At 44.1% G+C, this 121,896-nt stretch overlaps 2 protein-coding genes across 6 annotated transcripts; one reads left to right on the top strand and one right to left on the bottom strand.

Moving 5' to 3' along the window:
• Positions 1–5,320: 5,320 nt before the first annotated feature.
• INTS8 (integrator complex subunit 8) lies at positions 5,321–79,036 on the top strand. The gene is made up of 27 exons (XM_062188224.1): positions 5,321–5,634; positions 6,953–7,127; positions 9,171–9,311; positions 9,625–9,696; positions 13,650–13,701; positions 15,972–16,154; positions 20,182–20,289; positions 22,434–22,589; positions 26,231–26,331; positions 27,375–27,516; positions 33,656–33,726; positions 34,104–34,279; positions 35,387–35,520; positions 39,834–39,944; positions 44,328–44,529; positions 54,207–54,328; positions 58,857–59,041; positions 59,678–59,711; positions 61,806–61,862; positions 61,945–62,006; positions 64,369–64,487; positions 68,274–68,377; positions 71,261–71,311; positions 72,868–72,941; positions 73,013–73,077; positions 73,229–73,272; positions 78,653–79,036. The coding sequence occupies exons 1-27, from the start codon at positions 5,505–5,507 to the stop codon at positions 78,767–78,769; spliced, it is 2,988 nt and encodes a 995-aa protein (XP_062044208.1). The 5' UTR covers positions 5,321–5,504; the 3' UTR covers positions 78,770–79,036.
• A 65-nt stretch (positions 79,037–79,101) lies between these two features.
• CCNE2 (cyclin E2) lies at positions 79,102–92,167 on the bottom strand. Of its 5 annotated transcripts, none has more exons than XM_062188229.1 (12): positions 92,070–92,167; positions 90,930–90,969; positions 90,738–90,831; positions 90,606–90,662; positions 89,542–89,693; positions 87,399–87,534; positions 85,559–85,705; positions 83,254–83,349; positions 82,850–82,984; positions 81,890–82,001; positions 80,547–80,704; positions 79,102–80,205 (listed from the first exon to the last, which is right to left on the bottom strand). In XM_062188229.1, the coding sequence occupies exons 2-12, from the start codon at positions 90,941–90,943 to the stop codon at positions 80,092–80,094; spliced, it is 1,215 nt and encodes a 404-aa protein (XP_062044213.1). In that variant the 5' UTR covers positions 90,944–90,969; positions 92,070–92,167; the 3' UTR covers positions 79,102–80,091. The 5 variants fall into 5 exon arrangements, with proteins under 5 accessions (XP_062044213.1, XP_062044211.1, XP_062044209.1 ...); XM_062188227.1 differs by having other exon boundaries at positions 90,738–90,834; positions 92,070–92,166; XM_062188225.1 differs by lacking the exon at positions 92,070–92,167 and adding an exon at positions 91,839–91,894 and having other exon boundaries at positions 90,738–90,834.
• Between the last annotated feature and the right edge of the window lie 29,729 nt (positions 92,168–121,896).

The raw sequence follows: 121,896 nt of genomic DNA, 5'->3' as shown, positions 1-121,896 counted from the left end.
AGCAGAGAGCTGGCCTGGAAGAGGGGCAACCAGGACAAAATCCGGCACCCGCACATGTTCTAATTTCTCCACATCCTCACCTACACTCATCACTTCTGTCTTTTAGCTATAGCATTTGGGTAGGTCTGAAGTGCTAGCTAGTGTAGCTTTGTTTACCTTTCTTTATTATTTATTTATTTATTTATTTGACAGGTAGAGAGAGACAGAGAGAAAGGTCTTCCTTCCGTTGGTTCACGCCCAAATGGCTGCTACGGCCGGCACTGCGCTGATCCAAAGCCAGGAGCCAGGTGCTTCCTCCTGGTCTTCCACGCGGGTATAGGGCCCAAGCACTTGGGCCATCCTCCACTGCACTCCCGGGCCACAGCAGAGAGCTGGATTGGAAGAAGAGCAGCTGGGACTAGAACCTGGTGCCCATGTGGGATGCTGGCACCGCAGGCGGAGGATTAGCCAAGTGAGCCACTGCACTGGCGCAGGCCTCTTGTTTACCTTTCTTTAATGACATGATTGAGGAACTTTGCTCATGCATACTGACCATTTGTCACTCTTCTCTGGAGAGCTGGATGTTCAAATCTTTTACCTGCTTTTTATGTGGGTTGTCATTTTTTTTTTTTTTTTTTTTTGACAGGCAGACTGGATAGTGAGAGAGAGACAGAGAGAAAGGTCTTCCTTTTTGCCATTGATTCACCCTCCAATGGCCGCTGCGGTTGGCCCATCGCGCTGATCCGAAGCCAGGAGCCAGGTGCTTCTCCTGGTCTCCCAAGCGGGTGCAGGGCCCAAGGACTTGGGCCATCCTCCACTGCCTTCCCGGGCCATAGCAGAGAGCTGGCCTGGAAGAGGGGCAACCGGGATAAAATCTGGCACCCCAACCGGGACTAGAACCCGGTGTGCAGGCGCCGCAAGGTGGAGGATTAGCTTGTTAAGCCACGGCACCGGCCAGGTTGTCATTTTTTTAAAAGATTGATTTTTTTTGAAAGGCAGAATTACAGAAGCAGAGGCAGGGTGGGGGCAGGGGGGAGAGGTCTTCCAACCATTGCTTCACTCTCCAAATGACCACAGCTGCTGCAGCTTCTTCAGGTCTCCAACGCGGGTGTAGGGGCCCAAGGCCATGGGCCATCTTCTACTGCTTTCCCAGGCCATAGCAGAGAGCTGGATCGGAAGTGGAGCAGCTGGTACTTGAACTGGCGCCCATATGGGATGTTGGCGCTGCAGGTGGTAGCTTTACCTGCTAAGACACAGCACCGGCCCCCAGGGTTGTCATTTTATTAAGAGCTCTTATATACTCTAGATGGAAGTCCCTTATGAGATGCATGATTTACATTTATTTCCTTCTAGTCTGTGGGCTGTCTTTATTTCCTAATGGTATCTTTCCTTCTCAGTATATTACTTTTTTGAAGTAGAAATTTTTCCCTGCGTTTATTGTTGTATAAAGCCTATGACATACATGAGTTAAAGAAGTCTCTGCTTCTAGACCTTCTGAGGACTTGTTTTTTTTTTTTTTTTTAAAGATTTATTTATTAGAAAGTCAGAGTTACACAGAGAGAGGAAGAGACAGAGAAGGAGATAGATCTTCCATCCCCTGGTTTATTCCCCAGATGGCCGCATTGCCCTGGGCTGGGCCAGGCGGAAGCTAGGATCAGGAGCTTCTTTTAGATTTCCCATGAGAGTATAGGGGCCCTCGCACTCAAGTCATCTTCCATTGGCTTCCCAGGCACATTAGCAGAGAGCTGGATAGAAAGTGGAGCGGCTTGGACTCAAACTAGCACTCATATGGGATGCTGCCCTTGTAGGCCTCACCCAATGTGCCACAACTCTGGCCCTAAATAGTAAATTGACTTTTTAAAATTCTATTTGAGGCCGGCACCGTGGCTTAACAGGCTAATCCTCCGCCTTGCGGCGCTGGCACACTGGGTTCTAGTCCCGGTTGGGGCGCCGGATTCTATCCCGGTTGCCCCTCTTCCAGGCCAGCTCTCTGCTATGGCCCGGGAAGGCAGTGGAGGATGTCCCAAGTCCTTGGGCCCTGCACCCGCATGGAAGACCAGGAGAAGCACCTGGCTCCTGGCTTCAGATCAGCGTAATGGGCCAGCTGCAGTGGCCATTGGAGGGTGAACCAACGGCAAAAAGGAAGACCTTTCTTTCTGTCTCTCTCTCTCACTATCCACTCTGCCTGTAAAAAAAAAAAAAAAAAAAAAAAATTCTATTTGAGAAAAATTGTCATAAAATTACATTAGTAATTAAGAAAAGTCTTCATTTACTATTGGTTGGCTGTCTCAACTAATAATCTGGTAAGGAAACTCCCCTCGCTGAGTTTGGTTCAAGCTTGGTTGGGGTTACTGCTGTTTGAACTCTCATTGTGTTATTAGACCTCTGTCTGAAGACTTGGGGAGGACTCTCACAGTTATCCCACATGGTCTTTTCTTTCCCTCTTCTCTCCATTTGTTTCTTCCCTCCATTATCATTCAATGGAGGGAACTTGGAGAGATGAGGGGAAGGTATTCTTCCCTGGAAGAGAAGATTCACAGGCAGGGGCAAATCCGTAACATCAGTATCAAGTATGGTTCTTGGCACATGGCTGTTTCTCATTATTTTATTTTATTTTATTTTACTTTATTTTATTTTAAAGGTAGAGAGAGAGAGAGAGAGAGAAATATTTTCCATATGTTGATTCACTCCCCAAATGGCTGCAATTGCCAGGAGGTGGGCAAGGCTCTTCCAGGAGCTAGGAACTCTACCCAGATCTTTCACGTGGGTTGCAGGGGCCCAAGCACTTGGCTCATCTTCCACTTCCTTCGCAGGTGCATTAGCAGGTGGAGCAGCCGGGACTTGAACTAGTGCTCATATGTGATGTCCTGCTGCGCTACAATGCCAGCCCCTAAAGAGTAGTATTTCTAAACATTATTGATGAATGGATTCTTCTGATACCCAATATGTAAAATAGATAATCTATGGTTGAATGGGGGGTGGTCAGTCCAGAGTCCTGGATGCACACACCCCTCCAGACTTGCACACAGATACAGAGCTTTTTTCTCCAGCTAAAGGGCTTCCTCCTAGGAGCTCAGGGCCCAGACAGGAGAGCATTGTGCAGGAAGAGAGCAAGGCAGTTGATATCAGTGGAGCATTCCTTCTCTTTCAGTTTTGGAGGAGTTACATGCATTTATTTTTCTTGCATTTTCTTTCTTTCTTATTTTTCTTTTTTTAATTTGACAGGTAGAGTTATAGGCAGTGAGAGAAAGAGAGACAGAGAGAAAGGTCTTCCCTCCATTGGTTCACTTCTCCAAATGGCCACCACTGCCGGAACTGCACCGATCCAAACCCAGGAACCTGGTGCTTCTTCCCAGTCTCCCGTGAGGGTGCAGGGCCCAAGGACTTGGGCCATCCTCCACTGCACTCCTGGACCACAGCAGAGAGCTGGACTGGAAGAGGAGCAACCGTGACTAGAACCGGGTGCCCATATGGGATGCCGGTGCCGGCGGAGGATTAACCAAGTGAGCCACGGCGCCAGCCCCTTTTGCATTTTCGAAGTGTTGAAAGCAGCCTGAGTATCGTGGGTGATCACCAGCAGCCCTTTAATGCGGAAACCTTTGGCAAATTATAATTCCGGAGTCTTTACTTTTCTCAATGGCTGAAAGGTAGTTAGAGTTGATTATAGGCAGAAATAATAATGTACAGTGTATGGAAGTAATATGCAAATTGAAAAGTACTATGTAATATTAGCTAACATTTATCAATATTTCTAGGTGGCCGATCCTCTTTAATAGGCTTCCCTGGATTGGTTGTTGTGGGCATCTGAGGAGTGAACAAGCAGATGGAAGACCCCTCTCTGTTACATTGCCAAAGAAAGGAAGGAAGAAAGAAAGAAATCTACTAAAAAAAGAGGCTTATCTGTATTATCTCATTTACTTGTATTATCCTTAAGCTGTGCTTCTTAATGTTTTTAAAAAATTATTATTTTCACTTTATCTGAAAGGCAAAGAAAGAGAGAGAATCTTCCATCTTCTATCCATCCACTGGTTCACTCCCTAGATGCCCACAAGAGGCAGGGCTGGGCCAGGCCAGGGTCATCTCCGTCTCCCACAGGGAGTGGCAGAGACCCAGTTATTCCAGCTGTCATCTGCTGCCTCCCAGGACGCACGTTAGCAGGAAGCTGAATCAGAAGCGGAGTAGCCAGGGCTTGAACCGGGCACTCTGATGTGGGATGCAGGTGTCCCAAGTATCCTAACCACCAGTCTAAATGGCTGCCCTCTATATTTAAAAAACTGTGGCATTCCATTGCTCTGTATATAGGACAGCTATAAAAAGACTTAAAGAGCAATAAACATACCACTTACGCTAACTTTGAAATAAATATAATGTTGAAATATTTGCAGGATTGAAGACTGCGGACTTAATGAGTTCATAAAACCTGCTATCACCCCAGCTTTACAAATGTAGGCCCCTATCCAAAGTGAATGGTAGACTTGAAAGTTTACATTCTTGGGGCTGGTTCTGTGGCTCACTAGGTTAATCCTCCGCCTGCAGCGCTGGCATCCCATATGGGCACCCGGTTCTAGTCACGGTTGCTCCTCTTCCAGTCCAGCTCTCTGCTGTGGCCCGGGAGTGCAGTGGAGGATGGCCCAAGTGCTTGGGTTCCTGCACCCGCATGAGAGACCAGGAGAAGCACCTGGCTCCTGGCTTCAGATCAGCGCTGTGGCGACCATTTGGGGAGTGAACCAACGGAAGGAAGACCTTTCTCTCTCTCTCTCTCACTGTCTGTAACTCTGTCAAATAAATAAATAAAAATCTTAAAAAAAAAAAAAAGGAAAGCTTACACTCTTAACACATTTCCCCCCTTTTCATTGTGAATAAAAAAAATACAAGCACATTGCCAGTGGAGGTTAATGCAGAACAGGTTTAATAGTCCTCTATCAAGAACAGTAATTAGGAGCTGAATATTGACAGCTGGTCCCGCGACGCAGGGAAAGGCGGGATCGCCCTGTCCGCTGTCACCGGTCCAGGAAGGGGGCGGACGCTGCTGTCCACCACGGAGGAGGGAATCTCAGAAACGAGATGGGGAAAGTGAAAGCACACACTTCGCCTGGCTCACAACTAGAACCCTCGTGCTTTTGTCTCCTAAGAAAACACCGAGGCCCCTTGCAACCCCAGGTGGCGTTGTTTCTCCTGACGAAATCCCAGAGAACCCGGAAAGCCCACTTGCAGGTCTGCGTCACGCCGCGCCGTCTCCCAGGGCAACCGGGAGAGGGCGTGGCCCGGCAACTTGTCCCGCCCCCTTCCTACGACTCGACGCACCATTGGTCCGGGGGCGGGACGACGGCGGCGGCGCAGCGAGGCGGATCCAGCTGCTAGCTTTGGCTGGCTCGCGTCGCCATTTTGGGTCGTGTGAATTTCCGGGCCTTTTAGAGTGAGGCCTCTTTCCCGGAGGGTGTCGCGGACCGCAGGCCTGGGGCCCGAGTCCGAGTGTCAGGTTGGAGCCAGGAAGTGTCCCTGGAGGTAGCGGCGGCGGGGGCAGGATGAGCGCGGAGGCGGCGGACCGGGAGGCGGCCACCTCCAGCCGGCCCTGCACCCCGCCGCAGACGTGCTGGTTCGAGTTCCTGCTGGAGGAGTCGCTGTTGGAGAAGCATCTGCGTAAGCCCTGCCCCGGTAAGCGGGATGCGGCTAACGGCGTTGGGGCCCCGGCCTTCCTGGAACCCGAGTCTTTTAGGCCGCCTGGAGCCGCGGTGTGCAAGGCGTGGACGGGGCCCGAGCCCAGGCTAGAACGTCCCCGTGCGGGCACAGCCGTGGAGGGTCACAGAGAAGTTCAAAACAAAGGCCCTCCCGCCCCCCGAGGGGGCGGACTCGTCGCTGTCAGCCGTCCGCGTGGGTCCTTGTCGCGTGGGTCTCGTGTTTGCTTGAGTTGGCGAGCCTGCTAGGGACCTCGTCTTTGCAGAATCCTGGGCTACATAAATTCAGAGAGGTGGGCAGCTAACAGTTGTGCTGATTTCCCGACGCAAATTAGTTGCTACCTTAGCTCCTTAGCTGTTTTGTTCCTCGGTGAGGGGAACGTATTCCAAAGTTGGGCTGTATATGAAAATACTAAAATCTTTGCAAGCCAAAACTGCTGTACAGTTGTAAGATGGTTTATGCTTTACTGACGGTAATGAGAAATATACTAGTGAAGGAGGCATTGTCGAGAAAGGAGGAAAACTCCAGGCATTTCTGGAACGGGGTACTGATGTGAAAGGCTGAGCTCTTTGAATAGCATTGTTCAAATCCAAGTGAAATAACCCAGTCCTAAAGGAACAAATATCATATGTTCTCCCTGATCGGTGACAGCTAACTGAGCACCTAAAAGGAAACCTGTTGAAGTGAAATGGATACTATGAGAAACAATGACTCGATCCAAAAAAAAAAAAAAAAAAAAAAAAAAATCCAAGTGTGGCTTGTTTAGTGTCATAGAGCGGCCTTATCTGATGGAGACACGTATCTTGTGTCTTTCTAATTCGTTGCCTTTTTGTTGTTGTTATTTGAAGGGCACAGAGAGAGAGGGAGAGCACTTCCATCTGCTGGTTTACTCCCCAGATGGTGACAGGTAGCACCTGGCCAGGCCAGAAGCTAGGTAGGTAGGTGGTAGCCTTTATTGGGCATTGGAGGGAACAGGTGCAGAGAGGTAGCTTGATGGAGGTCCCTGCGGGTGTCAGAACAAGAGTTCTAATGCCTGCAACTCTTTCCTCTAATTGACATTAGTTGTTTGTTGAACTGGGCATCTGTAACTATTATGTTCTCTGGGAAAGGCTTCATTTTGCGCTAATTTGTTATCCCTTCCTTCTTAGGATTTCCCAAGCATACTTCTTATATATCATGTTCCTGAGCCATTGTAACTGTTTATATTCCTTTCGTAGCGACAAACCAATAGGGTGAATCCTTTTGGGTGTTCATAAGTAGAACTTCAATTGAGAAATCACTTTCTTTTGAATCCTAGATCCAGCACCGGTTCAACTTATAGTTCAGTTTCTGGAACAGGCTTCCAAACCTTCAGTTAATGAACAAAACCAAGTTCAACCTCCACCTGATAACAAGAGGAATCGTATTTTAAAACTACTTGCTCTTAAAGTTGCTGCACATTTGAAGTGGGACTTAGACATATTAGAGAAAAGGTATGCAAGAATTAAGAGAAATTTCATTTGAAGTACTTTTTAGGTACTTTGATTTACCTATATATGCTTTTATGATATTGACCTATAAAATGAAAATTGTTTATTCTTGATGAAATACACAAATATTTTTCTTCGTATATTTTTTAAAGATTTATGTTTATTCAAAAGAGTTAAACAAAGAGAGGGAGAGAGCGATCTTCCATCCACTGGTTCATTCTCCAAATGGATGCAATGGCAAGGGCTAGGTTAGGCTGAAGCCAGGAGCCAGGAGTTTCTTCCAGGTCCAGGGGCCCAAGGTCTTGGGCCATCTTCCTCTGTTTTCCCAGGCACATTATAGGGAGCTGGACCTGAAGTCGAACAGCCAGAACTGGAACCAGCACCCAAATGAGATGCTGGCGTTGCAGGCAGCAATTTAGCCCACTGTGCCACAAGTATTTTTCAAGATTTCAGAGAAGGCGTTTGAATGTTAGGTTAACTTAAATCAGCCTTTCAAGTATAAAGTTGATGTTACCAGTGGTGAGGCAGTTTAATAATTTTATATAATAACCAGAGAAAATTCACACCTAAATTATTTTAAATGTTTCACTTGACTTTAAAATATCTGAAGAAAATGAAGTGAAGGAAGGATATTGCATAATACTGATAATTTGCTATTGAATAAATCAGTTAATCTTACAGGTCATAAATCAGTCACTATCAGACCATTAAAATAACTGATTAGAATCAGTGCCTTTTTTTGGGGGGGGGGACAGGCAGAGTTATCGTGAGACAGACAGAAAGGTCTTCCTTCCATTGGTTCACCCCCCAAATGGCCGCTGCGGCCGGCGCTGCACTGATCCGAAGCCAGGAGCCAGGTGCGTCTCCTGGTCTCCAATGCGGGTGCAGGGCCCAAGGACCTGGGCCATCCTCCACTGCCTTCCCCGGGCCACAGCAGAGAGCTGGACTGGAAGAGGAGCAACCGGGACTAGAACTCCGGGTGCCGGCGCTGCAGGCGGAGGATTAGCCTAGTGAGCCGCAGCACTGGCCAGAATCAGTGCTTATTTTTAAAAAATAAATGCACTTAGGGCTATGATTAGAAAATTATTTGTTTTCCTCTCCTTCCCCTCACAGTTAAACAGAATTATTTATTGCTTGAAAAGCAGAGAGACGGCTTTTTTTTTTTTTTTTTTTTAAGGTTTATTTATTTGAGAGGTAGAGTTACAGAGAAAGGGAGAGACAGAGAGGTCTTCCATCCACTGGTTCACTCCCCAAATGGCCGCAGTGACTAGAACTGAGCCGATCTGGAGCCAGGAGCTGCTTCTGTGTCCCCCACATGGGTGTAGGGGCTTGAGCAATTGGGCCGTCTTCTGCAGCTTTCCCAGGTAGTTGAGCAGGGAAGTGGAGCAGCCAGGACTCGAACTGGTGCCCATATGGAATGCCTATGCTGTAGTGATTTAACATGCTGTGCCACAGTGTGCACCTTCGCAAATAGTATTTAAAGCCCTTTTTCACTATGTATTCTCTAGCATTAAATATAATTTTTTAAAAGAATTTTTAATATAAGGGAACCTTTTCATTAATAGACTACAATATGTGGCAGCAGATAGCAATTTGTAAGAAATAATTAGGCATATCTGAGAGAATTTCAAATATTGAACATTGATTAGGTATTTGGTGATAAGCCCATTTAAATTTTTTTAGATGTGAACGATACTGTGATTATATTAATAGTTCATATTTTTTTAGATATATATGGAACTATCTGTGAAAGAAATTGTTTGGGAAGTGGGTAAGAGAAGAAATAAAACAAGATTGACCATGAATTGATAGTTGTTGAAATTGGATGATGGATATGTGGGGGTTCGTTTACATTGTTCTCTCTACTTTTGTTCATGTTTATATTTTTTTGTAATAAAGTGTGAAAAGTCTTCTCAACTTTGATAGGTAAACCTGAAGATTTGGCCCTTAAACAGTGTAGTTATGTTCAGTGAAGATTTGGAATTGTGCATTTTGTGTTTTTTAGGCAGTTAATATGCAAACACGTATCTTTTGCTTCCTTTTAAGTTTGTCTGTTCCAGTATTGAATATGCTACTGAATGAACTACTCTGCATCAGTAAAGTTCCTCCTGGGACAAAGCATGTGGATATGGATCTGTCCACGTTACCACCAACTACTGCCATGGCCATCCTTCTCTACAATAGATGGTAAACTTTTCTGTAGACCCAGAATGTGCTGGGCAACCTCTGTTTAGTTGTACTTTCAGTGATATGTTAAGAGACCCCTGCTGCCCCAGAGCTATCTCAGAGGATCTTGGGAACTACGAATCTGATTGTAGAGAACATTTGTGACTGCATAGATGAAAAGTATTTTGCTAAAAATACGAGTAATTTCTAATGTATGTATTACATCTCAAAATCTAATCTCAAAGTTTATTATACAGATCTTAAAAGGAGTACTTGAAAAAATAATTGAAATGATATTTTATGTTAAATTTTCTTTTTCCTATTTTTTCTTTAGGGCGATTAGGACAATTGTGCAAAGTAGTTTTCCTGTCAAACAGGCAAAACCTGGACCCCCTCAGCTGAGTGTGTAAGTTGGCATTTACTTGACACTTTTTTCTTCAGAATTAAAAAAATTTGCAAATTGTGAAAAACCCTTAATACAGAGGAGATAGAGCAAAAATAGGAGGGCAGAAGAACTGCATGGAGGTTTGTTTGAAGGAGTTGGAGAATCAGTGCTCTCGGTTTCTAGAGTGAGAGCTCTGGAAAAGAAGGGGCGGGGGGAATGAGGAATTGCACCTTTCATCTGGAAGTATTAAGATGGTTTTCACCGTTACCTCAAAGATCCTTGTTTTAAATGTAGGAAGATCACTTTATTTTAGAAATTATTTACTAGAAAGATAGGTCTTCCATCTGCTATTTTACTTCTCAAACGCCTGCCACAGCTAGGGTTGGACCACACTGAAGCTGGGAGTCTGCAACGCTATGCATGTGGGTGGCATTAATTATTAAGCCATCACTGGGGCCAGTGTTAAGCTGCTGTCTGCAGTGCTGGCATTCCTTGTGGGCTGCTCCACATTTGATCCAACTTCCTGCTAATGTTCCCGGGAAAGCAGCAGAAGATGGTCCAGGTGCTCAGGACCCTGTACCCACATGGGAGATCCAGAAGAAGCTTCTGACTCTTGGCTTGGCCTTTGTGGCGTGAACTAGGGGATGGAAGATCTCTGTCTCTTCCTCGCTCTGTAACTCTGACTTTCAAATAAATAAATAAATATTAAAAAAAGCCATCACCTACTGCCTTTCAGGGTGTATAGTAGCAGGGAGGTAGATTGGAAACAGGTGGAATTTAAACCCAGGGACTCTGATATGGGATGTGGATATCCCAGGCAGTGTCTGTGCCAAACTCACCCCATAATATATATATATATATATATATATATATATATATATATATATATATATTAGCTTAGTATGCAAATATTAATTGGGGCTGGTGCTGTGGTGCAGCAGGTTAACACCCTGGCCTGAAGTACCGGCATCCCATATGGGTGCCGGTTCTAGTCCTGGCTGCTCCTTTTCCAATCCAGCTCTCTGCTATGGCCTGGGATAGCAGTAGAAGTCCTTGGGCCCCTGCACCCATGTGGAAGAACTGGAAGAAACTCCTGGCTCTTGGCTTCAGATCGGTGCAGCCCCAGCCGTTATGGCCATCTGGGGAGTGAACCAGCGGATGGAAGACCTCTCTCTCTGTCTCTACCTCTCTTTGTAACTCTCTTTCAAATAAATAAATCTTTAAAAAATTTTTAAAAAGTATACAAATATTAATTACAAAAGCTTGGTTGTATCTTGATTCATATTTTTAAAGATTTAATTGAGATGTAGATGGAAAGAGGGGGAGACAGAGAAAGAGATCTTCCATCCACTGGTTCAATCCCTCAATATCCGCAAGGGTCAGAGCTGGACCAGGCTGAAACTAGGAGCTAGGAACTCCATCGGGTCTTATGAGAGTGGCAAGGGTCCAGCTATTTGGGCCATTTTCCACTGTTGTCCCAGATGCATGAGCAGGGACCTGGGTCAGAAATGGAGCAGCCAGGGGCCGGCGCAGTGGCGCACTAAGTTAATCCTCCACCTGTGGTGCCGGCATCCCATATGGGTGCTGGTTCTAGACCCGGTTGCTCCTCTTCCAGTCCAGCTCTCTGCTGTGGCCTGGGAAAGCAGTGGAGGATGGCCCAGGTGCTTGGGTCCCTGCACCTGCATGGGAGACCAGGAAGAAGCACCTGGCTCCTGGCTTTGGATTGGCTCAGCGCTGGCCGTGGCGGCCATTTGGGGAGTGAACCAATGGAAGGAAGACCTTTCTCTCTCTCTCTCTCACTGTCTGTAACTCTACCTGTCAAATCAAAATCAAATCTTAAAAAAAAAAAATGGAGCAGCCAAGACTCAAACCAGCACCTCAATATGGGATGCCAACGTTGCAGGTGGTGACTTAACCCTCTGTGCCACAACACTGGCCCCCATATCTGGATTTTTTTTTTTTTTTTTTTTTTTAATTTTTGACAGGCAGAGTGGACAGTGAGAGAGAGACAGTGGCCGCCGCGGTAGCGCGCTGCGGCCGGCGCACCGCGCTGTTCCCATGGCAGGAGCCAGGTGCTTATCCTGGTCTCCCCTGGGGTGCAGAGCCCAAACACTTGGGCCATCCTCCACTGCACTCCCTGGCCACAGCAGAGAGCTGGCCTGGAAGAGGGGCAACCGGGACAGGATCGGTGCCCCGACCAGGACTAGAACCCGGTGTGCCGGCGCCGCAAGGCGGAGGATTAGCCTGTTGAGCCACGGCGCCGGCCCATATCTGGATTTTTAAACCTAATTGTCAACTTGAGGGGCAACCGGGATAGAATCCGGCACCCCAACTGGGACTAGAACCCGGTGTGCCGTCACCGCAAGGCGGAGGATTAGCCTGTTAAGCTATGGCACCGGCCTTTTTTTTTTTTTTGACAGGCAGAGTGGACAGTGAGAGAGAGAGACAGAGAGAAAGGTCTTCCTTTGCCATTGGTTCACCCTCCAATGGCTGCCGCGGCTGGTGTGCTGCGGCCGGCGCACCGCGCTGATCCGATGGCAGGAGCCAGGTGCTTCTCCTGGTCTCCCATGGGGTGCAGGGCCCGAGCACTTGGGCCATCCTCCACTGCACTCCCGGGCCACAACAGAGAGCTGGCCTGGAAGAGGGGCAACCGGGACAGAATCCAGCGCCCCGACCGGGACTAGAACCCTGTGTGCTGGCGCCGCAAGGCAGAAGATTAGCCTAGTGAGCCGCAGCGCTGGCTGACATAGTTTCTAATTCAGTGTAATTGAGTGCTTTTTAAATTCTTTTTAAATTTTATTAGAGGGAGAGACTAGAGAAAAAGATAAATGAGAGCTCACCCATCTGCTGGTTCAGTCTCCAGATGCCAGCAAGGCTTGAAGTCCAGAGTTGGGGACCTGGACATAGAAGGCAGGGATCCAATCATTTGCTGCCTCACCAGGAATGTATCAACAACAGGAAGCTGAAATCATTAGCAGATCTGGGACTTGAACGCAGGCACTGTAATGTGGAACATTGGTGTCCCAGCTAGTGTCTTTAACAAGTAGGGCAAGAACTGACCCATCTATGAACTTTTGTTGTTAGTAGGTTCTGCTCTTTTTTTTTTTTTTTTTAGATTTGTTTATGTGAAAGGCAGAAGTACAGAGGCAGAGATAAAAAAGATCTTCCATGTACTGGTTCATTCCCCAAATGACTGCAACAACTGGGGCTGGGCCAAGCTGAAGTCAGGAGCCTAGAACTCCATCTGTGTATCCCACATAGGTGGTGGTGGCCCAAGCACTTGGTTCATCTTCCACTGTTTTTTTCAGGCTGTTAGCAGAGAGCTGGATCAGAAGTGGAGCAGCTGGATATGAACCAGTGCCCATATGGGATGCTAGCTTTGCAGGTTGTGGCAGCTTTACCCACTGTGCTACAATGCTGGCCCCAGGTTTTACTTTTAAATTGAGGATTTTCTTTTTAATGCATAGCAAATGAGAAAATACTGGTGAATTAAAGGCATACTGAAAGTTGGGGTTTTGTTTGATTTTTTAAGCTTAGAAAAAATAGCATTAAAAATAAATATATTAAATTGAACCTCAGGGCCAGAGTGCTGTGGTATAGTGGGTATCCCATATGGACACTGGTTCGATTCCGGCTGCAATACTTCTGATCCAACTCTCTGTTGTGGCCTGGGAAAATAGTAGAAGATGGCTTAAGTCCTTGGGCCCCTGCACCTGCATAGGGGTTCTGGAGGAAGCTCCTGGTGCCTGGCTTCAGATCACTCCAGCTCCAGCTGTTGCAGCCGTTTGGGGAGTGAACCAGCAGATGGAGGTCCTCTCTCTGTTTCTGCCTCTCTGTAACTCTGCCTTTCAAATAAATAAATAAATATTAAAATAAAATAAAAAATAAATTGAACATGACTTTCAAAAATGGTGCTCTTAAGGTTTCAATTTTTCAGTTGGGAATAAATTTAATACTTCTCATTTCTTTTTTAGTATGAATCAAATGCAGCAGGAAAAAGAGCTAACGGAAAATATTTTGAAAGTGGTAAGTATTAGTTACACTGACATTTCTGGAACATGTTTAGAGCATACATGCTTCTTAGGTGTATGAGAGTTGTTGAGGTTCAGTGATGTCAAGGTTTTTATTGTTAGAATATGTGTAACACTGTATACCTGTTTTTTAGCTCTGCTGGCATTTTTCTACCTGTTCTGTTGATTCTTTCATTATATATGTGTGCACATATCTTTTTTTTTTTTTAAAGATTTATTTATTTGAAAGGCAGAGTTAGAAAGAGAGGGAGAAACAGATCCATCTTCCATTTGTTGTTTATTACCCCCAGTGGCTGCAACGGCCTGAGCTGGGCTGATCCAAAGCCAGGAGCCCAGAGCTTCTGGGTGTCCCATGTGGGTGCAGGGGCCCAAGGACCTCAGCCATCCTCTGCTGTTTTCCCAGGTTCATTAGCAGGGAGCGGGATCAGAAGTGGGACAGCCAGACTTGAACCGGCACCCATATGGAATGCTAGTGCTGTAGGCAGCGGCTTTACCTGCTACGCCATAGAACTAGTCCCTGTTTCATTGTATTTTAGTAAATAGATGGAATCAGTCTTAGGAATGATAGCTTTATATTGTTTTGTATTCTTAAAAAATTCTACACTAGGGGCCAGTGCTGTGACTTAGCAGGTAAAGCTGCCACCTGCAGTGCTGGCATCCCATGTGGGCACCAGTTCAAGACCTGGCTGCTCCTCTTCTGATCCAGCTCTCTGCTGTGGCCTAGGAGAGCAGTAGAAGGTGGCCCAAGTGCTTGGGTCCCTGTACCTACATGGAAGACCTCGAAGAAGCTCCTGGCTTCAGCCTGAACCAGTCCCTGCTGTTGAAGCCATCTGGGGAATGAATCAGTGGATGGAAGATGTCTCTTCTCTCTCCCTGCCTTTCTCTAACTCTGCCTTTCAAATAAATAAATAAACCTTTTTTTTTAAAGTCTCGTAAAATAAAATTAAAAAATTTTACACTATTTTAAAATTAATCATATAATCAGAAAATTATAGCAGTCATTTTAAAATTGATATACTTAATATCAAAGGAAAAATGTAGGAGGTTCTGTAAAATGACCTTTGTAGACAACACCTGTAGTGTTAGATACCTTGTAGATAGAGGGGCTGGGTAGTAAAGATAAATAGTCTGTATGTTTGTAAAACAAATCTGTAATATTTTCAATATGGAAGCAAAAAAACCTACATTATTTTATTGTTGCTACTTAGAGCTTAGTAACATGACTGGCACACTGAAACGTACAAATATTTCATTAATTAATTAATTTATAAGGCGGAGAGTGAGTTTCCATCCATTGGTTGGTTCACTTCCCAAATGACTGCAAGGGCCAACCTGCAGACAGGAACAAGGAGTTCCATGTGAGTCTCCTCTGTGGGTAGCAAGGCTCCAAGCATTATCCAGTGTCTCCCAGGTGTGTTAGCAAGGAGCTGGATTGGAAGTGGAGCTGCAGAAGTTCTATTGCACAATACCTGCCCCAAATGTTTTTTCCATAGGTTGAGTGAAACAATGCAAATCTTCTTTGTTAAAAAATTTATTTAGTTTTATTTATTTGAAAGGTAGAGATCTTCATCTGCTGGTTCATTCCCCAGATGCCCACAATAGCTAGGGCTGGTCCAGTCTGAAGGGAGGAGTTAAGAACTCTGTCCTGGTCTCCTGTGTGGTAGTGGGGACTCAAGTACTTGAGCCCTTTATCAACTGCTGCCTCTCAGGGTCACATCAATAGGAAGATAGAATTGGGAGCAGAGGCAGGAATTGAACCTAGGCACTCTGATATGGGATGTGGATGTGGGTGTTTGAAGTGATGTCTTAACTGCTATACCAGTCGCCCACCCTTAAAGTAGTTTTTTAAAGTTTTAAAAAATTTATTTATTTCATTTGAAAGACAGAGAGTGATATCTTCCATCTGCTGGTTCACTTCCCAAGGTGGTTGACTTTCCAAGTGTGCCAAGCTGAAATCAGAAGTCCAGAACTTCATCCAGATCTCCCACATGTGGGTTGCAGGGGCCCAAGCACTTGGGCCATCTTCTGTTGCTTTCGCAGGCTCATTATTGGGGAGTTGGTTTAGAAGTAAAGCAACTAGGGCATGAACTGCCACCCATATGGGATGCAGGTATCCCCAGCAGTGGCATAACCCGCTAAGCCACAACTCCAACCCCAGCACATTTTTTAATAGCTCACAACACTAAGTTACTAGGTATCCTACAAGTATTTTTTGGTTAATATAATTAATTGCAGTTTTTGTATTTTATTTACTAATTTTTGTAGCTGAAAGAACAAGCTGCTGATTCTATCTTGGTACTAGAGGCAGCCCTAAAATTGAACAAGGATCTGTATGTCCACACAATGAGAACTCTAGATTTATTGGCCATGGAACCAGGCATGGTAAATGGAGAAACTGAGAGTTGTTCTGCTGGATTGAAAATCAGAACTGAGGAAATGCAGTGCCAGGTATTTATTTCATACTTAATTTATAGCAGTGTTTTTGGATAGTATTACTTGAGATCATCATGATATTTTTAATTAGAATTTATTTTTGCCCTTTTATGTTTGATTTTAGATTTGTCAAAACTTTGTATTTGATTCATAACTTTATTTGAGATTTTCCTGAAAGGAGTGGAAGGGAAATGTCATGTGATCTGTTGTCACTGAAATAGTTTCTCAGTTGTATTTGGGAGGCAGAGTTTAAATCCTGAGGATCTACTTGGGTATGTAAGTGACTTGTGTTGTTAGAAATCTAATCAGAGTGAAGAAAAAATACTGTGCTAGATATTGAAGAATCTAAACCCCTACAGAAAGTGTCCGGCCTTTTAGTGATCTTAAATTTGTCTACTTTCTCTAACTTCAACTGCCTTGTTCCTTTGACAGCTTTCAGTTAATGTTTACTAATAAATAATATGTTTAATAATATTTTATTTTTCCTTGCTGGATTGTAAACTATTTCAAGTCTCATATTCTGCATCTTTTCTAAAAGCACAGAACCTTAAGTCTAATAGGAATTTTGTGGGTTTTTTTTTTTTTTTTTTAAGATTTATTTATTTATTTGAAAGACACAGTTACAGAAATGCAGAGGGGGGAGAGAGAGAGATCATCCATCCACTGGCTCACTCCCCAAATGGCCACAATGGCTGGAGCTGGGTTGATTTGAAGCCAGGAGCCTGGAGCTTCTTCCAGGTCTCCCACATGGGTGCAGGGACCCAAGGACTTGGGCCATCTTCTGCTGCTTTCCCAGGCACATTAGCAGAGAGCTGGATCAGAAATGGAGCAGCTGGGACTTGAACCAGTGCCCATGTGGGATGCCAGTGCTGCAGGTAGCAGCTTTACCTCTATACCATAGTGCTGGCCCCCTAATAGAAATTTTAAAATAATTCAGTGATTGCCTAAACAGGGTCTCTAGGATAGTGACCTTTTAAACTGTGTTCTTTTTCTTTTAATTGTGTGAGTTGGCTTAGCTATTTTCATGTCTATGTCTCATACTGGAAAGAGGCAGAAATAGTTATGACAGTGTTGGGAAGGTGCCTATTTAGATTAGTTGGTTCCTAAACTAAAGCCCATCATTTTTTTTCCAGAGCTGGTGAAATATAATTTACAGTAAGGGTAGTAGTAATGAGGTTTTGATACCTGGTACCCTTTTAACTCATTGGTTGAACTTGTGTGTAGAAAGGTATCTGGTATTGTTTAAAGCTGTTGGTGACATTTTTGATTTTCACAATGTGGTACGTGAGATAAACTGAAAAACTCCTTCCTAAAAGACATGAACTCAGATGTACTAGATAAACTTTATAAAAGTTTCTTTAAATTACATAGTAGAGTCATATTTCCTTTTTTTGAAATAATGATAATATTCATTTCCTGGCCTACTAATATTTAAAATGTTCTTTTTAAAAAAACGTTTATTTTCATCTACTTGAAAGGCAGAGTGATGGGGCATCATGCAGGGGTGGGGGCAGAGAGAGAGAGAGTGAGATCTTTCACCAGGTGACTGACTCTCCAAATGCCTGCATCAACCAGGGCTGGGCCAGAGTGAAGCCAGTAGCCATGAATTCCATCTGTATTACTCACATGGGTGACTGGGGCCCAACGTTATCATTGGCTGTTCCCCAGGATACATTAGCAGAATGTTGAATTAGAGCCAAGTAGCCAGGACTTGAACTAGCATCTCCAAATGGTATGTGGGTGTTCTGTGCTGTTGCTTAACCCACTGCGCCACAACACCTGCTTTTATACGGTTTACATTACTGAAATTGACATAAGACTCAACAGAAAAATCTTGAAGTTTTTTTCCCAGAAAACCAAATGCTGTTACTGTTGTTGACAGCAGCATTATTTTTAGGATTTTTTTATTTTGTTTTTAATCTGTTGACTACCTCTTAACTTTAGCATTTAAAACTCCTTTTAATAGCTGGTCAGTTATAGAGATTAACATTTTGAAATTTTATACTCAGTCTTTGAAAAGAGGGAATTATCTAAAACTGTAATATGTATGCGTGTGTGTGCGCACATGTGTGTGTGTTTACTCCTTTACTATCCCCTTACCCAAATGAGAGGTGCTGTCTAGAATGAAAGTCATTCAATTTGGGATAAATAGCACAAAGCAGTGTTGAAGGGGCTGAGGAGAATTAATCTTAATTCATTGAATGAGACAAAACTATCTGTAAAGCACATCAGTAAGGCATGGTTACATAATTACATAATAGTATGAGACACCATTTCAGCTTAGGGATTGGAAGAGGAATAAGTATCTTTAAAAAAAAAAAAAAGATTTATTTTTTATTTATTTGAAAGGCAGACTTCTAGAGAGAGGAGGAGAGAGAGAGATCTTCCATCTGCTGGTTCACTCCCCAAATGGCCACAGAGGCTGGGGCTGGGCCAGGCCAAAGCCAGTAGCCAGGAGCTTTTTCTCAGTCTCCCACTTGCATGCAGAGGCTCAAGGCTTTCCCAGGCACATTAACAGGGAGCTGGATCAAAAGTAGAGCAGCCGGGGCCAGATCTGTGGCACAACCAATTAATAAAGCCCTGTAAGGGGTTGGTTCCAGTCCTGGCTGCTCTACTTCAGATCTAGCTCTCTGCTATAGCCTGGGAAAGCAGTAGAAGATGGCAACAAATCCTTGGGCCCTTGCACCCACGTGGGAGACCTGGAAGAGGCTCCTGGCTTCAGATCAGCTCAACTCTGGCTGTTGTGGTCATCTGGGGAATGCACCAGTGGATGGCTCTGCCTCTCTTTGTAACTCTTTCAAATAAATCAAATAAATCTTAAAAATAAATTTAGAAAAAAAGTGGAGCAGCCAAGGCTGGAACCGGTGACCATATGGGGTGCCGGCCTCATAGGTGGAAGCTTAACCTGCTACACCCCAACACTGGCCCTGGAATATAACTGGGTATCACTCTGAGAAAGTTATTAGAAAAAATAAAAATTCTGTGATTAGAAAAAGATAACTGGAAAAATATTTTTTTATCTGGTTGAAGTGCGGAGAGACAGAGAACTCCCTATCTGCTGGTGCTGTCCCAATTGCCCACAAAAGCTGGGACTGTGCCTGGCTGAAGCCTGGAGCTAGGAACTCAGTTTGAGTCTCCCACATGGGTGGCAGGGCCCAACTACTTGAGTCTTTGTTGCCTCCCAGTTTGTGCATTAGTGAGAAGCTAGAATCAGAAGTGGAGTTGGGACTTGTACCCTGGGACTCTCACATGGGATGTGGGCGTCCTAAATGGCATCTTACGTGCTGTGCCAACCAAACACCTGCCCCATATTGTCATTTTAAAGCTGTTTCTCAATTTACTCCATTCAATCAGTTATGGTGGACACTGCCTCCCCTTTTTAAACAGACTCTCCAGCATCTGTTCCTCTCTTTTATGTTGGAAGAATTTCTTGCCTTTGAGACTTGGTGGGTGGCAGAGCCTTCTTGCTGTGTAACTAATTGAAAACTCCCAGATAATGGCTTTCTCTGTCCCGCCTGCTTGAGGATAGGCATGTCAAATAGATTTGATGACAGATGAACTTTAGACTGTGAGGTTAGTCAGGAACTAGTAAGTAAAAGAAGTGTGAGCTGCAGAGTCCGTTATGCAGCTATAGTGACAGTAAACTCTAGTTTTCAGGAACGGTAGCGGCAGGAATGTAGCTAGTGCTCGCGACTGTGTGTTTTGTATGCTGGAGAAGGCTAATGTTGACGAGTTCTGTAGTGGCATCTTCACTGGACAGTGTGGACTCTTGTCCTGACTACATATCTCACTTGCCCCTTTTGTTTTCCTAACCTAGTTCTTTGGCTTTCACCGTCTTCCTTTAGGCTACCTAAAGCCAGTCATGGTTATTTTCTGTTACTATTGACAAAGAACATTGATTGCAGCATTGCTCTCTGAATTGTTTTTTTTTTTCTCTATGTCCTTTTTTTTCCCATGTGTTTTCCTGAGGTAAACTTGAGTTCTGTCAGCTCTTAAGTACATCAACAGTGATTAGGCAAATTGGTTTGTATTACCATTTCAGGTGTGTTACGATTTGGGTGCAGCATACTTCCAGCAAGGCTCCACAAACTCAGCTGTCTATGAAAATGCCAGAGAAAAATTTTTTAGAACAAAAGAACTAATTGCCGAGGTAAATACAACCATGTGAAGTACATAATTTTTGGCCCTTAAAACATCTATGGAAGTTCAAAAAAATACTAAAAGCTGGTTTTAAAGAATCTATTAACCACCAGGAGATAATCCTGTTTACCCTTTTAGTATATTTTCTTCCTGTTTTTTTTTTCTTTAAATTTTTGTGCAGTTAAGCTCATATTATATATAATGTTTTTTGCTTAAATTTTTGGATAAGTATATTAAATGTATCATTTGATTAAGTGGCTATACTCTGATATACTTCATTTATGTTCTATTTGAGCACTTAGGTTATTTCATCTTTATTTATTATAAACTTGTAATATTTATGCCTCCAAGCATAAATTTTTGTTTAAATTTTACATGATTTCAACCCATTTGTCTCACCATCCTATGTATAGGAATCTGTAAAGATGTAAATTGAGCAATAAACATATCACTTAATAGCAACTATGAAACAAATATTATGTCTTTGAAATTTTCACAGAATGGAAAATTTTGGTATTTATTGCCATTTCAAGTGTTTATGGGCTAATTTTCTAATCACTTTGTTAATGGTTCTTAATTTTTTTAAAAGCTATATTGTATAGAAAATTGGCTTCTAGGTACATTTCTCTGAGTATTCTAATCAGTAGTAAGTGTCTTAATTTTTGTATTATTTTGCTAATGGGCAAAATATATCTTTTATAAATTTGTTTTTCCTTAATTGCTAATAAGGACAAACCTTTTTATGTATTTATCATTTGCATTTTTTTTCCATTCAGGCTACTGAATTTCAAAGTATTTAGGTTTTTACACGCCTGGAAAACTTTGTGTTTCAATCTCATTTCTTTAATAGAAACATTGATTTAAAAGCCCAACAGGTTTAATTCAGATCTATTTTTTTAGATTTATTTTTATTTATTTGAAAGAGTGAGAGAGAGTGAGAGGTCAATCTTCGATCTGCTGGTTCACTTTCCAAATGGCCACAATGGCCAGGGCTGGGCCAGGCCCAAAGCCAGGAGCCAAGAACCTCCTCCAGATCTCCCTCATGGAGACCATTTTCTGCTGCTTTCCCAAGTGCATTAGCAGGGACCTGGATCAGAAGTAGAGAAGCCAGAACTCAAACCAGCACTCATGTGAGATGGCAGCACTGCAGGTAGCAGCTTAATCTTTTATGCCATGTTACTGACCCCAGTTTAGATCTATTCTAGACCCATTACGAATTCCCATCTTGGGGACTGCATGGTTTAACAGGTTAAGCTGCCTATTGCAATGCTGGCCTTCCAAAAGAGTGTGATTTGAGTCCCTGCTGCTCCACTTCTGATCCAGCTCCCTGCTAATAATGCCTGGGGAAGCAGCGGCAACCAGGGGCTGAGTGTTTGGACTCCAGCCATTGGGGCTATTAGGGGAGTGAACCTGTAGATGGATGGAAGATCTTTCTCTGTCTTTCCCTCTTTCTCTCTTGCTCTGCCTTTCAAATAAATAAATCTTTTAAAAAAAATACCTTTTTTTATTTTAAGGAACTCATCAGATTTATGTTATAGCATTTCATGTATAATAACTCAAAATTCACTATTTTTTCAAAATGTGTCTGAAAAATTTTGTTTTAGAAGAAGGGTTTCTATTCTTTACAGTTGACTGAACTATGATTATTTTCTTTTTTATTACCTTTAAATACTTGACATATATATTTTAAAATGTTTAAGCTTGATTTTAATATTGTTTACTCATTGTTAATGTCTAACTTGTCATACCTGCTTTGAGTGATATTAATGTCCACCTTTTGTTTGTTGGCCTGAAAACTCAGAACTAGAGATTGGCAAATGTTTTTTGTAAAGGGCCACATGGTAAATATTTTAAGCTTTGTGAGCAAAATGTGTCATCTTTTGCTTATTCTTATTTTTCTCTTTCCTTTTACAACTCTTCAAATACATTTGCATTGCTCAGATATTGCTGTTAGTTCAGATGATGAATAACAACAGACTGGGGCCCAATTTCAGTTGTAAGCAATAGTTTGCTGACTCCTTCTGTGACCTTTAACTTTTTCATTTTTTCAGCTCTCCAGCTTGGAATTTATTGCTATTAAAATGCACTGTGAGGGTGCTGGACTATAGTATATATTACATTAATGGATAATGATATATACCTCTTACTTTACAGATAGGTTCATTGTCTCTTCATTGTACCATAGATGAGAAGCGGTTAGCTGGCTATTGTCAAGCATGTGATGTTCTTGTACCTTCTTCTGATAGTACATCTCAACAGTTGACTCCATATAGTCAAGTCCATATTTGTTTGAGATCTGGCAGCTATCAGGTAAGATACATGATAAGATGTAATTGTGGGGACTGGTGTTGTGACATAGTGAGTAAAGCCACTGCTGCAGTGCAGCAAAGCACATGGGCTTTTTTTTTTTTTTTTTTTTTTTGGACAGGCAGAGTGGACAGTGAGAGAGACAGAGAGAAAGGTCTTCCTTTGCCGTTGGTTCACCCTCCAATGGCCGCCGCAGCTGGTGTGCTGCGGCCAGCGCACCGGGCTGATCTGAAGCCAGGAGCCAGGTGCTTTTCCTGGTCTCCGATGGGGTGCAGGGCCCAAGCACTTGGGCCATCCTCCACTGCACTCCCTGGCCACAGCAGAGAGCTGGCCTGGAAGAGGGGCAACCGGGACAGAATCCGGCGCCCCGACTGGGACTAGAACCTGGTGTGCCGGTGCCGCAGGCGGAGGATTAGCTTAGGCTATTGAGCCGAGGTGCTGGCCACCACATGGGCTCTTGTTACCTACTTGGGAGACCTGGGAGAAACTCCTGGCTCCTAGTTTCCTGCTGGTCTAGCTCCAGCTGTTGCAGCCATGTAGGGTGTATACCAGCGGGTGGAAGATCTGTCTCTGTCTCTCCTGTTTCCTCTCTCTCTCTTAAGTGCCTGCTTGCTTTCCTTTCTTTCTTTCTTCAGTTTATTTATTTGAAAGTCAGAGTTACAGAGAGGAGAGGCAGAGAGAGAAGTCTTCCATCTGCTGGTTTACTCCCTCAGGCTGGAGCTGTGCTGATCAAAGGCAGGAGCCAGAAGCTGCTTCTCGGTCTCCCACGCAGGTGCAGGGGCCCAAGGACTTGGGCCACCTTTTACTGCTTTCCCAGGCCACAGCAGAGAGCTGGATCAGAAATGGAGCAGCTTGGACTAGAACCGGCGCCTGTATAGGATGCCAGCACTGCAGGTGGTGGCTTTACCCGCTACGCCACAGTGCCAGCCCCTCTTAAGTGCTTTTGAAATAATTTTTTTTTTTTTTTAAGATTTATTTATTTGAAAGAGAGAGAGAGGGGAAGAGACAGAGAGGGAAGTCTTCTATCCGCTGGTTCACTCCCAAGATGGCCACAACGGCTGGAGCTCAGCTGATCTGAAGCCAGGAGCTTCTTCCAGGTCTCCCACATGAGTGAAGGAGCCCAAGAACTTGGGCCATCTTCTACTGCTTTCCCAGGCCATAGCAGAGAGCTGGATTTGAAGAGGAGCAGCTGGGACTAGAACCGGCGTCTATATGGGATGCCAGTGCTTCAGGCCAGGGCTTTAACCCGCTGCGCCACAGTGCTGGCCCATAAATAAATCTTTAAAAAAAAAAATGCTTGTTGCTTGTGTAGTGTCCTAGCCAGTAAAGCTGCTGTCTGCAATGCTGGCATTCCATATGGGTGCTGGTTTGAGTCCAGGCTACTCCATTTCCGATCCAGCTCCCTGCTCATGCCCTGGGAAAAGCCGTGGAAGGTGGCCCAAGTATTTGAACCTCTGCCACCTACATGGGAAACCTGAAAGAAAGCTTTGGCCTGGCCCACCACTGGCTGTTATGGCCATCTGGGGAGTGAACTAGTGGATGGAAGACTTCTCTCGCTGTTGCTGTCGCTGTCTCTGTAGCTCTGACTTTCAAATAACTAAACAAATATTTAATAAAAAAAATGTAATTGTGTGGGCTGGTGTTGTGGTCTAGCAGGTAAAGCTGCTGCCTGTGACACCAGCATCCTGTATGGTCACCGATTTGCATCCTGACTACTCTACTTCTGTTCCAGCTCCCTGCTAATGCAGTGGAAGATGGCCCAAGTGGTTGGGTCTCTGCCACTATGTGAGAGATTAGATGAATTCAGCTCCTGGCTTTGGCTTGGCCTACCCCTGGCCATTGTGACCATCTGGAGAGTGAACCAGCAGATGGAAGATACCTCTTTTCTGTTTTTCCCTCTCTCTTTGTAACTTTTTTAAATAATTTTTTTTAAAAAAATACATACTGGGTTGCTAAGAAGGGATAGTGAAATTTATTACTATAGCTATGTTTGCAGGAGTATCTTAGAAATTATATTCAGCCTTTTTAGAAATATTTATTTTTTTTATAAGGCTGCTAGGTCGATGGGCACCCCTCTTTTTTTTTTTTTTTTAAGATTTATTTATTTGAAAGGCAGAGTTACAAAGAGGCAGAGGGCAGAGGCAGAGAAAGACAGGGGTCCTCCATCTTCTGGTTCACTCCTTAGATGGCCGTAATGGCCGTAGCTGCACTGATCAGAAGCCAGGTGCTTCTTCCTATGTGGGTGCAGGGACCCAAGGACTTGGGCCATCTTCTACTGATTTCCCAGGCCATAGCAGAGAGCTGGATCGGAAGTGGAGCAGCTGGGTCTTGAACTGGTTCCCATATGGGATACCGGCACTGTAAGCAGTGGCTTTACCCGCTGTGCCACAGTGCTGGCCTCGTATTCAGCCTTTTACTTAAATACGATTCTCTATTTGAATTGCAGGGATTTTTTGGTGGTGGTTTTAGCTGATGAAGCAATAGCTGAACAGCTATAGCAGATGTGTTTTCTTACATTTGGAGAGTAGCTGACTTGCTTCTGTGGACCCCTACATTGCTTGTATTTTGCTATGTAGGTGAAATGTGATGGTTCTGTAGTTTTGAAACCACTTTTTGTCAGTTCTTTGGAGTTAACATCTGATTAGCTTTAACTGCAGAAATTCTCCTCCTCATCTTCTCTATCACCTCTTTTTTTTTTTTTTAAGATTTAGTTATTTTATTTGAAAGAGTTACACACAGAGAGAAGAAGAGGCAGAGAGAGAGAGAGAGAGAGAGAGACAGGTCTTCCATCTGATAGTTCACTCCCCAATTGGCCACAATGGCCAGAGTTGTGCTGATCTGAAGCCAGGAGCCAGGAGCTTCTTCCAGGTCTCCCACGTAACACCTCTTCTTTCTGTCCTCTTTCACTCCAAGAGCAAGAGCTGAGAAGTCTGTGTAATGATGTGCATATTTTCTGTAGTTCATTAAATATATCTTAAACCACTTAATATTTTCTAGAATTGTTTTTTCACATTTTTAATTTGAATTATTTTTAATTATTCTTGTATTTTTAAAAGCTTGTCTTATGAACCAAGTTTAAAGGGAATGAAAGGGGCTGGATTTATGGCATACAGACTTAAGCTGCTGTGAAGCTGGCATCCCATATGGTTGTTGGTTCAAGTCCCAGCTGCTCCAATTCTGATCCAGTTCCCTGCTAATGCACCTGGGAAAGCAACAGAAGATGACCCCAGTCCTTGAGCTCCTGCTAACCATGTTGGAGACCTGGAGGAAGCTCCTGGCTCCTGACTTCTTCATGACCCAGCCCTGGCTCTTGTAGCTATTTGGGGAAGGAACCAGTGGATGGAAGATCTTTTTCTCCTTTCCTTTTCTCTCTCTTTGTAAGTCTACCTTTAAAATATAGCTGAATTGTCTATTATTGACTAATTTTTTTCCTTGACTCTCATTTTGGTCCATGATTTTCAATTTTGAATAAAAGAGGAGTATTTTTACCTTTAATGTAATTTTAGGATTTTAGAAACAGTCTTACCAGTGAGGTGTTTTTATGTTTTTCTTCAACTTGTATTTTCCATTACAAAAAGACTTTTAAAGTAAAGAAACTTTACCAAGATTTTTGAGATGGATGTAATTTTTTGTATATGTTCTAGGAAGTAGTCCAGATTTTCATTGAAGATAACTTACTCTTCAGTTTACCTGTCCAGTTCCGGCAGTCAATACTAAGAGAACTCTTTCAGAAAGCTCAACAAGGGTAAGAAAACTGAAAATTAATTTTTGATTTTTGAATAAAAGATTATGTGCATTGTGACACCTAAAACACCTGCAGATTACCTTTGAGCCTGTGACATTGCTTTGAGTTATTTTAATACGAGGGAATGAACATAGCCAGCGGAGCAGGGGCAGAGCTGAGATTTCTTCATCTAGTCTGTTTTACTGTTTATTTACTAAAAGATTTATTTAGTTGAAAGGCAGAATGTGACACATATACACAGAGAGGGAGAGACAGTGTGAGAGATTTTCCAGCTGCTGGTTCACTCCTCAGATGGCTGAAGTCAGGAGCCTGGGACTCCATCCAGGTCTCCCATGTGGGTGGCAGGGCCCCAGGCACATGGGCTGTCTTCTGCATTATCCAGAAGCTGGATCAGGGGCCGGCACTTGGCGTAGCAGGTAAAGCTGCCACCTGCAGTGTTGGCATCCCATATTGGCACTGGTTCGAGTCCCAGCTGCTCCATTTCTGATCCAGCTCTCTGCTATGGTCTGGGAAAGCAGTAGAAGATGGCCCAAGTTCTTGGGCCCCTGCACCCATGTGGGAGACATGGAAGAAGCTCAGGCTCCTGGCTTCAGATTGGTCCAGCTCTAGCTCTTGTGTCCGTTGGGGAGTGAACCAGTAGTTGGAAGACCTCTCTGTCTCTCACTGCCTCTGCCTCTCTTTAACTCTGTGTTACAAATAAGTAAATCTTAAAAAAAAAAAGCTGGATCAGAATTGGAGCAGTCAGGACTTGATGCTGCTAAATGCCCCATATTGCTGACTCCTCATCTATCCTGTTCTAAAAGTGCTTGGAGGAAAAAAATTATACATAGAATTCAATTCTGTTGTCTAATCTGTAGATTGTCTTGATAACTCAATTTGTTCTGCTTTTTCCTTTTTTATAGGATATTTACAAGTATGCTTAAACATTCTAAAATCTTACCACTCAGGAATAAATGAGTAATTCTTATGAGTGATGTTTTATAATGTATACCTTTCTTTTATAATGAAAATAACATTAGTGGATTTACTTTTTTATTCTACAGAAATGAAGCTCTAGATGAAATCTGTTTTAAAATCTGTGCTTGCAATACAGTCCGTGACATACTGGAAGGTAGAGGAGTTAGTGTTCAATTTAACCAGCTGTTTCTTAGGCCTAATAAGGAGAAAATAGACTTTCTTCTTGAGGTAAGACATTTTTTACCCCATTTGATTGGTAGTTTTGCTTTAAGCTTACCAGTGACCCTCTTGGTTGCCAAATTCAGTGCCTCTTCTGTCCCATCTGACTTGCCTCTCTGTAGCTTGTGTGAAGACTATTGACCCATTGTTCTGCCTTGTCCTCTGTTCTTTTCTAGTTTTCTTTCTTTGTTTTTTGTTATTCTTTTTGACTAAGGAATCCATCTCCTTAGTCTTTCATTGACTTCTATTTTGCTGTCCCTTTAGTGTTGTTGTTTATAGAATTTTGTCCTTGCCTCAAATAATTTTTTATTCTCATCCAAAGCTTCAATCATCTGTGCAATCATCTGTCTACTAAAAACCTCTAACTTCTCATATGAGCTACAGAGTCTGTTTATGCTGTATCTTTCTGCCTCTTTCTTAAGTTGTAATGAAAAGACATTTAAGAGTATTAAAACACAATACTACTTAGCTGCAGAAATAGTTCATTGCTTCCACTGAGATGCCTTTCTTTTATTCTTTACCAAATCCTTCTGATTCTCCTTTAGATAACTACTACTTCCTTGTCTTGTGATGGTCATTTTGTTGCTTTTCATTTGTTTGTTCTTTTTAAAGATTGATTTTTTTTACTTCTTTGAAAGGCAGTTAGGGAGAGATAGATCTTCCATCTGCTGGTTCATTCCCTAAATGGCCTCAGTGGCTGGGGTTGCGTCAGGCCAAAGCTAGAAGCTTTCTCCATGTCTCCCATGTCAGGTGCAGGTGCCCAAGGACTTGGGCCATCCTCTGCTGCTTTCCCAGGCACATTATCAGGGAGCTGGATTGGAAGTGGAGCTGCCAGGACTGTAACTGGCACCCATATGGGATGCCAGCACTGTAGGCAGTGGCTTAACCTACTGTGCCACAATACTGGCCCCTTATTGCTTTTCTTTGTAATTGTAGCATCTTGTTATATATCCTTAAAGAGTACTCTTTAATTTTCTTATTTTAAACATTGTGTAATTTGATCATGTAGGGGCCAGCACTGGGTGTGGAAGGTTAACCATCTGCCTGTGGTGCCGGCATGCTTTATGAATGCTGGTTTGAGTTCTGGCTGCTTTACTTCCAATCCAGTTCTCTGCTACGGCCTGGGAAAGCAGTGGAAGATGGCCCAAGTGCTTGGACCCCTGCACTCATGTGGGAGACTGGGAAGAAGCTCCTAGCTTTGGACTGGCCCAGCTCCGGCCATTGCGGGAATTTGGGGAGTGAACCAGCAGATGGAAGATGTCTCTTTCTGTCTCTCCCCCTCTCTGTAACACTCCTCTCAAGTAAATAAATAAGGCATTAAAAAACAAATAATCATATACTTTGTATTTTTCTTTCATTAAACATTTTGGAACGTCTTCAAATTGTTGTGTATATAGTTTGTTTTTGTTGCTGTAGGTGTTAAAACACCATATGGACCATGCTATTCATCTATTTTTAGTACTTTTTTTTTTGTTGTTACTTGAGTTTTTGGATGTTATGCTACTTGGAACATACTTATACATATACCTAGGTGCATGCTGTAGAAATTTATCTCTGTTATATATGTAGGGAAAGTATATCTACTACTTAATAATCAAAGTGGTTTGTACCACCAGCTTGCTTGAGCATTTTGTTAGTATCCTTACCAAAACTTGATGTAGTCAAACTTTACTGTGAGGTGGTTGTTTAATGGTTTTTCACTGAGGTTTTAATTTCAGTGGGCCCTGCACCCACATGGGAGACCAGGAGAAGCACCTGGCTCCTAGCTTTATGATGAAAGGTTATAAGCTTATCATTTGTTTCTTGCTTATAGAGATTTCATCTTTTGAGGTCCCTGTCCTAAATGTTCTTTCTCATTTAAAAAAAAAAGTTTTTATTTATTTTTTAGAGACTGAGAGACAGAAACAGAGGGAAAGAGCTGTGATCCACAGATTCGTTCTCCAAATGCCTGCAATAGCTGGGTATAGGGGGACCAAAGTCGGGAGCATGAAACTAATTCCAGGATTCCCATATGGGTGGCCAGAGATTAGTAACTCCAGTTCTCACTACAATCTCACAAGATCTGCATTAGCTGGAAGCTGGAGTCAGGAGCTAGAGCTGGTTGTCAAACCCAGGCACTCCAATATGGTTTGTGGGTATCTTAACTGCCAAGCCAAACACCTCAATTATGCCTCTTTTTTTCTCTTAGATTATCTTTTAAAATTTTAGGGGAATTTTTTTGATAGTTTTATATATCCTATCCTTTGCCAGTTTTAAATATTATGAATACCTTCTATGAGTTTGACTTCTTTTGATTTTCTTATATTGTTTAAAAGTCTCTCTCTCTTTAATCTTTATTTTCATCTACTTGAAAACTAGATGGTGGTGGGGGAGAAATCACCCATCTACTAATTTACTCCCCAAATGCTCACAACTGCTACAGCTGGGCCAGGCTGAAGACAGGAACTGGGAACTCCTTCTGGGTCTCCCATGTAGGTAGCAGGTACCCAATGACTTGTGCTCTATCATCTGCTGTCTCCCAGGGTGTGCATTAGCAGGAAGCTGGAACTGGGAGCAGATCTGGGACCTCCAATGTGGGTGTCTCAAGCAGTGTCTTAACTGCTAGGGCAAATGTCAACCTCTGCCAGTGATCTTTTTTTTTTTTTTTTAAGATTTTTATTTATTTGACAGGTAGAGTTAGTGAGAGAGAAAGACAGAGAGAAAGGTCTTCCTTCTGTTGGTTCACCACCCAAATGACCGCCATGGCTGGTGCTGCACCGATCCGAAGCCAGGAGCCAGGTGCCTCTTCCTGGTCTCCCGTGCGGGTGCAAGGACCCAAGCACTTGGGCCATTTTCCACTGCCCTTCCACAGCAGAGAGCTGGACTGGAAGAGGAGCAACCAGGACTAGAACCTGGCACCCATATGAGATGCTGGTGCCGCAGGTGGAGGATTAACCAAGTGAGCTATGGCGCCGGCCCCGGTTATTTATTTATTTATTTATTTATTTATTTTTGACAGGCAGAGTGGATAGAGAGAGAGACAGAGAGAAAGGTCTTCCTTTTTGCCGTTGGTTCACCCTCCAATGGCCGCTGCGGCCGACACATCATGCTGATCCGAAGCCAGGAGCCAGGTGCTTCTCCTGGTCTCCCATGCGGGTGCAGGGCCCAAGGACTTGGGCCTTACTCCACTGCCTTCCCGGGCCATAGCAGAGAGCTGGCCTGGAAGAGGGGCAACTGGGATAGAATCTGGCACCCCGACCGGGACTAGAACCTGGTGTGCCGGTGCCGCAAGGTGGAGGATTAGCCTGTTAAGCCACGGCGCCAGCCCCCGTGATTTTTTTTAAAGATGTATTTATTTTGGGGCCAGTGCTGTGGTATAGTATGCTAAACCTGTGCCTGCGGAACCAGCATCCCATATGGGCACTGGTTTGTGTCCTGGTAGCTCCTCTTCAATCCAGCTCTCTGCTTATGGGCCTGGGAAAGCAGTAGAAGATGGCCCAAGTGCTTGAGCCCCTGCATCCATGTGGGAGACCAGGAGGAAGCTTCTGGCTTCAGATCGGCGCAGCTCCAGCCATTGCAGCCATTTAGGGAGTGAACTAGTGGTTAGAAGACTTCTCTCTCTGCCTCTGCTTTTCTGTAACTCTACCTCTCAAATAAATAAATAAAATCTTAGGGGAAAAAACCATTTATTTATTTATTTTTGACAGGTAGAGTTTTTTTGTTTTGTTTTTTTTTTTTTTTGACAAATAGCGTTAGGGAGAGAGAGAGAGGTCTTCCTTCCGTTGGTTCACCCCCCAAATGGCTGGAGCTATGCCGATCCGAAGCAAGGAGCCAGTTGCTTCTTCCCGGTCTCCCACACGGGTGCAGGAGCCCAAGCACTTGGGCCACACTCCACGTCTTCCTGGGCCACAGCAGAGAGCTGGACTGGAAGAGGAGCAACCAGGACTAGAACCCGGTGCCTATATAGGATGCCGGCGCCGTAGGCGGATTAACCAAGTGAGCCACGTTGCCAGCCCCCGAGATTTATTTATTTAAAAGTTAGAATTAGAGAGTGAGAGATCTTCCATGTGCTGGTTCACTCCCTAAATGGCCACAATGGCCAGAGCTGGACCAGGCTGGAGCCAGGAGCTTCATCAGAGTCTCCCATAGTTGGGCTAACTTCTGTTGCTTTCCCAGGTGCATTAGCAGAGAGCTGGATTGGAAGTGGAGCAGCCAGGACTTGAACCATTGCCCATATGGGATGCCATTGCCGCAGTTAGCATCTTTACCAGCTGTGAGAACAAGCTCCCATCTGCTAGTTCAGTTCCCAAATGCCCATAGTGGCTGGGGCTGAGCCTGGGACCAAAGCTGAAGCTGGGAACCCAACTGTTTGAGTCATCTCCTGTTGTCTTCCAGGTCTTTTATGACTGGCTTTCACTTAGCATAATGTTTTTGAGGTTCCTGTTGTAGCGTATATCAGTACTTCATTTTTATGGCTGAGTAATCAGTTGATGAACTTCTGGTTAATCAGTTAATAAACAATGCTGCTATGAAATTCTGTATTTTTGAGTGTGAAAATAGAGAACAGTTGCCAATTTTTTGAGGTTAGAGACTTTCCCACTGTATTTTATTTTGATTTCTTAAAAATACATGTGGAGGGGCCAGTGCTGCGGCACACTAGGTTAATCCTCTGCCTGCAGCGCTGGCATCCCATATGGGCGCCAGGTTCTAGTCCTGGTGGCTCCTCTTCCAGTCCAGCTCTCTGCTGTGGCCCAGGAGGGCAGTGGAGGATGGCCCAGGTGCTTGGGCCCCTGCACCCGCATGGGAGACCAGGAAGAAGCTCCTGGCTTTGGATCGGCGCAGCGCCAGCCATAGCGGCCGTTCGGGGAGTGAATCAACAGAAGAAGACCTTTCTCTCTGTCTCTCTCTCTCACTTTCTGTAGCTCTGTCAAATAAATAAATCTTAAAAAAAAAAAAACAAAAAAACAAAAAAACATGTGGATGCATACTAATCTAATGAGTATATTTAGAATAATAAAAAAATACTATTTTTAGCTAATTCATATTCCTGTAACTTGTTTCTGTTATTTGTTTTCATTGATTGCTTTTTAAACCTTGGTTACCCTCTTAACTGTTGGTTTTATATTCATTAGATTTCATTGAACACTTTAAAGCTAATGTTTCCAGCAGAACCTGCTGGAAATTTATCACTCCATGTATCTTTGCACCATACTTTATAAATTCTGAGAGACCTTTATAGTGTGCTGAATATACATATATATATATTTACTACATATGAATACCTGCAGTTATTAAAATGGTTGCCTTCTGTGGTTGGCACTGTGGTGTAGTGGGTTAGGCCTCTGCCTGTGGTGCTGGCATCCCATATGGGCACTGAGTCAAGTCCCAGCTGCTCTACTTTTAATCCAGCTCTCTGCTAATGGCCTGGGAAAGCAGTAGAAGATGACCCAATTGCTTGGGCCCCTGCATTCATGTAGGAGACCCAGAAGAAATTTCTGTCTTCTGGCTTCGGATCAGCCCAGCTCCAGCCATGGCAGCCATTTGGCGAGTGAACTAGCTGATGGAAGACCTCTTATTGTCTCTCCTCTCTTTGTAACTCTGCCTCTCCAATAAATAAATAAATATATTTTTTAAAAGGTCACATGTCTACCCTCCCCCCACACAAAGGATTACTGTTTCCTACTTTCATCTCTTAAATTACTTAACTAAAGGAACTGGTATTGTGGTATAGCAGTTTTAGCCTCCACTTGTGATGCTGACATCCCATATGGGTGCTGGTTCAAGCCCCTGCTGCTCCACTTCTGATCTAGCTGCCTGCTGATGTGCCCGGGAAAACAGCAGAAGATGGCCCAAATAATTGGCCCCTGTTCCCATGTGGGAGGCCCCAAAGGAGTTCTGGTCTACTGGCTTTGGCCTGGCCCAGCCCCAGCTGTTGTGACCGTTTGGGAAAAGAACCAGTAGATAGAAGATCTCTTTCACTTTGTCTTTTCTCCTCTGTCTTTCAAAAAAAATAAATAAATGAAAAATTAATATAAAAAAAAAACTTAGCCAAATCTGTAGTTGATACATGGGGTTAAAACTGGAAACTTCAGTTTTCAGATTTAAACTTTTCAAACTGTAATCCACATTAAAAAAATCCATAATCAACTGAAATTACTCAAATTCCTAGGTATGTTCAAGATCAATAAATTTAGAAAAAGCTTCAGATTCATTGAAAGGAAACATGGCTGCATTTCTAAAGTAAGTCCTCCTCTTTTTTCCTTAAAACTTTGAAATTAGTCCTGTGATAAGAGTATCTCATTACTTTTTGTATTTGTCCTGCATATCTTATACCAGATAATAACTTGTATGTGAGAACCAATGAAGGTTATGTTCAAATTTCTGGAGCCATTTGAAACTTTAGGGTTATGTAGGTACTTTTTTGTATGTTTTAGGGTTGATAACACAATTTTATAAAGGGTCAAAGGTAAATTTTAAAATCTATTTCAAAATACTGTTGTGCAATTTATGAAGTGGTGGCTTTTTAAGTGGTTGTTAATGAATACTGCTTGATGTGATTGTTTCTCCCAAACTAAATTATACACTTTTTTGTTTTACAATATTTCTTACTGATCTAGGAATGTGTGTCTGGGGTTGGAAGATCTGCAGTATGTTTTCATGATTTCTTCACATGAGCTTTTCATTACATTGTTGAAAGATGAAGAACGAAAGCTACTTGTTGATCAGATGAGGAAGCGATCCCCTAGAGTAAATCTGTGCATTAAACCTGTAACTTCATTTTATGATATCCCAGGTTAGCTCTCCAGTCTGCCAGCTAAAATGTTGGCACATTTTGCCCCTTCCTTCAAATGAACATTGAAGTATATTTGAAGATTCCCTCTTATTTGTCTTGTGTCAGTGATTAATAGAAATGTACCTTTTTTCCAAAGTCAGATTTCTGAATACAGTTAAATACTTAATTCTAGCGAGCCTGTGGTCAATAAGATTTTAGACCAGATACCTAAAAGATTTTAGCTGGGGAAATAGACCAAGCTATATGTTCTTGGAGGTAAAAATAAGGGGAAGGGAGTGATAAGGGATGCTGGAACCAAAAACAGTACAGACTGTCATGCGTTTTGGCCTATCTGCTGCCTAAATATTTGGCCGTGGCAGTGTGGCCATTTTTGCCTTGTCATTTGATGTCTTATTTCCATTTTTGCCCTTATTCATAAATATAAAGAGAAAATGCAGTGCTTTTCATTAATAAGCAACATAAATAATATAAATGAGTCAGAGAATTCAGCTTTGACCCTCATAAGATTTAATCTGTTTGAATATGTAGGAAAAATGCAAAAGAAAGAAGATTGGCTAACACAGAAAATACTGGAAATGCATTATTGAAGACTGTCTGATAGCTGAGTTGTAATCAGGGACTTATTTAAAGATTATTTTGGTTATCTGAGAAAGGAATGTGTGCTTTTCCTTTCCTAAAAATATATACATTCTTAATGTTTATTATTCTGTTAACACTTTAACAGAGTAATTAATTAATGTTTGAAAGTGGGAGCCTGTGTATATAAGTTAATTCTTCATATAAATACCATGTAGTTCTTCCCATGAACCAATGACTGGCTTTGATTTGTGTTTACAGTTTCACTCTTTTTATTTTTCAAATACATTCATTTATTAAAAGCAGATAGATACAGATTCTGTTAGGTTTTCTGTATGAGGATAAAGTTAATACATGATTTGCATTATGTTTCATGAATCAGTTCTCAAGATGGTAGCTGCTTATAACTTACTGATAAAATAATATAAACATACATAATTCTCTCAGTATATTGTCATTCTCAAGTTTATTGCTTTATGTGTGTTTGAATTGAATCCTTATTAAAATGGAAATTTCTTCTTCCTTTCTTAGCCTCAGCAAGTGTCAACATTGGTCAGTTGGAGCATCAGCTTATACTGTCAGTGGATCCCTGGAGGATTCGACAGATTCTAATTGAATTGCATGGTATGACTTCAGAGCGTCAGTTCTGGACTGTGTCCAATAAGGTAAGAAACCCACTGTCAAGAACAGGTGAAAAAAATTAACTCATGTCCTAATGTAATTTAAGAGTGTTTACTTTGAGAATAATGGCTCATATTATTTAACAATTTGAGGACTTCACATGCCCGTAACTGTATTTTCAACATGCATTCACAGAGAAAAATAGAAAATATAAATATATATATATATACATACACACATACTATTAAATCAGTAACATCTAAAAATGAGTTTGTATTCTATTTGGTGGCAAAGCATTTATGTGCATTTAAAATGGAGCTGCAGTGGGTGGGCTTTTGCCTAGATGCTAAGTCAACTGTGTGAAAAATTGAAGTGCCAGGGTTCAGTGTCTGACTGTACTCTTTACTTTAGCTTCCTGCTAGGGTAGACCCTTGGAGGCAGTGGTTGTGGCCCTAGTGATTGAATTTACTTCTTTTTTTCTTAAGGATTTATTTATTTATTTGAAAGTCAGAGTTACACAGAGAGAGAAAGAGAGGCAGAGAGAGAGAGAGAGGTCTTCCATCCGCTGGTTTACTCCCCAGATGGCTGCAACAGCCAGAGCTGCGTTGATTCAAAGCCAGGAGCCAGGAACTTGTTCCGAGTTTCCCACGCGGTTGTAGGGGCTCAAGGACTTGGGCCATCTTCTACTGCTTTCGCAGGCCATAATAGAGAGCTGCATCAGAAGTGGAGCAGCCGGGACTCGAACCGGTGCTGATATGGGATGCTGGCACTGCAGGTGGCAGCTTTACCTGCTATGCCACAGTGCCGGCCCTCCTCTCTTTTTCTATAACTCTGCCTTTCAAATAAATAAATTTTAAATAAATAAAACTTCTAGCAAATGTCTTTAGCTGTCTCTAAGATTATCTATTTAAAAGTGTTTCTGCATGCAAAATGCAAATGAAAATAGTTTTTAAAACACCATTTAAATGAAATGAGGCTTAGAGATATAAGAGAAATAATTCACAGATGCAGGAAAAATCAAACTAATGTGACAGTGCTTCTAACTAACTTCTCTGCAGAAGATGTAATGAAAAAAACAGCCATATGTTCATATGTATCTATATCTATTGAGGTAATCATATGGTTTTTGTTCTTCAATTTGCTAATGTGATGTATCACATTGATTTGTGAATGTTCTCTTCATACCAGGGATAAATCCCACTTGGTCTGAGTGGATGATCTTTCTGATGTGTTACTGGATTCAGTTGGCTAGTATTTTGATGAGGAGTTTGTGTCTGTATTCATCAGGGAAATTGGTCTGTAGTTCTCTTTCTCTGTTGTATGTTTTTCAGGTTTAGGAATTAAGGTGATGCTGGCTTCATAAAAAAAGTCTGGGAGGATTCCCTCCATTTCATTTGTTTTGAATAAATTGAGAAGGAGTGGAGTTCTTTAAATGTTTGGTAGAATTCAGCAGTGAAGCAAGCTGGTCCTGGGCTTCTCTTTGTTAGGGCCTTTATTACTGATTCAATTTCTGTCTTGTTAATGGGTCTGTTTAGGTTTTCTATGTCTTCATGGCTCAATTTAGGTAGATTGCATGTGTCCAGGAATCTCTCCATTTCTTCTAAGTTCCCGATTTGTTGGCATACAAATTTGTAGTAATTTCTGATGATTTGTTTTATTTCTGTGGTATCTGTTGTTAACATTTCCTTTTTCTTTAACTGTATTGATTTGGGTCTTCCCCCCGCCCCCCCTTTTTTTGGTTAGTTGGGCCAATGGTATATCAATTTTGTTCATTTTTTTTTTTTTTAAACAAAGCTCTTCATTTCACTGATTTTTTTTGCTTCAATTTTGTTTAATTTTAATTATTTCTTTTCTCCTACTAGTTTTGGGTTTGGTTTGCTATTGTTTTTCTAGATCCTTGAGATGCACTGATAGCTTGCTTATTTGGTGCTTTTCCAATTTATTTTTTTTTTTTCAAAAATTTATTTATTTATTTGAAAGTCAGAGGAGAGGCAGAGAGAGAGAGGTCTTCCATCCGATGGTTCACTCCCCAATTGGCTGCAACGGCCGGAGCTGTGCCAATCCGAAGCCAGGAGCCAGGAGCCTCCTCCGGGTCTCCCACGTGGGTGTAGGGGCCCAAGGACTTGGGTCGTCCACCACTGCTACCCCAGGCCATAGCAGAGAGCTGGATATGGAACAGCCAGGTCTCAAACCAGCACCCATATGGGATGCCGGTGCTTCAGCCAGGGCGTTAACCTGCTGCACCGCAGCACCGGCCCCTCCAATTTCTTGATGTAGGCACCAATTCCTGTAAACTTTCCTCTTAACACTGCTTCTGCTGTATCCCACAAGTTTTTTTTTTCTTTTTTGCTTTTTCTTTTAACTTCCATAAATTTTGATACATTGTGCTGTCAATTTCATTTGTTTACAGACATCTTTTTATTTCTCTTTAGATTTCTTCTTCTTCTTTTTTTTTTTTTTTTATTTTTGACAGGCAGAGTGGACAGTGAGAGAGAGACAGAGAGAAAGGTCTTCCTTTTGCCGCTGGTTCACCCTCCAGTGGCCGCCGCAGTAGCGCGCTGCGGCCGGCGCACCGCGCTGTTCCGATGGCAGGAGCCAGGTGCTTATCCTGGTCTCCCATGGGGTGCAGGGCCCAAGGACTTGGGCCATCCTCCACTGCACTCCCTGGCCACAGCAGAGAGCTGGCCTGGAAGTGGGGCAACCGGGACAGGATCAATGCCCTGACCGGGACTAGAACCCGGTGTGCCGGCGCCGCAAGGCGGAGGATTAGCCTGTTGAGCCACGGCGCCGGCAGATTTCTTCTTCTTTTTATTTTAAGATTTATTTTATTTACTTGAAAGAGTTAGCGAGGTAGAGACAGAGAGAGAGGTCTTCCATACTCTGGTAAACTTCCCAAATTGCAGCAACAGCTGAAGCTGCGCCGATCTGAAGCCAGGAGCTCTTTCCAGGTCTCCCATGTGGGTGCAAGGGCCCAAGGACTTGGGCCATCTTCTACTGCTATCCTAGGCCATAGCAGAGAGCTGGATAGGAAGAGGAGCAGCTGGGACTAGAACCAGCGCCCACTTGGGATGCTGGCACTTCAGGTCAGGGCTTTAATCCACTGCACCACAGTGCCGGCCCAAGAAAGCCTTGATTTCTTCTATGACTCATGGTTCATTCAGGAGCATGCTGTTCAGTCTCCAAGTATTTGCATATGTTCTAGATTCCTGAGTTGCTGATTTTCAGCTTCATTGCACTGTGATCTGAGAAGACTCGTGGTATGATTTTGATTTTTTTGAATTGGCTGAGACTTGTTTTATGGCCTAGCAAGTGGTCTATCCTAGACAAGGTTCTGTGCACAGGTGAGGTGAGAAGAAGGTATATTCTGCCACTGTTGGATGAAAAGTTATGTAGATATCTTTTAGGTCCATTTGGTCTATAGTGCTAATTAACTCTGCTGTTTCCTTGTTGATTTTGTCTGGTTGATCTGTCCATTGCTGGAAGTGGGATATTGAAGTCCTCCATCATTATTGTATTTTAATTTATGTCTCCCTTTAGATCCCTTAGATTTCTTTTAAGTAGCCAGGTGCCCTCTAATTAGGTGCATATATGCTTATAGTTGTCACATCTTCCTGTTGAGTTGATCCCTTAATCATTACGTAGTGTTCTTCTTTGCCTTTTTTAACAGTTTTTGCGTTAAGACTATTTTGTCTGATATTAGCATGGCTACACCAACTCTTTTTTGGTTTCTATTAGCTTGGAATATCTTTTTTTCATCCTTTCATTTTTAGTCTACGTGCATCTTTGTTGGTGAGATGTGTTTCTTGTAGGCAGCAAATAGATGGGTTATGTTTTTTCATCAATTCAGGATGAAGATTTATTTATTGATTTGAAAAGCAGAGTTACAGAGAGGCAGAGAGAGAGCGAGTGAGAGAGATCTTGTATCTGCTGGTTCACTGCCCAAATGGCCACAATGGCCAGAGATGGATGGATCTGAAGCCAGAAGCCAGGAGCCTCCTCTGTGTTTCCCATGTGGTGAATGGACCCAAGGACTTGGGCCGTCTTCTGCTGCTTTCCCCAGTGCCAATGTGGGGTGCTGACACTACAGGCTTTATCAACTATGCCACAGCGCCAGTCTGTCATTTCTTTTTGTTAGAAACCTTTAAAATCATTTCTGCTAGCTATTTTGAAATATAAAATTAATTGTTGACAACCGTAATTATTTATGTGTTAGAGAACAGCAGAAGTTAAACCTCCTATTCCAACTGCACCCTTGTACCCTGAATAATTTTTTTATGTGACTAAAGATTGTTGAAAGATTGTACCTAGATTCAAATTTCTCTATGTGCTAATATTTATATATTTTTATTTCTTCCAGTGGGAAGTACCTTCTGTCTACAGTGGTGTTATCCTAGGAATTAAAGACAGTTTAACCAGAGATTTGGTATATATTCTCATGGCTAAAGGTTTGCACTGCAGTGCTGTTAAGGTGAGTAAAAGTGTGCATCAAATGCTTTTTTTTTTTTTTTTTTTGACAGGCAGAGTGGATAGTGAGAGAGAGAGAGAAAGGTCTTCCTTTTTGCCGTTGGTTCACCCTCCAATGGCCGCTGCGGCCGGCGCATCGCACTGATCTGAAGCCAGGAGCCAGGTGCTTCTCCTGGTCTCTCATGCGGGTGCAGGGCCCAAGGACTTGGGCCATCCTCCACTGCCTTCTCGGGCCATAGCAGAGAGCTGGCCTGGAAGAGGGGCAACCGGGATAGAATCCAGCACCCCGACCGGGACTAGAACCTGGTGTGCCGGCACTGCAAGGTGGAGGATTAAGCTGTTAAGCCACAGCGCCGGCCTCAAATGCTTTTAAGAATATGCTTAGTGGCTGCCTCTGTGGTATAGTGGGTAAAGCTGCCACCTGCAGTACTGGCAACCTATTTGGATGCTGGTTTGAGTCCCGGCTGCTCCTCTTCCAATCTAGCTCTCTGATATGGCCTGGGAAAACAGTAGAGGATGGCCCGAGCCCTTGGGCCCCTGCAGCCACATGGGAGACCTGAAGAAACTCCTGGCTCTTGGCTTTGGTTTGGTCCAGCTCCGGCCTTTGTGGCCATCTGCGCAGTGAACTAGCAGATGAAAGACTTCTCTCTCCCTCTGCCTCTCTGTAACTCTGCCTTTCAAATAAATAAATCTTAAAAAAAAAAAATAGTAATGGGGGACTTTAGTACTCTACTCTCAGCAGTGGACAGATAAACCAGACAGAAAATAGCAAAGAAACAATAGAGTTAATTGACACTGTAGACCAAATGAACCTAATGGCTATCTATAGAACTTTTCATCTGGCTGTTGCAACCATCTGAAGAGTGAACCATCAGATGGAAGACCTCTCTGTCTCTGCCTTTGCCTCTGCCTCTCTCTGTAACTCTGCCTTTCAAATCAATCAATAAATAACTCTTAAATATATATATATATATATATATATATATTTAAGAATTTGTTTAGGGACCACACTGTGGCATAGTCTCTGCCTGCAGTGCTAGCATTCCATATGGGCACTGGTTCAAGTCCTAGCTGCTCCATTTCAATCCAGTTCCCTGCTTATGGCCTGGGAAAGCAGTTGAAGAAGGCCCAAGTGCTTGGGTAACCACACCAACTGGAGAGACCCAGATCAGACTTTTTATCATCTCAGCTCTGGACATTGCAGCTATTTGGGGAGTGAACCAAAAGACGGAAGACCTCTCTCTCTGTTTCTCTCTCTCTCTCTTTTTCTCTGTTTCTGTAAATCTGCCTCACATAAATAAATCTTAAAGAAAATAAAAGAATATGAGCGGCCAGCACCGTGGTGCAATAGGTTAATCTTCCTCCTGAGGTGCCAGCATCCCATATGGGCGCCAGTTCTAGTCCCAGGTGCTCCTCTTCCAATCCAGCTCTCTGCTGTGGCCTGGGAAAGCAGTAGAAGATGGCCAAAGTGCTTGGGCCCCTGCACCCACATGGGAGACCAAGAAGAAGATCCTGGCTTCATATCGGCGCAGCTCTGGCAGTTGTGGCCATCTGGGGAGTGAACCAGTGGATGGAAGACCTTTCTCTCTGTTTTTCCCTCTCACTGTCTGTAACTCTACCTCTCAAATAAATAAATAAAAATCTTAAAAGAAAAATATGAAATTTACCAAAAACTCAGAAATCATTACCAGTTATTTTTTCCTGGTCTTAATATAGGGCTAAAATGATATTTGGATAAATGTTTTGGTTGATATCTTTCCTTTACCCTCTCATAATTATGCCATCATGGTCTTTGATACATAGATACTGCTCTGTGCCTGTTCAAAAATCTAGATAACATGAAAAAGCATTACATTCATGCACTGCATAATGTTTCAGTGACCATATAATGGTTGCCTCATAAAATTGTATTGCTTAGTGACTTTGTAGCTTAGTTTGTGTATTTATAACTATGTGTTTGCACAACAGCCTAACGGCACATTTCTTAGAATGTGTCCCTGTCATTAGCAGTGTGTGACTGTATTTGTATTTTTTTTTTTTTTTGGACAGGCAGAGTGGATAGTGAGAGAGACAGAGAGAAAGGTCTTCCTTTTTGCCGTTGGTTCACCCTCCAGTGGCAGCTGTGGCCGGTGCATCGCGCTGATCCGAAGCCAGGAGCCAGGTGCTTCTCCTGGTCTCTCATGCGGGTGCAGGGCCCAAGGACTTGGGCCATCCTCCACTGCCTTCCCAGGCCATAGCAGAGAGCTGGCCTGGAAGAGGGGCAACCGGGATAGAATCCGGTGCCCCGACCGGGACTAGAACCTGGTGTGCCGGCGCCGCAAGGCGGAGGATTAGCCTGTTAAGCCACGGCGCCGGCCTGTATTTGTATTTTTTAAATAATTTATTATTTATTTGAAAGGCAGAGTTACAAAGAGGGAGAGACAGAGATCTTCCATCTGCTGGTTTGCTCCGTAAATGGCCACAATGGCCAGGGCTGGGCCATACCAAAGGCAGGGATTTTTTCTGAGACCTCCATGTCAGTGGCAGGGGTCCAAGCCCTTGAGCTGTTCTCTGCTGCTTTCCAGGCACGTTAGCTGGAAGCTGGATCGAAAGTGAAGCAGCCAGACTCAAAGCAGCACTCATATGGGATGCTAGAGTTGCAAGCTGTGGCTTTAACCTGCTAAGCCCCGATGCCAGCCCCTGTATTTGTATTCTGTAGGATTTAGTTAATGAAGATTGTGCACCAAAATTTAAAACAAAGTTCTTTAGAATTTCTTTTTTTTTTTTTTTTTTTTATTATTTATTTGAAAAAGGGAGAGGGAGGGAGGGAGGGAGAGAGAGATCAATCAATCCTCCATCTGCTGGTTCACTCCCCAAAAGGCTGCAATTGGCAGGGCTGGTCCAGGCCAAAGCCAGGAGCCAGGAGCTTGATTCTAATTTTCCCATAGGTGCCGGCAACCCATATGGACTCTGGTTCTAGTGCAGGCTGCTGCTCTTCCGATCCAGCTCTCTGCTATGGCCTGGGAAAGCAGTAGAAGATGGCCCACATACTTGGGCCCTTGCACCCATGTGGCAGACCCGGAAGAAGCTCCTGGCTTCAGATCGGCACAGCTCTCGTCTTTGGGCCATTTGAAGAATGAACAGCTGATGGAAAGCCTTTCTCTCTGTCTGTACCTCTACCTCTCAAATAAATAAATAAAATCTTTAAAAACAAAAAGGTTGAATTTTTTAAAAGAAATATTTATCTGAAAGGCAGAATTACAGAGAGGCAGCGAGATCTTCCTTCTTATGGTTCACTCCCCAAATGCCTGCAACAGCCAAAGCTTCGCCAGGTTGAAGCCAGGAACCAGGAACTCCATCCTGGTTTCCCATGTGGGTGGCAAAGGCCCAAGTACTTGGGCCATCTTCTTTTACTGTTGCTGCTCCTTTCCCATATGCATTAGCAGATAGCAGGGTTGGAAGTGGATTAACCAGGACTCAAACTAGGCAGTCCATATGGGATGCATGTGTCCTAAGCAACAGCTTAACCCCCTGTACCCCAGTGCTTATGCTTAGAGTTTTTTTTTTTTTTTCAGTGATAGATAGAAGGCACATTGTTGAAATGAATGAATGAAGTAAAGAGAAAACTAGTCTTTAGAAAAATCAGAGCCAGGTGGCTAGAAAAAGACTTGGATCATAGCTGATTTATTGACCTGTTATATAGGCCAATAAGGTAGTGTGCAAAGATATTGAAGGCTCCGAAGTCTAATTCTGCATACTTAAGTGAAGGATACTAGTCATAGAGTTATAAACCTTAATAGAGAAGTCTTTGTTTTTTTTTTTTTTTTTTTTAAAGATTTATTTATTTATTTGAGAGGCATAGTTACAGAGAGGCAGAGACAGAGAGATCTTCCATCCACTGGGTCACTCCCCAGATGGCCATAATGGATGGAGCTGTGCCAATCCGAAGCTAGGAGCCAGGAGCATCTTCCAGTTCTCCCATGCAGGTGCAGGGGCCCAAGGACTTGGGCCGTCCTCTGCTGCTTTCCCAGGCCATAGCAGAGAGCTGGATCGGAAGTAGAACAGCTGGGTCTCGAGCCAGCTCCCATATGGGATGCCGGCACTGCAGGCAGCGGCTTTACCCACTATGCCACAGCACCGGCCCTTGTTTTATTATTTTATAATATATATGAAACTTGTTCAGTAATACAACATGTGTTTTATTTATTCGTTTTTTTATTACAAAATAATTAAATATTTATTGGAATAAATCAATAAAATAGAAATGATAAAAGAATGCTGTAGGCTGAGATAGGCGATACTAACCATTTAAATGGATCCTTACATCCTTTGCTCTGTACTCATTGAGATTTGTGTTTTGACTCCAGAGGCAAGGTGACCCAGGCTGTTGTATTCTGTTTTTTTGTAGGACTTCTCTCACGCGAAGCAGCTATTTGCTGCGTGTTTGGAATTGGTAACAGAGTTCTCACCAAAACTTCGTCAGGTCATGCTGAATGAGATGTTGCTTTTGGATATTCATACACATGAAGCTGGAATAGGGCAATCAGGAGAGAGACCTCCTTCCGACCTTATTAGTAGAGTGCGAGGATATTTGGAAATGAGGCTTCCTGGTAAGACTGCATCACAAAGTGAAATTCAGAAAAAATTCAGAAATTGAGTCGCCAAATAATTGAGAAAACTAAAAAGCATGAACTTGAGTTTTTACTATCTATAAAAAGGTTATTTCTCTTCTGAAGCTGAAATCAGGTTCCAGAGTTGAAGAGTTCACTTGAGAACATTGGGGAAAATGATGGAAACTCTCAATTTCCTAGGCCTTCCTTAACAAAGTACCACGGATGGGGTGATTTCAAACAATAAAATTGTAATCTCAGTTCTGGAAGCTGCAAGTCTGAAATCAGGGTGTTTTCATGGCCACTGTCTCTCTCTAGCTCAAGGGCTTAGTCCATCTTGGCCTACTCTTAGCTTCTTGTGGCTCTTGGCCACCTTTGGCTTTCTCTTTCTCTTGTGTCTACTCCAGTCTGTCTCTGTGTTCTTCTTCTTCTTCTTATTTTTTTTTTGACAGGCAGAGTGGATAGTGAGAGAGACAGAGAGAAAGGTCTTCCTTTTTGCCGTTGGTTCACCCTCCAATGGCCGCCGCGGTAGGCGCGCTGTGGCCGGCGCACCACGCTGATCCGATGGCAGGAGCCAGGTACTTATCCTGGTCTCTCAAGGGGTGCAGGGCCCAAGCACTTGGGCCATCCTCCACTGCACTCCCTGGCCACAGCAGAGAGCTGGCCTGGAAGGGGGGCAACCGGGACAGGATCGGTGCCCCGACCAGGACTAGAACCCGGTGTGCTGGCGCCGCAAGGCGGAGGATTAGCCTAGTGAGCCGCGGCGCCGGCCTGTGTTCTTATTATTTTTAAAAAAATTTATTTGAAAGACAAAGTGGAGGAGAATGAGAGAGAGTCTGAGAAAGATCTATCTGCTCATTCACTCCCCAGATGGCCACAACACCCAGGGTTAGGCCAGGGCAGAGCCAGGATCCCAGATCTCTACCTGCTTTCTCATGTGGATAACAAAGACCCAAGTACTTGAGCTTTCTGATGCTGTGCAAGGTACACATTAGTAGAGAGCTGGATTTGGAAGCACAGCAAGGACCAGAACTTGGGAACTCCCATGTGGGATGTGGGATCTGAGCATCCCAGGATGCCAGTAGACCAAATGCCCACCCCTGAGGTTATATTCTGATGCTCCAGGTAGAAATGGCCTGGGCTGCACCATTGTGGGCTTTTGGGGAGTAAACCAACAGAGCTCTGTGTTTCTGCTTCTTGAATATAAAAAAAGAAACTGAGATTCACATAAATTATCATTTGTGTTACATGTAAATCTCAGGGAAAACACTTAGTGTTTTTTTGTTTAAAGATTATTTATAGCAGTTAAGTCATACTGTATACATTTAATGTGGTAAAAATAAAATTGAGTTATAAAGGAAAGTGCTAAAAATTATTCAAACAGAATCAACTGTTAGCTTTCTAGGGTCTTATTAACGGATTGTTACTACATTCTGGTTTCTACCATATAGTAATAAATTCAACTTTTTAGTACTATTGATAGAGTACATTTGAACTTGAATGCATCAGTGTCCTTTAATGTTATAATGTCCTCAAAAGAATTGATGAAGTAAGCTCACAGTCAACGTTCATGGTCACATGTTTTGTACATGTATACATGTACATGTATACTTTTTTTTTTTTACTTTATTTTATTTTTGACAGGCAGAGTGGACAGTGAGAGAGAGAGACAGAGAGAAAGGTCTTCCTTTGCCGTTGGTTCACCCTCCAATGGCCGCTGCAGCCGGCGCGCTGTGGCCGGCGCACCACGCTGATCCGATGACAGGAGCCAGGTGCTTCTCCTGGTGTCCCATGCAGGTGCAGGGCCCAAGCTCTTGGGCCATCCTCCTCTGCACTCCCTGGCCACAGCAGAGAGCTGGCCTGGAAGAGGGGCAACCGGGACAGAATCCGGCGCCCCGACCAGGACTAGAACCCGGTGTGCCGGCGCCGCAAGGCGGAGGATTAGCCTAGTGAGCCACAGCACCGGCCCTATTTTTTGAAAATGGAAGGTTGGTTTTTCACACACAGTTTCTCTAAAGTTAAAGGCAATTGATTTAAATCACCATTTGAGACTCCTGCAGTCCATTACTGAAGTGCCTGGGTTCAAATTCTGGCTCTTCTGCTTTGTATCCAGCTTCCTGTTAATGCACATCATAGTAGGCAGCAGATGATGACTCAAGTGCTTGGGTCCTGCCCCCATGTTGAAGACTCAGATGGAGTTCTGGGCTGCTGGCTGCAGCCTGGTCCAGCTCTGGCTTTTGCATTCATTTGGGGCATGAACCAGCAGGTGGAAAATTTTTCTCCTTCTGTCTGTTTCTCTGCCTTCAAATAAAATGAAGATTTTAAAAGGCAAAAACAATTTTAAAACCCTACCATTTATTGATTTCTGTGTCTTTGTTGTAAGAGCTTTAGATGCTTAATTCAATTGTCAAAGAAGCTCAGTGAAGTAGTTACTATTTTATTATCTTCATTTTGTAAATGAAGTGACTGAGGTGCAAAGAGGTTAAGGAATTCGCCAAGAGTCACACAATAAGAACCAGAACTGTGACAGTAATTTACTAAACCAACAACACCCCCCCCCCCTTTTTTTTAATGTGTTTGAAAGCCAGAGTGACACAGAGGGAGAGACAAAGAGAAAGAAACCTTTCATCCATTTGATAGTTCACTCCCCATATAGCCAAGGCTGAGCCAGGCTGAAGACAGGAGCCCTGAACTCTGGGTCTCCCATGTGGGTGGCAGGGCCCAAGTACTTGGGTCATTTTCCGCTGCCTTCCTAGGCACTTTAGCAGAGAGCTCAGTTGGATGCAGTATAGCCAGAACTCAACTGGCACTCTGAGAGGAGCTGTTGGTGTTGCCAGCAGTGCCTTAACCACTGTGCTACAACACTAGCCCCTAGCAGTCCAACTTTGAAGCCTGTGCTCTTATGCTTTGAAATGACTGGATGTGCCCTAAAATTATTATCTGTTTGTGGTGTGTTTTTGTCCTAACAGTTTGAAGTTCATATAATATTTTCTGTTATTTCCTCTTTGGCAAAAGACTCAACTCTGCATATAATTTTTGTAAACTCCTAGTTTATTATATATCTAGCAACTTGTCCTGCAGCTTGTGCTATAAACAGTGTTTACAATGAAAAGGACAGATGTATCCTTTTAAATAGGAGGAACAAAAAAGCTAAACGTTTTTACCCATAGGCACTATTCATGTCTTGAAATTTGATGAAGCCTTAGGGCTGGAATGAGTTATCTGAGTTCAGTGTGGAGTTCTGGCAATGATCTCATAGCTGTGTACTTCAGAGGGATTATAAAGAGTCAGGTTGGTGCTGGGCATGGTATCTGCATGCCTGCATGGGTCGAGACAGGGTGGGAAAGTGTCATCTCCCACCTTCTCCCTAATCCTTTTTTTTTGTGTGTGTGAGTTTTTGTGTGTATTAAAGAGATTTGTTTTTTTCCTCCAGAAACCTTTTATTTAAGGAATACAAACTTCATGCATTTCATGAATACAACTTTAGAAATACAGTGGTTTTTCCCACTGTACGCACCCTCCTACCCTTCTTTCTCTTCCCTCTCCTATTCTCATTCTTATTTTTTACTAAAATCTATTTTTGTTTAACTTTATAAACATACAATGAACTCTATACTAAGTTTAGCGAATGGTATGAAAAAAAAAAAAAACTATTCCTTAATAGTCGAGTCAAGAGCTGTTCAAAGTCATTGCTTTTGAAAGTGTTGTTTTCATTTCTATAGTTTACCTTTATGTGTTCTGTTGTCACAGATCTAGGAGAAGATATGGTTTTTGTCATTTTCGGAATTACTTATTTCACTAAGTATGATGTTTTCTAGTTTCATCCATTTTGTTGCAGATGATAGGATTTCTTTTTTTTTTTTTTTTTTACTGCTGTGTTGTATTCCATGGTGTACGTATCTATAATTTCCTTATCTAGTTTTCAGTTGATGGGCATTTGGGTTGATTCCATATCTTAGCTGTTGTGAATTGAGCTGCAGTAAACATGGGGCTACAGAAAATTCTTTGATGGTGGTCTATATTCAGATTTTTGAGGTATCTCCATACTGTCTTCCATAGTGGCTTTACCAGTTTTACATTCCCATTCACAGTGGATTAGGGTAACTTTTCCCTCACATATTTGTTTGTTGATTTCTGTGTGAAGGGCATTCAGTGGGAGTAAGGTGAAACCTCGTTGTGGTTTTGATTTGCATTTTTCTGATGGCTAGTGATCCCAAGCATTTTTTCATGTTATCTGTTGGTCATTTGGATTTCCTCATTTGTAAAATGTCTGTTTAAGTCCTTGCCCATTTCTTTCTTTCTTTTTTTTTCTTTGCCCATTTCTTAACGGGTTGTTTGTTTTGTTGTTGTTTCTTGAGGTCTTTATTTATTTATTTGAAAGAGTTACACAGAGAGAGGAGAGGCAGAGAGAGAGGTCTTCCATCTGCTGGTTCACTCCCCAGTTTGCCACAAAGGCCAGAACTGTGCCAATCCAAAGCCAGGAGCCAGGAGCTTCTTCTGGGTCTCCCCCACGGGTGCAGGGGCCCAAGGACTTGGGCCATTTTCTACTGCTTTCCCAGGCCATAGCAGAGAGCTGGATAGAAAATGGAGCAGCCAGGTCTCAAACTGGCACCCATATGGGATGCCAGTGCTTCAGGGCAGGGCATTAGCCCGCTGCACCACAGTGCCGACCTCTTCTTGAGGTCTTTATAGATTTTGGGTATTAATCTTTTATCAGTTGTACAGTTTGCAAATCATTTCCTCCATTCTGTTGGCTGCCTCTTCACTTTGCTGAGTGTTTCTTTTGCAGTGCAGAAGCTTCTTAATTTGATGGAATCCCATTGTCAGTTTTGGCTTTTATTGCTTGTGCCTTTGGGATCTTTTCCAAGAACTCTTTGCCTATGCCAATGTCTTGCAGGGTTTCCACAATGTTCTCTAGTAATCTGATAGTATTGGGTTGTAGATTTCAGTCTTCAATCCATTTTCAGTGGATTTTTGTGTAAGGTGTAGGTGTAACTTAGGGGTCTTTCTTTATCGCCAGTGCCTTGGGCTGCTGCAATCTGGTCTCACCTCACTCCGAAGCTGGTATTGAGGCTCTTGGCTGCTTGCATCCCAACCTGTGCGTGTCCACACCCTCCATGTAGGTCCACAGTTTCCCCCCAGTCTGCATGGAGTTTCTTCTGTCATTTTCTCACCAACCTTTCTCTGAGATTGTACTCTCCACTTTATTAACTGTTCTCCCTTAGACTAGAGCAGTAAGCTCCCTCCTTATTCTGCCATTTTGAAAAATTCCCCCTACTCCTGTTTTACTGGAAAAAAAAAATTGTCCTGTGATGATAAAAGAGCAGTTTTTTTTTTGTTTTGTTTTGTTTTTTGATTTTTGACAGGCAGAGTGGACAGTGAGAGAGAGAGAGAGAAAGGTCTTCCTTTGCCGTTGGTTCACCCTCCAATGGCCGCCGCAGCCGGCGCGCTGTGGCCGGTGCACCGTGCTGATCCGATGGCAGGAGCCAGGTGCTTCTCCTGGTCTCCCATGCAGGTGCAGGGCCCAAGCACTTGGGCCATCCTTCTCTGCTCTCCTGGGCCACAGCAGAGAGCTGGCCTGAAAGAGGAGCAACCGGGACAGAATCTGGCGCCCCGACCGGGACTAGAACCTGGTGTGCCAGTGCCGCTAGGCGGAGGATTAACCTGTGGAGCCATGGCGCCGGCTCGAAAGACCAGTTTTGAATGAAGTAGATGCATGCCGTCTGTAGAATATAGAAAGGGAAGCATATGCCTGGGTTGTCCTGGCTGTAATATCAGAAACATTGAAGGGATTGTACCTGACAACAGAGAAAATCTTTCAGTCATAAAAAGTCTGTAAATTATTCTAAGATCAGCTGTGTGTTCTGAGAAAGATCCTCAGCTTCCTTTATGGATCTGTTTTTTTATTTAAAAGAGAGTTAAACATGGAGAGATCTTCCATTTTCTGGTTTACTCCGCTAATGCCTGCAGCATTTGGGGCTGGGCCAGTCCAAAGGTAGACACTAGGAACGCACTTCAGATCTCCCGTGTGGATGACAGGGACTCAATTATTTGAGCCATACATGCCACCTCTTAGGGTATGCATTAGCAAGAAGTTGGAATTGGGTGGATCCAGGCCTTGAGGCTGGGCAGTCTGGTATGGGATGTCGGTGTCCCAAGTGACATCCTAACTGCTACACTTTAAAACATTTTTTTAGATTTATTTTGCTTTGTGAGTCAGAGCTTCCATTCACTGGTTCATTGCCTCAAGTGCCCACAAGAGCCAGGACTAGGTCAGGCTGAAGCCAGGAGCTGGGCACTCAGTCCAGGTTTCTCCCATGTGGGTGGCAGGGATTCAGTTACCTGAGCCATCACCTGTTGCATTTCAGATTATACATAGCAGAAAGCTGGAATGGAGAGTTGAACCAGACCCCAACCCAGACACTCTGAGATGTGAGCATCCAAAGTGGCATCTTATCTATTGGCCAAAACACTCACTCCCAGTATCTCCAACTTTTAATACTTTTGTAGCTAAGTAAGGTGGCTTTCTCTTCAGACACATGTCCTTGTTACATTCTTTAGTTTCAACAAAATTGAATTTTAGGCGTACTCAAAGTGTGACTCAGCTCTCTCTCTCTCTTTTTTTTTTTTTAACATTTATTTATTATTTGAAAGGCAGAGTTACAGAGTGGCAGAGACAGAGAAGCCTTCCATCCGCTGGTTCACTCCCCAAATGGCTGTAATGGCCGGAGCTGGGCCAATCTGAAGCCAGGAGCTTTTTTCAGGTCTCCAATGTGGTTACAGGAGACCAAGGACTGCTTCCCAGGCCATAGCAGAGAGCTGGATTGGAAGTGGAGCAGCCAGACTAGAACTGGTGCCCACATGGGATGCTGGCACTGCAGGCAGCAGCTTTACCTACTAAGCCACAATGCCTGCTCATCTCTTTCTAAAAATTATTTTTTTAAAAGATTTATTTATTTATTTGAAAGAGAGGAGAGACAGAAAGAGAGAGGTCTTCCATTCTCTGGTTCACTCCCCAGTTGGCTGCAATGGCTGGAGCTGCACTGATCTGAAGCCAAGAGCCAGGAGCTTCCTCCGGGTCTCCCACGAGGGTGCAGGGGCCCAAAGGCTTGGGCCATCTTCTACTGCTTTCCCAGTAGCAGAGAACTGGATTGGAAGTGGAGCAGCCGGGTCTCGAACTGGCGCTCATACAGATGCCAGCGCTTCAGGCCAGGGTGTTAACCCACTGCACTACAGTGCCAGCCCCTCTAAAAATTATTTTTAATTCAAGAGCCAAAGAGGCAGAGTACCTGATCTGCTAGTTCACTTTCCAGTTACCTACTGGGGCTGGGTTGGACTGAAGCCAAGGACCATGAACTCAATCCAGACTTCCTATGTGGGATGTTTCCCTCTTGGGCCATCACTGATACCTTCCAGGGTACACATTAGCAGGAAGCTGGAGTCAGGAACCAGAAAGCCAGAACTGAGTACAGAACCAAGGCACTTCCATGTGGAACACAGCCAACTCAACAGCTAAGCCACATGCCCACCTCTGTGTTTTTAACGAGTAGCTGTGCTGCCGGTGTTAAGGGTTCTCTAAATCACTGCCTGTCAGCCTATCAGAACTGCAAGCCTTAGATTCTGACTCTCCATTAAAAATCATTCTGGTATTTACTAATGAGGAAGATCTGGTGAACAAAGAAAGCCTTGGAGCCAAAACCTCCCTTTGGCAAAATGTGTGGAACTCTGACACACATGCATTTGGCAACTAATTTCACTTCTGTCTTCAGTCCTTATTTAGAAGAGATGATGCAAATAGGGATTTTCATTGTATTTTTTGTATCTTTTTGTCATCTCAAATCCTTGTTTGGAATAAAATGAGTTATAAATAAATACCCACAGGAGCTGACGTCTTAGACTGAGAAACATAGTTCTCTAGAAAAGGTGGATAATAAAAACCCCCATTATAAGTTTTAACATTTTTAGGATTCGTTGTTTTTTTCTTAATGTAATACAAATCTGAAATTACATCTTTTTATAAAGATTTGTTTTATTTATTGGAAGGCAAAGTTAGAGAGAAGGAGATATCTTCTTCCTGTTGTTTTACTATGCATGTGGCCGCACGGCTTGGGCTGGGGCGGGCTGAAGCTGGGAGCTGGAACTCCATCTAGGTCTCTCACATGGGTAGCAGGGACCCAGGCACTTGGGCCATGGTTGCTGTTTCCCCAGGTGTATTAGCAGGAAGCTGGATTGGAAGTGGAGCAGCCAGGGTATGAACAAGGGCCCATGTGGGATGCCGGTGTTGCAGGCAGCAGCTTACCCTGTAGTGCCACAATGCTGGTCTCTGAAATTATGTACTTGAGCTGTAAAAATCCACAATATATTTCAATGAAGGTGTCAAGTGTGATTTTAAAATTATTTTTAAAAATTATTCTGATAATGGTAAATATGTTTAAATGAATGACTTGTCACTATGAGTGTTATATTTTTTTGTAAAAGATTTATTTATTTGAAAACCAGAGTTACACAGAGAGAGGAGAGGCAGAGAGAGAAAAAGATGTCTTCCATCTGTTGGTTCACTCCCCAGTTGGCCAAAACAGCCAGAGCTGAGCCGATCTGGAGCCAGGAGCCTCGAGCCTCTTCCGGGTCTCCCACACCGGTGCAGGGGCCCAAGGGCTTGGGCCATCTTCCACTGGTTTCCCTGGCCATAGCAGATCGGAAGTGGAGCAGTCAGGTCTTGAATTGGTGCCCATATAGGATACCGGCGCTTCAGGCCAGGGCATTAACCCGTTGAGCCACAGTGCCAGCCCCATGTGTTGTATTTTAACCAGAAAAAAAATTAAGGGTAAGTTGCTGGGACCAGTGCTGTGGTATAGCAGGTAAAGCTGCCGCCTGCAGTGCTGGCATCCCATATGGGCGCTGGTTCGAGTCCCAGGTGCTGCACTTTCTGTCCCGCTCTCTGCTATGGCCTGGGAAAGCAGTAGAAGATAGCTTAAGTCCTCGGGCCCCTGCACCCACGTGGGAGACCAGGAAGAAGCTCCTGGCTCCTGGCTTCAGATCGGTGCAGCTCCGGCCGTTTCAGCCAGCTGGGGAGTGAACCAACAGATGGAAGACCTCTCTCTCTCTAGATCTCTCCTTCTTTCTCTAACTCTGACTTTCAAATAAATATTTTTTAAAAAGGGTAAGTTGCTAACTCATTTATTATAATTTATTACGTAATTCAGCTATTTCTTTGGTATAAATGTGCTAAAAGTTTATGCTATAGCATTTAAAAAAAAGATTTATTTTGAAGACAGAGTTTGAGAGTTTCCATTTGTTGGTTCATTGCTCAAATGGTGCTGGTGTTGCAGGCAGTGGCTTAGCCCAACTGCATCACAACACTGGCCCTAATACTGTACCATTTTGTACTTGGTTCTGTTTCTGTGATTATTTTGATGTACACTTCTAGAAAACAGTTATCAGCTCTTACTTACATCTCCACAGTGGAGTACTGGGCACTTAAGGATTCAATAATTCTGCAGATAGTCCCGAGTACTATGGTATTCTTTTGCTGGGAAATGTTAAATTTTCTCGAATAGTATTAATTTTCCTTTTTTTTTAATCTGTGGTGGCTAAAAAAATTCATTTGAAATCTTACAAATTTGCTGTTATGGTAATAGTTGATGGTAATTCCAGCTATTTTTTTCATTTCTTTTTAGATATTCCTCTTCGTCAAGTTATAGCTGAGGAATGTGTTGCCTTCATGTTAAACTGGAGGGAAAATGAGTATCTCACATTGCAAGTTCCTGCATTTTTGCTTCAGAGTAATCCATATGTAAAGGTAATGTGTAGTAATCTAAGAGGATTGCTAGATTTTTAGAATAGAGGATTATCAGAATTATTATTACTAGATCATTACATATTACCTGGGGTTTGAGGGTCTGTTTTTTAGTTTTCATTTAATTTGTTTGAAAGGTAGAGAAGAAGAGTTTCACCCTGCCCTCTGATTCACTCTTCAAATGCTGTTAATCAGGGCTGCCAGGCAGGAACCCAGAGCCAAGAATTCACCTGGAGCTTCCCGTGTGGGCAGCAGGGACCAAATTACTTGGTCCATCACCTGCCTTCCTTCCAGGGGTAGGGGTCATTAGCAGAAAGCTGGAATGGAGAACAGCATGAGTCTTGAAATCAGGTGCTTTGATACACGGGATGCAGGCATCCTAAACTGTGACTTAACCACTGTACCAAATCTCTGCCCTTCTTTATATTTGAACTACTTAAGGAACTTGTCTGTGACACGATGTGAGATTTGACAGATGCTTTTTTTTCAGTATGTAGTTTAAAACATAGTTTTAATATTCCAAGCACATAACATTGCTTTCTCTAAATATTTCTTTGATACCTTATACTTCATGAGAATGGTAATACAAATTATTAAGTTAGCAAACAACACTTTTGTATAACCCAGAGGTAGTGAGAGGTTTGTCAGCCTTTATTGCTTTAGTTGCTATCAGCAAAGAGAACTGGTAGAACCTGTCTGGGGTGCACTTCTACCCATTTTCCATTTGGAATATGTTAGCCTTTATAACCTATTGACAAAAAAATAATTTATTTACTTCTCTGAGTTTGAGAGCCTGAATATATAACATGTTTATTAATGAATTAATAATGTGCTTGCTATGCTTCCATTGTGTTGTGGTGGTAAAGCCATCCCGTGTGGATGTCAGTTTGGGTCCTAGCTGCTCCACTTCCAGTCCAGTTAGCTCCTTGCTAATGTGCTTGGGAAAAGTAGTAGAAGATGGTATAAGTGTCTGGGCCCCTGTCACCTACATGGGAGACCTGGAAGAAGCTCCTGGTTTCTGACTTAAGCCTGGCCTAGCCCTAGCCAGTGTAGCCATCTGGAAAATGAACCAGCTGATGGAAGATCTCTCTCTGTCTCTCTCTCTGTGTCTGTCATCTCTAACTCTATAAATAAATCTTTAAGAAATAATAATAATATGCTTGTTATTAGTAGTTACACCCATACGAAAGAATTCATTCAGTAAATTGGTAGTATGTTGTTTATTTTGTCTTAATTGTCCCTGTCTTCTGCAACCTAGGGTGCTACTGGATGCCTGAAATATCAAAAGGTTTTCCTAAGATTACATCATTCATGTGTTAATATTGTGTATACTTTGAATCTTTTTTCCTTTAAAGATTTATTTATTTATTTGAAAGGGTTATGCAGAGAGAGAGAGAGGGGTCTTCCATCCAATGGTTCACTCCCCAATTGGCTGCAACGGCCGGAGCTGTGCCAATCTAGAGCCAGGAGCTCCTTCCCACGCAGGAGCAGGGGCTCAAGGGCTTGGGCCATCTTCTGTTGCTTTCACAGGCCACAGCAGAGAGCTGGATTGGAAGTGGAGCAACCGGATCTCAAACCAGCACCCACATGGTATGCCGGCACTTCAGGCCAGGGTGTTAACCTGCTGAGCCACAGCGCCGGCCACTTTTTTAACATCTTTTTTTTTTTTTTTAAGATTTGTTTATTTATTTGAAAGAGTTACAGAGAGAGAGAGAGAGGTGTTTTTTTTTGTTTTGTTTTTGTTTTTGTTTTTTTTAAATTTGACAGGCTGAGTTACAGACAGAGAGAGAGGCAGAGAGAAAGATCTTCCTTCTGTTGGTTCACCGCACAAATGACCACTACGGCCAGCGTGCTGCGCCGATCCGAAGCCAGGAGCCAGGTGCTTCCTCCTGGTCTCCCATGCAGGTGCAGGGCCCAAGGACTTGGGCCATCCTCCACTGTCTTCCTGGGCCACAGCAGAGAGCTGGCCTGGAAGAGGAGCAACCGGGACAGAACCAGTGCCCCAACCGGGACTAGAACCTGGGGTACTGGCGCCGCAGGCGGAGGATTAGCCTAGTGAGCCACGGCGCTGGCCAAGGGGCAGGCATTTGCCATAGCAGTCAACATACCTCTTGAAATTTCTACATGCCATATTGGAGGACCTAGGTTTAAATCCTGGCTCTGCTTCCAGTTCTGGCTTCCTGCATATGTGCATCCTGAGAGACAGTCATGATGGCTCTGGTAATCAGGTTTCTGTCACCTACATGAGAAATTACAGTTGAGTTCTAGACTCTTGGCTTTGACCTGGCCTGCCCTTGACTGTTGTAAGCATTTGAGGAGTGAACCAGTGGGTAGGAGATATCTCTGTTCTGTACCTTTCAAAATAAGCAAACAAACATTCATGAGGAATGGAATTAAGCGAGAAGTTGAATAAACAGAAGAAAATGAATTTGAAATAAGGAGGTACAATATACCTGGCCTTGTGTTGTAGTAAACAGCTGTATGTACTCCAGTAGTAATTCCAGTTATCAGAGAACAATATATTGATTGGACATGCAGGATCAGCTGTCCTCTTGGACTGGTATTAACTGGTATCTACTCACATAGTAAAGATAGGGGTTTAACATCATTTTCACTAACTATAAAAAGCATCAGTACTCTTGTTAATTTACTTATGGAGTTGGGGTTATGTAGAATGATATCCTTGTCCTTTGAGATGTACATTGGGGTATTCAGGGATATAATGTGGCCGTAACACCATGTGTGGCTTGATGAAGCACTGTGTTTGATAGAAATATAAGGCTAACATGGCAGTGTATCGTAGATATTTTTCGAACTATTTAATTTTTCTGTTTTAAAATTTTCATAACAAAAAATGTTCATTTTCATCCTAATCCTTGTTTCCTTCTAAAGAATGCACTTTTCCAGTGGGAACCCCATCAGAGAAATGTCTAAGCCCATTTCAGTAGGAACTGGGGTTTCCTATAGGACATGGAAGTTCTTGCCACTGCACCCTCTGAAGTATCCATTATATATAAAATTTAATAATAAGTGGGTTAGAAATACTCTCTCTTTCAAATTATAGATGAAAAAAAGTGCTGAATTTGGTGTAAGCCTTTTTCTTTGTTTTCAGTTTGGGGTCTATCTTGTCTCTGCCACTTGCTTTCAGCCCTTCTGCTCTTAGTTCTGGATCCTTCCCACATCATCAGTCTCAGAGATGCCTTTATTCAGATCAGTTACTGTATGTAATCTGTTCTTCCTTTGTACTCATATTAGCAGTAGCTCCACCCCCATTTGTTAGCATTTTTTTTTTAGGAAAAAGTACCCTTAAATCTTGTTTCCGTGTTCTACCAATTTTACTTATTTTTAAAACTTTCCTTATTTTTAATATTTGCATACTTATGGAATATAGTACAATAATATATATATGCAATGTATAATGATCACATGTAAATACTACTTTAATTTTTGGCTTTTACTGCATTTAACATTATGGTATATGCCTTCCGCTACACATCTTCTTTTTTTTTTTTTTAATTTTTACTTGTTAAAGATTTTATTTATTTATTTGAGAGAGAGAGTTGCAGACAGAGAGAGAGACAGAGAGAAAGGTCTTCCATTCGCTGGTTCACTCCCCAAATGGCCACAGTGGCTGGAGCTGTGCCCATCTGAAGCCAGGAGCATCTTCCAAGTCTCCCACACAGGTGCAGGGACCTTTGTACTTGGGCCATCTTTTACTGCTCTCTCATTCCATGGCAGAGAGCTCAATCAGAAGAGGAGCAGCCCAGACTAGAACCGGTGTCCATATAGGATGCTGACACCACAAGCGGAGGATTAACCTAGTGCACCAGAGTGCCAACCCCTTTTTTTTATTTTTTAAAGATTTATTTATTTACTTGAAATGCAGAGTGACAGAGAGAGGGGGAGAGATCTTCCATTTGCTGGTTGACTCCCCAAATGCCTGCAACAGCTAGGGCTGAGCCAGGCTGAACTCCGGAAACTCCATCTGAGGGTCTCCCATGTGGGTAGCAGGAACCTAAGTTCCTTGGCTGTCATCTGCTCCCTCCCAGGTGCATTAACAGGTTGGAATGGCAGAATAGTTGGAACTTGAACCTGGCACTCTGATAGGAGAGTTAAGTGTTGTGTCATAATGCCTCCTTCACCATTTTTGTTTTTAAAGTGGAATCATACTTCTATTTATATATATTTTATTTTTATGTATATTTTAGCAGCTTGTTTTCACTTAATAAATCACATAACCCTTTGCAGTGTCTCATTTTTGTTTTCATTAGTCCATAGTTATGCAGAAGTGATGATGTTTATATAGTAGAACCAGAGGATCTTCTTCCTCAAACAGATCCAGATCTGTTGTCAGTAGATCATGAGCTTTAAGTTCCTCATAGGTTATATTTAATGTGCAGTGTAAAGGTAACTGTGCTCTCTTTGGACAGCTATTTTTTGAATCCATTGTGCCTTAATAATAGAAGTTTTTTGTATGATATTACAGCTAATGTTCTATTATTTATTATTTATTTTCTTTTTGTTACTATAGCTTGGACAGCTTTTAGCAGCTACATGCAAAGAACTTCCAGGCCCTAAAGAAAGTAGACGGACTGCTAAAGATCTTTGGGAAGTTGTTGTTCAAATCTGTAGTGTGTCCAGTCAGCACAAACGAGGAAATGATGGCAGAGTTAGTTTAATAAAGCAAAGGGAATCTACATTAGGTATAATGTATCGGTATGTATTGGTATGTTTCTATTTGTTACATATTTTTAAGTTTTTCTTGTTTTTTCTATTTGTACTGTTTCAAGAACATCTATATTGTATATCATAAAGGTAAACCACTTAAAAATTATTTAAGAGGCAGAGAGAGAGCTCTCTGCTAGTTCACTCCTCAGATGCATTTAATGGGGGCTAGCATTGTAGTTTAACAGATTAAGCTACTGCCTGCAACTCTGGCATCCATATGGGTGCTGCTGGTTCAAGTCCCAGCTGCTTCACTTCAAGTCTAGCTCCCTGAAAATGCATCTGGGAAAGTAGCAGAAGGTGGCCTCTGCACCCAAGTGCAGAGGTTCATATTAGCAGGGAGCTGGCTGCTGGATTTGGAAGCAGGACTTGCATTCAGGCAATTTGATGTGTGTTGTAGATGTCTTATTTAATGCTAGGCTAAGTCTTGGGGCTGTCACTGCCCAAAGATAGATAGGAGCATGTGATTCAAACAGGGAAAAAATGTTACTAGGTTAGTATGAAAATATTATACTCATCAATGGAGAATTGGAGACTTAGGAATAAACCTTCATCTACAATATATTACTTGACTTTATTTTTAATTTCAAATGCTAAATGTTTATAAAAATTTTTGGTTTTTTATAGGAGTGAACTTCTTTCTTTTATCAAAAAATTACGGGTAAGCTTAAAAATAATATAATTACTATTGATGTATTCATGGGGTGTGACTGAAAAATACTGAGTGCTCCAAGTTATGATTAGATTATTGAAGTGACCTGTTAGTGTGCTTTTCTTGAGTGATCTTTACTGAGAGTGGAATAATCTGAATGGAGACTTTATTTTGTATTTACTTGACCATCTTTTAGCACAGAACAATTATTTTTTAAGTTTTTTAAAAAATATTTATTGGGCCTGGTGCTATGGCATAGCAGGTAAAGCTGCCACCTTCAGTGCTAGTCTCCCATTGGGCGCCTGTTCGAGTCCTGGCTGCTCCACTTCTGATCCAGCTATCTGTTATGGCCTGGGAAAGCAGTGGAAGATGACCCAAGTCCTTGGGCCCCTGCACCCACATGGGAAGAACCAGAGGAAGCTCTTGGCTCCTAGCTTTGGATCGGTTCAGCTCTGCGGCCAATTGGGGAATGAATCAGTGGATGGAAGCGCGCGCTCGCGCATGTTCTCTCTCTCTCTCTTTTTCTATCTCTGTGCCACTCCTCTCTCTTTGTAACTCTGATTTTCAAATAAATAAATCTTCAAAAATATAGATTTGTTTATTTATTTGAAAGGCAGAAATACAGAGAGAAGGAGAGACAGAGAGAGAGATCGTCCATCCATAGGTTCACTCCCCAGATGACTATAACTGCCGGAGCTGGACTTATCCAATTCTAGGGGGCTTCTTCTGGGTCTCCCATGTAGGTGCAGGGGCCCAAGGACTTGCGCCATCTCCTACTGCTTTCCCAGGCATATTAGCAGGGAACTGGATTGGAAATGGAGCAGCCGGGACTGGAACCAGTGCCCTTATGGGATGCCACACCACAGGCAGTGGCTGTACCTGCTATACCACTGTGCCAACCTCATTATTTTTTGATGGCATTGGCCCCATTATTTTTTAAATTGTAAAAGAAATCCTTGTAATAGGGCTAGATGTGTAAGGCTTGGCATTAGTTTTTGTTTGATAGCATTAATGTCTTTTTTGTTTAATGACTATAACCTAGGCCTCATCCTCTAAATATTTTAAGGAATAAGAAGTCTGAAGGTAACCTGCAGAGGTAGCCTGAAATCCTAGTTGAAAGAGATCTGTTAACTCAGTTTCAAAAGTCAGATGAGGACATGGCTCTGGAGATAGACTCATAAGTCAGATACATAATGAAATATGGTAATTTTCTTTTTGTTTTTTAAAGATTTATTTTTATTTATTTGAAAGTGTTTCAGGCCGGTGCTGCGGCTCACTAGGTTAATCCTCCACCTGCGGCACCAGCATTCCAGGTTCTAGTCCCTGTCGGGGTGCTGGATTCTGTCCCGTTTGCCCCTCTTCCAGGCCAGCTCTCTGCTGTGGCCTGGGAGTGCAGTGGAGGATGGCCCAAGTGCTTGGCCCTGCACCCGCATGGGAGACCAGGAGAAGCTCCTGGCTTCGGATTGGCGCAGCGCCCCGGCCATAGCAGCCATTTGGGTGGTGAACCAATGGAAGGAAGACCTTTCTCTGTCTCTCTCACTGTCTAACCCTGCCTGTCAAAAAAAAAAAAAAAAAGAAAAAAAAAAAAGAAAAAGAAAAAAAGAAAAGTGTTTCAGAGAAAGGTAGAGCGGTAGTAGGGGGAGTGTCTTTCATTCTTTGGTTCACTCCCCAGTTGGCTGCAATGGCCAGGGTTGGGCAGACTGAAATCAGGAGCCAAGAGCTTCATTTGGGTTTCCCACGTGGGTGAGGGGCCCAAAGACTTGGGCCATCTTCCACTGCTTTCTCAGGTGCATTAGCAGGGAGCTGGATCAGAAGTAGTGCAGCTGGGAATTGAACTGGTGCCCATACAGGATGCCGACATTGCAGGCTGGGGCTTTAACCCACTGTGCCACAGTGCCGACCCTTGGTAATTTTCATGTAAACTGTGTGTGCTGTAATATTTTTTCATGAGATTAAAAATTGAGTTGTATGTATGCTAAATCAAAGTATATACTAAATTTAAAAGTTGTAAGAATCTTTTAAAAGAAAATACTTGGTTTCTTTGAGGTTAACAGAAATATTAAATGTTTAAATATGATTTACAGACTGTTTTCTTTCTTATAGGAACCATTGGTTTTGACTATTATTCTATCACTCTTTGTGAAACTTCATAATGTTCGGGTCAGTATTTCATAATTATATTTTCATAAAATTTTTGAAAGGAATTTCTTTTTAAATTAGGCTTTTTTTTCTCTTTTTAAAGGAGGACATTGTAAATGATATTACAGCTGAGCACATTTCTATTTGGCCATCTTCTATTCCAAAGTAAGTAGTGGTATAGATTACATTTTATTAAATTAGTTATGTATTTAGAAACTATCTTGACTGGTGTAGATATCCTTAGATAATTTCGTTAAAAGGCCAGTTTTGTTATGGTTCTACAACTGTCTTTGTTTTTCTATTATAGTAATTATCTTCCTAAAAATTACAGTAAGGTTTAACTCTTAAGACCCAAGATAAATTAACCCTAAATAGAACAGAAGACTTAAGTGGTCTTCATTATCAGTGGGTAGAAGTGAAATACTGAGCCTAATGAAAGGATTTTGTATCAGGTTTCTAGTACCGCTGGTGCAAATATCCATATGAAAAAAAAATTGTATAATCTCTTCTAGTATGAAGTTTCTTCAGTAAGCTCACAAAAAATGAAATTAAAAGATAACTGTTTAAATCCTTGCATTTTTCTTCCCCCCTAAGATTTATTTATTTGAAAGGCTTGGAGAAAGAGTAGGAGAAATACAGATAGAGATCTTCCATCTGCTAGTTTACTCCCCAAATGGCCACTGTAGTTTTGGGCTGGGCAAGGTCAAAGCCAGGAGCCCATGCGAGTCTCCTGTGTTGCAAGGGTCCAAGTAGTTGGACCAACTTGCCCTGCTTTCCCAGGCGTATTAGCAGGGAGATTGATTGGGAGCAGAGCAGCTGAACTTGAACCACCACTCCAATATGGGGTGTTAGTGTCTAAAGCCGTGGGTTAACCCACTGTGTCACAAGCTGGCCTGCCAATTTTTTTATAATATGCATTTTTTAAATAATGTATATTCTCTATGAACTTAAAAAAATTATTCAAGAAGCAGAGGAACACAGACACAGAGTTCCTGTCTTCTTGTTCACTCCTCAAATGCCTGCAATGTCTGGAGCTAAGCCAGGCTGAAGCTGAGAGCTGGGATCTTTTTTTTTTAAGATTTATTTATTTATTTGAAAGGCACAGTTACACAGAGAGAGAAGGAGAGGCAGAGAGGTCTTCCATCCACTGATTCAACCCCCAATTGGCTGCAGTGGCCGGGGCTGTGCCGATCTGAAGCTAGGAGTCAGGAGCTTCCTTTGGGTCTTTCCACCTGAGTGCAGGGGCCCAAGGATTTGGGCCATCTTCCTCTGCTTTCCCAGGCCATAACAGAGAGCTGGATCAGAAGTGGAGCAGCCAGAATGAGAGCTGGGATCTTAGTCTTAGATCTGCATGACAGGGACCCAGCTACATCACCTGCTACCTCTAGTGTTTCATAGGCAGGAACCAGAGCTGAGAATCAAACCCAGGTACTTTGATATGGGATGTACATATTTAACTGCTGGGCCAAATCCCACCCTGCTATGAACGTTCTTAAGTTTTATAGTACAGTTATGGGATACTCCCATCTTGCACTACTTTCCTAGGCCGTAACAGAGAGCTAGATTGGAACAGAAGCAACTGGGACTTGAACTGGCACCCATATGGGATACCAGGGCTCAGCAGCTGGAGGCTTAGCTCATTACGCCACAGTGCTGGCCCCAGATTTATTGAACTTTTGAGTCTGGCCTTTGGTTGCCTTGGCAGGGCCAAACCAAAAGGGACACCCATGGGCCAGACACTCCCCACCCTTTTTGTAAGTTGTAGAGTGAGGGCTTGAACCTCATATGTATCTGAATCCAGAACCTGTGTTATCTACTACTGTACTTTATTGCTTCTGGGAGATAAGATTGATCATTGTTTCTCTTGGAGTCTTGCTTATCTTTAATCTTCCCACTTCCACATTCTAATTCTATACCTTAAGGTGTCCACATTTAACCAGGCTCAGAGTATCTGGTCCCGTTGCCTACCTTTTTATTGACTCTTACCAAATGCACTGGGGAGCTGTACTTGCCACATCTGTCCCCTGACCTTTTTCGGACTAGGGAAATAAACATCTAATGCAGGAGAATCAGTTACTTTTGCAAGAAGCCACATAGCAGTATTTCTAGTATTCAAGCTCTTATTTCTTGTGGCTTCATCTAGGTAAGAGAACTTAACAGCCATTTGGGGAGATTTTGTTCCCAGTAGTTTGTGCTAAAAGCAGAAATGGGTTTTTATCCTACTACTTTTAAATGCTTTAAACATTTGAAAAGATATAAAGATACTTTAGTCACTTTCTTGGTTATTTTTGAAAAAAAAAAAAAAGGAAACAAATCAGTTTCTTTTTAGCGATTTATGAAAAGTTAGCTAATCATGTTTCTCAAACAAAGTAGTTTTGTTAGTTTTTATATATTCACCCTTAGTAATATTTAGTGTGTATTTGTGACTACCTAGATTTCCACTGCCGTTTTGTTTCTAATAAATGTATGTATGGAATTTGAAGGTGACATTTAATACAGGGACTCACATTAAGTGTCTTCCTTTTAGCCTGCAGTCTGTGGACTTTGAAGCTGTGGCAATCACAGTGAAAGAACTAGTTCGGTATACACTCAGTATAAATCCAAACAACCACTCCTGGTTAATTATTCAGGCAGACATTTATTTTGGTAAGTGAGATGTTTGGTTACTTTGGGTTTTGTTTTTGTAGCAAGTAAAAGTAATTATGTTGCTCATTTTATTAGAATATTTTATTGAACTTTATTTGAAGTTTGATTTTGAGATTTACTCTTCTTTATAAAATTAAGAATATAAAACCAATTGTTTTAACTTTTCTTTTGGTGTAGAACCCTTGGTTCAGGTGCTTTTAATTTACTTTTTTTCTGTTTCTTAATGGAATTTTAAAATCAATTAAGTTGGTTATTTAAGGTGAATTTTATCTGCAAAATTGCTTTTTAAAGATTATAAAATATTTGTAAGTATTTAATTATGGGAGATAGATCCATAATTTCCCCCTCCCTGATTTCATATGATAGGATTTTCTAATTTGTTAGGTAGTCTCCAAAATGTCTATTATTGTGCAGATCATATAAATTTTCTGACTGGTGTTTTCAGGATCAGTTTTTTTTTGTTTTGTTTTGAAGATTTATCTTATTTGAAAGGCAGAGATCTGGGGCTGGAGGGAGAGATTGAAATTTTCCATCTACTTGTTCATGCCCTGAATGGCTACAACCGTCAGGGCTAGGCCAGGCCAAAGCTAGGAGCCTGGAACTCCATCTAGGTCTTCCATGTATGTAGCAGGGGTCCAAGTACTTGGGCCATATTCTGCTGCTTTACCAGGCACGTTAACAGGAAGCTGGATTGGAGCTGTAGCAGCTGAGTCTTGAACTGACACTAATCTTTTGATGCTGGTATTGCAGGCAGTGGATTAACCCACTACATCACAACACTAACTCTAGGATCAATTTTTTTTTTTTTAATTTATTTTATTTATTTGAAAGAGTTAGAGAAGTAGAGACAGAGAGAGGGGTCTTCATCTGCTGATTTACTCCCGAGATGGTTGCAGTGGCCTGAGCTGTGCTGATCCGAAGCCAGGAGCCAGGAGCTTCTTTAGGGTCTCCCACATGGGTGCAGTGGCCCAAGGTCTTGGGCCATCTTCTACTACTATCCCAGGCCATAGCAGGGAGCTGGATCGGATGGGGAGCAGCCAGGACTAGAACCAGTGCCCATATGGGATGCCAGCGCTTCAGGCCAGGGCTTTAACCCACTGTACCACAGCGCCAGCCCCTCCAGGATCAATTTTAAAAAGTTGATTAAAGGGGTCAGTGCTCTTGCATAGAGGGTTAAGTCTCTGCCTGTAGTGCCGGCATCCCATGTGAGTGCTGGGTCAAGTCCTGGCTGATCCACTTCTGATCCAGCTCCCTTCTTTATCTCTCTCTCTCTCTCTCTCTCTTTTTTTTTTTTAATAAGTATTTTTTTAAAGATTTATTTATTTGAAAGGCAGAGGTAGAGAGGTGGAGGGAGAGAGAGAGAAAGTGAAAGAGAAAGTCTTCCATCTGCTGGTTCACTCTGCAAACAGCTGCAAAGGCCGGAGCTGAGCTAATCCAAAGCCAGGAGCCAAGAACTACGTCTGGGTTTCTCACACAGGTGCAGGGGCCCAAGGACTTGGGCCATCTTCCACTGCTTTCCCAGGCCATAGCAGTGAGCTGGATTGAAAGTGGAACAGATGGGACTCGAACTGGTGCCCATACGGGATGCTGGCACTGCAGGTGGCAGCTTTACCCGCTATAGCGCAGCACCAGCCCCGCAGCTCCCTTCTAATGTGCCTGCGAGAGCAGTAGAGGATGCTCCAAGTGCTTGGGCCCCTGACCCATGTGGGAGACCTGGAAGAAGCTCCCTGGCTCCTGGCTTCGGTCTGGCCCAGCCTGGCCGTTGCAACCATTTGAGGAGTGAACCAGCAGATGGACAATCTCATTCTCTCTCTCTTTTCTCTGTGTGTCTCTGCTTTTCAAATAAATATTTTTTTAAAAGTTGATTGAAGGCAAAATTTCAAAATATAATGGTAGAATGAATAAGAACATCAACCCCCATGTGTCTGCTACCTAGCTTTAACAATAATTAATTCAACACCAGTGCTGTTTTATCTATTCCCTTACTTACTTTCTCTCTCTAGTGGATCATTTGGATAATTGCTGATTTTAATGTTTATTTTCATCCCAACCCCAAAACAAGTTTATCATCAAAATCTCTCTCTCTCTCTTTTTTTAAGTTTTATTTATCTGAAAGATAGAGAGGTGCCCAGCAATGTGGCACCATTGATTAAGCCACTAGTTTTGATGCCTGCAACCCATATTGGAATGCCAGTTTGAGTCTTGGCTACTCCACTTCTGATCTAGCTCCCTGCTAATGCACCTGGGAAGACAGTGAAGGTGGCCCAAGAACTTGGGCCCTTGCTACCCATGTGGGAGACAAGGATGGATTTACTGGCTTCTGGCTCTGGCTTCAACCTTGCCCAGCACTGGCTGTTGTAGCCATTTAGGGAGTGATCCAGGGATAGACAACCTTTCTTTGTCTTTCCCTCTTTTTCTATAGCTCTGCCTGTTGAATAAATGAATGAAAGAATGAATACATACATACAAAAATCTTTAAAAAGATTAAAAATTTTCCGTTCATTGGTTGACTGCCCAAAAACTTGCTATAGCAGTGGCTTGGTGAGGCTGAAGGTAAGAGCCCAGAACTCCATTCAGGTCTACAGAGTAGGTGGCATTTACCCTAGTACTTGAGCTAAATTGTCTGTTCCTTCCCAGGGTGTACATTGGCAATAAGGTTGACAAACACAGGCACTCCAGTATAGAATGTGGGATTCCAAGCGGCAACCACAATACCTGTCTCATCAAGATTTTAATATCTAGGTGCCAGCGCTGTGGCATAGTGGGTTAAGCTGCCATCTGTGGCACTGGCATCCCTTAAGGGTGCCAAATGAGCCCCGGCTGCTCCATTCCAATCCAGCTCCCTGCTGATGCTCCTGGGAAAGCAGCAGAAGATGGCCCAAGCACTTGGGTCCCTGCTACCCACAAGAGGGAACTGGAAGAAGCTCCTGGCTCCTAGCTTTGAATGGGCCCAGTTCCAACCATTGCAGCCATCTGGGGAGTAAACCAGCAGTTAGAAGCTCTCTCTCTTCCAGTCTCTCCTTCTCTCTCTGTAACTGCTTTTTAAATCAATCTTTGAAAAAAAAAGATTTTTAAGGGGCCGGCGCTGTGGCATAACAGCTAAAGCCACCACCTGCAAGGCTGGCGTTACACATGGGTGCCAGTTCAAGTCCCGGCTGCTCCACTTTCGATCCAGCTCTCTGCTATGGCCTGTAAAAGCAGTAGAAGGCCCAAGTGCTTGGGCCCCTGCACTTGCATGGGAGACCTGAAAGAATCTTCTGGCTCCTGGCTTCAGATCAGTGCAGCTTCGGCCATTGTGGCCAGTTGGGGAGTGAACCAGTGGATATAAGACCTCTCTTTCTCTGCTGGTTCACTCTCCAATTGGCTGCAATGGCTGGAGCCGCACCAATCCTTAGCCAGGAGCGTATTCCAGGTTTCCCACATGGGAGCAGGGCCCTGACTTGGGCCGTCTTCTACTGCTTTCCCAGGTCATAGCAGAAAGCTGGATCGGAAGTGGAGCAGCTAGGACTAGAGCTGGTGCCCATATGATGTACTGGCGCCATAGGCGGAGGTTTAGCCCACTACCCCACAGCGCTGGCCCTATGTCACATCCTAAGTGTGGTTAAAAAACTAAAGGCAGTTTTCCCTGTGTGTTCCTGATAAGAACAAAGTTTTATCCCTAGGTTGTGCCTTGAATTTTGTCCACTTATGAAGTTGTCCCTGACTGTTCACAAAAGAGGCCCTATCTGTTTTTCCAACTACCATTGCTAATAACAGGGAATTTTTTGTATTTGTTTTCTCCTTCAGCAACAAATCAGTATTCAGCAGCACTTCACTACTACCTCCAGGCAGGAGCTGTGTGTTCTGATTTCTTTAATAAGGCTGTGCCCCCTGATGTGTATACAGACCAGGTAAGTTGTTTCTGTAGGCTTTCCTTCTTACCTGCCTTTACATATCCCTCTTCCTGGGCCACTTTTCGGTTGAACTTAGCCATTTCCATATATTTGATGGTAAGATCCTATATGGTAACTCCCAAGTTGATGACTGTAGAAGAGATTGCTCCACTTCTAATACCTTTTGCTGTTTTGATTCCCAAGATGCATCTCAAGTGCAGTCTGTCCAAAATTGTGTTTAATGTCTTACTTTACCAGTCTCCCTTCATAATAAACTCACCTATCCTTCCAAAACTCAACTCCACCACATCAATGTTGTTTAACTATTTGAGCATTATCCTTCATTCTTTGCCTTACTTTATCGACTCCTCCTACTGACACCCACTCAGCTTTCAAATCATATTGATTTTTTCTCAAATTCCCAATTTTTAAATTTCTGTATATATTTAAGTGTACAGCATGATATTTTGATATATACATAATAAAATGATTACTACGGCCAGACAAATCATATCCATCACCTTCCTTAGTTAACCTTTTTTGTTTTTTTTTAAATATTTATTTATTTTTTTTTTGACAGAGCGGATAGTGAGAGAGAGAGACAGAGAGAAAGGTCTTCCTTTTTGCCATTGGTTCACCCTCCAATGGCCGCTGCGGCCGGCGCATCGTGCTGATCCGAAGCCAGGAGCCAGGTGCTTTTTCCTGGTCTCCCATGCGGGTGCAGGGCCCAAGGACTTGGGCCATCCTCCACTGCCTTCCCGGGCCATAGCAGAGAGCTGGCCTGGAAGAGGGGCAACCAGGATAGAAGCCGGCACCCCAACCGGGACTAGAACCCAGTGTGCCGGCGCCGCAAGGCAGAGGATTAGCCTGTTAAGCCACGGCGCTGGCCATTTAACCTTTTTTGTTTTTGTTTTTGACAGGCAGAGTGGACAGAGAGAGAGAAAGGTCTTCCTTTTCCGTTGGTTCACCCTCCAATGGCCACTGTGGCCGGCGCACTGCAGCTGGCACACTGCAGCCGGCGCACCACGCTGATCCGAAGCCAGGAGCCAGGTGCTTCCTCCTGGTCTCCCATGCGGGTGCAGGGCCCAAGCACTTGAGCCATCCTCCACTGCACTCCCGGGCCACAGCAGAGAGCTGGACTGGAAGAGGAGCAACCGGGACTAGAACCCAGTGTGCTGGTGCCGCAGTTGGAGGATTAGCCTATTGAGCCGCAGCGCCGGCCCTTAGTTAACCTTTCTTTGTGTGTGTGATGAGGGCACCTAAAGTGTACTGTTGGCAGGTTTTTAGTACAGTTATTATTTTTTATTTTAAGATTGATTTCTTTATTTGAAAATCAGAGTTGGGGCTAATGTTATTGTATTTGTGGGCTAAGCCTGTGCTTGTGGCACCAGCATCTCATATAGGTGCCAGTTCGTGTCTTGGCTGCTCATCTGATCCAGCTCTCTGCTAATGGCCTCAGAAAGCAGTGGAAAATGGCCCAAGTGCTTGGGCCTCTGCACCCTTGTGGTAGCTCCTGGCTTTTGGCTTCAGGTCGGCCCAGCTCTGGCCGTTGTGGCCATTTGGGGAGTGAATCAGCAGATGGAAGACCTTTCTCTCTGTCTCTACCTTTCTGTTTGTAACTCTGCCTCTCAAATAAATAAATCAGATCTTTAAAAAGAAAATGGTAGAAATCTTTCATCTCCTGGCTCACACTCCAGATGGTTGCAGTGGCCAGAGCTTGACCAGTCCAAAGCCAGGAGCTGGGAGCTTCCTCCAGGTCTTCTAGGTGGGTGGCAGGGGTCCAAGCACTTGGGCCATCCTCTGCAGCTATTAGCAGGGAACCAGATCAGAAGTGGAGCAGCTGGGACCCGAACTGGCACCCGTATGGGATCCCAGTGTTGGAGGCAGCAGCTTTACCCACTGTGCTACGATGCTGGCCTCATACAATGTTATTTTTTCAAAAGTTTATTTATTTGAAAGGCAGACTGATAGAGAGAGAGAGAGAGATCTTCATCTACTGGTTCACTCCCCGACTGAATGCAGTAGCCAGGACTGGACCAGGTGTTCCATCCAGGTCTCCCACTGATGTGACAGGGACCCGAGTGCATGGACCATACCTTACTGCCTTCCCAGGCATATTAACAGGGAGCTGAATCAGAAATGCAGCTGTTGGAAGTTGAACCAGTGTTTTCAATATAGGATGCTGCTGTTGCAGGTGGCAACTTAGCTCACTGTGCTACATGCCTGCCTCAGTATACAGTGCTATTAACTATAGTTCTCATGCTGTATATTCAAGCTCTACACTTTATTTTACCTTATTGCAAATTTATGCCCTTTGACCTACTTCTTACCGCTTTTTCCCACTATCCATCTTGTATTACTTTTTTAAAAATTTGATTGACAGTTACAGTGAGAGGGATAGACAGATCTTCCATCCAATGGTTCACGCCTCAGATGGTTGCAATGGCCAGGAATGGACCATGCTGTTGCCAGGAGCTTCTTCCAGGTCTCCTACGTGGGTGGCAGGGGCCCAGACACTTGGGCCATCTTCTGCTGCTTCTTCCAGTATATTATCAGGGAGTTGGCTATGAAGTAGGGCTGCTGGGATACAAACTGGAGCCCTCAATGGAAGCTGGCATCACCGGTGGTGGTTTTACCTATTAATGCCACAACACCAGCCCCTCATTTTCTTTTTATATAAATTGCTATTTCCTCTTAGACCACCATGAAAATTTATATTTTTGTAGCATTTTTAGATTCATAGCAAAATTGAATGGAACATAGTTTTCCCATACCCTTTGTCCACTACAACCCTTGCCTTGCCATAGCTTTCCCCTTCTGGTGCCATCCCTTATGAAAAATGGCACATTTGTTACAGTTGATCTTAACTAACTTTTGAAAATAATCATGATTTTGTTGTAGGTGATAAAGCGCATGATAAAATGCTGTTCTTTGCTGAATTGCCACACACAGGTTAGTTTACAATCTTATGTTGATTTATGTTGTGTATGAAGGTATTTCAGAGCATTGTGGAAAAACAGATTTATTTTGGTGCAAAAGATTTGAAATCTAAGTGTATGATGAGTTCATGAAAAATGTTTTTTAAAAACTTCATTCATTAACACTTTTGTATTTCTGTTTTTTCACAAAGTTTTTGAGTTTTTTCATATGGTAAAGTTTATCATACTGTAAAGCATTGGGCTGGGAAATAACTTATTTTCCTTACCAAAATTACTTAAATTTTAAGAGTATAGTGTACTATTTAAAATTTTTAGTAGTTTAGAATTTTAGCTGAAGGAAACTATGAATTAGTTAACATTGAACTTCCTAAATGAAAAGCATTCTTATGTTTTCTTCTATATAAGAATAAACTTATGTATTAGTCATTAGAGAGATGTATTTTAAAACCATAGGGAGGTACACTTCTTACCTATAAGAAAGGCTTTGCTCAGAAGACGTAGCAAGTGTCTGTGAGGATGTGACACTGGAACGTTCGTGTGTCGCTGGTAGGAATGTGAGGTGGTGCAGCCTCTGGGAAAGTGGCCGTTCCTCAAGGGGTTCAACATGGGCTTTATCATATGACCCAGTAATTCACTCCTGGGTTTATGCCCAATAGAACTGAAAACATGTGACTGATGATGTTCGTAGCATCATTATTCATTATAGTATAAAGTAAAAAGAAGAAAAAAAACCCAGATAACACACATATCCATCAAATGATGAACGCATGATCAAAAATATGATATGTCCGTGAAATGAAATGTTCAGCTATAAAAAGAAATGAAGTGTTAGTACGTACTGCTATATGGGTAAACCTTGTCAGTGAATAAATCTAGACATAAAAGGTCACATATTGTATGATTCCATTCATATGAAAAGTCGAGAATAGGCAGTTCTGTGGGGACAGAAACTAGATAAAGGGTTATCAGAGACTTGAGGGGACAGGGAAACAGGAATGATAGCACTGGGTATAGGTTTTTTGGAGGGGTAATGAAAATGTTTTAGAATTTGATAGTGGTGATGGTTATACAAGCTTGTGAATATCCTAAAAACTACCACACTGTGCTTTTAATGGGTAACTCTCATGGTATGTGGATTGTTGAAAACATTTTTTAAAGCGATGAACATTATGACCTCAACTGATTGAAATAGGTATTTTTATGTTAAGCAGACTGTCAGCTTAAATTTTGCAAAAATGAGCTTTTGTAGTTGCTGGCTGTGGAAGTTTTAATTGTGTGGCCTGTTATTGAATGTTACGACACTTTTGCTTACCAGTGTTTGATTCTTGGTGAAGTTTTTGTACTAGGGCTTTTTACCAGCTTCTCATTCAAAGGTGTGGTTAGGTCCATAATGAAGCAATACTTGTTAGACACTTGTATAAAGGTTTTTGAAGTTCAAATTAGATGGAATCCATAAATAGGAACTGACCCACTGAGTGTGCAAACCTTCTTGTAGAATATATTTTTTAATTACCCTCCCAAACCAGTAGTCACTGTTACATGAAACTTTTCAATTCTTCATTTATGTAGGTGGCAATTTTATGTCAGTTCCTCAGAGAAATTGACTACAAAACAGCCTTTAAGTCACTACAGGAACAAAACAGGTATGCATGATTTTTAAAATGAGATTGAAATTTTTCTGCTTATAAGAAAGTAACTGAATTCTGTTTTTCAGTCATGATGCTATGGACTCCTACTATGACTACATATGGGATGTTACCATTTTGGAATACTTGACTTGTATCCTTTCATTGACATTTGTCTTTAGAAGCCTTCCCCTCTGTAAATTAAAGTAATTCATATTGTGTCTTTTCCGTATCAAAACTGAAAAACAACTGAGCTTCCATTATTGTGTTTATACTATCGGATTTTTCTTAATTGATATATTTAGATCTTCATCATAAAAGAGGAGAGACAGATAAAAGACAAATTGCGGTAAGTTAGTTTATAACATTCTTCAGTGAAATACTTAGTTTCCAGAATATTAAACAGTTATTAAGATTTGGACCAACAAAAAAGATTTTGTGTGCCTAGTTACTGTCAAAATCTGGCTATCATTGTTTACTTATTAAAAGATCCTGTTCTCAGTTTATTTTATCTTAAAATGTTAGATTAGATCATATCCCTGCTCCAGACCTTCAGATGGTTTCTCATCTCACACACAGTCAAAGTTGTTACAGTGTACCCATGTGACTTAACTCCTTTGTTAACTTCTGCTACACCAATACTCCTACTGTTCTTTGAACATGCCAAGAACATTGACCAGCTGAGCCCCTTTGAGATCTTCCCTTCCAGGTCTCTCTTCAGTTGTCACCTTCTTCATGATCATCCTTTCCTGGCCATCTTATAAAGTAATAATGCTCCCACCTTTTTTTCCTCTCTACCACTCTTATTCTCATTTCCCTTTAAAATTTTTTTACTCATAACATTTAACATATGACATATTATATATTTACTGATTTATTGTTGCATGAAGGCAAGGACTTGGTTTTGTTGTCGTTGATACCTAGAGTGGTGCCTGGCACATCAAAGGTGCCCTGTTCTCGAATAGATGAACTATTTACTAAAATTGGACTTATATTTGTATGCCAGTGCATTTCAAATTTTTTTGAAATATTTTCTTTTATTTATTTGAAAGACAGCTACAGAGAGAAGTAGAGCCAGAGAGAGAGGTCTTCTGTTCACTGATTCACTCCCCAAATGACCACAACGGCCAAAGCTGAGCTGTTCCAAAGCCAGGAGCCAGGAGCTTCTTATGGGTCTCTCACACAGGTGCAGGGGTCCAAGGAGTTGGGCCATTTTCTGTTGCTTTCCCAGGCCATAGCAGAGAGCTAGATCGGAAGTGGAGCAGCCAGGACTTGAACCAGCGCCCATATGGGATGCTGGCACTGCTGGCCAGGGCTTTTAACCCACTGTGCTACAGCACTGGCCCTGCATTTGAAATTTTATTGCCATTTTTACTTGCCTAACATTGGATGCATCACTATCATTGGTTTTTTAAAAGTACACGAGAGTTGTACTAGTTGGCTTGTTACATTAAAATGTCTAAGAGAAGAAACAACTTGGGAAGAGGGGGGATTTATTTTGACTTGCGGTTTGGAGGTTCATAGTTAAAGATCAGGTGGTTGTATTAGTGTGGCCTCTGGTGCAGGCTGGTAGTGAGTGGCAGAGCGTGAGCAGAGGAATGATCACCTGGTGAGCCTGGAAGCAGAGGCACATAGCAAGGAGCACGCTCTTCTTCTGCCCTCTGTGTAGTTCCTTCTTAGAATGTCATCATGATTTGTTCATGCAGTTCCACCCCAGTAACCTTGTTCAAACCAGCCACTTCCCAAAGGTCCTGCCTTCAGACACCATAATTGGGTCAAGCTCTCAGTTTAAAACATCAGCTATCAATGTATTCACCATTAACATAAGACCTTAGAGTTAAAACATCTGCATGTGGGTGACCAAATCCTGTTAAGTCTATAATAAGGGTACTTTAAAAAGTTCATGGATAAGTGGAATAAATATAAAAGCAGGGGTTGCTGTTGTGGTTTGGAAAGTTAAGCTGCTTCCTGTGATGCCAGCATCCCATGTGAGCACTGGTTTGTGGCCCAGCTGCTCCACTTCTGATCTAGCTCCCCACTAATGGCCTGGGAAAGCAGTGGAAGATGTCTGTAGTGCTTGGACCCCTGCTACCCACCTGGGAGACCAGGTGAAGCTCTTGGCTTAAGCCTGGCCCAGTCTTGGCCATTATAGACATTTGGGGAACCAGTGGATGGAGGATCTCTCTCTAACTGCCTTTCAAATAAATACGTAAATCTTAAAAATACAAATTTGAAATCCACGCACATTTTTCATGAACTTTTTGAAGACCCCCCCATGCATGGATTTCAAAATTCTTCTGCATCCAAATAAATTTAATTTCATTTTCCATGTGCTTTTTGAAGTACCCTTATATGCTGCGTATTAAAAATTAAAGTGATATACTTGAATCAGATTGTATGCCCCATTATTTAGAGGAAATAGGATAATAGCACTTTTATAAAAAAATTTAAAAAGAACACACAAAGCCAGTTCCACTCATGGCAGCTACTCATTCTGCTAGTTTACCTAAGGCTGGAAAGCAATACTGAGATTTCTCCAGGTCTGCTTGGCTATTGTCAAATACCTCCTACTTGTATCATTTTTAAGCCTCCTCTTTGAAGTGTATACCTGTCTCCTTAGTGGCTTATCTAACCCGACTGTTCTCTCCATACATCAAGATTGATGAACTTACTCCTGACGCCTAGCTTTAGAGGTCTTCACCGGTGTTCTCTGCCAGCCACCCAGTCAGTCTTGTCTCGGTATTGGCCGACCTTTTTCTACATAAGATCATACACTGCAACCCCTTCTCTGCCAGTAACCTAACTTTCTCTGACTTCTTGGCTTCCAGTGTCTTACGACCAATGAAATGTTCAGGTTTGTGCCAGTGTTTCCTGCAGTGTGTCAGCCCCTTCTGTATTCCCTCCCTTCTCTTCTCACCCCAAGTACAACAAATAGCAGTCTGCAACTCTCACAGATACTAATTCACTTGGTCTGAAGGTGAGGTCCTGGAATCCAATTTTTTTTTCCCCAGGAAGATACATGTTATTTACTTAAAAAGGCAGAGCCAGAGAGAGAGAGAGAGAGATCTTACATCTGGTTACAGCCATCCCAGTTGGTAGCACCACAGTGCCAGCACTCTGGAACCTGATTTTTAAATGTCTCACTTAGTCTGATGATGAACCCTCACTAACTATGGTTGGCTGTCAGAACTTCTCTGTGATCGCCATTTCAGCATCTTTGCTTTTTTGTCCTTTAGCTCTCCTGGAGAAGTACTAGTCCTGATTCAGTTCAGTTATTTATGCTTTTTCTTTTCTTGGGGCACTGAGTCTTGTTCAAGAAGTCCTACAACTGTACAAACAGGTGCTACTGCCAAACCATAGTCTCAATCTTAACTGGATCCTCAGCTCTTAGGTTTTGTCCCCCACTAGTCATTGATCCACATTTCTTTCAGGAACTACTTTAGACTTGCCCTTGTTAAGTTCCCTGTCCTCCTTTGCCTTTTCTATTCTCAGAAACTTCCTTGCCTCTTGTATGCTTGTGATAGACCAGAAGACTGGCTAGTCTCTGTCTTCATGGAAATTTCCTTGGTAATTGTGGCCCATGTATGCCAGCTTCTTCTTTTTTTTTTTTTATTTGAAAGGCAGAGTTACAGAGAGGCAGAGAGAGGTCTTCCATCTGCCGGTTTACTCCCTAAATGGCCACAACAGCCAGAGCCAGGCTGGGCTGATCCGAAGCCAGGAGCTTCTTCTGGGACTCCCGTGTGGGTACAGGGGCCCAAGGACTTGGGCCACTCTCTGCTGCTTTCCTAGGCCATAGCAGAAGCTGGATCTGAAGTGGATCAGCCAGGACTCAAACCAGCACCCATATGGGATGCTGGCACTGCAGGCGGTGGCCTTACCTGCTATGCTACAGTGCTGACCCCTGTGCCAACTTTTAATTCCTGTGTCCTACCTTAAAAATATCTTACAGCTCTGCTCATTGTTCAGCTTTCTTCAGGTCAGTAAAAGAAGTTAGTCTCTAATGAAGGCAAATTTTTATGCTTTTGATTCTATCCCAAGGACATTTAATTCTTTTCCTGTATTGTCAACCTGTCCAATAGTCTGTAAACAATTTCACCCTAAATAAAAATCTTCTTTAAGATTTTATTTGACAGGTAGAATTACAGGCAGAGAGAGAGAGAGAGAAAGGTCTTCCTTCCATTGGTTCACCCCCCAAATGGCCGCTACCGCTAGAACTACGCCGATCCAAAGCCAGGAGCCAGATGCTTTCTCCTGGTCTCTCATGAGGGTGCAGGGTCCCAAGCACTTGGGCCATCCTCCACTGCCTTCCTGGGCCACAGCAGAGAGCTGGATTGGAAGAGGAGCGACCGGGACTAGGTGCCGGCCCCCCAAAAATCTTATTTATTGATTGTGCCTTCTGCCTCCAGTCAACTTTCATCCCTCTTAGTTGTTGTTGTTTTGTTTCTTTTTTTTTTGACAGGCAGAGTGGATAGAGAGAGAGAAAGGTCTTCCTTTTTGCCATTGGTTCACCCTCCAATGGCTGCTGTGGCCGGCTCATCATGCTGATCCGAAGCCAGGTGCTTCTCCTGGTCTCCCATGCAGGTGCAGGGCACAAGGACTTGGGCCTTCCTCCACTGCCTTCCTGGGCCACAGCAGAGAGCTGGCCTGGAAGAGCGGCAACCGGGATAGAATCCGGCACCCTAACCGGGACTAGAACCCGGTGTGCCAGCTCTGTAAGGCAGAGAATTAGCCTGTTAAGCCATGGCGCTGGCCTTTTTTTTTTTTTAATTCTTCAACTTGGTATAGTGTTACTTCTGCAGTCACTTTAACTGTTGACTCAAGGGTCACACAATGACAAAGACAGTGGATACTTTCAGTCCTATTTCAGTTACTAATATTTCCTTCCTTCCTTGAAATTCCCTTAGCTTCCCTGACATTTTTGATCCTTTTATCCGATTCTGATTTTCATTCTTGTGTCTCCTGTGCCTAAATTTGGGGTTTTTCCAAGTTCTTGGAAGTGTTCTGATTGTCTTACACTCTCTCAAGGTAATCTCATCCACCCATGGTTTTGACTATTTCTCTGGTCTTACACTTGAGACTTTTATAGCTAATTCTCTTTGGGATCCCTTTTTTTAAACAACTTTCTATAGATCTCATTACCAGCCTTTGCCATATGTATTGCTTCATACCTTCCACACTGACTAATCAGAAACGACTCATCCCTCTCCAAGCTATCAGGACAGTCTCATTTAAAGACGTTCTGATTGTTTTTAATCTAAATGTAGAATCTACGATCTTAAAACCATCTTCTTACTAAACAGTCCATTAGAAAACCGTAGATATTTAGTAGATTGAAATATGTATTTCTGATCATGACACTGAGTCAAAACAGTGTTGAGTGATTGTTTTTGCACGTTAAAAAAGCCTTAAACACAAGTTGTGATTTTTTTCAACCTGTTAAGTAGGAGCTTCAACTGTAAAACATGTAGTGTGTCAAGTAACCATACAGAGCTAGCTTACTGATATTTTCAGCTAAGTAAATGTACGTGGACTTACATAATATGTTTTTAATTCCATAAGCTGTGGTTCAGCAGCCAGTCTTTTCCTTAAGAGTGACTCTAGTCAACTTTGTTAATTTTTTCTGCAACTCTTAGTTAATTGTTAAGCTTTTGTTAGCTTTATATTATAGGTACTAGCAAGACCTGGTTTTTCATCATTCCTCTAATAACCTAACTTTTCTGTTTTGGAAGATCAAAGCCATCGGCCAGACAGAACTGAATGCAAGCAACCCAGAAGAAGTGCTACAGCTGGCAGCGCAGAGAAGGAAAAAAAAGTTTCTCCAAGCAATGGCAAAACTTTACTTTTAAACAGTTAGTTAAGTTTTTTAACTTTTATTTTTTAAACAACGGGCTAGAAATAAACAGTATTAAAAGATTGTTTATATAATACATATATATACATTTAGCGGTGTTTTCTTTTCAGACAAAAATACTGAAACAAATACTAGTTTAGAAACAAAACTATACATTAGACTTCATACCACAACAATAGCTTAAGTTTATAATTTCTTCAAAGGGAGAAGAGATTCACATGTCCAGCAACAAAATAAACTAGCAGTCTTTTTTTCTAATTAACCTACTTCTTGAGGCTGAAATTTTTGTCAAATTTCATAGTATAGCAAGTTCTTATGCCTTTTTAAAAAATAAATAGATTTCTTGGCATCAGCATACATTTAATCTTCTGCCTTAAGACAATACAAGTTTAAGTCAAGTGTTAAGCTTTATCACTTTGACACTGTCCTTATTTCATAACATAGGAATTTAAAAAGAACCTTAACAGTTTCTCATATAAATAAAGCCTTAATCACACTAAACTTTTTTAAAAAAGTCTTTAGGGATATCTTAGAGTAATAAAGTGACTTTCTCATATAAATAGCTTGAAAGCGTACTTAAGTTCTTCACCCAAATTGTGATTTACAAAAAGATTATTATAAAGCACCCTATATGTCAAATAAAGCCCCAAGTAGGAGCCACAGCATTTATCTTGTTTAATTTCTTTGGTACTCCCACTGTTTAGAACACTGTTCATCTAAGGCTTAGTAGTTAAAAAATGTTATGGCAAGGCAAATAAACTAGTTAAAAAAAAAGTTTAGATTTCACCATTTGTAACAATTCAAGTTTTATAATAGCTTGCTTGCTATAGCAGCTATAAATTAGTCACCTTATTACAAAACTGAACATTTGTAAACACATTTAAATTTTATTTTCAAGAACCAAATTGCACTAGTTAAGAGGGCAGGAATTTTGAGAATCTAAAAGCTAGATACAAAGCACTATTATCACTTACTGTACCCTTTAAGATAGCATTTACCTAGCCCAAACTCCAGTGGTAAAATTCCTGGTTTATAATGATAAATATAGTTAACACTGGATCAAAAAATGTTGCTGTGGCACAAATCGTGGCTGCCTTCTATCCAGTAACCTTGGGAATGAAGTCATCTTTGTAAACAAATTCTGCTATTTCCTTACCAGCTAACATAGGAATTAAATGTCTTTAGTGCCAATTTTAAGTGGCTTTAAAAATCTAAGGATGGCAGTGTAGCTTCTGAATTGGCTAGGACAATGGTAGTTAAGTTGCATGAAATTCTACCCAAAACTTGGTCAGTTCCAGCTTGTTCGGGTCCACATCTTTAGTGTTTTCCTGGTGGTTTTTCAGTGCTCTTCGGTGGTGTCATAATGCCTCCACTGCACACTGGTGACAACTGTCCCCCTTTTCTGAAGGAGTTTACATAATTTACTTCATCCTATACATGTAAAAAATTCATGCAGTGATTAGCAGCTAAGATAAAACATTGATATAGTCAGTAAAATTAACTTCTAAACACTTACTTGAGACTATTCGGGTTTAATACTTGTATAACGGTCTCTGTATTATGTATTTGCAATTGAGTAGTTATATTCTGTAGGTTCAATGACTTGTCAACTACTGGCACTGATCTTAAGACACTTTAAAAACTGTGCTTTGACTTAAACTTTTCTTCATTTTGAAATCGGTATACTCGTTAGAACTCCTAGCATCTTACATAGATCATTATCAGTTGCAGCGACTTACTAGGCATCAAGACCAAAAATCCCATAAACATACCAGCATAGCCAAATAATTTGTATGTGTTTGGATATTATGTCTGTCTTCCACAGGAATCTTCTTAAAAGTCTTCAGCTTCACTGGACACGTACTTTTTATGACACTAACAAAAGGCACCATCCAGTCTACACATTCTGAAATGTTGTCCCATTCCAAACCTTGGCAGAAAAAAAGTTAGAAAAATATGAAGGTTGTGTATCTTAAAGATGATATTTAAGAGGGAGACAGAGTTCTCATCTGCTCATTTCTCAGATGTCTGCAGTGGTCAGGGCTGGGCCAGGCTGAAGCTGGGAGCTCTAATCTGAGTCTCCCATGAGGGTCGCAGGGATCCAGCTACTTGAGTTGTCACTGCTGGCAGGAAGCAGTAGTCAGAGGCAGGAACCTTAACTGCTAGGTCAAATTCCCACCCCAAGATACTTATCTTAAAACCAATTTTAAAAAGAAACCCCAGAGACTGGCATGTGGCATAGCAGGTTAGGCCTCTGCCTGTGATGTCAGCATCCCATATGGATGCCAGGGTTTCAAGATCTGGTTGCTCCACTTCCAATCCAGCTCCTTGCTAATGCTCCTGGGAAAGCAGCAGAGGATGGCCCAAGTGCTTGTGCCCCTGCACCCACATGGGAGACCTGGAGAAGACTCTGGGCTCCTGGCTTCAGTCTGGCCCAGCCCCACCAGCTGTGGCCTTTTGGGGGAGTGAACCAGCTGATGGAAGATCTCTGTCTCTGTCCCCTCCTTTCTAACTCTGACTTTCAAATAAATAAATCTTTAAAAATAAAGTGATAAAAAGAAACCCCGTGGAGGGCATTTAGTCTAGCAGTTAAGATTGCCTGTGTCCCATTTCCGAGTACCTGCTTTGATCCTCAGCTTCTAGTGATGGCTCAAGTGATTGCATTCCTGCCACCCACGTGGGAGAGCTAGATTGTGTTCCCAGCTCCCAGCAGTCCACCTCTCGCTTCACATCCCCCTCACCCCCATGGGCTTCATGGGAGCTCACTCTCAAAGTTTAGTACGTCAGAAACAGATTATTGCTCTATCTTGAACAGGAAAAGGACTTAAGAACTTCATAAGTAGTACTGTCTACATTATATGAAATTCAAGTGGTCAAACCCCAAAGAATTAGAACTATTACTGAGTGACTTCAAATGGATTAAAGATCCATTTGGCCTTATTTGTGCTTGTGGATATACAATGAAGATTGCAAAGTGCTTCTAAACAGAAAGGAAGTCCTTAAATTACTAAGTTTTTTTCTACTAATTTGGAATTGAAGTTTGGCAGGATGTTACCAGTTCATAGAATAGTCCCATAAAAGTTGTGAACAGGAAGAATACATCAAAGAGCAGTACCTGAGGCTTTCTTAACCACTTGGATGGAGGTGAAGTGGCACAGGGCAGCAGCGGCCAGTATCCTGTACTGGAATTCTAATGAATCCACAGCTAGAACACACAGATCTAAAAGCTGAAACAAGAGGAAATACTATAATTAGGAGGAAGAGGGTGAATAGTACATGTTCTACAAAACATCAGTCAGCTAACATTTTAGAGGGCTTATTATGTGAACCATATGTCAGGTATTGCTAAGGCTCTAAGGATACAGAGAAAATAAGCCACCCTGAAGGAATTTGGCCTTGCATTGTTAGTCAGAGGGATGGCTACAGTGTCCTACAGAAAGGGTACCTGCTTCCTATTAGGGAAGACAGTGAGTGAAGCCTCCTGTTACTTAAATGAGTCTTAAAAACACATAGTCATCAGGAAGATTAAGAGGCAGGGAATGATCTAGATATAGGAACTACCAGGGACTTGGGCCATCCTCCACTGCACTCCCAGGCCACAGCAGAGAGCTGGACTGGAAGAGGAGCAACCGGGACTAGAACCCGGTGTGCCGGTGCCACAAAGTGAAGGATTAGCCTAGTGAGCCGCGGCACCGGCCCTGTAATATGTAACTTAAACAGGTACCCTAGTATTCAAGCATAAAGAGAATAAGGGGATCATACAGAATGATTCTGAACCATTATAAACTTATATACAACTGGCTGAAAAACACTTTACCCATTTTATGTCAAGAGATATGTAACTATTTTGTATCCCTAATGAATGAAAGTACTCAGGCTACTGTAAGAACTTTGTTTTTAGGGTTATTAAGCAACATATACATTCAGGACAATACATGTTACAAACCAGACTTTTTGGTCCATTTAAAGAATGAATTCAATACCATTACATTGTTGTATAGCCTATGTAAGAATAGACACACTAAAGAAACCCGTTTTAATGACATCAGCATAAATCCAATAAAAATATCAGTACCTGAGCTATTTGAATGAATGTTTCCTGAGAATACTGAGGTAGAAGAACTTTAGGAGCATCTTTAAGAGCATCAACTTGAAGAAAAAGATTTAGCCAGGAGATGATTGTTACAGGGCAGAGTTCCCATTTTAAAGCCTGTTAATGAAATTTTAAAATGCCCATTAAACATTGTAGGCACATATACCATATTATATAGACTTTAGAGGTTAAGTAAATTCCTCTCCTAGCCACCACCACTGTCAGTATTTCAATGCATTAACCTCTTAGAACTGGATGCCAATACTAAAAACCTTTAACTGTTTACATTATAGTATTTGAAATTCAGTCATAATTACTATTTTACCAGTAAAAAAAAAAATCTTTTACCAGATTGCAACTAGAAGTAAAAATGTAATTATTATTACCTTTAATATAATGAGTTCCATCCTTAAGATATCCTCTTCACTGCAAGCACCATCAGTGACATAAGCAAACTCTTGGAGTTTAGGAGCATAGATTTCCTTTAAATAGGAATTTTTCATTAAGCACAATTGAGATCAACACAGAAAATTATATACAAACTACATACACATTTCAGTTTGAAGGAAAGTTTCACAAAGTGATTTTAAATCTTAGTAAAATAATTCTGTAGCCAGAACAACACTGTATTTAAGATACTTTTCTAAGATTCAACAAATAAGATCTAGAAATAGGGGCTGGCACTATGGTATAGCAGGTTAAAGCCTCAGCCTGCAGTGCCAGCATCCCATATGGGTGTCACTTCGAGTACCAGCTGCTCCACTTCCAATCCAGCCCAAGTCCTAGGGCCCCAGCAACCACATGGGAGACCTGGAAGAAGCTCCTGGCTTTTGGCTTCAGCCTGGCCTAGCCCTGGGTCATGGCAGCCATTTGGGGAATGAACTACTGGATGGAAGATCTCTGTCTTTCTCTGTAACTTTGCCTTCCAAATAAATAAACCTTTCAAAAAAAATCCTTTATCTTAACAGAACAAGGTTAATCAAAAAATATTTTATATAATTTGGCTGATGACAGGTCTGTTTGAACAGTTCAGACAAGAGCAACTAGAATGATCAAAGGATTACAAGAGGGGCCTGTGCTGTGGTGTTGCAGGTAAAAGCTGCCTTCTGCGATGCCAGCATCCCATATAGGCACCTGGTTGTGTCCTGACTGCTCCACTTCTACCAGCTCCCTGCTAGTGGCCTGGGAGAAGCAGAAGAAGGTGACCAGAGTGCCTGGGCCCCTGCCACCGTATGGGAGACCCGAATGAAGCTCCTGGTTTCTTCCTGGCCAAGCCTGGCTGTTGTGGCCATCTAGGGGAGTGAACAATCAGATGGAGGGTCTCTCTTGCTCTCTTCTAACTCCTAGGAGAAAAGGCTTTTAGTTTAAAAAAGCCTAGTATTTTCATCTAAAAGATATTTGAAACACAGCATGATTTTAGGTAAGGAAAGACTGAATATGAACTTGTGCACCCAGTATGGCAGATTTGGAGGGGATAGCCTAAGCTCACAAGACATATACCAAAGGAAAAGAAAAATGTACTGAAGAAAAATGATCACAATCCTTCATTTACGCCTAAAATATTAGCAGCTACAAAAATTTTCAATGAAAGCATTGACAGTATCCATAACATAATCTTTTAAGAAAAGCAGATCGAAGGGCAGCACTATATATGGCACAGCAAACTAAGCCACTGCTTTGAACACCCACATTCCATATTGGAGTTCAGCCAGTTCGAGTCCCAGCTACACCATGTCCAGTCCAGCTCCCTTCTGATGCACCTGTGAAGCACTGGAAGATGGCCCAAGTGCTTGGACTCTGTCACCCATGAAGGAGACATGCATGGAATTCCTGGCTCCTGGCTTCAGCCTGTGGGTGTTGAAGCCATTTGAGGAGGGAACCAGCAGATGGGATCTCTCCTATAAGTAAAATATCTCCAAAAAAGAGGGAAAAATGCAGGTTGAGAGTATGTGAAGGAAAAATCTCAAGCAGGAAAGGAGTTGCCTTCTATCATGGAACCATCATGAGATACAAAAATATAGTCCAGGTAAACCATTATCCTTACTTATTATAGCACTTTTTTTCAGTTGATTCCTCAGTTTTCCATTTATTAATTTGAAAGGGCGAGTGAGAGAGATTATCTCCCATCTGCCAGTTCACTCCCCAGATGGATGCAACAGCCAAGGCTGGGCCAGGCTAAAGCCACCATCCTGGAACTCCACCCAGGTCTCCATGGGTGGCAGGGACCCAAGTACTTGGGCCATCTTCCACTGCCACTGCTTTCTCAGGTGCATTAGCAGGGAGCTGGATTGGAAATGGAGAAGCTAGAACTCCAACTAGCACCCATATAGGATGCTGGCATTGTAAGCAGCAGCTTAACCTGCTGTGCCATAACCCTGGCCCCAGGAGTTTAGTTTTCAAAGACTATTCTGTTGAATCTCGAAGTCATAGTTAGTATTTTTGATAGAATTTACCTAAATACTAATTCCAGAATCTAAACCAGAGACCAGTGATAGGCTCAGCCACTACAGAAGAGCTAGGAGAATTTTTTCGTCTATCCTCATAATGTCCAGAAAATAAATACTGAAGAATGAAACCAATCACCTTTCTTAAGGAATTAACAGGGAAAAAAATAGTATTTGGGATTAATGTGCTGATTAGGAAAACAAAGTTTTCTATTCATATATCTATGAATAAACTTTGAGAACTTACCTCAAGTTTGGAAGCAATGAATAATGAGGTAATCCCAATGAGTTGAAGCATATTTTTATTTATATCCTTTTGTGTCAACATAAATCTATCAAAAAAGTCTTGTGCAAGATAAAATGTTTCTCTGTGAAGTGTGTATACTTCACATACCTAGAGAAGAATCCAAACATTTAAATATTCTGAGTTTCTCCTAATTAGAAAACCATCTTTTAGCATATAGACCTTACAGTACTTTTAAGCCAAACAAATTAACATGTACAAATAGGATAAACAAATCTATTACCATCCCACTTTACTCTTATTAGCTTTGCTGTTTTTTCCCCTCTATATTTTTACCTCATTTGTTTTTCATTTTACTGTACTGGCCAGTAATATAGAGGAATACTGAATACATAACAATGACAGACAAAATCTTAGGATTTCCCTATTAATAAAAACCTGTCATTTCAATGTTTATGACAAGGAAAGCTTTTAATTCTCACACCAAAAAGTAGGTATGATTATTTCCATCTTGGAGATGAGGAAACAGGGATAGAAATACATGAGTTTTGAATAAACATATTTTACCATCAGGATAGGAGGCAGGTGTCTGGACTCGTGGTCAGGATGCCAGTATCAGAGTGCCTGAGTTTGATGCCTGCCTCTGACTCCAGTTTTCTGTTAGTGAAGACCTGGGAGGCACTAGTTATGGCTCAAGTGATTTGTCAACTGAGAGGCCTGGGTAAGTTTGTGGCTCCAGTTTCAGTATTGCTGGCATTTGGGGAATGAACCAGCATATGAAAGTTTGCTCTCTGTATCTCTTTATTTACCTCTCAAATGAATAAAGTCAGGAATGGATGTTGAATTTCATAAAATGTCTTTCACATCTATTGAGATATTAGGAATTTTATAATTTAAACTATTAAGGTAATAAATTAGTATCTTTACATTCTTAAACTGAAAGAATAACACTGATTTTTTTTTTTTTAAGTTGATTCCAGGATCACTAGATGTTTTCAGAAAGTCAAAACTCAACTACCTTCTTGTATCTGCATGATTAAAACTAATCTTCCTTTCTGATGCAAACGAACATTTTGTAGTCTTAAAAACTTTGATGGTTTCTGTGATCTGTGCTGCCATGTGTTACTCCACCAAAAAGCCTGTAGTCTTTCTCCCTTAGAATTCATTATCTTTGACTTAACACAGACAAGAGCAAGTACCCAAGAGTTGGAAGAAAATCAATTTGTCTTTCACACAAGTAATTATTTTCCAAAAAGTAAGTCTAGAGATTTTTTTAAGCATTAATTTCTAAAAAGAGACCCACAAGAGCAGAAATTCTGGCATAGATCAATAGAGATTTCAGCATCATTATTCCTTTAAATTAATGGCACAGTATATTTCTGAAAAGAATAAAATATATAGTAAACTGACACTAACAGAGGGCCTATGGCTTTTTGCTGTTCAATGCCTCTTTATGGTTTAGGACATAGAAATCAGGATTCCCATTCACAATGCAGATTTTAATAAAGCTGAGGGCTCAGAAACCTACTCATGGTCTTTTGTCTTGCATAGCAGAATCCAAAACTTGATCAACTATACTTTATGTTCATTTGAGTATCCACAGCCCCTGAACCCAGTGCCTGATGTATAACAATGCCCACAGTTGGCAGGAATTCTGAGTTGGATTTAGGTCATATATAGTGTCTGTGCCACAATCTTATTCTTAGTCATTTTGCACTTTGGGTACCATCAATTATAGTAAGTACCCCTCAAAAGATGGCCTGAGGACACATGGAAAGCAGTTTACATCTTAATATTTTTCCATCATACAGAGACAAAGAAAATTTATATTACTGGAACATACCTCTAAAAGCCAGTCTAGAAGTATTGACCTCATTTGTGGTTCCAGGTCAGAATGCAGAACTTCAAAATGCTTGTCATGAACATACCTGCTTTCCTTTTTTAACATGTTTAGCCAAACCTCTTTTGAACATCCCCAGCTATGGAACAGGAGAAAAATACAATTTAAATTCTATCTATATAATATAAAAACTGTCTGTTTTACATAGAATAAATAAAACTTCCAAGCAGAACTTGGAAAAAGCTCATAGATTAGGAAAAATGTCTTTTTAAAGAGATTTTTTTATTTAAAAAGCAAAGAGAGAGGGAGAAAGCCATATAGTTGGGGCTGGACAAGGCCAAAGCCAAGAACCAGTGACTCCATCTTGGTCTCCTACATGGGTGGCAGGGATTAAAGTACTTGGGCTATCTTCTGCCTTCCCATGTGCATTTGCAGGAAGCTGGATCAGAAGTGGAGTAGCAGGGACTCAAGCCATGCTCTGAAAAGAGATGCTGGAGGCATTAGAAGCACTGACTTTACCTGCTGTATGACAACACTGGCCTTTAATTTTTAGAAGCATTTCTTTTGCATCAGAAAATAGAAGTCTGGGGGCTGACATCCCATATGGGCACTGGTTTGAGTCCCTCCTGCTGTACTTGGCAATTTTGCTCCCTGCTAATGCACCTGGGAAAGCAACAGAAGATGGGCCAAGTGCTTGGACTCCTGCACCCATGTGGGAGACCTGGAAGAAGCTCCTGGCTTCAATCTGGCATAGCCCTGGCTGTTGTGGCCATCTTGGGGAGTAAACCAGCAGATGGAAGATAGATCTCTCTAGCTCTTTCCATAAATATTAAATAAATATTAAAGAAAAATAAGCCTGAAATGATGTACCAAGAACATGGACTACAATAGTTGGTAGGTATTAAAAGAGTGCTTTTCAAAGACCAGCATTGTGGCTTAGCAGGTTAAGCTGCTGCCTGTGATACTAGCATCCCAAATGGGTTCAAGTTTGAGTCCCAGCTGCTCCAGTTCCAATCCAGCTCCTTGCTAATGTGCCTAGGAAAGAGAAGCAGAGATGGCCCAACTGTTTGGGCTCCTGCATCCATGTGGGAGACCTGGAAGCAGCTCTGGGCTCCTAGATTCTTCCCGGCACACCAGCTGTTCTGGCCATTTGGGGAGTGAACCAGTCATGGAAGATTGCTGTCTGCCTCTCCCCCATGTAACTCCACCTTTCCAGTAAGTAAAAATAAATCTTAAAATTTTCAAAGGTTACTGTTGAAGTTTTTTCCAAAAACATTAAAAAGTTAAAGCATATTATCACAATAGAGACAAGTCTCAATCACCTGCAAATAGATCATCAATAGTAGTCACCTTTAAAGGGAGTAAGGTGGCACAAAGTGTAGAGGAGGGGGAGTAGTGAGTTTTTAAATGTCTGATTCCATTAATTTATTAAAGCCAAAAATAAGTTAATACATTACATTTTGTATAAGCTGTACTTATACAGACTAAAAAAAAAGAAACATAGGTGTTACTAAGTTTGGTAGTAAATGTATACATCAGTTGAACATGCCATACAGGTTAAAATGTTTCTGTCTTAATTTAGGTAAGTTATTTAAACTCCATTAGAAAAGTTCTGGTGGGCAGGTGTGTGGCACAGCAGTTAGAGCACTGCTTTGGATGCCTACATCCCGAGTGCCTGGGTTCAAGTCCTGCATCTGCTTCTGATTCCAGCTTCCTGCTCATGCACACCCTAGGAAGGTAGCAAATGATGGCACGAGTGGTTAGGTCCCTGCCACCAACCTGGGAGACCTGGATTGGATTCCAGGCTTCTGGCTTTGGCCTGGCCCATTGTTGGGCATTTGGGGAGTGAAGTAGTGGATAGGAGACCTCTGTTTCTCTGAGTTTCAAATAAAAGTTTTTTTTTAAAGTGCTTGTAAGTTTGATAATACTCAGCAAACACAGGAAAATTATTTTATAGATTATGTTTTAAATACCCATATCATGTGCAAGTAACAGAACTCTCAAAGTAAAACATGCTTAACAGTACGGAAAGCAGTTTTTTTCTTCACATTTTTTCTCTTATAGTGAAAGCAAAAGATAACTTGAAATAGTTATATTAAATCAGTATAATTTTAATCTGATATAAAGTCACTGAAATTTTTCTTACCTTAAATCAGGCAAAGGTGAAGGATTAATAAAAAGATTTGTGAATCTGTAATTTGTAAATCTGGAGAAGTCGCTTGTTCCTATTTCTTTATGGGGTGTTTCAATAATAATGCAAGGACTGATTCCCCCAGATAATACAGGTGGCCAGCAATTCTGTCAGTATAAAAAAAAAAAAACTATTTGTGCAATAGGAAACCTTAGCTTTTGTTGTGTATGTTTCATCACTGAAAGCTAATATTTCTAGGCCATCTGTAGTTTTAGCTAATATAGCTGACAATCTAGCTAACTTGACATTCATATTTTATAAATAAAGACATACTGCTCTTTCAGTCTTCATACAGAGTAACAGGATGTTTTAGACAAAAATCCTGGTAATAGAAGACATTCTGTATTAAAGTAGAAGTAAGAAGAAAATATATTTTGTATAAAATGCTAATCACCTTCAAGATCATAAAATGCAGTTGTCTGTATTTAGAAATAGCAGGGGTACTTTTAAAAAAATTCTCTTTAAGTTAAACCTGTTGTGATATTTCAGAATATTACAGTACTTGAATTCAAAACCTTAAAAATTGAATCAAGTGGGACCAATTACTTAAAGGATCTTTTATCCAATAATGCAGGTTTCAAAGGGAATTACTATCTTTAAGTGCTTTCTGTACAAAATATAGGAAGAGGTAGCAAAAGGTGGCTTCTAGGCTGTCAGAGATCTCACATCCTATTTATGCCCAAGAAGCAGCTATTAGGATCCTGCACGATAGTCTGAGAGGGAACAAAGAGTGTATCGGACAGATTAGGCGGGCCCTGGTGCACCAGGCAGTTCCAAGAGGGAGGGATTTACAAAAAGGAACCAGCTGCTTCAAGGCAAACTTACTCTGCAGCTGTAGTAGGATTCAAGCACACAGAAACCACCCCCAAACAAGCACCTTCCTGCTAACCTCTGAGGGCATTCAAAAGTAAAAGTGTCAGTAATCTTTCTATTGCGAAGCAGTAACACACAGAATTCCATTAATGCACGAGTATCTGGTATTTGACGCCCCAAGCCCTCCCAACCCAGTTCTACCTTACCCTAATCTCATACTGATGTTTCTTGGTGACCTTTTCCTCTTTTCTCTTTTTGACATCCTGAAAAACAGAAAGAGCGTTAGTAAGCTAAAGTCCCAGCAAGTAATTTTCCCCCTCCTTTTTCCCTTAAATCACCTGGGCTATTTTTCTCTTCTTGGCCTGGATTATCTGGGCTTCTTGTGGGGAATCCGTCTGACTGGGCTGGGACTGCTGCTTAGCTTGTAAACGACTACTGTGGTGAATTGTGGAAAAGGAAGTTTAATGAGTAAGTCATGCGTTTCGAAGGCAGCCGCTAATTTTGAAACCTGTCTCCAAGACAAATATTACCTGCGTCTTGACATTCTCTTCTTCCAGGTGTATGTAAACTCTGGGGGGTGGGGGGGGGGGAGAAAAACCAGAGTCAAATAGGCTGTCATCCGTAGTCTCACATGCCGGCCCGTTCCCTCGCAAGGTGGTCTGAGCCATTTTACCGCGCTGTCTCCGGCTCTGGTAATTAACTTCGGACACATGCCTGCGTTTGCTCCACTGAATGTGCAGAAATTGCACCGCGGACACCGTGAACGCGCAGCAAGGCAGGTCTCCCCGAAACGAAGAGTTTGGCTCCCTCACCTCCTCCCTTGTCCGGCCGGAGTGGGGCGTGTGGGGCGGCCCCTTGGCCGCCTGCACGAACCCTGGGGAGCGAGGGCTGAGGAGGCCCAGCGCTGTGGAGAAGCCGGTTCCGCGCCAATTTGGAGAGCGGCGGCGGCGGCGGGGAGCAGGGGGCGGAGGAACCGAGACTGGTGTCACGTCCTCCAGCCCACTCTCCTCCTGCCCAGCCTCCTGGGCGCTGCCCGCGCTTGCAGCGGCACCGGACCCCCACTCCAGACGCGGGCAGCGGGAAGAGCCAAGGGGCAAAGGAGAAACCGGGCTGGTCCAACTTCCCTCCCCGTTTAGGGGCCCGGATCCCCGTCCCTCTCCCGCCGGATAGCTCTCCAAAGGCGGATGGGACTGAGACGTCCCTAGGATGAGGGACTTTTCCTGGCCTCTACTGAGGGACGGCCTCCATCCCCAGTCGCGTTTCCATCCCTTGCCGGGGTCCTGACAGGGAGGAATCGCGGGGACCCATCCCCTGCCAGTCGTCTAGTGCCCGGCCGTCCCATCTTTCCTCCCCCACGCTCCCGCCCGCGGGAAGGATCGGCCCAGCAGGGCTTTCTTTGCTCCCACATCCCCCCGCCTCTACGCCCAGCACCTCCTCACCGCCAGACCCGCTACCGCTCGGCTCAGCTGGCGCCGGCGCCAACCCAATATATAGGCCGGGCCGGGCCCGCCCCGCACGCATGCGCCCCAGACTGACACCTCCGGACAGCGCGCTCCCCTCCCCCGCCCGCGCGCCACTCGCCCGCCCGCGCGCGCGCCGCGCCAGGCCCTGCCTTCAGCGCGCGCCGATCCCTTCCCAATGGCAGCGCGGCCCCCTGCGCTCTGCTTCACCTGCCCTCACGGCAGCCGGCGGCGGAGTCGCTCAGAGGCGCCTCATACAGGGCTCCCCGCCGTCGGGCTCCTGCCCCTTCCCACCGCACCGCCCGCATCTGGGGCTGTCAGGCCGCGCACGCCACGGCGTACGACGAGGCGGCGGCGGCTCGGGCGAGCATTCCGAGTCGAGTGCCCGGGGAGCGCGGTCCCGCGGGGCTCCCGGCTGTCCCGCCAAGGCCTCAGGGAACCCGGGTTTTCCTGAGAGGAGCGGGGCCGGGGAGGGCCCGCCCCTTGAGGCGGAGCGCCGCTCTGGCAGACGCGCTGGCCAATCGGAGGCCAGGGCGGCTGCACAACGTGGAGCGGCCGCGGATGTAAACACAGCCCGGGGCGCCACGGGACACGTGCGCCGCGCGCCAGCCGCTGGAGCCCGGGAGCCCGGGGCCGCCTCTGCCCCGCCTCGGGGGCCACGCTCCGGGGTGGCGTCTGCAGCCCGCCGGCCGAGGTACGTTCCGGCCCCGCTCCCCGTGGGCTGGCTCACTACTCCCCCAGCCCGCCCCTTCTCGCAGCTGCCCGCGCGGGAAACGCTCACGCCGGCCTGCCCTTCCTCTCCTCCAGACCCGGTCCCCGCAGGACCAAACAGCTTTCGGGGACGGCATTCCCCCTCTCGCAAGCGCGGCGGCCCCGGGGCTCCTGCTGCCGAGAACGGTCGCCTCCACGTGCAGGCCTCGGGCCCGCCCGCCGCGCCCCGCCCCGCCGCCAGCGCGCCCTGCAGAGCCCGCGCGAGCCGCCTGCGCGGGAGGGAACCGCCCGCCTCCGAGCGCTCGCGGTTGGCGCCAGGCCCGGCGCGTTTCCTCAGCTTTCCCCCGGTGTTTAAGCTCCAGGGCCCCCAGCTCCCTCTGTGTATGCCCCCCGCCCCAAGACTGCACAGCTCCGAGCGGGACGTGCGGACGGTACTCCAGCGGGCTTTGCCGCACGACTGCAGGAACAAAGCCCCTCGGGGCGGAGGACCCGCGGCAGCCGGGGCCCGAGGCGGGCAGACCGGCGTCCGAGCTCCCCGGCCCCGAGCGCGGAGCCCTTCCCGAGATGCACCAGGCGGCGGGGCCGCCCGCCCGGCCTTTGTGCTCCGGGACCTGCGCTCTCCCGGCGCCGCGGCCGGCGAGTCTTCAGCATGCTTCCCCTTCCGATACCGTTTGACGACCCCGCCAGCGGTGTTCTCTCCCCCGGTTTTACGCCTAAGGGGCTTGCCCGAGGTGATGCAGAGTGAGAAGGGGTCCTCGTCCTGCTTGCGATGGCTCCCTCTGCAGCCGTTCAGGCGCTGCGTGGAGCTCTAGCATCCTGAAGGCCAGGAAAGGGAGTCTCCCACAGGCTTGGCGTTAGCTGAGCGCCAGCGAAACCGGCGGCCTACAGAAGCTGCTGGAAATACACTGAGAGCCGGGAATGTCTGTTACCATGGTGCGGTTAGCCTCTGAGTATTGTACACCCAGCTCTGTTACCAGAAACATACGTGGGTCGTCCCCTGGACTAGGATGTGCCTACAGAGCCATGGTGGTGAAGCAGAAATTGGGAACAATCCCAAGACAGCCCGGCCGCATCGCAAGTACCTGGTCAGACAGATGGGTCTGTGAGGAACGTGGGCTCCCCGTCTGCGCTGGTGCAGGTCACTAGATCCCTCTGAGCGCTGCTTTTCCCTGGAAAAGATGTAACAAGACACTCGTCTCCAGGGTTGTTTTCAAGGATAAATTTGATCATAGAGAGAGAGATGCTGTCTCCCATATGTACCTGTCACAGGGCAGATGTTCAGTAAGCATTAGCTCCTCTTTTATCCACCCCGCTTTGCCATTAGAAATTTAAAAGTTATTTGAAGGATTATACATGAAACAAGACTGAATTCTAAAATTTCTGTTTTCCAGAATGTTTAGTCATCCTTTATGGGTACCTACGTTAGGCATCATAGTTCAGTTTTTCACCCCTTGTTTCATGTTTTCACATGTTCATTTTTAGCTTCCTCTTTTCATTTTTTTTTAAAATTTATTTTATTTATTTGAAAGAGTTACAGAGAGAAGTAGAGACAGAGAGAGAGGTCTTCCACCTGCTGGTTCACTCCCCCACGTGGTTGCAGTGGCAGGAGCTGCGCCAATCAGGAGCCAGGAGCTTCTTTCCAGTCTCCCACGTGGGTGCAGGGGCCCAAGGACTTGGGCCATCTTCCACTGCTATCCCCCGCCACAGCAGAGAGCTGGATCAGAAGAGGAGCAGCCAAACTAGAACCGTGCCCATGTGGGATGCCGGTGCCTCAGGCCAGGGGTGTTAACCCACTGTGCCACAGCACCAGCCCCTTCACTCAGTTTTAAAACTCACCTACTTTGAAATGCCTGAAATTCTTTTATACTTGCAATAATTTCAGAAAATATTTAACACTTTCTAAAGTGCCTTTTTCCTATTGTACAAGCAGAGTTAAAACATCATGGTGAATAAACTGTTGACCATGTGTGTCTTTTGGGCAATGATTTGATTGCTCCCAGTAGTTTCCGGGGGAAGAAAAACGAGATTCTTGGAGACATAGGGTTAAAAAGACAACCAGGCCCAGCACATCCTTGCCTTGCTTCTGTGCCTTTGTCCTGCCTGCCCTGTGCTCTGCAGCTCTCCTCACATCACAGCAATCAGCTGTTCAACTGTGCTTTATATCCAGGTGGGCCTTGGACCTTGTTTTGCTAACTCTTTATAGCCAGTACCCAGCAACTGAAAGGCAGATGTAGCAGGGTTTGGTTAAATGCTGATGTAAGTTGTTCATAGGAGATCCTATTTAACAGAGCTGTCACTCTGTAGGTTGGAGTGATGGATGGTAGAGTTACTCCTATTCAGTATAAGGCTGACTTTTTGATTAATGGATTATAGATTTACAGAAAAAAAAATGAACAGGTAGAACAGGGCTTCCACATACTGGCCCCTGCTCACCTCACACAGCTGCCCCTAGGACTGACACCTTATAGTACAGCACGCTTACCTATATGTGACACCAGGGTTACAGGGAGTCAATGTGTGTGCCTTATGATTAACTCAAGTTCATACTTTGTTTCCTTAGTTTTTGCTTATGTCTTCCTCGCTCCAGGATCCCACACTGCAATGTTATGTCTGCTTAGGCTACCTGCTCTGTGATGGTTTCTCAGACTCCCCTTCTTTTGGATGACCCAGCCAGTTTTGAGGAGCGTTGGTAAAGCATTTTGTACACTGTCCTCTCTGGGAATCGATGCTCTCTTGGTCTACCTGGGGTGCTGAGTTAGGGGGAGGAAGATCGTCGAGGTGAAGAGCTTCATCACGTTCTCAGGGGTGCCTGGCGTCTTTCAGTGTTCACGCTGACTTTGATCACCTCCCTGGCTGAGGTGTGTTCTGTCAGTCAGGTGTCGCCACTGAACAGTTACCTTATTGCCTTGGTTTTCAGGCTGTGCTGTCTGGAAGGAAGTCAGTACATGCAGCCCACAGCTAACAAGAAGGGAGTTATGCCTCCCCTCCAGCAGGGTGAAGTATCTGTTATTTGATTTCTTCTTCTGAATTGGAGATTTGTCTCTTCTTCCCCACGTATTAGCTTATTCATTTATTTACGTCAGTATGCATTCATAATATTCTATAATTTGAATCAGAATTCAATAATAGTTTATCACTCAGATTGTTCAAGTCTTTGATCATGGTATTTTAAATACATTTTTATTGTCATGGAGCTTATTTGAAACTAAATAAAAATGAATAATGCTTAATGGTAATCTGTATTTCTCACATAAGAAAACATTTTTCCCACTTAATGAAATTTGCTTATCGGCTGGCGCAGCAGCTCAATAGGCTAATCCTCTGCCTAGCAGCTCCGGCACACCAGGTTCTAGTACTGGTCGGGGCGCCAGATTCTGTCCCGGTTGCCTCTCTTCCAGGCCAGCTCTCTGCTATGGCCCGGGAGTGTAGTGGAGGATGGCCCAAGTGCTTGGGCCCTGCACCTGCATGGGAGACCAGGAGAAGCACCTGGCTCCTGGCTTCGGATCAGCACGATGCGCCGGCTGCAGTGGCCATTGGAGGGTAAACCAACGGAAAAAAGGAAGACCTTTCTCTCTCTCTCTCTCTCTCTCACTGTCCACTCTGCCTGTAGGGGGGAAAAATTTGCTTATCTTCTGTGCTTATCCAAAATACATCAAAAGAAAGAAAAAAAAAACCTGTGATTTTTAGTAATGGATTACCAGTTAAACTATTCCTTTTATTGCCTCATCAAGAGCATTCTTAAGTGAAACTGGATTTTTTTTCAAAGATTTTATTTATTTATTTATTTATTTATTTGAGAGGCAGAGTTACAGAGAGAGAGAGAGATAGAGAGGTCTTCCATCCATTGGTTCACTCCCCAGATGGCTGCAATGGCCAGAGATGAGCTGATCTGGAGCCAGAAGCTTCTTTCAGGTCTCACATGTGGGTGCAGGGGCCCACACACTTGGGCCATCTGCCACTGCTTTTCTAGGCCATACCAGAGAGCTGGATTGGAAGAGGAGCAGCCGTGACTAGAACCTGTGCCCATATGGCATGCCAGTGCCACAGGCAGAGGCTTAGCCCACTATGCCACAGTGCCAGCCCCAAAACATTTTTTTAAATCAAACTGAGAGTGGCAGGGGTAGCCTTGTGGTGTAGTGTGTAAAGCCAGCATCTGCAATGCTGGCATCCCATATGGGTGCCGTTCATGCCCAGCTGTGCCACTGCCCATCCAGCTCTCCGCTAATGTCTTAGGAAAGCAGTGAGAGATGGCCCAAGTGCTTGGTCCCCTACCATTGAGAAGAAGCTTCTGGCTTTGGCCTGGCTGTTACAGCCATTTATGAACCAGCTGATGGAAGATCTCTGTGTGTGTATGTCTCCCTCTCTCTGTAACTCTGCCTTTCAAATAAATGAATCTTTAAAAATAAATAAACTAGGGGCCGGTGCTGTGGCATAGTGGATAAAGCCACTGCCTGCAGTGCTGGCATCCCGTATGGGCACCGGTTTGAGTCCTGGCTGCTCCACTTCCAATCCAGCTCTCTACTATGGCCTGAGAAAGAGGTAGAATATGGCCCAAGTCCTTGGGCCCCTGCACCCACGTGGGAGACCCAGAAGAAGCTCTGTCTCCTGGCTTTGGATTGGTGCAGCTCCGGCCGTTGCGGCCAATTTGGGAGTGAACCGTTGGATGGAACACCTTCCTCCCTCCCCCTCCACCCCCCGCCTCTCCTTTTCTCTGTGTGTAACTCTGACTTTCAAATAAATAAATAAATCTTAAAAAAAAATAAACTAGGGTTAGCAGTGAAGAGTATGACTCTTAGAATAATTTAGTGCCACTGCCTTAACGTCTGCCAAAGTACTAGTAGCTTTATCCAACAGTAAATGTTAGCACAATAAAAGGAAAGATGTATTAATTCTATTAGTAAATTACTATAAAGTAGTTTTGATTTCATGCTGTATCTAAATGGGTCTTTGGGACTCCCACAGGTCCATAGAGTACACATGGAGAACTGTAAATCCAGTTGCCTGGAATCCTGGTAATCAACTTAGTCATACCTTTCATTCTCCTCTACTCCAAAATCAGTTAACGTTTCCTGAGTAAGATATGCTAAGCTGCATCCTAAAATTTTTTTAAAGAAAGATTTATTGCGATTTCCCCAGCCCTGCTCTGTTGGGACTGGTGAACCTTGCCTGGGAGCAGAATTCCAATAAAAGCTTGTGAATTAAAAAAAAAAAGAAAGATTTATTTGAAAGGCACAGTTATGGAGAAAGGGAAAGGGAGAGAGAGATCTTCCATCCTCTGGTTCATTCCCCAGATGGCCACAATGGCTGGGGCTGGGTCAGGCCAAAGCCGTGAGCCAGGAACCCCCCATCCAGGTCTTCCACATGGGTGGCAGGGGTCCAACTACTTGGCTTCCACTGCCTTCCCAGGCTCATTAGCAGGGATCTGGATCAGAAGCAGAGCAGCAGGGACTCTTAACTGCCACAGTGTAGCCCTAAACTTCTGCATAGTAGTAGCTCCTTTAATCCTTCACCAGTACCATGAGACAGGAGTTATTATTGGCATTCCTGTTTTACACATGAGAAAGCTGAAATGTGACTATAATTTGCCCGAGATTCCTGTGGAGTCTGACTCCAGCATCTCTGTACTATACTGCCTCCATTTGTCACCATTCATCCTTTTCTGATTCCAGCTCATATCCAAGTGAATCTTTATTGCCTATGCCTTAGCTCAGGACTTAATTCTCTCCTTAGTGTATTGACCTCCTAACTCATTTTTGTGACACACTGACCCTCCAGTCTGCCTTCCAGTGCAGTGTCAGGGCTCTGTTTCCAAAGCTTAGATCTTCCCATGCTGTTACTCTGCTTAAAACTCTTCTAAAGGGCCAGCGCCTTGGAGCAGTAGGTTAATCCTTCGCCTCTAGTGCTGGCATCCCATATAGGGCTGCTCCTCTTCCAGTCCAGCTCTCTGCTGTGGCCTGGGAAAGCAGTAGAAGATGGCCCCAGTGCTTGGGCCCCTGCACCCACATGGGAGATCTGGAAGAAGCACCTGGCTCCTGGCTTCAGGTTGGCACAGCTCTGGCCATTGTGGCCATTTGGGGAGTGAACCAATGGAAGGAAGACCTTTCTCTCTGTGTCTCCCTCTCATTGTAACTCTGCCTCTCAAATAAATAATAATAAAATGCTTCTGAGGGCCAGCACTGTGGGGCAGAGGGTTAAACCGCCGCCTACAACAGCACCATTCAAGTCCTAGCTACACCACTTCCAATCCAGATCCCTGCTGATGTGCCTGGGAAAGCAGCAGAGGAGGCTCAAGTGCTTGGGCCCCTGCCACCCGTGTGGGAGATCCAGATGAAGCTTCTGGCTTCTGCCTAGCCCAGCCCCAGCCAATGAGGCCATCTGGGGAGTGAACCAGCATATGGAAGATTTCTGTCTCATTCTATAACTGCCTTTCAAATAAATTTTTAAAAAGATTTATATATTTATTGGAAGGGCAGAGAATTAGAGAGAGAGGTCTTCCATTCACTGGTTCACTCCTCAAATGGCGCAACAGCCAGAGCTGGCTTGATCTGAAGCCAGAAGCTTCTTCCAGTTCTCCCCCACGGGTGCAGGGGCCCAAGGACTTGCACCATTTCCTGCTGCTTTCCCAGGCCATAGCAGAGAACTGAATCAGAAGTGGAGCAGCCAGGACTTGAACCGGGGCCCATATGGGATGCTGGCGCTGCAGGCAGCGGCTTCACCTGCTGTGCCACAGGGCCGGCCCCTCAAGCTTTTTTTTTTTTTTTTTAAGAAATCTTAACTCTCTGTAACTCTTTCAACTAAATAAAATCTTTAAAAAATGTGACAAATAACCATGTCAGATGAGAACTAAGGAAAAATAAAATAAGGAAAAATAAAAGCAGGGCAAGGGGTGCAGTGGGGACACGCCATTGGCTGGATGTTCAGGGCAGACCTCTCCTGTGTGACATCTAGCAGAGAACTGTGAAGTGAGCGCAAGCCATGCAGAGGTGAGGGAAGAACATTCCAGGCAGGGGAGCAGCCAGTCCTGAGGACACCCCCCAAGGAGGTGCCTGCGGCAGTGGTGGCAGGGGAGGAGTTGCCACAAGAGGAAATCTTAGAAGAATCTGGCTGGCTGCTGCAGGAGGGAGTTGAAGCAGAAAGCCAGGTAGGACAATAGTGTAATCCCATAGTGATGGTGATGAGGGCAGGGAACAGGGTGGGAGCTGACTTGAGATGATGAGACCAGGCAGAGAGCTACCACTCATTGGCTGTGGTTTGCTGGGAGGAGCAGCTCTACAGCAGAGTTAAAATCAAGAGTTGCTTTTTGACCGGTTGTTAAAGAATATCTCCTGAAATAGCCGGCGCCGCGGCTCACTAGGCTAATCCTCCGCCTAGCGGCGCCGGCACACCAGGTTCTAGTCCCGGTCGGGGCACCGATCCTGTCCCGGTGCCCCTCTTCCAGGCCAGCTCTCTGCTGTGGCCAGGGAGTGCAGTGGAGGATGGCCCAAGTGCTTGGGCCCTGCACCCCATGGGAGACCAGGAGAAGCACCTGGCTCCTGCCAACGGATCAGCGTGGTGCACCGGCCGCAGCGGGCTACCGCGGCGGCCATTGGAGGGTGAACCAACGGCAAAAGGAAGACCTTTCTCTCTGTCTCTCTCTCTCACTATCCACTCTGCCTGTCCAAAAAAAAAAAAAAAAAAAAAAAGAATATCTCCTGAAATAGGATTAAGTGTCAAAGGGATCACATGAACAAGACCAGTGTCTGTTAATACTGATAGAATTAAAAAGGAGAGAACGATCTAACATGGGAAGCAGGCCACACAGCAGACTCAGAGAATGGCAGATGTCCTAAACAGCACTCTGGCCTCAGATTCAGCCCTTAAGGCATTCGGATCTGACTAAAAAGCCCATGAGAGTTTCTCAGGCATGGAAAGCCAAGGCACTGTGGGAAAAAAAAATGACCTAAATGAAATATCTGAGTGAGATCCCAGCGGAAAGAAGGAGGTACCTTTCTCTGAATGGGGAGAGAGTATCCACTTTGATTATGGCCTTTTCTAAATAAGATCGGAGTTTGTGGACTCAAGAGGCTTCCATAGCTTTGGCAACTCATGACAAGAGCCTTGGGTGATTACTGACGTCATAAATAAGGGTGTCAATTGTTATATCAACAATAGGAGTCACTGTGCACTTACTCCCCATGTAGGATCTCTGTCCTTAATGTGTTGTACTATGCAAATTAATGGTAAAACTAGCATTCAAACAGTACTTTATACTTTGTGCGTCCGTGTGGGTGCAATCTGTTGAAATCTTTACTTAGTATACACTAAATTGATCTTCTGTATGTAATGATAATTAAAAATTAATCTTAATGAAGAATGGGATGGGAGAGGGAGTAGGAGATGGGATGGTTTGCGGGTGGGAGGGAGGTTATGGGGGGAAAAACTGCTATAATCCAAAAGTTGTACTTTTGAAATTTATATTAAATAAAAGTTTAAAAGAATATCTCCTGGATTATAAAAAATTTTAAATGTTCAGCAGAGTTGAGGTGATTTTATAATGAACACCACATACCCACCACCTAAATTCCACCATCAACATTTTGCTACCCTTCATCACTATCAGTCTCTTCATTTCATTTCATTTTTTGGTGCTTTGTTTAAAAATCAGTTAACTTCCTCCAACAGTTTAATATTTCTTTAGTTTTTTTCTTTTGAGGCAAAATTTACTTTGAGGTATGAATCTTAAGTATGTACTCTTAATAGACTTGTGTAGCAAAAACTCTTGTCAAATTATAATTAATTTATCTGAGAGATGACGCTCCCATCTGCTGGTTCACTCTCCACAGATGCCTGAAACAGCCAAGGCTAGGTCAGGGCCAATGCCAGGAGACAGGAATTCAGTCTGAGTCTCCTACATGGGTGGCAGGAATGCAACTACTTGAGCCATCACCACTGCCTCTCAGGGTGTGTATTATTAGCAGGAAACTGTAGTCAGGAGTTTGGGCCAAGAATTGAACCCAAGCACTCATCTATGGGTTGCAGGCATCTTAACCAGTAAACACCTGTTTCCCGGTGAACATTTTTATACAGCCACAAAATCTTTTTGTGGACGTATGTATTCATTTCTTTCTAGTGGAACTTCAGAGTCATGGAGTAAGTGTATGTTTTAATTTTATTTTAAAATAATCTACCGGGGATGGTGCTGTGGTGCAGCAGGTTAATGCCCTGGCCTGAAGTGCCGGCATCCCATATGGGTACCAGTTCGAGTCCTGGTTGCTCCTCTTCTGATCCAGCTTTCTGCCTTGGCCTGAGAAAGCAGTAGAAGATGGCCTACATCCTTGGGCCACTGCACCCGCATGGGAGACCTAAAAGAAGCTCCTGACTCCTGGCTTCGGATTGGCACAGCTCTGGCCATTGCAGCCAACTGGGGAGTGAACCATCAGATGGAAGATCGATCTCTCTCTCTCTCTCTCTCTCTTTCTCTTTCTCTGCCTCTCCTCTCTCTGTGTAACTCTGGCTTTCGAATAAATAAATCTTTAAATGAAATAAAAAATTAAAAAATCTACAAAACTATCAGACCTCTTTCCAAAGGTACATAGACTAAAAGGACGATGGATACGTTGTGCTGTAGTCTGCTGTGCAGTGCGTGCAGTGCTGTGACATAGTTCAAATGAGGTAGATACAATCTTATCCCTAGGGCTAAATTCAGAAACATGCTTGCAAAAAGACAAAAGCATATTGTAGATGGAAACATCCAGTATGTTACCATTTATATAAAACTTAAAAGAAGTGAAACAAACATTACATATGATTATGGGTACATAATAACATAAAGTCTGCCTCACAGACATCCTGGATTACAGAACCTGCTGGGAGTAACGCATGGCATCACAGGGGCTCCTAATGGTCTTCGGCCCCCTGTCAAATTCTATTCCCTTAAGAACATCTGAAGCAAACTTAGTAAAGTGTTAAGGTTACATGAAAATCTGAGTGGTGGATACATGTTCCATTGCAAATATTAATCTTTGTGCTTTTCGGTTTTCTGGTTGCTGACTTTTAAAAAACTTTTTTGAGAGGCAGAGACAAGAGACAGAGATCTCATCTGGTGGTGTAGTCCCCAAATGCCTGCAGTGTCTGGGGAAGCTGGGAGCCAGGAAGTCAATCCAAGTCTCCCATGTTGGTGGCAAGGACCCCACCACTTGCCATCACCTGCTGTTTTCCAGGGTGTACATTAGCAGGAAGCTGAGTTGGGAGGAGAGCCGGGCATCAAACCCGGGCACTCCTGTGGGACACAGGCCTGGGTGTCTTAATTGCTGGGCCAACTGCCAGTCCCTTGTTGGTTTCTAAGGAGCGTCTCCTGACTGACTTACTCAGTTCTCCCCTGCCCCTCTCCTGTGGGCTACTGAGGCTGGACTGGCCCAGGATGCGAATGGCACCACTGTTCTCTCCCACCGCTGTGCTCCTGGTCAGTGCTACCACAGCTCAGAAAGCCGTTAAGAGACTGGAGGTGGTTGCTGCAGACAAGGAACACCTTTGACCTCCGTTTGGTTCTGTTCTCTTAGTTACCAAATCTTGGTCTGAAAGCCACACTTTTTTTTTTTTTTAAGACTTATTTATTTGAAAATCAGAGTTACACAGAGGAGAGGCAGAGAGAGGTCTTCCATTCAATGGTTCACTCCCCCAGTTGGCTGCAATGGCCAGAGCCCGGAGCTTCTTCCGGGTCTCCCAAACAGGTACAGGGGCCCAAGAACTTGGGTCATCTACTGCTTTCCCAGGCCATAGCAGAGAGCTGGATTGGACATGGAGCAGCTGGGTCTTGAACTGGCACCCACATGGGATGCCGGCCCTGCAGGTGGCAGCTTTACCCCCTACGCCATAGTGCCGGCCCCCACACTGTTTCCATTCCCAGTTCTAAACCATGCTGGAAATGGAACCACACTCTGGGGTCAACATTGTGATACAGTGGATTAAGTTTCTACTTACAATGTCAGCATCCCTTAGCAGAGCTGGTTTAAGTTCTGGCTGCTGTACTTCTGATGCAGCTCCCTGCTCATGCAATTGGAGAAGCAGAAAGATAATGGCCCAACTGCTTGTTCCCCTGCCACCCAGGTAGGAGACCTGGGTGTAACTCTGGCTGTTGTGGCCATTTGAGAAGTGAACCAGCAGATGCAATATCTCTATTTCTCCCTCTCTTTGTCACTGTGCCTTTAAAATAAATATATCTTTTAAAAAAGTGAACTCAGGCCGGCACTGCGGCATAGAAGGTCAAGCCTCCACGTGCAGTGCCAGCATCCGATAAGGCTGCTCCACTTCCCATTCAGCTCCCTGCTGATGCAGCTGGGAGGGCAGCAGAGGATGCTGTGGTGCTTGGGCCCCCGCACCCACGTGGGAGACCAGGTAAAGTTCTTGGCTCCTGGCTTCAGCCTGGCCCAGCCCTGGCCATTGTGGTCATTTGGGGAGTGAACCAGCAGGTGGACAATTCACCTCCCGCCTTCTCTGTATTTTTTAATGGAATCATATTTAAAATATTCAGTTTTGGGACCAGCGCTGTGGTGTAGCAGGTAAGGCTGCCGCCTGCAGTGCCGGCATTCCATATGGGTGCTGATTCAAGTCCTGGCTGTTCCACTTCCAATCCAGCTTTCTGCTATGGCCTAGGAAAGCAGTAGAAGATGGCCCAAGTCCTTGGGCCCCTGCACCTGCATGGGAGACCTGTAAGAAGCTCCTGTTCCTGTCTCCTGGCTTTGGATTGGTGCAGCTCCAGCTGTTGTGGCCATCTGGGGAGTGAGCCAGTGGATAGAAGACCTTTTTCTCTCTGCCTCTGCCTCTCTGTAACTCTTTCAAATAAACAAAATCTTTAAAAAAAAATACTCAGTTTCACTGTTTTTTCTTCAGGGACCATGGGCACCTCTGCCCTGACTCTGGCCTAGGAAGAGGGCACGGGGCAGGGAAGTGAAATAACTGGCCAGGGATGCCAGGAACACAGCTTTCCTCCCTGCCCTTTTGCTCCTACCCTAGTGCCCATATTTGTATGATTTCATTTGTCTGTCTTTATCACTCCTTGTCTCATAGTTTTAAAAAATTTATATTTTATCGTCACTTCTCTCTGTTCTTTATGTCTTCTGTATGCCTCTTCTCCTCTGCGTGTGGGAGCTTGGTGTCATTTCTGGGATGCCTTTAGGCTTGTTTCCATGTCCTCTCTGAGCGCACCGGTTCCTGTTTTGTGTCCTTGGCTGCCCAGTCCCCTCCGGTTGCCTGCCCAGCCCTTCCTTGCCTCCTCTGCTTCTGCTTTGTCATCTTCCTGCATAGCTGCCGTTTCCTCATGACATTGAAAAACATTCATAACAGAAGATTGGGTTAGAATCTCCTGCTTTGTGGCAGCATTTTTCTGGTGGGTTTCCTGTCTGCAGAGTTTCGCTCTTTTTCAGGTTTCTTCCTGGTAGTGACTTTTAGGGATGTATTTCTTAGGGAGTGTATGTTTGAGTTCCAACTTTTTATCATTTATTTTTGGATGAACTGGGTTTTTCAAAACCCACAATGAGCAAGAGAGCCCTGTGATGGGAGCGAGGGGAGGTAGCTTCCCTCAGTTCTCAGCTCAAGGGCTCCCTCCTCTGTTACTGCAGGGTGGAAACTTGATCTTGACACTGCCCCGTGCAGCGAGGCCTTCTCCGGCCTCTGGGTCACAGCTGGACTGCAAGGGCTCCCAGCGCTTGCCCAGTGTCCCGGGGTCCCTCTCGGCTAAAATGGCTCGGGTGCCTGTGAGTCCTGTCACCCACCCGATCTCCTTCTCCCTCTCCCTGTGTTCCTGCCCTCTTCCTTATTCACAGCAGCTCCCACTCTAGGTGCCTGCTTTCCTTCCTGGTTGAATTTCTGCAGGGCTCCTGTGCAGTCCTGCCATTGGCTGGGAGCACCTGCCCAGCCCACATTGCACTGGCTCTGGGGTGGCAACCCTGCCCAACACATGAAACCGGCGAACAGCCTTGTTTCACGGAAGTAGCAGTTGGCAGGCTTTTCCTACCTTCGTTCCTGTGACCCTGTGTGGCTTCAAGGAGCTGTGGAAAGACTGTGAACAATACTGTAACTTTGCTTCTGATTGGCTGGTCAGGCTGCCCACAGCAGGCCTTAAAGACCTTCCGGAGCCTGGCCCTGTGTCCCTGTGGGCTCTCTCTGAGCTCTCAGCTATGATTGCTGCTCCAGCCGAACTAAGGTGCACACCATCCCAGGACTCATCTTGCACAGTCCTGCTGTTTGCCTGACTGTAGTGTGCACCTGTTCACAGCAGCTCTTGTGTTTGGTGATGCAGCATGTATGTCTCTCCCAAGCCCCCAACACACACACCTCTGGACAGAGCCTAACCCACTCCCACTGATAGGCTGCGAGTATGTGCAAGCCCAGCTGGTGACTGTGGTTCCCCTTCCCGTGGCAACAGCCGTTGTTTGAGAGAAGCAATGGCTGAAGTCCTTCCTGAATATTCCCTCCACTACAGCTAGCCGAGAGGTCTGCCCTCGTCTCTGGGTCCCTGTGGCAGAGCATGTTGATCCGGAGGAACACCATATCTGCAACATTAAAGCATACCCTGCTTCTGGGCCTACTCCCTGCTAATGCACCTGGGAAGGCAACAGATGGTGGCCCAAGTGCTTGGGCCTGTTACTCAAAGGTGGAGACACAGGTGAGTTCCAGGCTCCTGGCTTTGGCCTGATCCAGCCCTGGGCATTTAGGAAATGAACCAGCACATGGAAGATCTGTCTCTACCTCTCTGCCTTTCAAACAAATAAATCTTTTAAAAATAAAGAATACGGCTGGGGCAGGTGTTTAGCCCAGCAGTTAAGACACCCGCACCTAGGGCTGGCATTGTGGCACAGTGAGTTAAGTCCTGGCTCCACCTTGCAGTTGCTAGTGACATAAGCCAGTTCATCACATTTTAGCTTAGGTTACTTTGAGTTGGTTTTGTCGCATGCACCTGAAAGAATATGCTTTTACCTATTGTAGTACATACACAAGTTAGAGCGAGAGGTAGATACAGAGAAAGAGGTCTTCCTGGTTCACTCCCCAGATGGCCGCAACGGCCCGCTGCGCCGAACCAAAACCAGGAGCTTCTTCTGGGTCTCCCACAAGGATGCAGGGACCCAAGGACTTAGGCCGTCATCTACTGCTATCAAAGGCCATAGCAGAGAGCTGGATCAGAAGAGGAGCAGCCAGGATTAGAACTGGCACCCATATGGGATGCTGGCACTTCAGGCCAGGGCTTTAACCTGCTGTGCCACAGTGCCAGCCCCATGTAATTGTTTACTCATTTGTATCTCCCACTGAAAACTGTGTGTCCATTTCCTAGCATTCCTGGACAGTGTTAGGCAGTAAATAAAAGTTTCACTGGGGGACTGGTGGTGTGGCACAGCAGGTTAAGTTGCTGGCTGCAATGCCAGCATCCCATATGGGTACCAATTGAGTCCCAGCTGCTCCACTTCCAATCTGTCTCCCTACTAATGCACCAGGGAAAGCAGCAGAAAATGACCAGTTACTTGGGTCTCTGCCACCCATGTGGGAGACCCAGATGGAGTTCCAGACTCCTGGATTTGGCCTGACCCAGCCCCAGTTGTTGCTATTTGGGGAGTAAGTCAGTGGATGGGAAATCTGTCTTTCAAATATATATATATATATATATATATATATATATATATATATATATGATGTATTTATTTGAAAGGCAGAGTTACAGAGAAGCAGAGGCAGAGAGAGAGAAAGATCTTCCATCAGCTGGTTCACTCCCCAAATGGCCACAACAGCTGGAGCTGGGCCGATTCGAAGGCAGGAGCTTCTTCCGGGTCTCCCACACTGGTGCAGGGGTCCAAGTACTTGCGCCATCTTCTACTGCTTTCCCAGGCCATAGCAGAGAGTTGGATCGGAAGTGGTGCAGCTGGGACTTGAACCAGCGCCTATATGGGATGCCGGTACTGGAGGCGGTGGCTTTATCTACTATGCCACAACTTCTCCATAACTACATCTTTTTTAAAAGTTTCACTGGAACGGTTTCTGCCTTTCCACATGTATCCTGTCACTCCCGATACTAGCCTGCCAGACCCTCTGTATGTAAAGTGTAGCCACATGCATGCCCAGCAGGACACAGTCTCACAAGAGCTTGCATCCTTCCCTCCCCTTGCTCCTTCAGCCAGAGGTGGTGTCTCCTCCTTGGAGCCCCCAGATCGCATTTAATCAATCAGGTGCTGTCTGTTCATCCTCCCTTATATTAGAGTTGGTTGCATTTCTCTTCAGTGTGGCTGCAAATGCCAGAAAGCAAAGACCTAGTCCAGGACTTTAGCATCTGAGTTGGTAAACACACAACCGAAGGCATAAGGGGTCGTTAGTTAGAGGCTGATAGAACATGATTGTCTGCAGGAGTTCTTTTGCTGCCTGAGACACGAGGTGAATTGAAAGGACCCAAGGAAGGGCCTGCATTGTGGTGCAGCAGGTTAAGCTGCTGCTGGCAAAGCCAGCGTACCGTATGGAAGCACCAGCTCAAGTCCTGGCTGTTCCACTTCGCATCCAGCTTCCTGCTGATGTGCCTGGGAAGACAGGAGAAGATGGACTGAGTGCATGGGCCCTGCCACCCATGAGGGAGACCCAGATGGAGTTGCAGGCGCCTGACTTTGGCCTGGCTCATACCTGGCCATTGCAGCCATTTGAGGAGTGAACCAGTGGATGGAAGATCTCCTATGGTTTGCCTTTTAAATAAAAAAAAAAAAAAAAAAAAAAGGAAAAAAGACCTGAAGAAAAGGTACAGCTGAATCACATTTCTCCTGAAGGCCAGAACGCTGTTTGGAAATCTAAGCCATAAGAATTGACCAAAGCTGTGATTTTCCCATAAGCTTCAATTTCTTGCTGCCTGGTAAAAGCTATTAACCTTTCCAAGCCAAGTGTTGGTAATGGGACTGAGGAAACAAGGTGAGCAAATCAGAGTGCACTGTGCCTCCATTTCTGCAAAGGGGAAACAGCATGACCGGGAAAGAGGCTGGGAGCACTGTGTCTCAGAACCCTCCACTGGCCTCGGTATTTCCCCCTGGGCCTCCCCTGTTTACTTAGGGACAGTCTGGCTGGTCTGTCTGTCCACTGCTGAACCTCTAGTACCTACAACAGTGCCTGGCCCCTCCTCCTGGGGCCGTGGTAGGTACTCTGTACAGTTACTGGATTCATAGCCCTACTGTGGTGCATGCAGCTTATTTGCCTTTTATGTACACTGATAAAATTTGTGTATGTCCAGATTTCCATATCTGATACAGGTGTTAAAGGGATCTTTTCAAGTCCAAGTCCCATGTCAGGGACCTGCAATGTCTAATGAAGGTATCTCTAGTGCCTAAAATGGGAGACACCTGGAAATATTTATGGAATGAATGATTTAATATTTGATTAGTAAAGTTTTAATTGAGCAAAGCAATGGAAATCAGCAGCTCAGGTTTAGTAAGAATACTGTACTAGATTTAACATCTGTGGAATTTACAAGCACTCACAAATGCCTGCCCACTGAGTATTGCAACAGAAGTGAGCAGTGGCTCAGCAGAGAGGAAGGCTTGTCTGAGATTACAAAGCCTGCAGGTGGGGACTTGAACCCAAAGCCTGGCAGCAGATCTTATGATCTTTCCACTTTTTCATGGATACCAATTCATATAAAACTCAGAGAACTGTAAACATTATAGAATCTTAGAATTGGAAGTGGTCTTAGTGCAAATTCCAAACCCTGTCCTCCTTTTTCAAAAGAGGAAAAATAAGGTTCTAAGTTTCACAGGTTGTCCCCAGAGATATCCATCCAGCTTAGGCAGCAGTCACACTGATGTGGTTTGTCACCAATCATGCTCAGTGTGAGAGAAGGGGTTAAGTTTGGCAGACCAGCTGCCCTCAGCTATGGCTGCATCAGAGGCCCCTAAAGCCGGACCCGTATGACAGGAATGTGGCCCTCATGGAAGGAAGCTCAGTTTCTATTTCTATCATCCATTTGTGCTTCTTGTTACCTTGCAGGTAAGGGGAAGGGGTACCTGGCCAGGGTTCCCTACTCTCTCCTCTGTAGACAGCTTGTTAATGCTCTTGAGGTAATGAAGGGGCAGTCATTGTGGAGCCATGGGCTATGCCACCGCCGGGGATTCCTGCATCCCATGTTGGAGTCCGGGTCTGAGGCCCGGCTACTCCACTTCGGATCCGGCTTCCTTCTTATGTACCTGGGAGGTAGCAGGTAACAGCTCAAGTGCTTGGGCCCTTGACACTCATTTGGGAGACCTGGATAGAGTTCTCAGCTCCTGACTTTAGCCTGGCCCAGCCTTAGCTGTTGTGGGCATTTAGGGGAATGAACTAGGTGATGGAAAATCTCTGTCTCCTTCCCTCCCTGCCTGGCACCCTGCCTTTCAAATAAATAAATCTGTTTGTAAAAACAAAGTTAATAAAGTAATCACCCCAATTCACTCTCCATTTATTTACGGTTGTTATTTTTCATCCCACTCTCAAACCGTTTATAAGGCAGAGCCCAGTTTTCTCTTTTTTTGATTCCTCCTAGTGTAAACCCCATACCTGCTAACTAGGAGTTCACAGCACACAGGATCTGATGTAAGTTGCTTTCTGTCCAGTAGTAATGACTTTCCCAGGCCTGCGAGGAAGAGAGATGCCATTGTTTGTCCTTACATCTCATTTTCTTATGAGTCAAAAACCTGACAACAGGAAAAGCATACACCTAAAGTTTACCCATAAAAATAAACTTTTTTTAAGCTATCACATAGCAAAACAAAAAAAAACAACAAAAAAAAAACAACAAAAAAAAAAACTTGCTAATACTTTGTGCCAGCAAGATGGTGAGAAAGTGAGTACTCAACTGTTGCTGCTGTGAATATGAGCAATGCAAAGAACAGAGATCACACTGTCACTTTTGTTCCCTCAGCCCATGGAAATCAAGCTTCCATTTGTAGGGCTATATGCTAAAGAAAGTTCACTTAAGCTTTAATTTGTACTACCAAAAACCTAGACAGTTTTATCAGGAAGTGTTAGATAAAGTGTCATCTCTAATGTAAATCATATGATACAATTATCTTTAAAAAATAAGTTGGGGGGGGGGGCTGGCACTGTGGCACAGCTGGTTAAAGCTCCAGCCTGCATTGCCAGTATCCCATATGGGTACTGGTTCAAGTCCCACCTGCTCCACTTCCAATCTATATCCCTGCTAATGCACTTGGGAAAGCAGCAGAGGATGGCCCAAGTCCTTGGGCCCCTGCACCCACATGGGAAACCTGGAAGAAGCTCCTGGCTTCTGGCTCCTGGCTTTGGATTGGCTCAGTTTCAGCCATTGTAGCCATTTGGAGAGTGAACCAACAGATGGAAGACCCTTCTCTCTGTCTCTACCTCTCTCTGTAACTCTTTTTTTTTTTTTTTTTTTAATTTTTGACAGGCAGAGTGACAGTGAGAGAGAGAGAGAGACAGAGAGAAAGGTCTTCCTTTTATTGTTGGTTCGCCCTCCAATGGCCGCCGCGGCCAGTGCGCTCCAGCCAGCGCACCGCGCTGATCTGATGGCAGGAGCCAGGTGCTTCTGGTCTCCCATGTGGGTGCAGGGCCCAAGCACTTGGGCCATCCTCCACTGCACTCTCGGGCCATAGCAGAGAGCTGGCCTGGAAGAGGGGCAACCGGGACAGAATCCGGTGCCCCGACCGGGACTAGAACCTGGTGTGCTGGCGCCGCAAGGCGGAGGATTAGCCTATTAAGCCGCGGTGCTAGCCTGTAACTCTATCTTTCAAATAAAGAAAATAAATCTTTTTAAAAAATGAGTTAAGAATACCTGTGTGGATTTGAAGAGCTGTCCTATGATATATTCACAAGTTAATCATTCAGATTACTATTAATGGAATGGTCTTTGGGGGGAAAAACTAGTAAATTTTTATAAATCTACAGTCATAATGTTTTTAAAGATTTTATTTGGGGCTGACGCCGCGGCTCAATAGGCTATTTGAAAGGCAGAGTTACAGAGAGAGAGTCTGCTGTGCACTGACTCTCCCTAAATGACTGCAATGGCCAGGGCGAGGCCAGGCCAAAGACAGGAGCCTGATTTTTTTTTTTTGGACAGGCAGAGTGGATAGTGAGAGAGACAGACAGGTCTTCCTTTTTGCCGTTGGTTCACCCTCCAATGGCCGCCGCGGCTGGCACGCTGCGGCCGGCGCACCGCGCTGATCCGATGGCAGGAGCCAGGTGCTTCTCCTGGTCTCCCATGCGGGTGCAGGGCCCAAGCACTTGGGCCATCCTCCACTGCACTCCTGGGCCACAGCAGAGAGCTGGCCTGGAAGAGGGGCAACCAGGACAGAATCCAGCGCCCCTACTGGGACTAGAACCCGGTGTGCCGGCGCCACAAGGTGGAGGATTAGCCTGTTAAGCCACGGCGCCGGCCGGGAGCCTGATCTTGTAAACAGGTAGCAGCAGCTCAAGTCCCTGGACCAGATTCTGCTGCCTTCCCAGGTCCATTAGCAGAGAGCTGGCTCAGATATGGAGTAGCTGGGACTTGAACTGGTGCTCATATGGGCTGCCAAAGTTACAGATGGTAGATTAACTCACTGCACCACAACACCAGTCCCAAGACATAATTCTCTGAGTTTGGAGAAAGTGGTAGCAGAATATCACCTCTGCCATTAACATTTGTTCCCTTGAGGCTAGAATTAGGATGGAGGAAGAAGCACGGAGGTGTCTATGTGATCACAGCAAGTAAAAACTGTACTGTGAATTTTTAAAAAGATACCATGATGGGCCAGTGCTGTGGCAAAGCAGGTAAAGCCACTGCCTGCAGTGCCAGCATCTCATATGGGCATTGGTTTGATTCCTGGCTGCTCCACTTCTGATCCAGCTCTTTGCTGTGGCCTAGGAAAGCAGAAGATGGCCCAAGTCCTTGGACCCCTGCACCTGTGTGGGAGACCTGGCAGAAGCTCCTGGCTCCTGTTTTCTGACCGGCACAGCTCTGGCCGATGGGGCCAACTGGGGAATGAACCAGCAGATGGAAGACTTCTCTCTGCCTCTCCTTCTCTCTATGTAACTGACTTTCAAGTAAATAAATAAGTCTTTGGAAAAAGAAAAAAAAAACTGCTACTTTAAAAAATAACAAAAATAAATAAAAATGTAGTGTGAAATTGAAAGAATGGGTTTTAGATAGACGAGCCACAATCTAGTTTGCATAATTTAAAGATTGCGAGTGTTTTGGTAACTGACTTCACCTCAGGCGTCATCTATCAAAGGGGGAGGATATCCACCTCATAGCCTTCAACCAAAGGAAGTAAAGAACACAGAGTGTGGAACACATTGTGATTCCTGTCTGTTTTTCTTTCTACATACAGAATTTGGAGTAGAATACTCAAACACATGCAAAATGCATTAGCCCTGCAACTGGTATGTGTTCTCCTGATGTTCTCAACTTGGCCTTGGCCTACCAAAAATGTGAATTAACCTCCCTCTGGAAAAAAAAAATATTCAGGAGATGATCTCTGTTTCCTGTCTTAATACTTATTAAAACAAAATATACAATGGTGCGTTGGCCCTCCGGATGTTACCTGGTACCTTGGTTATTAGTAATGCAGCTGAGAGCAGGAAGGAAGGAGCGACGTCTGAACAGCCAGAACAGATGCCTGGAGTTCACGTTCTTGCTAGATCTCTTATGCCCATTTTAGACAACTCACAGGATGCTTCTAAGAACAGGAAGCAGGGACAGGCATTTAGTGTATGGTTGGGATGTCTGCATCCCGTGGCCAGGTGTCTGGCTTTGAGTCCTGGTTCTACTCCTGGTTCTACCTTCATTGCCAGTATCCCATATGGGTACTGGTTCAAGTCCTTCCTGCTGGTGCACGCCTTGGGGGCAGTGGATTATGGCTCAAGAAGTTGGGACCCTGTCACACATGTGGGGGACCTGAATTGAATTCCCAGCTTTGGCTTGGCACAGTCCCAAACATCATATGCATTTGGGGAGTGAATCAGCAGAGGGAAGCTCTTTCTGCCTCTCAGATAAGTTTTAGGGAAAAAAACTTCGGGAGCCAGTTAGTCTTGGGCCATACTCTTCTCACAATAAATAAAATGGTTCTTCATAATAATAATGCCGAATTATTGAGAAATTGTTTTCATATAATTTTTTTAAAAAAATCTGCCATTAGCTTTTTAAAAATTTTAAAAATATTTATTTATTTGTAAGAGTTAAGGAGAGACAGAGATCTTCTACCCACTGGTTCACTCCCCAGATGGCCAAAATGGGGGAATTGGGGCTGGCCAAAGCCAGGGAGCAGAAGCTTCATTCGGTCTCCCACATGGGTGCAGGGGCCCAAGGACTTCAGCTGTCTTCTGCTGCTTCCCCATGTGTGTTAGCCCGGAGCTGGATTGGAAGTAGAGCAGCCAGGGCTTGATTGGGTGTCCATGTGGGATGCCAGTGTTGCAGGCCTTAGCTTTACCTGCTCCATCACAGTGCCAGCCCCTTTACTTTTCAAAATTTTATTTGAAAGGCAGAGTTAGAGAAGGGGAAAGAGAGAAATCTTCCATCTGGTGATTCACTCCCCAAATGGCCATACTGGCCAGGCTGAAGCCAGGAGCTCAGAACTCCATCCAGGTCTCCCACATTGGTGGCAGGGACCAAGCACTTGGGCTATCTTCCACTGCTCTTCCCAGGAGCATCAGTAGAGAACTGGATCAGAAGTGGAGCTGCCTGTATTCAAACTGGGGCTAATATGGGATTTTGCAGGTGTTAGCTTAACCTGTTTTGCGCCACAACTTTTTAAAGAAAAATTTTCAAAGATTTGGGATGGCGGCCGGCGCCGTGGCTCAACAGGCTAATCCTCCACCTTGCGGCGCCGGCACACCAGGTTCTAGTCCCGGTCGGGGCACCGATCCTGTCCCGGTTGCCCCTCTTCCAGGCCAGCTCTCTGCTGTGGCCAGGGAGTGCAGTGGAGGATAGCCCAAGTGTTTGGGCTCTGCACCCCATGGGAGACCAGGATAAGCACCTGGCTCCTGCCATCGGAACAGCGCGGTGCGCCGGCCGCAGCGCGCTACCGCGGCGGCCATTGGAGGGTGAACCAGCGGCAAAAGGAAGACCTTTCTCTCTGTTTCTCTCTCTCTCACTGTCCACTCTGCCTGTCAAAAATAATTAAAAAAAAAAAAAAAAAGATTTGGGATGGCGAGGCGAAGGGAGAGAGAGAAAAAGAGATCATTTATCCACTGATTCACTCTCCCAAATGGCTGCAACAGCTGGATCAGGCTGAAGCCTAGAGCCAAGAATTCAATCCCGGTCTCCCATGTATTGTAAATACACTAGTATTGTTTTCAAAGATTTATTTATTGATCTGAAAGCCAGAGGGACACAGAGAGAGGTCTTCCATCCATTGGTTCACTCCCCAAATGGCTGCAATGGCCAGGGCTAGGCCAGGCCAAAGGTTAGAGTCTCAGATTCCATCCTGATCTCCCATATGGGTGGCCCAAGGACTTGGGCCGTCTTCCACTGCCTTCCCAGGTGCATTAGCAGAGAGCTGGATCAGAAGTGGAGCATCTGGGACTCAAACTGGTGCTTGTATAGGAAGCTGGTGTCACAAGCCATGGTCCTGTGTACTGCACCACAACGCTGGCCCCATCTGGTATTATTTCTGAGGAAAACTGATTCTAAATCTTCAAGTATATTCAGATTTATGTTCAGCTGAGTATGCTGGTACACACACAAGCTGTGAGCGTCTCTTCCCCGTGGTCTGTATATCCTAGGGGAGAGGAATGTCAGTGGACAGTGATGCCAGCTGGAGAGGACCAAGGGCAGCAGTCCAACAGGCGTCCTTCGTCAGGACCCTTCCCCCATGTGATACGGCTCTTAATCATTGGGATTCTTTTTTTTTTTTTTTGGGGGGGGGTGGATTTCCTTTCTAAGCAGCCCTCTTTAATTACAAAAATGGCCATAAAGTCACATTCATCGACAGTTGTAATCCAAGGGCAGCTGCTGCCTGATGGCATGTTTGCACCCTACCATCTGGTAAGGTTCTCCATGTTCTTCCAGCCTCCCCTTCGCCATCACCATCACCCTCAAGGTGCGCACAGCAGGAATAGCACTGTCAATGTGCAACTTTGTTTAGTTTTATTTTCGGTTGGCACTCGTGAAACATTTTTTTGGTGTCAGCTTTATTGGGACTTTTAACTGATAAACTCTTGCTGTGAGATAGGCTTCTCATTAGTGACGTGAAATCCAAAGTCTTCATCTGTAGGTTTGGTTTCATTATCACTAAACCAGAGTGTATGCCACGTACTCTTGAAAATAAACTGATTTTGAAATCATTTTAGATTTATGGAAAGATTGCAAAGGGAGTACAAAGTCCCCACATGCCTCACCCCTATCTTCTACTGAAGTTGCATAACCGTGGCACATTTGTCAAAGGGAGAAATTGACAATGGTATAATTCGGTTGACTCAGGTCCATACTGGATTTCTCCAGTTTTCCCACTGATGGCCATTTTTTCTGTCCTGGGGTTCCAGTTCAGGGTACTCCGTTGCATTCCGACTTCTTGTCTCTTGTCTGTGGCAGTTTTTGTCTTGTCTCTCATGGCCATGAAAGCTTTAAGGAATACTGGTGTTCTCCAGAAGGCCCCTCAGCTTGAATTTATCTGACAGTCAGGCTGTGGTTACCCATCAGGTCAATGCTAAGCATTTTTTTTTTTTTTTAGTTTATTTATTTGTTGGGGCTGGTGCTGTGGCACAGTTGGTAAAGCCACTGCGTACAGTGCTGGCATCCCATGTGGGTACCTGTTTGATTCCAGGCTGTTCCACTTCTGATCCAACTCCTTGCTAACGTGCCTTGGAAGGTAGTGGAAGATGGCCCAAGTAATTGGGCCCCTGCACCAACATCGGAGACCCTGAAGAAGCTCCTGGCTCCTGTCTTCATCCTGGCACAGCCCTGGCTATTACAGCCATTTGGATTGTGAACCAGCAGATGGATGATATTCTGTCTCTCTCTCTCCTTCCCTTCCTCCCTCCCTCTCTATAGCTCTGCCTTTCAAAAAAAAAAAAAAAAGTATCTATTTGGAAGGCAGAACCCAGAGAAATGGAGAAAGGGAGTTTAAAGAGATCAAGAGATCTCCCATCAGACGGTTCACTTCCCAAATGCCTGCAGCAGCCAGTACTGACCAGGCTGACCTAGGAGCTAGGAATTCCATTTGGCTCCCCGACGTGGGTGGAATGTGGGTATCCCAGGTGGCAGCTTAACTCACTGGACTGCAACACCTGCCCAATGCTGACCTGGAAAAATGTTTGAGACACAGAGAGCACTCCCATCTATGGGCTTACTCCCCAGATCCCACAGCAGCTGGGGCATTGGGCTTGGGCTGAAGCTAGGAATACAATCCAGGCCTTTCATGTGGGTGACAGGAACCCAATTGCTTGAACTACCACCTCTGCCTGAGCAGGGATCTGGAGTCAGGATTTGAACCCAATTACTCCAATGTGGGATGTGGGTGGCTGGTGTTTCAACTACGAGGCCAAATCACTCACGAGGCATTTTTAATGTTGATTTGTCAACATCATTCCAATTCTCAGCAGCTATGTTAATGGCATCCTGAAGACTGAAATTTCTCAGGAAGTCTCATTCCAAGGCTCTTGCACCTAGAACAGTTTTGGTGCTTTTGCTCTTTTATAATGGAAGGTAAAATTCCATGTTGGGGCCTACATTGTGGCACAGCAGGTTAAGCTGCCATCTGCAATGCTGGCATCCCACATGGGTGCCTGTTCGAGTTCCAGCTATTTCACTTCCAATCCAGCTCCCTGGAATGCACCTGGGAAAGTGGTAGAAGATGGCCCAAGTGCTTGGGGCACTGCACCCATGTGGGAGACTCGGAAGAAGCTCCTGGTTCCTGGCTTTGGTCTGGCCCAGCCCTGGCTGTTGCAGCATTTGGAGTGTGAACTAGTGGATGGAAGATCGATCCTTTCTCTCCCTCTCTCTCTCCCTCTCTCTCTCCCTCTGTCTCTCTCTGCAGCTTTGCCTTTCAAATAAAAATAAATCTTTGAAAAAAATTCCATTTTGGCATCACAGGAAATTCAGGGTGGGCTATGGAGCGCACTCATAGGAACAGTGAAGCCTCGCACCCCCTCCCAGCCAGCTTCCCACAGTGAGCTAACAGCCAGCCAGGGGGCTCTACTCAACTCCCTGTGTTGTATCTGCATAGTGAAAAAAGGTCAGTCCTATGTACTTGACAAACATCTTAGATGTTGCTCTGTGTAGTCTCTGCCAATTTTTTAAAAAGTTTTATTTGAAAGGCAGAATTTGAAAGGGGAAAGGAAAAAGAGAGAGGAATGGGGGCGGGGGGAGGCAGGGGAGGGATCCGTCTTCCAACTGCTGGTTTTCTCTCCAAATGGTTGTAACAAGCGGGGTTGGGCCAGGCTGAAGCCAAGAGCCACGAACTCTGTCTGGGTCCTCACATGAGTGATAGAGCTCAATGACTTAGGCCATCTACTACTGTTTTCCTAGGAGTATTAACAGGAAGCTAGATTGGAAGTAGAGCTGTCGGGACTCAAACTGGGACATTCATTTGAAAGGCACAGAGAGAGAGATCATTCATGTACTGGTTCACTCCTCAGATGTCCACAATAGCCAGGGCTGGGCTCTGCTGCACTCAGCCTGGAGCCCAGAACTCAGTCTGGGTCTTCCATATGAGTGGCAGGGACCCAAGTACTTGAATCATCACCTGCATTCGCTGGAAGTGAATTGGAAGTGAAGTAGCCAGGACTTGAACCAGGCACAGCAATATGGATGCAGGCATCCCAAGTGGCACCTTAACTGCTGTGCCCAATGCCCACCCCATAGTCACTGCCCACTGCATTAGAAGTGGCCAGCACCAGTGGCATGTGCTGTGGCGCAGGGACACTTGCTGTCAGCCTGCAGAGCTCGCTCATCAGCACTGCTAACGTGTTCCCGAGCCGCAGCACCAGGAGGGAGCTGTGGCATCAGCACTGCCGCTGCTCCAGGTGGGCGTCTTTATGGGACTTTAGCAAGTGCATCAGTGTAACTTTCTGATGCTTCTTCCATAGCTTTTCCAGTTGGCTTTCAGATTATTTTATGCAGTGCTGCTTCAGTTTCTCTGGCTGGCCGGATGCTGTTCATGCACCTCAAGGTTCAGTCCTTCATGGTATAATCTAGATGTATTCTTTATTTTTTAAAGATTTACTAGAAGGGCAGATAGAGTAAGGAGGACGGACACACACATACACAGAGAGGGAAAGAGACCCTCTGGTTAACCCTTTAAAATGGCCACAACAGCCATGGCTGGGCCAGGCCAAAACCAGAGCCAAAAATTCCATGTGGGTCTCCCATGTGGGTAACATGGACCCAAGCACTTGGGCCATCATATGCTGCCTTTACAGGGACATTAGCAGGCAGCTGGATTGGAAGTGGAGGAGCTGGCAGTTGGACCAGTGCTGTGGTAAAGGATGTGGGGTTACACCATCAGGTTGTGCCCTGGGCCACACCATCAGCCCCTCCATTGCTATGCATTCAGTTCTTGTTGAATCTACTCAGACACACAGTAAAATAGTCAGTGTTTGTCCTGTCTGGTGTTTTCGTATTCTCATGAGTGAAGCCACAGTAAAGATAAGCCGTTCATGCTGTCTGTGGTGACAGTTCATCTTCAGCAAAATGGCCCATGGCCACAGCGGGTCCACACTTCTGTGATAACATCCCTGTGTGCTGTGTTAATGAGAGCTGCTGCTTTCTCCTTGTTATCCCCTCCCTGTTACCCATGAGGGTATCCGTGACTCTCTGTGACATCTTCATGGTTACACAAGAACAAAAAAAAAAAAAACAACAAAATCACAGCATGCAGCCAATATGTTGGGAGGAATGTGGAGGTACAGCTGAGCCTTAGGTCAGTTCAAACCAGGGTTGGCTGCTTTTGTGCCAGACTCGGGGAATAACTTTTGGTTTAAGAGCTTCTCTGCAGGCTACTGTTAGCCTGAGATAGCCATGTAAAATTTCATTTGGGATTTCCATAACATTATGACCTAATTCTTGAGTATCATTGTCAAATGTTTCTTTGATAAGAATCTTATTTCTGCCAGGGGCATAGCGTGTCCAGTTAAGCCACCCCCTGCAGTGCCAGTATCCCATATGGGCTCTGGGTTGAGTCCTGGCTGTTCTACTTCTGATCCAGCTCCCTGCTAATATACTTGGAAAAGCAGAGGAGGATCTTCTTTAAATTATTAAGGTTTATTTATTTGAAAGTCAGACTTACATAGAAAGAGGGGTAGGGGGAGGGATCTTCCATCCGCTGGTTCACTCCCCAGTGGCTATAATGGTGGGGGTGGGGTGGGGTGTGTGTGTGTGTGCTGGGCCAGGCTGAAGCCAGGAGTCAGGAGATTCATCTGGTTCTCTCACACGGGTGCAGGGGCCCAAGCACATGGACCATCCTCAACTGCTTCCCCAGGCACATTAGCAGGGAGTTGGGTGGAAAGTGGGGCAACTGGGACCCAAATTGGCATTCCAAAGGTGTTTAGCTAATGCTGACCAACCAGCAAAACATATCTCTCATTTTATTCCTTTCCTTTGGATGTGATACTAACTTTAAGTGTTGGGTTTTATTTAGAACTTTTAGGCCAGGAAGTATTGAAACAACTTTGGAGTACATCCTCTTTGATCAGATGTGAGAGAGGAGATAAACTCCTCACGTCTCTCAGGACCAGCCCTTCAAGTGCACGTTGGTTCCAGCTTAAAGAACTGCAGAATCCGGGGCCGGCGCTGTGGCGTAGTGGGTAAAGCCGGCACCTATAGTGCTGGCATCTCATGTGGGCTCTGGTTCAAGTCTTGGCTGCTCCACTTTTGATCCAGCTCTCTGCTGTGGCCTGGGAAAGCAGTAGAAGATGGCCCAAGTCCTTGGGCTCCTGCACCCGCGTGAGAGACCTGGAAGAAGCTCCTGGCTCCTGATTGGCTCAGCTCTGGCTGTTGTGGCCATCTGGGGAGTGAACCAGCAGATGGAAGATCTCCCCGCACCCCCCCCCCCCGCCTCACCTCTCCTTCCCTCTCTGTGTAACTCTTTCAAATAAAAAAAAAAAAAAAAAACCTGCAGAATTGGAGCTAGTGTAGTGGCGCAATGGGTTAAGCTGCTGCCTGCAGTGCTGGACCTCAGAACACCTGCTTCAAGTCCCAGCTGCTCAGTTCCAATCCTCCCTACTAATCTGTCTGGGACAGCAGTGGAAGATGGCCCAAGTATTTGGACCCTTGCCACCCAGGTGGGAGACCTGGGTGGAGTCCCTGTCTCCTGGCCTTGGCCTGGCCCAGTCCTGGCCCAGCCCTGACTGCTGCAGCCATCTGGGGAGTAAACTAGTGGATGAAAGATCTTTCTATCTCTCTCTCTGTGCAACCCTGCCTTTCAAATAAAATAAACAAATCTGTTTTAAGAACTGGAAAGTAAATTATCACTCCACTAGATGTGCCAGCATAATAATTTCAATAAAAGCATTTAAAAATGGCTATTATGCCTTTTCTTTGGGCTTTTGCCTGTGCTGGGCCTGTGCTGCCCTGCCTCCAGGGCACGTGGCCTTTGTGCCACCTGCTCCATGGTTTCTCGCCTACATGCTCCTCCACGTGGCTGGTTCCTGGAACTCGGTTACAAGGTGATTTAACTGTGGTAGCTCTACATTTGCTCCCCTGGAAACTCCCTTAGGATCTATAGGCCCTTAGACTAGATGGGATTAAGGAATTATAATTAATGCAATATACCTATGTGAAATGCTTAAGGATAATTAAGCTTGTGAAGAGCTGTGACTGTTTTTATCTTTCCAGGGCCTACAAAGAGACTGTAAAGCTGTATAGCCCTGCATGCATTCCTATGGAATTACTTCTAAGGGCACAGTTTAAAAACTTGCCATGGGATCCTAAATCCCCTTGGGCTAGATGGTAATGGTAACATCTTAAGTTTTAAAGGGATCATATAGGGGGAATTAAGTGTTAAAGTGATCATGTCAATAGGATTAAGTGTTTACTGTTAATAATAAATAGAATTAAAGAGGAGTGAATGCTCCAACATGGGAAGGAGTCCATCCAGCAGACTCATAGAGTGGCAATCACCTTCAGTAGCATTCAGTGACCTGAGTCAGCCCTAAAGGCATTCTGATCTGGCCAAAAAGTCCACAAGAGCATTGTAGGTGCGGAAAGCCAGGACACTCATCAAAAAGTGTCCCTACATGGAGGACCTCCCTGGGTGAAACTGCAGTGGAAAGGAGCGGTCAAAGAAGGATGTGCTTTTCTCCGAAGGCAGGAGAGGACTTCCACTTTGCTAATGGGCTTGTCTGAATATTGATGGAGTTTGTGGATTCAAAGAGCTTCCATAGCATAGGCTGCTCATGTCAAGAGCCT

The sequence above is a fragment of the Lepus europaeus genome, chromosome 4, assembly GCF_033115175.1.
Source record: "Lepus europaeus isolate LE1 chromosome 4, mLepTim1.pri, whole genome shotgun sequence".
Lineage (NCBI taxonomy): Eukaryota > Metazoa > Chordata > Mammalia > Lagomorpha > Leporidae > Lepus > Lepus europaeus.
Note: the sequence above shows the minus strand (reverse complement) of the source record. Positions and strands in the feature narration are given on the sequence as shown.

What these genes read in the sequence shown, in the direction of transcription:
- INTS8 (XM_062188224.1), top strand. Translation starts at nt 5,505, where the DNA reads ATGAGCGCGGAGGCGGCGGACCGGGAGGCGGCCACCTCCAGCCGGCCC. An exon ending in TCTGGACTGTGTCCAATAAG is followed by an intron (nt 35,521 to 39,833) that starts GTAAGAAACCCA and finishes TATTTCTTCCAG; the next exon opens with TGGGAAGTACCTTCTGTCTA. An exon ending in TGCTGAATTGCCACACACAG is followed by an intron (nt 71,312 to 72,867) that starts GTTAGTTTACAA and finishes TCATTTATGTAG; the next exon opens with GTGGCAATTTTATGTCAGTT.
- CCNE2 (XM_062188227.1), bottom strand. An exon ending in AACATCAGTATGAGATTAGG is followed by an intron (nt 89,694 to 90,605) that starts GTAAGGTAGAAC and finishes TTATACTGACAG; the next exon opens with AATTGCTGGCCACCTGTATT. An exon ending in AGTGGTTAAGAAAGCCTCAG is followed by an intron (nt 80,705 to 81,889) that starts GTACTGCTCTTT and finishes TTTTCTGCCAAG; the next exon opens with GTTTGGAATGGGACAACATT.